This window comes from Vicugna pacos, chromosome 13 (assembly GCF_048564905.1).
Source record: "Vicugna pacos chromosome 13, VicPac4, whole genome shotgun sequence".
Classification (NCBI taxonomy): domain Eukaryota; kingdom Metazoa; phylum Chordata; class Mammalia; order Artiodactyla; family Camelidae; genus Vicugna; species Vicugna pacos.
The window spans coordinates 61,488,467-61,629,409 of record NC_132999.1 but is presented as its reverse complement, the minus strand read 5'-3'; the positions used below and the strand labels follow the sequence as shown (position 1 = coordinate 61,629,409).

The window sequence follows — 140,943 nt, the reverse complement described above, 5'->3', positions numbered from 1 at the left end:
AAGATGGTTCTTGGGACACTAGTCTACCATCTTCTTGTCTGCTGGCTTTCTGAACAGTCACTATTCCTTGCCCCAACAGCTTGTCCCTCGATTTATTGGCCTGTCAAGGGGCCAGCAATATGAACTTGGACTATATAACTTGAGGACAAAGATTACAGAGGGAAGGTCCCAGGGAGGCCAAGAGCAACTCAAAGTAAGAGAAATAGAGAGAAGGGAAACAAACAAAAAAAAAACCTGAAAAAAAAATGGTAGGGGCAGAGACTAGCTAATAGTGGTAAAGCACATGCTTAGGATGCAGAAGGTCCTAGGCTCTATCCCCAGTACCTCCTCTATAAATAGACAAACCTAATCACTCCCACCCACTCCCCCCAAAAAAAGAGGAAGGAAACTTTTCCAAAATGACATGCAGTTCCTGCCACTGGGAGCTGTTCAGGGAGGGTCTGGGGTCTACAGTCTCCCTTTCTGTGTCAAAAGCATTTTGTGGAATACATGTTTAAGGTGAATTAAAAGTAATTTACTTTCAAGCCTTTTGAAATTTTAAGAATATCTTTAAGTCATTTGTGAAACCTTGGGATTAAAAGAAAAAAAGAAAAACAAAACCCCCAAGGCTGATCTTAATTAAAAAAAAAAAAAAAAAAAGACAACATACAACCATTAAAGAAAGGTTAAAAAAATCCCCAAAAACCAAAGTAGAGAATTAACATCCCAGTCTCCTGCCTCTCATTCCATTCATCACAAATAGATTTTTAGATCCAGGAAAAACAAAGATGATTCAGCAGAGACAAAGATGCTTCTGTTACTTTTCAATTCAAGTCTGCCCCATTTGGACACCGTCCCAGGCCTGGCTAATGCAGTGCTTCTGCACAGACTCCCAACAGGAGAGGGTCTCCCGGGGCCGGTGCCAAGGTCCCTCTCTTGGTCCCGTCCTCATGGTGTCTTTGGACTGACTCTGGGCAGAGCTTTTACTCCTCCTGCCAGAGCCACAGAGCCCAGCTCTGCAGGGCTGCTTATACTGTGAGTTTAATTTATTCTTGTTCCTCAGAAGAGTCCGTATACTGTATCCCACTTCCTGCAAAGCACAGTTTCTTAATCTGGGCAGGAGTCCCATGAACGAGTTGTTAGCGGTCCAAGGAATGCCCAAACTGTGTACCAATGTGGTGTGTCTGTGCAAATTTTCTGTGGCTAAAGGTTCTGCTTTAAATCCTGGAGGGAATTCTCTGAAGGAACCCATTCATTTTCTCCCCTCTTCTACCAGCATCTCAGGAGATGTCCTTGGAAACAGGAGGCGAGAGGCCCCTCACGTGGGCTGTCCTGGCTCCCAGCCCTTTCCTGTGAAAGTCCTTCGAGGGCAGTGCCCCCAAGTGCTTGCTTGCACGTGTGCTGGGTATAGGATATGTGTATGTACCAGGGTGCATCAGAGTCTTTGATTTCTGCCAGAAAAACAGGCAGGAACTTAGCTTAGCATCTTATGGAGGGAGGCAGGGAGGAAGTTCCCCTCCTTAGCAGGCAGAATTATCCCCTGCCAATTTAATTTGGAGCAATGCTTTGGGCCAAAAATCTACACTAAATATGCCAGGAGAAAATAACCAAAAAGGAAAAGAAAAATCAATTCCTACCAGTCATATTGGTCGCTTTTACCCTTTGGAGAGAGTTTTATCCCCTTTTTAAGGTCAGGGTTCTTGCCCAATAAAAAAAGTACATTTATATGTAGATTCATGCAGTTTTAGGCTGTTCTTAGACATAGGTAGGGGAGAGAGCATCCCCTTCTGGCATCAATGAGCTATTCAGAACAACTTCTCACACAGGGATGTTTATTAAATGCCTTCTACCCGCTAACTCAGTGCTGGGGATTCCAAGATGAGTCAGATACAGTTCCTGCCTTCAAGGCACCTGGGCTGGCTGGGTGGACAGAAGCATACACAGCTGGGATGCAAAACTAAATATGGAAGGGACCCAGAATGTGCCACTGTGGCATGAGAATTATTTTGAGCTGAAGGCATTTGAGAACAGGATTTTTTCTTCTTCTGAACTCCCTTATCTGTCTAAAAGCAGAACCTCCCAAAAGAACTCAATTTTCACAAATCCCTTCCCTGGGGGAAACCGGGGAAGATTGGCTCTTATAAACAGATATTGTCACAAAACTGTTGTATCTCCCATCTATTCCCTTAAGGGCCCCCTCCCTCTCCTCTCTTCTACTAAGACAGGATATAAACCCCCAATTCTAATCACCTCAAGTTACATTTTTCTGTGAACTCCCCTATATATGTGAATAAAAATCTTTTTCTCCTGCTAATCTGCCTTTTATCAGTTTTAACTTTCAGGACCCCAATGACTGAACACAAGACAGTAGAGGAAGAGTTTTTTCCTCCCTGACAATGTCATAACTGGGGTAGCAATACCTCTGGTTTCTGATTTGTGATGAAATATGATGCAAGCTACCCACTCTGCAGTTACCTTGCTCTTCCTCTGCTGATCAAGGTTCATCCAACAAAATTTTTTGAGGGCTTGCTGTATGCCTGGGGCTGGAGATAGAACAGAGAATAACGCAAAGTTCTTGCCCTCGTGGTGCTTACACTCTGGTGCAGGAAACAGACAAGAAGCAAGTAAATATACAGATTGTCAGTTGGTGGTAAATGCTACAGAGATCATTAAAACAGTTCCCAGGGGGAAAGGGAGTGCTGGGGGAGCATGTACAAACAGTATGTCATGTGATTCGTATGAAAATTCTTAATATAAAATTATAGCAGTTTATATCTTTAAAGACCTTTTTTTTAAGGGTGGAAAAGAAGCAGTTGAGTCTTTCTGCTACTTGCTTTTTAAAATAACAAAAGTACTATATGCTGTTGTAAAAAATTTCAAAACAAAATGAAGTCATCGGACAGTCAGCTCTCTTAAAGCAGGGCCATGCAAATGAGGACCTCCCCCTTACCAGAGCCAGTTTTCCTGATACTCAAGGTGACATTGACTTAAGTTGATTTCTTCTAAGTGGAGTCTCATGGGTGATTAGTTTCAGTAAAATCTGTGGTCAGATAACTTAGGAAACACTGTCTAATCTCGTATATCCTCCTCCTCTTGGAGATTTACAGCATACATTAATAATATATTTTCAAAATTTGTAGATACTGATGGGTGTATGCAGAATAGATAAACAAGATTATACCGTATAGCACAGGGAAATATATACAAGATCTTGTGGTAGCTCACAGTGAAAAAAAAATGTGACAATGAATACACGTATGTTCATGCATAACTGAAAAATTGTGCTCTACATTGGAATTTGACACAACATTGTAAAATGACTATAACTCAATAAAAAAGTGTTAAAAAAATTTCAAAATGGAAATATATTCCTTTCCTTTCCTCCCATTTTGTTTTGCAAACAGTGTGGTGTGTGACCCTCCAGATTTTCTCTATGCATAAACCAAAAGACATATACATATTCATATAGAGATGGTTACATACTTTAAAAAATTCAGATGGAATAATGGTACATGTATTCTGCAATTTGCTGTCCTCCCCACTTCATTAGACCATGTGTATCTGTCCAAGCACACCGCTGCTGCCTTGAACGTCGTGGTTCAAATATCACCTAGGACTTTGAGAGCTCAGGTCTCTGCATCTTTCCCAACATATGATAATATCAACGTTTTAATTCTTGCTAGTCTATGAGATGAAGAGCCTTACCTTGCCTTTTCTTTCTTTCTTTCTTTTTTTTAATGGAGGCACTGGGGTTTGAACCCAGGACCTCGTGCATGCTAAGCATGTGCTCTACCTCTGAGCTACACCCACTCCCTACAGAACCTTAGTTTCATTTGCATTGGCATTTATGAGTGTTGGCTAAATTGAACTTCTTTCCCTGTTTATTCTTTAGCCCCTCCAGTCCTCCAGGCAGAAGGAGTTGGGGGAGGGGAGTAAAGAAATTTGAAACTTGCTTTTCTGCGAGCTTCACCCAAGCCAGCAGCTCTGTCTCCAGGGGAACCCTTCCCTTTCACAGCCTGGGGGACTCCTTTGCACCTCAACTGAGATTATCTCACAGTGTAAACAACTCGGTAGGAAGCAGAGATCATCAACATTTACAAGTGAAAAAACCAACCTGAAAACAAGAAACAAGGGCCACCAAATAAATCACTACCATCAGTTGAGACTATTACGCCTGCATACATTTTTAGAATCAACTAGAATAATGTTATGTAAATTTCATACTTAAAAAAAATACCGGCAAGCCATCTATTAAGCCTGTCACTAAACCTTTTAAACGCACCTCTGAAGTTAGCTACTGATGAAGGTGGAGGCCTGTGTCTCCAGGAAGCCTGGGGATGAGTAGAATTAGAGGTAAACAGAGTATACAGGGAGCCCCCCTAAGACCTTAATAAATGTTCATTGCCTGGTATTACGTGAAAAAAACAATCCCCTTATTTTCTGAAAGCAGTCTGAAGTTTGTGAACCTGGGTCAGAACAAAAGGAACAAAGCAGGAATATTAACATGCATATCACTAGGAAACATACTCTTTTAAAAATAGCCCTTTTCCTTTTACCAAAGTAGCCAGAAATTTAGAAAATACAGACAAGTGAACGGAAGCAAATTACTGCCATTCATCATCCCATAAGCAATCCTAGCAGCAATTTAGAATTTGTCCTTTTTTTTTCTTAACAGCTTTGTTGATATAGAGTTTACATAACAGAGAATTCACCCATTTTCAGTATTTGATTCAATTTTTTTTTTTAGTATATTCGCAGGGTTGCACAGTCATGACTACAATCTAATTTTGGAATATTTTTGTCCCCCGTAAAAGGAGCTCCTTCCCCTTAGCAGATACTTTCCACTCTCTCCAGCCCTAAAAACCGTGAATCTGTTTCTGGTCTCTGACAAAATTTCCCTATTCTGATTTTCATACACATGGCATCTTTCAATATGTGACATTTTGAGTCTGGCTTCTTTCACTCACCATAATCTTTTTCAAAGTTCATCCATGTTGAAGTATGTGTCAATACTTCTTTTTCTTGCCAAATAATCTCCTGTGTGGATATACCACACTGTATTCATCCATTCCACAGCGGGCAGACACCCGGGCTGCTGCCACTTTGGGGCTAGCATGAGTAGTGCTTGTGTATGACCAGTATTGTACATGTTTTTGAATAGAATATGTTTTCATTTCTCTTGAGTGTCAACCTAGAAGTGAAATTCTTAGGTCATAGTCACCTTTTCCCTTTGCTAACACGTTAATATAGGGGCTTCCCCCCAATAAATGTACTCATTTTGAACATACTGTTAAGTATTGCTTCTATTTTTTTCACACTTAAAAAATCTGAAACATTTTTTCATATCATTAAGTATTCCCAACCTATAATCTCAAAAAAAAATTTGTGTTTTGGGCAAAATACAACCTAAGTCCGGAAAATAATATTTAGGAGGTGGAATTGTAGGCTGTTCCCCAGATGCCCCCACCCCCAACTTTCCTGGTGTGATTTTAATTCTACAGTCAAACAAAACACAGACTGTCTGTTTTTGTGGAGTGATACATAATTTTTAAATATTAATAAACTACTAATAAGGAATAATAAGAATTCTTTACTCTGAGGATTATGGGCCACTTATTTCCACTTGGATACCTTCAGTCAGGGACTTCTTCCCCAACAAAGGCCCTGCGGGAGGGAGAAGGGGCCGTTTCTCCTGCAGGGAGCGGCTCGTTGTGTGACTAGCAGGGGCTAGGTGTCCTCTAGGGGTTTCACTGCTGTCCTCAGTGCCTTCGTGACCCACCAGGTGTTCAGAGCGCTCTGAACTGGCCACAGCAGACTTTCTGAGAAAGGCTTTAGGGATTTTTCAATTCAATTTTAAAACTCTTTGGGTCTAAAAATTTCCAACACCAAATACATAAAATATACCTAAAATGAAATTCTGGGATTAAAAATGATTAAAAATTAAAATGGTCCATTGGGGTACAATACAGGACACATGAGGTAAGTCCTTTAAAACCAGCATGTCTTCTATGTAAAAAATAAAATAAAAACAAACCAAACCAGCACGTCTGATCATGTCTCAGATGAGGAGACCAAGGCGAGGGATGGAAAGAAGGAGGCAGGAGAAAGTCAGTTGCAGAGGGAGAGATGCAGACTCACATCTGTTTTTTCATCATTTTGAATAAATTTTGGATTAGACATAAAATTATATATATATATATATATTTGCTTTGAAAAGTGATCATTTTATCTTTTTTTATTTTTTATTTTTAAGACACAAAATGCTATTTTAAAAATCAGTTATAGACAACTGAGATACACTGAACACCGGGACCCCCACCTGCTGGGACTCTCTGTGAAGACCCCTGGGCTCCAGCTCACCCGCCCCTCACCCTCCACGGAGGTCCCACGGTCCTGAGCTGTGTTTGCTGCTTCCTTGCCTTTCTTTAAAGTTTTGTTACCTGTGCCTGTATCTCTAAATGATGGATTGTATCACTTCCATGTCCTGAACTTTATCGAGATGGAATCACACTCTGTTTTCCTCTAGCTGTCACCCCATTCCTGCCCCCCCGCCCCCGCCCTCTGATATCTCATACCCGAGATGACTGCGTGTGGTTCTAACCCGCTCATTTTCACAACACAGGAGGGCCCTATTGTAGGAGTAATCCAACTTGTGTTTCCGGTCTACTGAGGACGGATTGTTTAGGCGCCTCCTTTTCATGTTAGCAACAGAGCTTTGATGGCCATTGAATACCCTTGTACTTGTTTGTGCCTTGATTTCTCACGATGGCAGTCCCTCCCATTCTCAGTCTCACCACCTCGTCCTGGTTACCTGTGCCCAGGTGTTGTGGTAGCATGCTGGGGGAATCCACCTGAGTGAGTTTTCCACACGCCTTTACTGTACATCTGGTTTCTGCAGAGCTCTGCCCCGGCCTTCCCTAGCTGGGGCCCATGGGCATCCGGGTTCTGGCCCCTTGGAACCACCCTTGGCTTAGTGACTTGATTTTCCTTCTGGGAACTAGATGATGCTTGCTGGTGGGGGATGAACCCCTGAGACCGGGGCTCTGGTCCTGGCCCTACATGGCACACAACCGAAGGCTTTCCATACGTCAGATTCCCTCTCTGTTAAATGAGCGGAGAAACACCTATCAGGCCTAACTCAGAAGGCTGACACAGAAAGAAACTGTTGAAAGCTGACTCCCCAAATATCACCAACACAATCTGCTGAGAAGACAAATTCGAGTTTATTGCTGACCAGTAAGGGGGAAGCCTACTTTGCAAAGTCTCAACAGAGCCTCTGAAGGGAGGGGCAGGTAACGTCAGAATTTATTAAGAGTTAGAAGTATGGTTCAAGGCAGATCTTTCAGCGAGGAGCCCGGGTTAGGACCAGGTGAGGATTGTGACACAACCGTCCAGAGTTGGTGGGAACGGCAAGATGAGGGTTTTGAAATAAACCAGGAATTCAAGGGATTCAAAAATTCTTAGGGCACAAGCTGTCTGGTGGTGCTTTCCATTGAAGAGCTGGTGGGTCTTTCAGCCAGCTCTTGTGATGATCAAAGCATTTTCCTGGGCAGGAGACGCTGGGAAGCCTGGAGACAGGCTATGGAAGACGGGGGAAATGCCAAGTCGCTGGTAGTCATGTCTGCTTTCAGCTGAGTGTCAGTGAAGACGGTTTCTGTCCCCAAAACCAAAGCATGGACTAGAAAGAATAAAGCTCCATACAAAGTCAAGGCATTCATGATATTAATAAGTAGGTCTTTAGCTTTCTCGAAAGTACTGATAACCAGGTGTGGAGTGAGATGAGCTTAGTTTGTGTAACTCAGAAATATGGCACCTGGAGGGGTGGGATCCTGGGTGCAGGGCCAGGGAGCCTGAGACTTGAGGATAAGGAGGAGCACTGTTCCCAGCTCCTCTGACACGTGGCAGGGTCGGGGGGCATATGGGGGGTCCTGCAACAACCCTTGATTTTTCATGGGGCTCCTCCCACCTGGGGTACAGTCCGTCTTCCTCTTTCACTGGCTGATCAAAATGACAGAACGGCAAAGCCCCTTACGATGCTGTGAATTGTGCCCATGTGGAGGACACTGTAAACCAACTACCTCTTCCTCATTGCTCTGTCTCCACAGTGCTTCTGACGCCAGACTCTGGACTGGGTGCTCCCTCCTCTGGGCTCCTGGCACCTGTATCTCCCACACCCCACCACTGCCTGCTCGCAGGTTCGTCTGCCCCATCAGACTGGGAAGGCCAGGCAGGGACTCCTACTGGCCGCCATATCCACACGTCTAACCCAAAGCAGATGCTTAATACATTTCTGTTGGGTGGGTGAGGTGCTTCTGCACAGGGCATGTTGAATTCCACATTCTAGCTTCCTCAGACCCACTCTCTGAGTCTCAGATTGCCCTCACTGTCCTCTGCTGAGGTTTGGCGGTGCCCCTTCTCAGGAATCCACCTGCACCCGTGAGGATCTTAAGGAGATGTGGACCCAGCCTTCACAGGCATCCAACTCCTCTTTCCAGTGGGGACTGGCTGTGGAGATCACAGAAGATACCTACATCTTCCCATGGCTCCAGCAGGGTCTCTCTGGGCTCCGGAGGGTACAAGGATGACAGAGCCAGCCACATCTCTCCCCAGCTTCCCGGACAAAGGGGGTGAACCTAGTCAGAAACTCAGCTCAGCAGGCTGCCCAAGGCCGCATTGGGCAGGCATCCGTGACATGCAGGTTTTGGCACTGGTCTGCTGTTTGGATAATGTTTTTCTGCAATCAGCAATTTACAAAGCCCTCCTGCTCCAAACGCCATGTCAGAGGGGGCGGGTGGAGCAGGCTGAGAAATCGGCAGCTCCAGGCCCAGCTCAGTGCCTCCCTGACTGGGGGGAGGGGTACTGATTTCTCTGCAGCTTAGGGACAGACCTTCAGTGGGGGCACCAACAGAGGGTCTGCAGCTGCCTTACAGTCTCCACCAGCATTTCCCCCAAGTCATCTCTCCAAACACAGTCTAGGTAAAATAGCGCACAAGGGCAGTTTTAAGGCCAATCTTCGAGTCTTTCTTCTGACCCAGTTGCTGTCTTATATAGAAATTCTAGAGTGACTGCTCAGTGTGGATCAGTGTCCTTTATGTCAGAGTTCTTTTTCCTGGCTAAGTTTGTCCAGCCAAGTTAGCAAGGATTCTGAGCCGATGGTAACATTCCTGTGTGACTGTGAAAACAATTTTTTTCTTTTTTTAAATTGAAGTACAGTCAATTACAATGTGTCAATTTCTGGTGTGCAGCACAATGTCCCAGGCATGCATATACATACATATATCTTGAAATTATTTTTTTCTAAAGAGGGTATCACATGACTTCATCACACAACTACCCATTTCTTTCACTGACTTCAACACTTGTCTGAGATCTCTCCTCTCCCCTCCTGTGACACTTACTGCTTCCACAGTGTCAGACTACAGGGCATTTTATTACATTTCATTCACTGCTTTTCCAATTTGTAGCTGATCTTGTCCCATGTTGCTCCTCTCTGGGAATGCTGTCTATATCCCCCTCAACTGAGCCCTCAGGATGACACAGACTAAGTTCAACTAAACATGTGATACACGATTCCAAACGCATAAGGAAACAAGTCATCACGAGTGAGAATCAGCAGAAACGGTGAACAATAGACTTAGATCATCTAAGATTTCAGACTGGGGTGCAATCAGATACAGATCACCAAATAACAGTATATCAAATTTAAAAAAAAGTGTTTAAAAAATGAACACTTGGAATAGACTTCCAAAAATGACCAGGTGTGTTTTAAAAGGAACCAAATAGGGCTTTTAGAAATGAAAACGAATGGGTTAAATATCAGATGATCAGACACAACTGAAGATAGAGTTGGTCACCAGGACTGAGTGGAAAACGTTAGCCAGTAGGCAGCACAGAGAGACGTGGAGAAAAACTGAGATGCTAAGAAACACAGGAGATTCAAAGACAAAAATCTAAGTGAGGTTTCACTGGAGTTTCACAGCAAGAAGAGAGAATGGGCAGAGGCAATGCTTGAAAGGATAATGGCTGAGAACATTCCAGAACATATATAGGTTAAGGGGAAAAATCCCTGACAATCTGAAGCACGGATTTGCCCGTGGCTGGGACTCAGATCAGGTACAATAAAGGGTGGCAGTCCCCACCCAGGGTCATGAGCCACAGGCTAGTTGGACCTCTTGGTGGGGCCTGGGAGGGTCCACTCTGGCCCTCTGCCTTTTCCTCTTTTGTGGGGAAGGGTTTGTCTGAAGATTAGTTTTTTGCTGTGCAGAGTTGCCCCTGGGCTCCAGAGGTAAATAAAAGCCATTTATTTTCTTAAGTCTTTTTATTTTTTTAGTTTTTAAAATTTTTTTGGCTTTGTCTTCCCCAGTGGGGTGTTAAGGACCAGCCAGGTCATGTTTCCAGACGTTCCTTTGATTATTTAGGAAAAGCCTTACATAATTTAACCAGAAGGACCCCCAGAATCAAACGCATAGTCGGTGTGGGTTGTGCTGAACAGAAAGTTTAAATTTAGTGACTAGGGCTGTTTTGATTAATTAACCACCTGGATCTCCCAGTAAGGGGACTCTAAAAACTGTAAGTCTTGGCTGGTCCTGGAGGGCCCCTCGGATTAGCTTCTATGCGACCACAGGGGTCTTGGGTGAGTCTGCACTCACGGAGGCTGGAGTGGTCGGGCAGCTGGGGCAGGGGTGACCCCCAGGTGGCCTTGGCCTGCTAGTTGGCCAGCTTGAGAATTCTGCTGTTGTAACCTCTGAGGTTGGGCTGATTGAAAGTGACACAAAGACCCAGGGTGACTAAAGTGTCATGAGGATTCATGCTATTTTCAGTGAGTATTTTAAAGATAGTATTTTATCACATGCATGACTCCTCAGAAACCACCCAGACATTATGCTTGTTGATCATTCTGTGTGTGTGTTCTACAAATGCAGGTAACTTGCCCTCTAGTTTGTTTTCTTAATGAGCTCATATTGTCCACCTTCTAAAGACCAAGCGTCAGTAATGCAGGCGCCATCCCCTCCTGGGTAAACCCCTTTCCACGTGAGAAATGACCACCCTGCTCATTACCTAACCTGGTAGGGAGATGCAGTGTGGCGAAGACTCCCATAAAAAGGGAGAATTCCTAAGCAAGGCTTTGGAGTCCAAGTACTGGTGTCTTAGACTGGGTTCCCTTGAAACAGTGCAGAGGTCACCTGGGGAGTTTCTGGGGAGAGATGCCCCAAGGTGGTGAGAAGGGCAGGACTGGGCACAGGAAGAAGGCAACCCCAGTGTGGCTGCAACTGAGGCCCATCCTGTGGGAAAGCTCTGGTCCCAAATTGAGGCAAGAGGACTGGGCCTTTGCATCCTTGCCTGTATGGTTACCTGCCATGAAGAGGGCATCTGGATGTGACTATATTATTCACTACACCTGGCTGCCACCGACACCTTTATAGCAACTGACAAAGTTACTGAATACCTTCAAGCCTCAGTTTGCTCATCTGTAAAATGGGTCCAAAGATATCTTAACTTAAGGATTAGAGCTATAAATTGCATATAAAGCTCCTAGCACAGTGATGGTGTGGCTAGTAATATGCAAAATATGCACTGGATTTCCCAAGACACGTAGCACGTGAAAAATAACATAAAATATCTCATAAATTTTTTTTAACTTTTTTATTGATTTATAATCGTTTTACAATGTTGTGTCAAATTCCAGTGTTCAGCACAATTTTTCAGTCATTCATGGATCTCATAAATATTTTTAATATAAATCACTTGCTGAAATGATAATATTTTGGATATACTGGATGAGATAAAATTTATTATTTAAATTAATTTCACCATTTCTTTTTTACTTTTTTCACCCTTGGCTATTAGAGAATTAAAATGACCTACGGAGGCTCATTAGATTCGTACACCCTGCTCATACACAGGTAAGAATGTATAGAGTCTACATCTTAGACCATATTCTTGGCAATTCCATCATTTCATCAATGAAAAATTACTCTTAGCACCCATTGTTCTAGTTAACAAGCCATCTGCTGATTGGAGGTCAAGAGAGCCAAAGTGAGCTTTTGATGAGTCTTTTAGTGTCTACCTACCTCCGGAGTTTTGCGTTTCCAGCTTAGCAGAGCCAGCTGTCCCTGGGAAGTAGATTGAAACTAATTCACGTGTTCAGATAGGTCCTGCTGAAGGATTTTAAAGGAGGTCACAGGCATTATACACACTTTCCAAACTCTTCCGTCTTGAGAATACCACTGAGCCGTAGCTCAAACTGGGGCTAGCAGATATGTTTATGGTCACACTCAGAATGCTTGGTTTAAGAAAACAGGAAATCAGACGCTCAGTTTTAGAAAGCATTTCATCCAAAATACATAACATGTTTATAATGCTTAAAGCAGCCCCTTCTCCACTGATGCTAAATCAGAAATATTTTACTGTAGAGGGCACCAAACACACCCCTTCATTGTTTTCTCCTTTTAAAGAAAACATGACAAATTGGTGACCCGGAAGATTTGAATTAAAAAAACACATCAGGGAAATCATTGTTTCGAGGGTTCTTTTTCAGCTTAATTAATTCACTTGGCTGTCCAAATTCATTCTAGGTCTGTGGGCAATTTTCAAACAAAATGTTATGACAGAGTTCATCCCAAATATTTGGGGCAAAGATTTCTGTTTGCTGAGCTGTCATCTCAAGCTAAACAAACGCCAACAGAGAATCCTTAGGCAAATTAGCTTTCCCTGAAAGAGTCCTTTATGTCCTTCATCTGCATTCATTCCCGTGGGCACTTTCGGAGGGGACTAGCAAGTTAGATACACATGAATGATGGAAAACTGTTAAAAAAAAAAAACCAAACCAAAAAAAAACAGGTCTTTTTGGGAAAAGTGGGTCCTGGTTTAAATAAATTCTTCTTCTATTCATTTCAGGGAATCTAAAAATCTATTTCAGTTTCCTCTATCACTTGCAAGGACTCTCCTATTTGTAGTAGAATGGTGGAAACAGTAGAAAAGTCCAACAGATGAAGGGATAAACAAAATAGAATAGTACTCAGGCATAGAAAGAAATGCAATATTAATACAATGCTACAAATGGATGAACCTCAAAAAACTATGCTAAGTGAAAGAAGCCAGACATAGAAGTCACCTACAGTATGACTCCATTTATAAAGGATATTCAGTACAGGGAAATCCACAGAGACAGAAATCAGATTGGTGGTTGCCAGGGGCTGGAAGAAGGAGGGAATGGGGAGTGACTGCTTAATGGGCACAGGAGTTTCTGTGGGGTGATAAAGCGTTTTGGAACTAGATAAAGGTGGGGGTTGCACAGCATTGTGAATATACTAAATGCCACTGAAATTGTACTCTTTAAAAAGATTTAATTTTATGTTATGTGAATTTCACCTCAATTTAAAAAATGCTATCGCTTTTTCTATAACCTTGTATTTGATGGTCTGGGAAATGAGATGTTCTTTTATCCCAACAGCCTTTTCTAAGTGTCCATCAAATAGGTTTCCCAGTCCAGCCTGGACTCTCCTCAACATCCCTCCTCGACATCACATTAGCAAGACGCCAGACTCATTCCTCTTTCATTGTGGCTCCTTTATCCCTCTACAGACCGGCTGTTTGCAATTACTCTGGCTCTTGTTAAACAAAACAAAACAAAACCAAACCTAAAAAAAAAAAAAATTCTGCACGTTATTTTTCTGACCACTGGATGTCATGAGTGCACAACATATGCTTCAGCTGGAAAAACTGCACACTTAAGGGAACGCGGCTTCACCCACAAAGGCGGCGGTCCTCTGCCTGCCTGCACCGAGAGCACGCGGCAGGTAATGAGCCCTTGAAAATCTGCTTCAGCAAATGTACCTTTGAGAGGCAAACAAAATTCAGGTGATTAAAGATAAGCAAAAATACAGTACTGGCTTCTTCTTTGTGTTTTCTAGAATATTTTAAAGATCACCAGTTATGGGAGGAAAATAAAAACCTAACATAAGGGAGTCTTAGGGCCATTTCTTATGTATTTTGGCCAAGGAAGTTGAGTGACCTGGAACCCTTTGGCCTCAGACAATACAGGGCTCTGCTCCTCTAAAAAACTAAAATTCAGATGAGTAGATGTCAGTTGCCATGATCTTCTTTCCCATTGGATGGTCTTTTAATTTCACTAAAGAGTAGCCTTGTCAATTGTCCTGAGTACTTCAGCACTTCAGAATTGTGTGATTATGGAATTTTCGGCTACACGGCATTTTGGCACCAATACTTCCTCACTGATAAAAGTACTTTTGGCTTCCTCTCTAAGCTGGGATGGCTGGGGGATGCCTGAACTCACAAACCAGCACCTTTGATTACTTCTCTTGGCTATGGGAAATCACCTGTGTTAATAACATCATTAACACTTCTTTTTTTTTTTAGTTAGGAAGGAAGGTCAATGAACAAAGTAGGAAGTAAATTGGGGCTCTTGTTGGTTAAATCCAATACTTCTGAGGGCACCGGGGTCATTTATCTCCACAGCGAGTCTGTCTGCCAGTTATAAGGACTTTAATGGTTTGTTAAAATCCTGTTCATGTTCACAAAGGTGGAACTGTTGAAATCTGGGCTTAAGAGAAATTGGAGCCAGGGGTCTGGGTGAAAAAAAAGAAAAGATCCACATTTTTAGTTAAGACTTCTAACCACTATATTTTTATTTCTCTGAGGTATTCAACAACAGATAATTGAGAGCAGCAGCCCAATGTCTGAGCAAACCCAGAAGGGAAGAGAAGGGATGCTCTGACTTTGAGAATTCACCCAAATTCTCCCCATCCTTAATGCTAACTTTCATCATGGAAAAAAAGATCAGACTCAGAACTTGAAAAGAAGATTGGGCCATTCCATAGCACAGGAAGAAATAGGAAGCTACAGAGAGTGACATGGGTGTTTTAGGATGGGCAGTCAGAGAAAGCCTCTCCTAAGAGATGTTCTTTGAGCAGTGTCTTGAATGGGATGAGGGAGAAGCCATGTGACTATCTAGGGGAAGAGCATTCCAGGCAGGGGAAGAGCAGGTGCAAAGGCCCTGTGGTGTGAGCACTTTTGGTAGGTTTAAGGACCAGCATGAAAGGAGGGTGGAGTGGTAGGAGACAGTGTTGCAGAGAGAGCAAGGCAGATAGGGCAGGGCCTGGAAGCCATAGTGAGGACTCAGTGTTGCCCTGAGTGAGGCTGGAGCCACTGCACAGCTTTGAGCAAGGACTTCCATGAGCTGGCTAGTATTTTAGAAGGCTCTCTGTGGCCACTTGGAGAAAATACTGCGGGGACCACAGTGGGAGCAAGGGAGCTGGTGGCTTAGATAAGGCTGGTAATGGCTCAGGATCTGTTAGTGGATCGGGTATGGGTGACCTGCACACTTACCGAGTTTCTTCCCACCTTCAGGTTTTTTGTTGATTTCTCTGCGAGGAAACTCTTCCCCTCGGATCTTTACTGGCTCCTTCTCGCTCAGGCCTCAGCGCAAATGTTGCCTCAGAGAGGCCTTCCCCGACCTCCCTGTCTTCCCCTCCCACACTCCCCTCATCCTCTAACTCATTATCCTGCTTTATCTTCTTAATATGTGCATCACTTTTTGAAAAATCTTACATATTTTTAATAATTGTTTCCTCTAACCAGAATGTTAGCTCTGTGACAGCATAGCTTACAAAACGGACAGAAACTTTGTGTCTTTGTGGAGATGCCATACGCTTTCATAAGCAAGTGACTGGTCTCCCAATTCCCAAATACAGAGATTCATAAAAAAAAGGGCTATTTTTCTTGCATAACAAGAAGTGTGGAGGCAGTTGCTAGTATTGCTCCAGCTGCACTGTGAAGCCACTGAGGACCCAAACTTCCTCTCATTCTGCTCTGCCATCATTAGCACACTGGCTTTTTATCTTCATGGTCACAAGATGGCTGCCTCAACTCCAGCCATCAGACCTGATTTTAGTGCCAAAGGAGAGGGAAGAAACAATGTTGGCAAGCTCTCCTCCTCTCTCTTGCCTGTTTTTATAAGAAAGCAAAAGATTTCCCACAGGTGTCCCCAGCCGATTACCTTTTATGTCTCAGTGAGTGACATGACTCTCATTAGCTACAAGAGGGGGTGGGACGTGGGAAAAGTAAAGAGGATGAATAGTCAGCAGTGGTGACTTCCACAGCTGAATAAACGGATCGAAAGAGGCTTATCAATAAAAAAGATGACACTCATCTCAGTGATTCAAAAGCCCAGTGACTATAAACTGAAAACTAAGAAAGTCTCAGGAAGACCTTCATTCATCCATTCATTCCTGTTTGGTTTAGATTTTTTCTGTCCCAAGGTCACGAGTGATGCTGGCTTATAATTTTTCTTTTTCAGGCTGTCCTTGTTAGATGTGGTGCCAAAGATATACCAGCCTTATAACATGAGTTAGAGAGAGTTCTCTATTTTTGGCAAGCTTTTTTTTCTGTAGAGGGAGTAAACATTAGAGAGTAAATATCAGGCTTTGCAGATCCTACGGCGTCTGCTGCAACGACCCAGCGCAGCAGTTCTGGTGTGAAAGTAACCAGACGGTACGTAAAAGAACGCGCCTGGCCAAGTGCGGCCCGCGATCTGCGGTTTACCCGTGCCTGCTCTAGACTATGTTTTATGTAAGTTTGGAATTATTTGTTTTTAAATGTTTGGGTAAACTCTCCTCAAATACCTCGTGGGCCTGGTTTTTGATTTGTGAAAATATTTTTAAACTGTTGATTCAATTTCTTTAATAATTATAGGACTGCTCTGGTTGTCTCCTCCTAAGAGACATTACATTACATTATGTTTTTGTAGAAATTTGCCCATTTTGATCTATGTTTTCAAATTAATGGACAAAGAATTTTTCATTATTAACTTTTTTAATTGTGTAAAATTAACCATAAATCTTAACATTTTACTCTTGTTTTTTTTTTTTCCCATGAAGGGGAGGTAATTGGGTTGATTTATTTATATTTGGAGGAGGTACTGCGGATTGAACCCAGGACCTCATGCATGCTAAGCATGCGCTCTACTGCTTGAGCTATACTCTCCTCCAACATTTAAAAAAATTGTGGTAAAATACACATAACATAAAATTGACCACCCTAACCATTTTTAAGTGTATAGTTTAGTAGCGTTAAGTATATTCACATTGTTGTACAACCAGTCTCCAGAACTCTTTTCACCTTGCAAAGCTGAACATTTTAGCTATTAAGTATATAATTTGGTGGAACAATCACTACCATCCATCTCCAGAACTTTTTCATCATCCCAGTTAGAAACTGTACCCATTAAACTATACTTCCCCAGTCCTCTCCCCCACCACCAGGCCCTGGTAGCCTCTAACCTACTTTCTGTCTCTATGAATTTTACTATGCCAGGTACTTCATATAAGTGGAATCATATAATATTTGTCTTTTCGTGTCTGGCTTATTTCACTTAGCATCATGTTTACAAGGTTCCTCCTTGTTGCAGCACGTCAGAATTTCATTCCTAGCTAATACTATGGTGGTAATCACTTCGTGATATTAACAAATTCACATGTTGTACACCTTAAACTTACACTGTATGTCAATTATGTATCAATAAAGCTGTAAAAAATTTGAAAAATGAATCTTCTTTTTTAAGGCTGAATAATGTTCCATTGTGTGGGTCTACTACATTTTGTTCACGCATTCATGTGTCGATGGGCCTTTGGGTTATTTGCCCCTTTTGGCAATTGTGATGAATTCTGTTGTGAACGTGGGTATGCAGATGTCTGAGTCCCTGCTTTCCATTCTTTTGGGTGTACACTGAGAAGAGGAAGTACTGGCTCGTATGGTAGTTCTATGTTTAACTCTTAGAGGAATTGTCAAATTGTTTTCCTTCATTTTAACTCAAACGTTTTTTAAATTTTTATTGAAGTATAGTTAGTTTACAATGTCGTGTCAATTGCTGGTGCATGGCATAATGTTTCAGTCGTACATATACATACGTATATTTGTTTTCATACTCTTTTTCTTCATTATTAACTTTTTAATTGCACTTTCACATACTGAAAATTGCACACATCATAACTGTACAGTTCACTAAGTCCCCTCAAATCAGCACCCTGTGTGAACTGTCACCAGATCAAAATCACGACCAGCTCTTCAGAAGACCCCTTGAGGCCCTCTTCCATTCACTTCCAACACCATTGATTAGTTTTGCCCATTTTGGAACTTTTTATATTAAAAAAAATCACATTTTATTTTTTCTTATGTGATTGACTTCACTCAACACATTGTGAGGTTCACCCATGTCGTTGCCTGGAGCAGTAGCTAATTCATTGCGTTGTGTAAATATACCGTCATTTACTTATCCATTCTTCTGTTAACGGCTATCTGGATTGTTTCCAGTTTGGGGCTATAATGAATATGGTTGTTATGAACATTCATGTACGTGTCTTTTGGTAAACAAATACAGAGATTCCTTTTGGGTTATACCTGTGAGCAGAATTGTTAGGTCATAGGGTTTATTTATATTAAACTTTAGTAGTTTAACAAAAAAGTTACAAACATAGTTCAGGGAGTTCCTGTAGTGGACTCACTTTTTAAAATTAAAATTATTCAGTTTTATATCCTAATTTTCTGTTGCAGTTGTATAGAAATACAATTGCATTTAGTATATTGACTTTAGATATATTAATTTATATATTTGCTTATTAATTATAGTAATTTATCTGTTGATCTTTTTGGATTTTTTACCTACCCAGTTATATCATCTGTAAATAAGACAATTTTATTTCTTCCTTTCTAATCCCTAAACCTTCCCTCCTTTATTGTACTTGCCTGGACCTTCAGGAAAATCTTGATATGAGTTGTGGAAGCCAGTATCTTAGCTTCTTTCCCAGTCTCGTGGATAAGCATCCAATATTTCTCCATTAAATATGATGTCTGCTTTAGAATGTTTTTGGTAAGTATTCTTTATCTACAATTTAGGATGAGGAAATCCACCCTTTCCCCCTAGTTTCTGAAGAGGTCTTTTTTTTTTTAAATCATAAATGGATTTTGATTTTCTCTTTTGGATGGTGAATATTATCAATTGATTTTTCTCCACATGTTGAAGCCCCTGGCAATTGTGTATTCTCCTGACAGGTCAGCCATTGTCCATTTCCTTTTCCCACTGCCCCCTCCTTTCTGATGCATTTCATGACATGGCTGATTCGCTCCTCTTTTAGAGTCTAAATCCCATTTTTGACCACCTGTGGTTTGACTTAGCTTGGTGGTTCCCTGAATCCTTGCATTAGCTGAATAACAGCCGCCCCAAAGATGTCCACGCCCTAATCACTAGAACACATGAATGTCACAAAAGAGAGTTGCAGATGTGGTTAAATTAAGGATTTTGAGATGGGGGAGATTATCCTGGATGAGCCAGATGGGCCCTAAATGTGAGCACAAGGCTCCTTATAAGAGGGAAGCAAAAAGATCAAAGGAGTACATGGGAGACGTGATGACTAAAGCTAGAGATTGAAGTGATTGGAGGGAAAGGTCATGAGCCAAGGGGAGCAGGCAGCCTCAGGAGCTGAAAAGGGCAAGGGACAGATCCTCCCTCGGAGTCTCCAGATGGAAGCAGCCCACTGAGGCCTTGACTTCAGCCGGTGAAACTGACTTTGGGTTTCTGACCTCCAGATTGGTGAGAGAATAAATTTGTCTTGTTTAAGCCTTGGGTTTGTGGCAATTCATTACAGCGACAACAGGGAATGAATAGTCTTCTGCTTGTGTAATCAGGCCCTTGGGCGTAAGGGAAGAGTTAGGACTCAGTATAGATTCGGAATTGCTTATTGACCAGTTAAGGGTGGAGTTGAAGGCACACAGACCTGTCCTACAGAAATAAACAAGGGGAGGAGTACATGAAAGGAATTTAAGCAAGACTTGGCCCAAGAGTCTTCAAAGAAGCAGAAGGCACAGCCAGCAGGAGAGGCAAATGAGACTTCCATCTCCAGCAGCAGGTCCTACGGTGAGTTTGCACAGACAAGAGGCACAGAATGTGGATGGTAGGCTGAGCTGCAAATATTTTTAGGTCTTTGGTTTCTGTTTTGCTCATAACTACATTAATAATGGAGAAGAAAATTTCCACCAGGTTTTGGTCTGGGAGTTTTTTGATGTGGGTTACTGGTACCCAGTAAAGTAGAAGGATAGATATGATGGAGGAAAATGCCTGCTGGTAGATGAAACGGTAGGTGCTGAGTTCCAGGAAGATGGATGAGACTGGAGATCGCCTATGAGACTGGGGAATTCATCAACCAGGAGGCTGGTGAGAGAAGGCACGGGCCCCACTAAATTGGGGCTAGATATGGCTGGATATTCTGCAAGTGGGTTATTTAACATGATAGCTTAGTAATGCTTCACTTACATGGGCATAACTGAAAGTCAGAAAGGAAACAAAACTTTTGTGAGTCATCAAAAAATATTTCAGGGTTAACATTCTTTAGTTTCAGTCCAGTCTCTGGGCCCTCAGTTCAGCTCTATCCATTCTTCTTGTGTATGTGATTCTAAGAAGTGTGGTCATCTGCTTTCTGGCAAATGGACAACTAAGAGGCAACAGCTGGCAGCCTATGTGAGCAATGCTAACTATTAAAAAAGTGAACATATACACACTGGTACCTCCAGGTGCCCCTGCCGCCCAGCCTTTCCCCAGGATCTCCCAATCTCTTTGTAACCCATCAACTAAAACGTTAACTCCTGGCAGCGCAGGGGGGCTTCCAGACCTCGTCTTAGCACCAAGTCTCACTTCTGTTCTGATTGGTCATACCCTGGCATTATAGATGTTAATAATTTGACTACCACCCATGAACATACATGTACGTTGCTTTATTAATAGAGCAATTAACCCCCCCACACACCGTTAATATTTAAAATAAGAAATCCAAAAGTGTAACAGGGCTGTTTCATGCAGGGAAAAGACATATAGTTACAGGCCCAGTGAGCATCGACGTAGGACAATGCAGGATAGCTGCTGATATTTATACGTGTGGGTCTCAGCCACTAAGAAAAGGTTAATTGCATTTAGCTTAATCTGCTTAAGAAAGCAGGCAAGAGCATGGTACACTTTAGAAGTTTGTTCCAAAGTGGACTAAATGTCTTGGTGTTTATACAGAATTTTAAAAAAACATTTATTATTTATTTTAATGGAGTTACTGGGGATTGAACCCAGGACCACATGGTCTGCCACTGAGCTATACTCTCCCCCCTCCCGCAGAATTGAGCCTTTATCCACCTAGACAGCTAATTTGTCCAGAATGGCTCAATCTTCAGGACTTCAGAGCTGGAACTCCTGAATGAAACAGAACAATAGCTTGTCTATATTGCTTATAGCCAAAGTGTGCATATTCTTGTGTAGACAGAACCATTTTTCCGTGCCAGTCCTGTGCAAACCTGAGCTTTGGCTCACCTGGGCTGACAGTGCCTCCATGTTCCTCTGGACTTACTTCCCAGTCTATGTGGATTGATAGCACTTCCCTGTTCGCCTGGGTTAACTTTGCCTCCCTGCTCAGCCCAGGTGAGCTGGGCTGAGCAGCCCTCCCTGCCCACCTGGGCTGAGCACCCCTCCCTGCCCACCTGGGCTGCGGGCGCTTCCCTGTTTTTCTGGGCTGACAGTACTTTCCCGCCACCTGGGCTGACCCACCTTGCTGCCCTTTCTTTGTCTTTGCCTCAGTGGACTTCCGCCATGGAGTGTGATTGGCACCAAGGAAGAACAAAGCTCCTTTCTCATTTCTGACACTGCTGTGATGAAAATGCCATACTCATCAACTCATCTGAGACAGCCACTCAAACCATAGGCCCTAGAAAAACAGTTTAAAACAAGCTGCATCCTTGATGATGAGCTGGAGATGTGGTTGGGTGAAGGCAGAAAAAGCAAGTTCAGAGTCTAATGTGACACACTTAAAAAAAAAAAACCCAAACTAAAACAATGTGCTTCACAAATACAAGGCGGAAACTCATGTTCAAAGTTGATGGAAACTTTCAAGGTCAAAGAACACTGTGAGTTAGACAGTAAGCAACAGGTGACCTTGCCCGAGTCGGTGTGGGTGAGGTCACTGGAGTGTGCAACCCAGAACGGGGAGGACGCTCTCCCTCCAGCAGCATGCCCTCGTTAGCAGATGGGGCTTGACTAGTCTGATCGCTTTATTAAGGCAATTACTCACTTGGACCACTTGTTCTCAGCATTAGCCAGCTGCGCTGATTACCAGGCAGCCCAGGCTCTTGCTTGAACCAACGATATAGAGAAACCAGGGCAAAGCCACAGGCCTGATGGACGTGTGCGGGGCAGTGGGGCTCCACCGGGAGGTGGCGGAAATTGCAGACCCACAGAAGTACCCGTGCTCTTACTATGAGGCTTCTGTGGGGGCAACAGAAGCGCCTGGGCTCTCCTGGACATCCCAAAGTGCTGACCACAGACCACATTTCCAGAGAGAGGTGAAGCCGCGAAGCCCTTGGAAGTGGACACTCTCCACTTCCCAGCACGGGCCGTGTGGGCCCTTCTCCTAGAGCCCTCCTTTCTCTGAGAGTCTGATCCTGGCTCCCCTCCCTCCCCACAGCCCCTTCTTGCCTCCCTCTGTCTGCAGTTTGCCCCGGCCAGTGGCTCACACTTGCTCAGAGTTCTTTCTCGCTCCAGCTTCCCTCTGCATGGGCTGATCCAAACCTCCCCGGCTTCCACTGCATCCTGAGCTTTCAGGCTCCCTCCGCAGCTCCCTAACTCTTCCCGTGATTCTCAAGAAAGAGATTCAGATGGCTGAGTTCGTGTTTTCTGGCCAGGATGTCAGGCACCCTTCATTTTTACTCTAGTTCACTCACAGACAGGCTGAGTGACAGTAAGTCACCTTCTTTCTCCGTAAAAATGAGAGGTCTGAATAGATGATAATGCCATTTGCCACACACCAGGTGCTACTCTGAGTATTACATGCAGATTTGTTATCGAATTCCCCAGGAGGGAGGTACTATCAATAAATCCCATTAAAGGTGGGGAAATGAAGTCACAGAGCCGTTGAGTAACTTGCCCAAGGTCACACAGCTAGTAAGTGGCCAAGCAGGGATTTTAACCCTGTCAGCTTGGCTGCAGAATCCTTGCTCTTAAACCGTGCTTAATACATGCTGCCACCCTGCCATTCCAGCATCCCTCAGACTGCAGCGATAAGGGCACAGTGAGATAAAAGAGGCTGTGAGGGGCATTAGCTCGGTTCTGCAGCACAGGACAGTCCTTTGTGTCTGGCCAGGTCAGCACGCAGTCTGAAGAAACGCGGCTGCCCTTCGCCTGTGCCCTCTCTAAAGGGCTTGGGAAGTGCCGGCCTGTCAGCAGGTACAGACTCAAAAGCCTCCCCCCCAGCTAATTTCAAGAACTGTTTACCCGAGTGGATGCCGGGGGATTAGGCAATGCATTGATCCGACGTGTTGGATCGGTTTGGGTGTGACCGAGCACACTGCAGCTGTCGGAACAAATCCACCCCACGCCAGCCCACGGAGAAACAGCTGTCGGAACAAATCCACCCCACGGAGAAACACAGACGCCCACGCCAGCCCAGACGGCCCAAGGCACGTGTTGGGATGTGGCCCGCGAGCTGGGGCTCTGGCATAACCCCGTGATTCCAGAGTGAGGTTGAGAACAGGGCCGCCTCCAGTCAGAGTCTCCATTTTAAGCCATTTCTCTAGACGCCTGACCGAGGGCAGTCCTGAGTCTGTCCGAGTGACAGGTGTCGATTTCAGAGACAGGCAAGAAATACCACGCGGCACCCGGCCGGGGTTTTCAGGCACTGGTGATGCCACTCATCGGTTTCCAGGGGCCACCTGCTTGGGGCAAGGGCACGGGAAGAAGAGCTGTTGTTCTGGGAAAGCCTCCCCATCCTGCCTCTCTCTGTCCTTGGGCCATCCTCTGGCCTGTAGTCACTCTCCCACAAAGGCTGCACTGTGTGACCCTGCTTGTGATTTTTCCTAAGTTAGCAAACAACCAAAGCCTTGGGCCAAGTGGACACGGTGCTGGTGCCAGAGGAGAGCAGGCAGGTGCACACACCTGGCGACGTGAAGTGGGACTGAGGGCCACGGTGGGGAGGTGCTCTTGTTTCCGTGGGCACAGCAAAGTGTGGATCAGCCGGCCAGACCTGGTAAATTGTTATTTACAGTTTCTGAGCTTTTAAAAGAAGAGCCTCCCCAGAATCTGTCCTGATTGCAGACGCGCAGCATCATGATGACTTGGGTCACGCTGCTGTCCTTGCTCCTCCTGGGAGCCCAGGCCGTGCAGGGGGCCCATTGGACCTACTCAGGTAAGGCCCACCCAGGGGCCGTGTGCCCCCTTTCTGCCCTCCCGGTGAGGGAGGGGGCTCCCCCCTTCTGGAGGACAAAGCCTGGCATTTCAGGGCATGCACGATGGAGGTGTGTGCTGCCTGTGCTGGGTCTGCTCCTGGGGCTCAGCGTCTTGGTGTGCTAGAGACGGGGGCAGGTTAGGAGGGAGAGGACAGAGCTCTTCCCCTTCCCAGATCGCTGAGTCACCTGCAAGCTTTTTGCTTTTCTACCCACACTGCTGCTTTGAGAGCCTGCTCACTGCTTCTGGCTGCAAAGCCCCTTTTCCCTCTTGGTCTATGTAGATGGAAAAGAAAGTGGTTAGAGAGGGCTCCCTGCAGTCCCACGGAGCAGGTGCGGGGGTGGGTGAGATCTTTCTTTCAGGAAAGTCCATGATCTGCTGTCTACCCAGAGCATCTTGACTTGCCGAGAACGCAGTGACTGTGGCACGGCCTCCAAGCTGGCCTCTCTTGGTCACCGTGACCCTACTGAGACCCCAGTGTCCCATCCTGAGCCCTGCTTCCAGAATGTGAAATTGAAAACCCTAGCATTTGGCACAGGTGCTGGCCCACGTGTGAGACAAAGAGAGGAAGACTGTCTGCGGGGCTTGGACACAAGACAGCCCTTCCGTGTGGCAGGGAAGCGAGCTCCTGCCTGGTCCCCCTCTTTTCTGTTCTGGACAGAGGCAAGAGGCCTGGAAGGATGCTCACGGCCACTGGCTGGTGCAGGAGCCAGGAGCAAACACAGTTTTGAGCCTATTCTCTGCATGGTCCGCCCCCACCCCTGACACAGGGAGAAGCATCCTTTCAGGGTGGGATGTGTGTCCTGTTAAGCCCAGGGTATCAGGACCAGGAGCAATGCAGGGAGGCTCAGTATGTCCATCTTCAGAGAGCAGGACAGCCAGCCCTGACCAACTGCTAGGCTCTGAAGCTGAGGCTTCCCTCCCCGGGCAGCGCCATGAGACCCTGGGACTTCTGCTTCGTCAGGCCCATCGGTGCTGGGGGTGGTACTCGGTAAGGAAGACAGAGAATTCCAATGGTGCGGGTCGGTACTCCCCAGCTCAGCACAGTCTCTGAGACTGTGGGCCTTCTGGGAAGCCACCAGGGGCCCAAGAGGACTCGGGGAGCAGTGGGGCAGCTGCTGCAAATGCTTGTCAGGAATCCTTGAGACACCCCGAACCTGGCCAGGGCACAGGCCAAAGCCTTTGATTCATGAAGGGGCTGTGCTCGAGACGTCTGCCCGTGACCCTGGCATCTGCCTCTAGGAAGGAATTTTTACGAATTGGTTTGTATGATTAAACAGTGAGAAGAAAACAGAGAAATGAAGAATTAACTTAAATTTTGTTTAATTGAAGTATGGTTGATTCACAATGCTATGTTAGTTTCTGGTGAAGAGTTGACTTTTTATTGACTGTACAACCGAGAAGATGTGAGGGGCCCAAACACAAACATCTTCCTTACAACAAGCCATGTGCTTGGATGATGCAGCTGTCCCCAAACAGGGCAAGGGGGCTTGGATGCCTAATTGCAGATGACCGAGACCAAGATGCAGAGCCGAGTCCCCCACTGCAATGAAGTCGTCTCCTCTGTGATTAATAACCACCTCAATAAAGACAGGTTTCCTTGCTCTGATATTCCTTTCAACTAAGCATTCCAGGTCATCTTTGAATCCAGGCTTCCTTTCTTGCCCTGAACCCATGGATATGGGCACCCAGGCGGTCTTTATCATCCTGGGAACCAATGAAAAAGGGGAGCAAGGAAGGAGGTGGGGAAGTCCTGCTGTCGGGGGTGGAGGGGGCAGGGAAAGGAAACTGCTATTCAGAGGAAGTGAGCAAAAGGCCTGGAAGGTAACACAGGGACGCCGAGGCTCCAGGACGGTCAGCAACAGACAGTAATTCAAAGGAAAAGCTATGCATTCAAGACGTCCATTGCTTTCAAAACACCAAGTCATGCTCTCAGGACCAGTGGTTGCAAGAGGAAAGTTAGGAATCAGCCCCAAAGCACCCCCACCCCCCGGGCATCTGGGTCTGTGGAGATGATTTAGACGCCCCTCCTGTCTCCTCCCGGGGGCCCTGCCCTGTTGTCTGGAAGGCAGACCCTGGCCTTGGTGGCGACCGCTGTGGGCCTCCCGCTGGCCAGGCCCTGCCGGGAGCTGCAGGCTCTGGCCTCTGCCCTGAGTGAGGTGCCCACAGGGAGGGCCCGGCTGGGCAGCCCCTTGAATTGTGACCCCCTTGGCTGTCTCCTGTGTCAGGGGGGACGCTGGATGAAGCACACTGGTCCAGCGAGTACCCTGACTGCGGGGGGATGAGACAGTCGCCCATCGATGTGCAGAGGAAGAAAGTACGGTACAACCCTTCCCTGAGGCCTCTGAACCTGACGGGCTACGAGGGCCACTCGGGCGAGTTCTCCATGACCAACAACGGCCACACAGGTAAGGGTGGGCGGCGGTCCCCGCTCCCCGGGCGGTCAGCAGGGGAAGGTGGCGGTGCTCCCCTGAGGCCAGAGTGCAGCCTCGGGCTGCAGGCCTCAGACGCCAGGGCGGTGGGTGCCAAGCCCCGAAACCGGGCGGCTCTGCCCTAGTCGTGTGGCCTCTGTCCTTGGACTCGGTCCCCGCTGGCCATGCCACTCCACACCGGCCTCTCTCCAAGCTCAGCCTGACCGACCAGTGGGAGGCTCAGCGGACAGAGAGTCAGAAGCACACAACCCACCATGTGCTCTGCTGATCTGGGCCCGGGTCTGATCTGCCAGCTTTTCCGTGTGTGAAGGTCACACAGGAAAAGCTGGGTGTTGGGGGCCCCCCTTTTCGGAAACCTAGACCGGACGACTGTAAAACCCGGCTTCTACTCGGCAGACCCCCTTCTGGTTTTCCCAGCGGGCCCATCGCCTCTGAGCTTTACAACGGGCCCAGAGCAGGGCAGTTTGCAAGCTGAAACCAGAGGCTTGGGAGGCTGAGGGGCTCACTCAGAGTCACGCAGTCTAGTGGCCGAGATGGACTCAGACCTCGGAGGTCTGATTCCTCAGCCAGTCCTCCTCAGACACTTTGCCCTCCGCTCCCGCCGGGGCTGGGCCGGTTCACTGCCCATCCACGTAGGTCTGTGGGGGCCACAGGACTCAGGTTTCCTCCTTGGGCTGTTGAGAAAATAAAACCTACTGTCCTTGATGGGGCTGGAGAATGTAGCAGCCCTCAGATACCTGTGGTCTGGGTCACTGAATGCCACAAACAATTCAGGAAAGCCTCATTTTATCATTAATGCCAAGCTCCTGTTTCCAAAATTACTCTCTGAAGCTTCCAGCATCTTGGCAGAAGTAGGTAGCCTGTTCAGATCGGCTGATTTCACTTAGTAATATGCATTTAAGTTTCCTCCATCTCTTTTCTTGTTTTCTTATTGTTGAGTTTTAAGGGTTCATTGTTTATTTGGGGTAGCAGTTTTTTTGTTTTTTGTTTTAGTTTTTTTTTAGGGGGGTAGGTAATTTGGTTTATTTATTTATTCTTAGAGGAGGTACTGAGGATTGAACCCAGGACCTCGTGCATGCTAAGCATCTGCTCTACCACTTGAGCTACACTCTCCCCACTTAAAATTACATTTTAATAAAAAGAAATGGAAAACACACTTGAATGTTGAGACAAACTTAACTTGCCACAAAACTTTCTAACGCTTATTCTCAATTTCTCTATTTTGTTGTAGACAAGTAGCAGTGGACCAGTATTGATTGGTTAATTTTTTTTTTAATTCCCACACATTCACAGGCTCCAGAAAAGCTCAAAGTCTGGAGGTACTGGGCCTCTAGTGTTCAGTGGGAAAAACAAAACTGCTCTCCTACTGGGTACTGTCAGCCACTCCATCAGTGAGGCTCCTTGAAAGGAGGGAGGATCTCTCGTTCATCCTTCATCCTGGTACCTGGCACAGAGCCTGACATGGATGAATGCATTTGAGGGGAAAAGAGATTTGTGTGCACGAAAGTCTAAATCCCCAAAATAGACTTCAAGGGCGAGGCAGGATTATGAGTGGGTTTTAATCTTTAGAGCTGTGGGAGCAGCTTTTATTTTGAAATAATTTTAGGCTAGAAAAATTGCAGAAATAGTGCAGAGAGTCCCCATATGCCCTTCTCCCTCTTCCCCTCATTTTAACATCTTGCGATCGATCGTAGTGCATTGATACCACGTGGTTACCCACGCTGCAGACCTCATTTGACTCTCATCACTTGCCCGTGGGGTCCTTTTTCTGGTCCAAGAGCTAATCCAGGATCCCACATCGCACTGAGCCATCGTACTCCTCAGTCTCCTCCAGTCATGGTCGGTTCCTCAGGTTTTTGTAATTTTGACACTTTGCTGTTGTTTCTTGTACACAGAAAATGCTCAGATCATGTGGGTTTTTTTTTTTTCCTGTCTGATGAGAACATGGTTAAATTGGTTTCAAGCAAGGGAAGAGTAGCTTCTGGAAGTTAAATCAATTTTCAGAATCGGGAAGTTTCAGCAAATTGATTTGGGGGCGGGGCACAGATATGTGGCTTCACCTTTTCCAAAGCACAGCTCCCAGGCTCAGAAATGTTGCTGGCTTCCAGTCTGGCCTGAGCAAGTCTGTGCATAAAGCTTGAGAATTGAGACATTCCTTTCGTCTGCAGGGAGTTGTGCTTCGGGGGGAAACGTGCTTGTCAGGCCTGTTCTTGCTCATGTGGTGTTAACGGTCCTTAGTTCTCCAATCTCTGGGCACAGGTGATTGCACCTCTTTTTTTTTTTTTTAGTGGAGATACAGGGGATGGAACCCAGGACCTCGTGCACGCCAAGCATGCAATTTACTGCTGAGCTACACCCACACGCCTGCACATCTGTCTCTAAAGTCACTTCCATTCTTCTCATGCGAGCCCTGATTTTGAGGCTGACTGCATTTTAAGCACGAAATACAGAGCACCTGTTCAGCCGAAGAGCCTGTTCAAATCTTTGAGGCGGGTTCCTGCCTTATGGCATATTACGTTATGAATTTCATCACAGCTTCCTGCTGCTTTAGACAATTGGAAGGGAAGGGGGAGGCATTTGACAGATGTCAAATACCTAATATTTGCTCTTTAAGAAAGCATCTTGATATGTCACCATCTTTGATGACTTTAAATAGAAAAACCTTATTAACAGGACAGATGCTGCCTGTCCCTTTCCAAGTCCTAAATTATATCTTCATGGGTATTTTTCTTGGTCGCTTTCTGGGGTCACTCTCCATGTCTCCCTTTTTGCCTGGCTCATTCCAAAATATAGAGACTTCTCAAAGGCCTAAGCCAGTGGAATGAACACGGCAGCTGTCTGACCCAGCGACCTCCCTGCAGAAAGTCTGTAGGCCATGGGGCAGGAAGAAGCTGGAAGAGTCATCCATTTTCCCATCAGCAAGAACCTAACATTTAAATGCAATTGTTGATAATCTCATCAGATTAAATCCCAGGGCAAGAGTCCATGTGTTCCTTGACTTGCCGCAGAATTTGGTCTCCACTGAAGACAAGTTGAGGCCTGTAATGGTGACATCTTGTCGTGGCCCAGTTCTGCCCCGACGAACTAGTGACTCTGAAAACCTTTCTACCTCTCTGGGTTGGCTTCCTTGTCCATAAAATCAAAGTATTGAACCGGGGCAGGGTATAGCTCAGGGGTAGAGTGTGTGCCTAGCATGCACAAGGTCCTGTGTTCAAACCCCAGGACCTCCAATATAAGTAAATAAAAACCTAATTACCTCCCCTCAAGACAAAATTAAAAGTGATACAAAATTTAAAATGTGAAATTATTAAGGAAAAAAAGTACTGAAGCCCCGCAGGGATGTTCCCGTATATGAAGCAGGATGGGTTGTTAGTTGGGCTCGTTCTAGAAGGCTGCAAGGGATGAAGATTTTAACCACATCATGAAGAAGGTAACGGTCTTAAGTTGGCCTTGCAAACAGTACTCACTCTGGGTAGTAAAAGTAATCAAAATAGGCCCAGGAGGTCCCGCTCCCTATTCCTACACGTGGGCAAATCCGCAAACTGGCCAGAGGTGGAGAGTGGAATTCTGGCTTCCATACTCATGGACCATATTTTTTCAGGGCTCCCACCTTCCTTGGGGTTATCAGGCTGGAACCTTCCACATCGTGGTCCTGACCCTTGACCTGGGTCTGGGAGGGAAGGTGTGTGCCCTGGGAGAGGTGCCTGTGCAGCCCGGCCAACTCAGAGCCTGGTCCCCACCCTGCCCTGTGTGCCAGCTGCCTCCTGCTTGTAGGTCACTCTGCTCGTGGCCATCTCAGCCAGCCCATCATACCAGCTTGCCTCGTGACCGGGCAGGTGACCAGGGAAGCTGGCTGACCTCTAGGCCTGACCCATCTGTGCCCACCTGCACCTCTCCCACCCCTTGTCTTCTCTTCCAGTGCAGATAAGCCTGCCCTCCACCATGCGCATGACGGCCTCTGACGGCACCCAGTACACAGCCCAGCAGATGCACTTCCACTGGGGCGGCGCGCTCTTGGAGCTCAGTGGCTCCGAGCACACCATCGACGGAATCAGATATGGGACCGAGGTACCTTGAGGACCCCAACCAGGTCCTCTTTCTTTCAAACCCCATAGTTACTTTTCTGATGAAAACAGCCCCAAAGACTGTGTAATGGGGAGTCTAGTCACCCTGAGGTTGAGTTTTTTTTTCACTCACAACTATGCATTTATCACTATTTGAAGTCTATAGGAACTGCCCTTGACTTACCCTTCCTTGCTTCCCCAGATTCACGTTGTTCACTACAATTCTAAATACAAGAGCTACGACAAAGCCCAGGAGGCCCCGGATGGTTTGGCTGTGCTGGCAGCCCTCACTGAGGTAGGCCGAAACCACACGTGTGAAGTTAGAAATTGGTGTCAAAACAAAGCGTTGAGTGTAGACAAAGGGCCTTCTTACCTGTCCCGCCTCCTCCACTCCTGAACTCGCAATTCTGAAAGACCCTGACTCAGTGAAAGATGGGTCAGTGTTTTTTCCAGCCCTTGTTCATAGTTACTGTGAACTTTCTGCTTCACTAACCTCAAGGACCTTGAATAACTTGGACAAGCTGACTTAAAAGAGCTGGGGTCACAGAAAGGTTGACTGGACATAAACTGGTCTGAGGACCAGAGGAAGCCTGCAGCCCGCTAGGCAAAGACAGCCTCTCTGCATTTCTCAGAAAGTCTGCAGGGTGGGACTTAGGTCTAGGTGGCAAGAAGTGGTCAAAACTACCCCCCAAATTTTATGTTGGATAAAATTGTCAAAAACAACTGTATCAGTGCTCTGGAAATGGACCAAAGACAAGTAACAAGGTGAGGGATTTGTTTATGGTAAATAGCTAAAATTTAGAGTAAGAACAACAGGAATTTGTGGACTTTCTGCCTGGGGCTGCTCCCATTCCTATCCCCTAAACTGGTTGGCAAGGTAGTTTTACTGGAGCAGCTGGACCGGAAAACCAGCAGCTTCACTGCCCAGTGTGGGGGACTAACTTGACTTGCAGTGGAAGTTGAAAACCCATGCCTGGGGTGCTGTTAGGAAAAGTAGCAAACTTGACAGAAAAGATGGAAAACGGGGAAAACTTTCAACTTTGAGAGTCTGAGATTGTGGTCCTAGTTGGGGTGAGTAACAAGTGGCAACCTATCAGAAACTTAACTGGGACATTCTGAAAACGAGGGAGCCACAGCAAGGCCGTACAGGCTTCCCAAGAAGGCCTGATGGAAAGTCAAGGCCGAGGCTGCCCTGGTAACTGGCTTTGAATTTGCTTTTCCACCCACGACAGATCCATCAGCAGAGGGGGCACGTCTTATAGGCTCCAGGGGTTTGAGCGCAACCCCTGCTAAAATCATGGACTGACCACAAAACTCTGCTGACCCTGGACAGCCCCTGGGAATCCAGGCTGAAAAAGTACAAATAAGACTTAAGAACTGAGCAGACACATCAGCTGCTACATACCGCTGTGGACGAAGCCCAGGAAAGTCACCAAACAGTCACAGGAATAACAATAACAAAAATCCCTCAGGACAATTTTTAAAAATCAGAATTCAAGTTTGCTACCATTATCTAAAATGTCCAGTCAACAACAAATGTCAACAACAAAAAAGTTGGGCATGAGAAGAAAGAGGAAAATGTAATCCATATTTAGGAGGGAAGAAAAAAATGGTTAATAGAAACTGACTCCGAGTAGGCCAAGAGTGATTTAGCAGATGGTACTTTAAAACAGCTGTCATAAATATGTTCAAAGAATGAAAGAAACTATGTTCAATGAAATAATGGAAAATATGATGACAATGACTCAAAATACTAAAAGTATTTAACACAAAAGGTAGAACAGAGAGGCAAAAAGCAGATTAGACATTTAGAAAACAAATAAATGGCAGTCAGATATCCAAGAAAGTCTGAATTTATACACAGTGGAAGAATGGATCAACATCACTGACTGAAAAGAACCATTGTCCACAGATCTTTTTCACCGAAAGAAACTCTTCTGACTTCTAAAAAGTCAACACATACAAAAAACAAAGGGTGGTGGTGGTCAGAATTGAAGCAGTTTTGCCTTGTACCCCTGGTCTCCTCCACGCCGCTGAAGTCCTAAGGATGAAGCAAGGAGCACCCACGAGCAAGCCCCCTCCTCATCACAGCGAATCTGACTGTGGCTGACACTGCCCAAAGCAAGGCCACTGGGGATATTTTAACAGTGACTTTTGGCCATTCCTTGAGGACATCACCAGTCACTGCCAAGAAGCTCCTTTCCCTGGAAGCTGCCCAAATGCTTTGGATCTTGTCTTCCTGAAAGAGACTGCTGAGCCCAGGCAGTGGGTGGCCAAGAACAGCCAGACTGTCTCCCCCAACACAACTAGGGCACAGATGGGCTGCCTCCTCCTCGCCCTCGTAGCTCTGCCCAACCAGCCAGAACACCAAACAGCTGGATTAGTGGAGAGAGAACTGGATGGAGGTTCCTTCTCCATTAGGTTAACTGCTCTGTGCTTCTCCTGCAGGTCAAGGATTACGACGAAAACACTTACTTCAGCAACTTTCTTTCTCACTTGAACAACGTCAAGTATACAGGTAAGGGAAACCAACAGCGGCTGCAGGAGGGAAGAGAATTGAGCTTGAGAGTAAGTGGGGGACGAGGAGCCAGGAAGAGCATTGCTGGTGGGGAGAGTGGCAGATAAGCCTGCCAGGAGACGCACCCCTCCCTGTGCAAGGTCTCTTGTGCCAGCAATTCCTGCAGTTGGCCCGGGTTGTGCACCTCCGAGAGACCTGCTCATGAACTCGATATGTGGATGCCCACAGCCAGACCTTCTGGAGGCCAGAGTTCCAGTAATGAGGAATATCTTTGTTTAAGTGATTCTTACCTCTGGACCCAGCTGGCGGTGATGGTCCTGGTCCCTAAAGAGAGTGGTCCTCCTTAGCTTCAGGCTGAGAAGCATCTCAAGAGTGAAGTCTCTCAGCATGGTGCCCATACACGCAGACCCAGGGCTGAGCTCCCTTCCTTCTGCCTCCAAGAGGCAGGGTTCTTGTCAGAGCATTCAGTCACTGCCATGGTCAACCCTTGACCTGGAGCAGTAACCACATCAGTGTTACAGCCTTGGTTTTGTGCCACATCCCACTGTGCCCACATTTCCCAGACTCCAGCTCCCTGAATTCAGTTCTCAGCCCTCCAGAAATTCTCCGGACCTCCAATCCATGGGCCTCCACATTCTTACTACTAGTCACGCCGCATGCCTCTCATCTGTCTTTACCTAGCTTAGATTCCACGAGCCATCATCTGACACACCAAGGCAAATGCCCTCCATATCCTCGCCCCCGATCCCTCCACAAGCTCACCTGGCAAATCCCCAGACCAGCTCCCACCTACTCAGAGCCTGAATGTGGCTGCAGAGAAACTCACAGACATCTGACTGGTATTCCTTTCACTCGTAACTACAAGTATAAACAAGTACTAACACTGCTCAAAAATCCTAAAGTACTACTCCGGCCATTTGCTTTTCCCCTCCCCAAAATTATCGCTGTGCATTTTCTCCTCCCCCCCAAAGCCCCTCTACCTCGGGCCCAGCTTCTCCCTTGGAGCAGATGCCTTGCCCCCCACTTCATGGGGAAGTAGTCAGAAACTCCCTCCTCTTCTTAACCTGACTGCACCTGACCAAGCTCCACGTCCCCTCCTCTGTTACCCTGGGTGAGAAGTCCCTGCTCTGGTCTGGGACCGCCCTTCCGTGTGGGTGCTGGCCACCCCCTCATTCTCAGGGCCTCTTCCCCTGCCCATCTCCCCACTCCCCTGCATCTCACCCTTTGTCCCGTCATTCCACTCAGCCCAGAGCTCTGTGCTCTCACACCTCCCATCTCAGTCCTGCTGGTTCCTCGGCTTCCACCCCACTCTCAGCTCCCCTTGAAAGAGGTGTCCAGCGCCATGCTCTCTGTTCTCACTCACCCTAAGGTGAAGGCTGCCCCAGTTGTCAGATCTCCTGGCCACTTTTTTTCTCTGAATCTGTCTCCCAGCTATAATCCATCACCCGCTCTCACTCTGGCCACAACCCGCCCCCTCCCCTGGTTCTCTCCTGCTCTCTTTTCCTGGTTCCTATCCTAATGTTGATGGATGCCATAATTCTGTCTCCTTTTGGGGACCTGATTTAGTCCCACGGCCTGAACTGCCATCTCTAGGCCGTGGACTCTAAAATTGTGTATCTGGTTCTCCCGGTGGTGGCGGCATCAGGCAGGACAGGACAGGTGAGGTAAAGCAGATGCAAGAACTGGCTGGGGAATCTGCTGGCCACGAGCTCGGTCAGCAGGGGGACCACAGGCTGGCAGCATAGCTAGGACTTTCCTTGCATTCGCTGACCTCAGGTGTTCTCTTCCTACTGACTGACCCTGATACATTTCCTTCTCCAATTCAGTAAATTCTGCTTCTGATCAATACTGCCCACAACACTGGCCTCTCTCTGAACTCTTCATTCCTTTATCCAGCTGTTCACTGGCTGTTGCCACAGGGACCTAGAATTTCACACGGCCAAAGCGTAACTATCTTCCCTTCCCTTGCCAGGCTTGCCCCTAAGCCAACTTCCTTTCAGCAAAAGGCATCATCATCCAGCCCCTGGTCTAAGCCAAAAATCTCTGAATCTTTCTTGACATTCCTTTTTCCATTACCCTCCCTCCCAATCCAAACCATCAGTGAGCCCCGCTGATTTTACCTCCCTGCTTTCAGTTTTGGGGGTGTATTCCCAGAAGTGGCATTGCTGGGTCATATGGCAATTCTGTTTAATTTTTTTTTTTTAAGAAACCACCATGTTGTTTTCACAACCAGGGGCACCATGCTTCTTCAATTCTTGACTCACTCAAAGATATTTGCGTTAAGAAACCATAGAGGCCTTTAGAAGTTTGCATCTTGAAATCTATCCAACAACAAGAAAACTGAGAAATCTTTTGCTTACTCGTGGGATTGGGCACTACTAGACTTCGCAGCCTTGGTTAAACAACCCTATTTACGTGTGTATCAAAACGATGTCATCTTTGCTGTTAAAAAACGCAAAAGTGCTCGGGGAAAGTGTGGTAACGTTCAACTCAGCTCCACGCTGCTTTGATAGTCTCATTCTGAGCTCAGGGGCTCAGCGTCACTGACACGAACAAAAGGAGGACTCTCTAGATGCAGCGCTAGGTGTAGGTGCTGTGGAGGCTTCAGACGCCCCAAGGAAGCCCGCGTCCCTGCACCCCACCTGCGGATGGGCTTGGTTCCCCACGGGAGGAGCAGGAAGGCTCATGACCTGACGCCTGCACCTGGACCCCCGCTTACTTCTGCTTCTGCCTCTCTGACCTCTGTCCCTCCCCCCACCTCTAAATGGGCACAAACCAAGGAATTTCGTTCTTTCTTTGAGAGCAGTTACCCCAAAGCCCCTGGAATCACAATTTCTTTCATTTACTGTCAAACATCTCCTCTGCTTAACAATGAAGATGGTGATGGATACACGCGGGGGCACTTTCTTCTGTGCGTCCGATGCCAGCACTTTGTAAACACATCCCCTTTACCCTCACAGCAGTGCTCCTGAGTATCCGCATGAGCACCGAGCCAGGACCACCCGGCCGGGAGCGGGTGTTTGAGTGGGTCTTTGTTCTTCACCCTTTCCGGGAAGCAGCACACTGGGGAGCGTTCCCGATGACCAATTTTTGTGTTCCTCTGCTTAAATCAGGAGGGTTGAAGATGGTGAGGCCTGAGCCTGAGCTGTCCTCCCACAGGGCAGCAGGGGTCCCTAACATTCCTTTATCTCTTGTCCCTTCCGTTAGGACAAAAAACAGTTCTGAATGGCCTTGACATCCAGAATATGCTACCTAAGGACCTCCACTCCTACTACAGCTACTGGGGCTCGCTCACCACTCCTCCCTGCACTGAGAACGTCCACTGGTTTGTGCTGGCGGATACCATTAAGCTCTCCAGGGCACAGGTTAGTGCCTCTGCTTTCAATGGCCTGGTTGCCGAGAGTGCTCCCCCAAATCTCCCCTAATGCCAATACTCCGTTCTCCACGTGCAGGGCTATGGTGCCTCCCCCCATTGCCATGGGTGGTCTTGCTAGTGACCAGGCATCATGGGGTCCAAGAAACTTATAGGTGATGCAACAGAAGGACTGGGGCCGGATCCGCGTCATAGATGAAGAGCTGCCCAGTGAAGGCAGATACTGAGTGCTGCTCTTGCCAGGGACCGTCCCCGGCCCCTGATATACAAAACCCCGTCCTCAGGCACCTTACGTTCTAACTTCATAAATGATTTCAAGGTGGATAGCTTCATATGTAGCTCTTCACTGTCTCAAACGCCTGTAGCCCTTTGCAGAGAAGAGCTGTATCAGTCATCATTTGTCCTTCAGCATAGCATGGGCACATAATAAGTATTTGTTGACTTAAATCAAGGACAAATGTTACTGGGTTGCAAAGCAAAGCTGACATTTCCTTCTGGGTGATGTTCTTCCTCAGAAACAAATATTTCTTTTTTAAACTTTCCATCTCCTACTCCAGGAAAAGGTGGAAAGGCCCATTCCTGAACTCACACACAACGACATTGATGACAGGGTTGGAAATGCCCCTGGGTATCTAACAAGAGCCACTGTCAATTATCTCAGGAGAAATGCACCTTAAATCCAGGTCTAGAAGAATTTTCATGAATAAAGTTACCTGAAATGAGCTCAATTAAAAAAAAAATCACAAAATACCAGGAAAAAGACACTATGAGTATGTGTCAACAGAATTAGATATAGAAAGATTTCAGATAGTGTAATTATCAGTAAAAAATATAAGTATGTTTAATGTATAAAGAATACATAATAGGTATAATTAAACATATTTAGTATGTTTAATATGTATAAGAGTTTTAAATATGAGGAAAGAATAAAAAACTATAAAAATGACCAAGTAAATGTGAAGGAAAAAAACCCAAATGGGTTGTTAATTTCCAGAAACAAAAAGATAGTAACTGAAATTAAGTACCCAATAAATGGGTTTAATAGCCTCTTAAACATAGTTCAACAAAGGATTAGTAAGTTGGAAGACAGAGCTGAGAAAATTATGTAAAATGTGGCACAAAGAGAAAAAGAGATGGCAATATGAAAAAGAACTAAAGAGACATAGAGAAAATAGCAGAAAGGCCAAACAGATGTCTCATTATTATAGAAGGAAATTATAGAGGAAGAAGAGAGATTAACATAGAGAGGAGGGATAACTTGAAAAATCTTGGCCGACAATTTTCCAGAGGGTTGAAAGACATGTCATGTATTCAGGAAGCCCCGTGAGTCAATGAACATAAAAAGAAGCCCACACTAATCACATCACAGTGAAACCACAAAGTATCAAAGACAAAGAGAAGATTTTAAAATCAGCCAGAGAGAAAAGACAAACTTCCATGAAGGAAATCATTGTAGACCAAGAGTTGATTCAACACAGCGACAATGAACATCAGAAAGCAGAGGAAACCATATTTTCAAACAGAGAAATGAATAGCCAACCTAGAGTTGGACACACAGCAAAAATGTCTCTCAAGGACGCAGACAAAATACAGACATTTTCAGAAAAACAGAGACTGAGCTTGCTACTTGACATGTTTCTGTTTGCCTCCTTCTCTCCTTTCTACCTTTGACCAAATACTTATAAAAAAGATTAAAAGAGATTGCTGGAGGAATCTTTTTAATCTTGGAGAGATTGCTTAATGTTGGAGAGGCTGTTAGATGGATGAATGGACGCTATGCCTGGCACGTAGCACCCAGAACCTCCTTTCATCTTGAGATCTGACAACCGCTTTATCAGGCTTACATGAACCTAAGCTCTAGGTCAATTGCTATCTAGACTTTAAAAAAAAAGTCACCCAGTGCCTCTCCTTCTCCATAATTCTCTTCATGTTGCCTGCAGATTCTGAAGCTAGAGAATTCCTTGTTGGATTCTGAGAACAAGACCCTCCAGAACGATTACCGCAGGACCCAGCCCCTGAACCACAGAGTGGTGGAAGCCAGCTTCATGTCTCTCCCTCATCAGCGTGAGTCAGATCAACTCTTGTTTGTTCTCTGCCATTTGCAATTATAATTTCCTGTTTTCCTCCTTCCCTGGGTGGACCCATCTCTTCTGGCAGCAGCAAGGGAGGGAGACTCATCTCAACAGCAGGTGGCTTAGGTGGGCCAAACTGCCCAGGGCTTGGGCCAAGAGGGTGACTCATTTTCCCAGTCCAGGCAGTGGCCCAGTGTGTAGAACAAAGGACATATGAAGGTGGGCAACAATGTGATTTATTAGCTGCCTGGTCTTGGCCAGAGGCAGTAGGAGACTCAGGATGTGAGCAACAGCCAGACACTCCCATAAGAGTGTAGGCTTGGGGTGGTGGGGAGGGGATAGCTCAAGTGGTAGAGCACATGCTTAGCATGCACAAGGTCCAGGGTTCAATCCCCAGTGCTTCCACTGAAAAATAAATAAACCTCATTACCTATCCCCTCACCACTGCCAAAAAAAAAAAAAAAAGATAATAAATAAAAATTTAAAAATTAAAAAAAAGAGTATAGGGTTAAATTAACCTTATCAAACCCAACTCGGATTATTTCCCATACACTTCCATCTCAGTCTGTATTGCAAACCCATCCCCAACTCCTCCAACAAATTCCCTCAAGGTGGGGCTAACCAGAACACGTACTTGCTTTCCACATTTTCTTGGGAGTCAACCCCAGACACCAGGGTGTGGGAAGTAGGGGTTAAGTAGTCCCGCCTCCCCAGACCCTCCAGTCCAGGCTCCAGCTCTGTGCCTGGCTCGCTTCATTTCTGTAATTGCAAGAATACACATATTCTGCAATTTCCCATCTTTATTTTGTCTGCTTCTCTGTAACATTGTGGTGAACTATACACATGCCCTGAGTCCGCTGCCTTTACAATGTATTTCTGTTAACCATGCCTGATGCCTTCGTATCTCCTAATGCAGTAGAACTGGTCTCCAGTCAATTTGCCCCACGTCTGCAGGTACCTTGCAAAACTTCTACATCTCCATTCATACTTCCCCAACACGATGAAGGTCCATTTGTGGTTTTCTCCCCATCTTTCCTTCCTGGTTCATTTATTCCTTGCATCAGTTCGCTCCTTTAATACAATGCTAACAGGAAAAACGACACCAGCTATAATTACGTCACAAGACGTTAACAGTAATGATGTCTTTTCCAAAGGGTGGCATCTTCCTAAACAGGTCCAGCCACCAGCAGGCTTAGACCCACAGACCGGTCTCCTTGTTCTAATCTCGCATGTTCCCTGTTGTACCTAATAACATTTTGCACTATTCTTACAACAGGCATGAACAGATGCTATGGTTCCCCACAGGCCTTATGTCAATGATCTCTCCATTGGGGGCGGGGTGTCACTCCAATTTACCCTCCTGGGGGAGCTCCGATGTTCTAGACACCCACCTCTCAGACCAGAATGTCCCAGGTTGCAGTAGGTCTGTCTTGGTCCTCCCTTCCGAGACTTGCTGTTTAGGATTATTCCTTCAACTCCCAATAGAGAGTAAGTGGGCTTCCTCCCCGACCCCAAACAAGGGATCTGAACTTGCTGATAAGAGAACTGGGTATCATCTTGCCCCACTTTCCCTAAGGCCCAGATTTCTTCTTTCTTTTTTTTTTTAATTTTATTTTTTGGGGGGAGGTAATTAGGTCTGTTTATTTATTTTTAGAGGAGGTACTGGGGATTGAACCCAGGGCCCCATGCATGCTAAGCACGTGCTCTACCACTTGAGCTATACCCTCCCCCCAGACTTCTATGTAGCAGCCATCATCTCCAGTCAACGCAGTGTGTGCCCCACGTGATATCTCATCGTTCTGTAGAATTCCACACCAGATGGTTTAATATGATCCCCTCAACAGTGAGGAATGACCTGAGAAACCAAGGTCAGTTATAAACACAAGACAACAGCCAAATCCAGCCCCTTTGCAACTTATTTATTAGACAAAAAAATCTGTGTATTCTAAGGTAAGGGCTACTGAGCCTTGCATGAGAAACTAATGTCCAAAGGTAGAACATTTTCATCTTGTCACCTCTTGGATTCCGGCAGCTTCCAAGTCTAAATTCAGACATAGTAAAGATGCTTGAAACCAATGGGATGGGAACATGGAGGGAGTTCTAAGGAACCAGAAATAGTTCCTGTAAGTACACATGTGGGGAGTGATGTCTGGCTGTCCTGCATTCTCTGTTTTCATGAGAACCTCCAAAGTTGTGGCCTTCTCCTATTAACTCTTCTTTTTGTAGGATCTACTCTAGGCTCTGACTCCCAGCTTTATCTAAGCAATATCAACAATAACCTTGAGTACTTGAGAAGATTTATTGAACAGAAGAAAGCAAACAGAAGAAGACGTGAGTAATGACCTTGAAGAGTGAGCCCTGTCTTGCCTCCAAGAAGTCCGTCCGATCGCACCATTCCCACTGAGACACCTATTTAATTTCTGATTAAAACGGGAAAGCCATCATCCTTGAAAGGAACTGAGGTCGTTTAAGTGCATGAGAAGAGATCTGAGTCAGACGACACCAAGGGAAATTGCCTGGAATAGGAATTCAAGGAAGATGGAGCCCTAACTACCCTCCTCTCGAATCACGCACATCGGTTTGTCTAAATTACAAATCAGCCAGAACTTGCCTGTAGCATTTAGATGTAATAAAATCACTTTGGAAATTTGTGATTTAAAATTTTCTGTTTTCTATTCCTTTATACCACTTCAAATATCCCTTCTTTGCTCTACCCCGAGGGACCCAGATGAGGGGACAGAGATCAAGGTGGGAGGGTTTTCCAGGACCAAGACGGAGAAAAAGGAAAGTGATTCTTACGTTAGGAACGTGTCCGTGGGGAGGTCTGGAGCAGTGATCGTGCCCAGTGAGCACAAGAGGGATGGAAGGGTGAGGAGGCTGGCTCCCAGCAGGTGGGGGGGGCTTCCCTGAGATCTTGTCCTTGTTGTTCAGGGGTGTCTGAGCCTTGCTGTCACCAGCCCTGGGTTCAAGTGCTGGTTCGGCCACTTACTAGTCCATATGGGATAATGAAGGAACCTGTCTTTTAGGGCTGTGGTTTGAGTAGGTAAGGCTGAGAACTGGCGGTTACCTTTATTGGTCAGTTATGGGTACTCTTCGTGGAGGACCTTCCTGGACCATCTGCAGCTTCCTCGTCTCCCACTGAGCTCACCCTCCTTCTTCTGAATTCCTTTATCTGCTCTCATTGCTACTTTTGCTCTTCCCCGTTGTTGTTCATCGTATCCAAAGCACGTTCACACCTGACTTCAGTGACCCCTCCAAGTAATCCTCAGGGAAGTTGCATTATCCCCAATTTATAGAAAAGGAAACCAAGATGCAGAAAGTCCAGGTGACTTGCCCAAGATCGTCAAGATTTGAACCTAAGCCCAAGTTTTTGTATCCAAGTTCTTTTAACTACAGAATTGTCTTTTCTCATTTATTCAACAAGCTTTGTAAAGCACCTGCTGTGTACCAGACGTGGGGTTGCGGGCTGCAGGATGCAGGCTACAGAGGCCTGTGTACTGGGGTCACGATGGGGAGGGATGGCTCCCGGGCTCCGAGCTCCGGACCAGTGAGCAGGACAGACATTTAGAAACTGCTGCCCTCTCGTGGGGAGAATGGCTGTTTAAAACCACCACAGAGGGGCTGGTGCTTGGTCGGGGTTCACCCGGTGAGCCAAGCTGGGGGCGGGGTGGGGCCACTGCAGCCAAAGGAGTAGCACGTGGTGGTGGGAAAACACACTGGGAAGTGAGACTAGTTTGACGTGGCCAGAGGCCCAGGTTCCGGGGAGCTGGCAGGGGAAGCAGGGGTGCAGCCAGGGGAGGTCAGGCGTCCGACAGCGGTGCTTTCTGTGCCACTGCAGGTTTGGGGTTTTGCCCTGGGTGATGGGTTTTCTGCAGGGGATGACGTGATAACGTGGTTATAGTCATCCTTTCAACCAGGAGCGAGAGTCTGCGGTGAACTGGAGATGAAGCAGTGAACAAGACAGCCGAGGAGCTTACGTTCCTGAGTGGCGAGAGATGCCACACACAAGTAAACGAAGTCTCAGACAAACAGGATTACGCAAGCCTGTTTGTGCTTGAAAATGGAAAAAGGAACCAAAATCAATTACAGTGGTTGCCTAAGCCGGGCGGGCAGGGGAAGGGGTGGAGTATGGGCTGGAAGATCCTCTTTCTGCATGCACCCCATTTGGTAGTTTTAACTTTGGAAACCTGGGTTTTACTAACTTTAAAATTAAATGAAATTTAAATGATTTTTTTGAAAATCCCTAAAATTTCAGTTAACTTAAAATGTAAAAACCTAGTAAAATGAACAATCGTACATTGAGTTGGTAGCATAAACACACAGAGAAGAGTATTTCCAAGTTATTTTCAACACAGTGTTTTTCTATCATACCTAGTGGGGTGCAGAAGAACATGTATGTGTAATTATTGCACTATATGACTATATATATGTAAATAATTACGTTTACGTCCTGAGTAACATGATTTTCAGCATAAGAACACAGAGATCTAAATATAAAATTAAATGAACTCAGTGAAAACCCTGTAATCATAAACTTGAATTGGAAATATCAATATGAATTTATGAGTTTTTTTTTCACTGTCTAAAAAGCATGTCTTATCTAAAGATACATGCACTCCAATGTCCATAGCAGCACTATTCACAATAGCCAAGACATGGAAACAACCTAAATGTCCATTGACAGATAAATGGATAAAGAAGTTGTGGTACACACACACACACACACACACACACACACACACACACACCCAAATGGAATACTACTCAGCCATAAAAAGGAATAAAATAATACCATTTGCAATAACATGGATAGAACTGGAGACCTTCATTCTAAATAAAGTAAGCCAGAAAGAGAAAGAAAAATACCACATGATACCACTTATATGTGGAATCTAAAAAAATGACTCAAATGAACTTGTTTGTTCACAGACTCACAGCCATGGAAGACAAACTTATGATTACCAGTGGGGAACGGGGATGAGAAGAGGTAAATTGGGAGTTTGAGACTTGCAGATACTAACTACTATATATAAAGCTAACTACTATATATAAAATAGATAAACAACAAGTTCATACTGTACAGCACAGGGAACTATATTCAATAGCTTGTAGTAACCTACAATGAAAAGGAATATATGTATGTGTATGTATAACTGAATTACTATGTTGTACACCAGAAATTGACTATACTTCAATTAAAGAAAAAAAAAAGATGAAAAAGCATGTAACCCCATAGCAATGAGCACCCTTATACCCAGTCAGGGTCTCTCAATTCTGTTTCCCGCGATGAGGAACCAGGTCTCCTTGGAGAAGTGGCTGAGTCCAGACCTGGGACAAGGGTTATCAAAATGAAGCTGGGATATCTTTTTCGGCCAGAAAACAGGAAATCTACCTAAGTCCAAGGGGGCCATGCCATCTTGAAGGGGTTCCTGGGACAACTTAAGCATCAAAAAGAATAATACCAGAAAAAGAACAGTAACTGCAATGGATTGAAACCTAGAGAATACTCAGAAAGACCTGCGTTCACAATGGTACTAAAGAAATGAAAGAAAACTCACCAGCCAGCTTCGGAGACGGCCAGGGAAGCCATTCATCATTCTGTAAGTTGGCAAATACAGGGGGAGAATCAAGAGCTTGTCCCGCCTTTCCTGTCCACATTGTATTTCCGAGCAATCTCAGAGGTTTTTTTTTTTTAAATGGAGGTCCTGGGGATTGAACCCAGGGCCTCGCATATGCTACGCAGACCCTCCCCACCAGAGTAATCTCATAGCTGGTTGAAGGAGCCTCCCGTGGCTGCTGTAACAAATGACCACAAATTGGGGGGCTTAAAAGAACAGAAGTGTATTTTTTCACAGTTCTCGAAGCCATAAATCTGAAATCAAGGTGTTGATGGGGCCAAGCTCCCCTAAAGCTTCTGGGAGAGAATCCTTCCTGCCTCTTCCAGCTCCTGGTGGCTCTCAGCTTTCCTTGGCATGTGGACCCATCACTCCAACCTCTGCCTCCGTCTTCACTTAAATTCCTCCTCCTCTCTGTGTCTGCATCCGTCTTTCTCTTAGAACGCTTGTCAGTGGATTTAGGGCCCCACCCCAAGAATCCAGGACAATCTCATCTCAAAACCCTTCACTTAATTACATCTGCAAAGACCCTTTTTTCAAACAAGGTCACATTTACAGATTCTAGGTGGACATACCTTTTTTTGGGGGACCACCATTCAACCCACTCCAGCTGGTGAATGGGAGCTCTGTTGGAGCAATTCCAGCTGTTAAGCTCAGAAGGAATCATTTTGCAACTTAGTGAACTAATGGGCCCAGGTGCAGATCATCATTGGTCCCTAACACCAGTAGGTGAAAGTTGGTGGGGTCTTCATACCATGGATGGACTCGGGTGCCCGCCTTTAGAGACACTGAGCAGCGTTAACACCGCTCGACGTGGGACAAGCTAATGTCTTGTGCCTCTTGGAGCATCCAGCATTGCCGATGAAGACCAGCAGCAAAGAGAACTTTTTTTGAACTTGAATGTAGTTAAGGCTTTAAGTAATAACAAGCAGTTTTTGAGAATTTCAGGGGCTAGAGCATGTATTCACCAAGAGGATGCAAGCGCCATGAGAAGTTTTTCCCACAATAAACTCCAAGGACCTAAGGAGCGTGTCTGGCACACAAAGGCACTCAGTGAAAATGCGCTAAATGGAGGAATCTGAACTATATAAAGAAATGCTAAAAATCGCTAAGGAAAGGACTAGCAAACCAAAAGAAAATCAGAAAAAGGGACGAACTGACAATTTACAGGGAGAGGAAGTGGGAATGATCTGTAAATACACGAAAAGACTCAATCTCACCAGCAATGAAGGTAATAAAAATTAAAACCGTAGCAAAATACTATTTCTCCCCCCAAGATCGGGGTCTGACGGTACCACGTGCTGCTGAGGATGCAGAGCAAGCTCCATCCCGCTGGTGGGAGTGGGGCCCGGTCCAGCCACGCTGAAAGCAGTTTGATGACACCTCGTGAAATGTGCATATCCTATGACCCTGTTTCCAGGGGCGTTTTAACTACATAAAATTAAAACTCACTCACATAGATGTTGTGCTTCAAAAGTTCCCACAGACGTTATTAAGAAGTTGAAAATGAAAGTTTCCAATCATCAATGGACATTTTTATAACTTTTATGGAAACTGTAAATACTACTGTTTAATCATATTATTACTTACTATTAATTTATGATTCCAACTTTTTGCTATACAAACAATACAGAATAGGAATTTGGCTGCATTTAGTTCAAAAAATAAAACAAAACCAAAAATACCCAAGGAAAACAAATAAAATGGCTTCAGGTGGTATTAATTTGGGGCGAATGTTATTTCCCTCAGATTGTCATTGTGAATACTTCTTAAACCAAATTGCTGTCAACTTTGTTTTCCGAAAGTTTGCTCCTGGGAGCTGCGGAGGATGGTGGGCTCCTCCTGCCCCAGTGAGAGCAGAAAGGATCTGCTCTTTACACAGCCACGAAACCAGCTTCTCCTCGTCAGTGGGAAGAAAGTCACCCGGCTGACGGCCAGGAAGATCCCCCTGGCAGGCCCTGGGACTGCAGAATTCCAGTATTGGGTTCTGTGAGTTGACGGTGCTCAAAGAAAGTTTTGAGAAACACAGTATCCCTTAGAAACAGCCCCTTAGCCGTTCCACGGTGTTTTCAGCGAGTGTTCCTCTCACCGGTGCCAGAAATTTCCCCAAAAGCCTTCTGTGTTGGTGCCATTTTGTGAAAAACTAAAGCAAAGGTTTTGCAGACAGATGAGAGGGCTAAGTGGATGGGCGTTTGCAGGGAAGGTGCTTCCCCCAAGTGGCCACCGTGAGGATGGCGGGCCCTGTGCCCAGGGGGCCTTAGAGTTCACTCCTCCCATCCTTCATACTGGGAAACGGGGTACACAGGACCTCTAAAGGCCACCTGGCAAGTTACAGGCATATCAGGGACAAGCAGCATTGTGCACGTCCCTGGACTGCCATCCTTTCTCACACAGTAAGATGTGGGATTGCTCTGGGCTCTGGTCCCTCTTGCTTCCAAGTTCTTTGGAATTTTAAAGCACCTGAGTGATAGATCCCCACCCCTCCCATCCACCCTCCTGTTACCCGGGGTTCGCCCCTGCTGAATGGACAAGGCTGCCACTCAGATGCCAACCCAACCCCCCAGGCCTGAGTTAGCGACTGGGGCCCAGCTGGCTTCTGACCGAGGCTGTGCAGAGGGGCCCGGGACTGGCACCTGGGAATGCTGACCCCCACACAAGTGGCCATTGGAAGAGCAGATGTCCAGCCCTCCCAGGGACAGCTGCTGTCCAGAGAGAAGGAGGCAGGTGCTGGAGAGAACAGAGAAGGATTCTGGGCCTCAGAGGGGTGTCAGTGTGGCTGAGGATTGCAGGTGATGACCTGCCAGTGACCACTGGACTGGGCTGGACATGGTTGGCTCCACGGAAATCCCCCCTTCAGGTCTTGACTGAGCAGGCATGATTGCATTTTTGCTCTTCACTAACACACAATCCCCAACTAAAACATGACACACCTCTTATTTTGTTGGAGCCTCAGAAGCAACCATGGAGGCTGAAGGGCCCTATTGTCTCCACGTTACAGCTGAGGAAATTGGGACCAGAGAGTGTACTCTGACACACAGCATCTTAGTGGGCAAATGGGAATTCAACTCCAAGTCCTATGCTCAAAATACTTTCTTGTCAACCCCTTGGGCCCCTGGGACTGGCCTAGGGAACAAGTCAGCACGAGGCAGGGGGCACCTCTTTGGGGGCGCAGCTAGGCAGCCTCAGCTCCACCAAGGAAGACCCCTGGGCTGAGTTTTAGGGTGTCAGGACCCCAGCATATTCCAGATGCATGGTAAATGCCCCACTGGCCCCTGCTCCAGAGTTCCCTACCCCACCCTGACATCACAACAGGCCCCTGGGGTGGAAGCTGAGAAAGAGAGAGAGAGAGAGGCCCCCGACTGCTCCAGGGTTGGCTGCTCAAGCCCTGGCCTCTCTTTCAGGGGGGACACAGGAAAGCCTGCTGACACACATCTTTCTTAGAGGCAGAAACAGGTGGGCAAACAGAGAATCACTAGGCCTGGATCGGAAATACCAGCCAGGACCACTAGACTTTGTCAAGAACAAAGGACCCACCATCCAGGGAGGGGGCCTGTGAGGCAGTGCCCCCCGCATGCACGAGAATGAGGGTGTCACGTGTGCTGCTTGCTCTGTCACCCCCTCCCCTGGTGAGCCCCACTTCATCCTTCAGGATGCGGCACCCCTACCCATAAGGTGGTCAGGGCACCCATACGATGCACATTTAAGAGCAAGGGACAGAGGCGTGGAGGTTAAGCGACTTGCTCCAGGTGCCTCGGGTACCAAATGGCAGAGCAAGATCTGGAACCAGGTCCCAGTGTCTTAAGTTAGTGATCTTTCTACTAATTCCCCCTTTGAGGGGAACCATAGGGCTTCTGTCAGAAGTTTTTACCATCAGAGACTGAAAAATCCTTCATGATAAGCAAGCTTCTCTTTGAAAATGAAAACACTATGAGGACAGTTCATAGCCTAGGCTGTTACCAGTTATTTAAATCTCAGTGTGAATTATACGGCACAGCTCGAGCCCGGTAAACGTTTGCAGCATGAAGGACTGTAAGACCTTTCCTCTGGAGTTAGAATGCCGGCTTTGATGAGGAGGAAGAGGTAAGAGTACTTTGAAGTGTCACAGGCTGCCGAGGGCTAGGACTGGGTGAGGGCCTGAGGTTGTTGGCTTCAGGGTTCGCGGGTAGGGTGATGAAGAAGTGTCTGGAAGATGAGAAGGTGCTGGAAACTATTTTCTCTGTGGTGGGCCATGGACTTTTGGCCAGCCAAGGGTTTAGAGGGCTTCAGAATGGAGCTGAAGTCACCTCCACCTGAGCCTGGTGGCTGTGAGGCCACCATACTGAGCCTCATTGCCTTACTGGGCTCTGGATCTGAAACTAGGAACCTCTGGGGCCACAGAAGATTTGCTAGGGCGTCAGTTGGGCTGTTCCTGGAAGGATGGTGGTGGTAGGAGAGGTACAAAATGAAAGGGATGTAGGTAAAGACAGCCAAGGTCAGACAGCTTGGGGACCAGGCTCTGCAGGTCTGTGGCCGAGGAGGCCTGGCCTGGGACCTCTGAGAGCCCTGAGTGCATGGATTTAACCTGTGGGTCCCACCACCTGCTGTAAGAGGAAGGAACCACACCTGGGATTTTGAGCACCGCCATGGGCCTCAGGGGCTCTGCAGGTGTTATTAGTCAAGTAAAAATAGAATGTGAGACTTCCAAATTGTGGCTATAAAAATGAAGCAAAGTTCATCAACAGAGCAGAAGAATGAAAATTGAAAAAAGAAACTAGTATGCACACAGAAGAAATGAAGCACAAAATCAGATGCCAAAGAACAAATGTATTGATTATAACAAATATAGGTGAATTAAATTTTGATATTTGAGGGCAAAGACTTTCAAATTAGATTGAAGAACAAAAAAGCCAGAGTGGGTCTAAAACATAAGACACAGAGAGGTTACAAGTACAGGAGTAAGCAGATACATGCCAGGCAAAGCAATCACAAAGCGAGTCTTGGTGGCAACATAAATATCCATATATAACCCAAGACTGAAAGCATTACATGCAAGTTGAAAGAGCAGCTCTCACGTACATTTGGGATGTTGTGAAGTGATCAAGCTGGCGTTTCAATAGCACTGACTGAGGGTGCCAGGAATACCCAACCCTGGTCCAGACCCCCTTCCCTAGAGGCTTCTATGAGGAGCAGCTGATTCTCTCTGTTGTCCCCAGGGCTCAGTCCACGTGCTTTGGGGGGTGGGGTAGGGTGGCCAGTTAGCAAGCTCCGTCTTGCAGGCCACAAGGACTGTTTTCAGGGATAGATGGCTCCAAATGGCCTGATCAGAGCCAATCCCAGAAAATGGGGAACTCAACCACAACGAAGGCAAAACTAAACTCATGGTTTTCCTCCACAAAACCCAGTATTCTTCTTGTGACCCCAAACTCTAAAGGGTACCACCATCCATCCAATGAAGGATTTAAAAACAAAACAAAACCCTGCAAACATCTTTAACACTTCCTCTTCCTCACCCACCATCCAATCCATTGCTAAGTCCCATTGCTCTTATCTCCTAAATGTCTCAACTCTCTCTAGTTACCTCCATTTCTCACGGACCCCCCTCTCATCTCTTCATTAGTCTCCTTACTCCATGCTTATTCCACACTTGGTTGCCCCATTCCAGCCCAGCAGCAGTCAAAACGATCTTTCTGAAATGGAAATCTGCTGGGGTCCCAGGGTGAGATTTGAGTGAGGTCCTTGGGTTGGGACGGCAGAGGTGGCCTCTGGTTCTAGGTTCCAGAGTGTGAACGTAGAGGACTGATTCTCAAACCACAGGGTGTGTTAGACGCCTCGGGGAGGCTCGTTAAGGCACAGGCTCTGCTCCGGAGCTTCTGATTCAGCAGGTGTGGGGGCTCAGAACTTCTAACAAGCCCCCGGGTCATGGGGCCGCTGTGCTCGAGGACCCCCGGTGCCGCTTGTTCGGTTGACCAGAAGTCAGCACTGGGGTGTGGAGCTAAATCTCCAGCGAGCCGTGGAGATTTGTTCTGATTTGCTTTGTTCCTTAAGAAACTATTTCATTCAAGACTTTTGTTTTCAGAGACAGAAAACTCAAATCAAATGGGTTTCAGCAACAAAGGAAATCTACTGGTTCACCGAACTGAAAAATTCAGATGGAGTCTGGCTCCGAGCACAGCAGGGTCCCCCTGACGCCGTGTGGTGGGAGCCGAGTCCGCCCTCCCTCGCCCGGCCCTCCTCCCTCTGGCCTTGTTCTCAGGTACGTTCCCTCAGATGGGCGCCAGAAGCTCCAGGAGCAACCAAGGGGGAGAATTGGAATAGGAACCCCTATCGACAGCGGGGCCCCGGGGAGAACACCTTCAGCAGAGGGGAGAGCAGGACAGAAGTCCACCCAACCAAGGGCGGCGGCCGGGAAAGCTGCCCGCCCAGCGCTCAGGTCTGGGGGGAGAGTAAGAACGTGGGCTTTGAGCATCCATAAGCACCAGCCGGCCCTTCCCTGCCTTTAGGGTTCAGATTCATATTACCTTCATGTTAAAAGGACACAAAAATAAAAACAATAGGAAAAAATGATAAAACAACTGAACCCCCCCCAGACCCCCAAACTGTCAAAACTCAATGATGTCTCCTGGTGTCTGACAGGAGCAAACACAGAAATATTTTGGGGCAATATCAGATACATGAATATGGCAGGAACATTACATATGAAGGAATGATTTAAGACTTTCATATGTGAAATAAAAGTATTAAATAAAAATATCACTTTATTTGTAAAAGACCCATAATAAGATATTTAGGGATGAAATGTCATTATGCCTGTAAACTATTTTAAAATATTTCTGCAAAGAAAGAGGAGGAGGATAGGAAATAAGGCACATTTATAAGTTTTCTAATCATTGCTGTGACCTGTCTGAGTTTGAGACTGGAGCCTCTCAAGACCTAGAATGAGGAGTAGAGACTAGAACAGGTGGACGGGGATGAGGATGGAGTCTGGGACCCTCTTAGTTGGTCACGTTCTGTGCCCTCACAAGGAAACAGATTCTAATGGCAAAGTCAGGAGAAACCACAGGAGCCCTGACCCCTGCCCACTCCTGTTTCCAGCCTTGGCTGCTGGTGTGGACCTGTCCCTCTCAGAGGCCAAAGCACACAGATCCTTCCCCTGCTGGTGACATGAGCCTGGACCAGGGTGCCAGCACCACCTCAGAGCAGGTGCAGACTGCCAGCATAGCCCGAGAAAAGTCACCTCAAGGGCCTTGACCACTCTGAGGCTCCCATCAGGGTGGAGAAAATATTCTTGGTCAGTGGGGCGCCCTTTCTAGAGCAAGGGCGCAGCCTAGGGTCAGACTCGGGATAGAAGGGGGCTGAGATGGCAGGATCTCTTTGACATCAAAACCCCAACAGACTGAATGAGGGGGGAATGGGGTGGTTGAGCATCCTTACGGAGGTGCTGGGAAGGTGTCTAGGACAGGGTGACGGATGGGACAAATGCAGAAGTGAGGACCAAAGGGGCCCAGCTCCAAGGATCAATGTAGGAAGGACGTTTTATGGGATGAAGTTGCCTGACGTCAATCAGTCGCTCACACCAAATGCACGTGGTCTTCACGGCGGCCACAGCAAAGTGCTTTGAAGGTCGACTTAGGTTGGGTCCCCCAGAAGCAGAGCCCGAGTCAAGGATCCCAGGGCAAGTAGTTCATTTGGAACGTGGGAGAAAATACTGGCGTAGAGTGGAGAACTGAGAACGGAGCCCATGAAGGGTGAGCTCTGGGGCCAGCTACCGACAGGCATCTGTTGCTTTACCTCCAAAAGTTACCCGAGGAAACGTGTGGAACACACTCAGGTTGACCCCACCAGGGACGGAGGGTACTGGAGCATCTGCACACCGTGTCCATCAGCCTGTGGTGCGGGGGAGTCCACCCCACCCCCACCCCACCCCCAGCTCCAATGGCTCACCCTGGGCTCAGAAATATACCTTCAAGTGACGAGGAGGGCAGACAAGGACACACAGTGTCAGCCGGAGCACACAGAAAGGTGTCTGCCCCTGACACACTGACACCCATAACCCTCTCAACAATCCTACAAGGTAGATGCAAATACTATGATTATCCCCATTTTTCAGATTGGAAATTGAGACAGAGAAGTTAAGTAACTTACCCAAGTGCAGAGCCAGGCAGTTTGGCTCCAGAGTCCATACTGGAATGGGCTGTCTTTAGAGGGGGTGAGCTGCCTGTTAATGGAAGCATTCAAGCAGAAGCTTGACAACAACTGTAGGGATTTGAACGAGGGATGCCTACTGGGGACAGGAACTAAGAGACAGCCTAAGTACCTTTCAATGTTGAAATCCAAGATCTTATGAAGAGGCAGGGGGAGTATCTGAAAATCTGGTCCAGGAAGCCAATCTAGGAGGCTCTGATGCCAAAAGATGTAGGGGTGGGGCTAAAGGAAATCTCTGCTGAGTGGGTTTTCTAGTGGCCACCTGGCTCCATACCTTGAGCCAGTTTTCTCTCACTGAGGGGCTGATCAGCAGAGCCCAAAGCTTGCTAGCCATGCAATCGGCCAGCATTTCCTGTCAATCAGGACCCATGTTAGACTCAAGGAAACTCTGATCCCACTAGGACAAGGTTGGCTCCACCCTACCCCTCCAGGGTTCTCATCTGCAAAATGATGGCGGTGATGCATCCACCTCTGCTGCCTCTACCACCAAAGTTATGTGTGGCTGTGGGTTCAGACAAGGAAGTAGAAGCCAAGCTTCTGGAACAGTCCAGTCACTCTCGCACAGCTGAGAACAATGCAGTCTGATTTTTTAAAAAGCCTGGATTATGGCATAATTGCAGTATGTTGAATGTTTTCTTCATTCAAGAATACAACAAATGGCAAATTAATTGTAACTTGAGTACCTACAGAAGAGCTCCTGTGATGGGTCCTGCTTAGTAAATAATTAATTTCCAGTTGCCAATGTTTTCCTTTATGCACGAAGACTGAATTGCTTGCTCTGTGTCTTTAAAAGTTAGCTTCCTTCAGAGGGCTTTCCGCTCACTCCCAACCAAACTGCCAACCTCGGCACATCAAATCCAAGTGTAACTGTGAATTCCAAAGAGTGGGATCTGGCCAGATGGAGCTCCTCGGGGCCTCACCCCGAGACCTCGGCGCCCTCCGTCCCTCCCCGGGAACCTTGGCCTGGGCATCCGTCCTTATCTGCGGAGTCACGTTCTCACAGCACCTGGGCTTAGGCATCAAGATTAGCGAGTCCACGTAAACCAAGCAAAGTGCAAGAACTAGTGTTCCCTCTCAGACAGGACACGAGACGGGGGCACGTGGAGCGATTCGGTCTGCACCCCAAAGCTCAGAACAACACTGCTGGGGCCGCCCAGGGAGAGGCTGCAGCCGTTACAACTTGGAGGCAGGGGTGACCTGACCACGAATGAAAGCCAATCAACAAGCATTAATTGAACACCTGCTGGAAGTACTGACGAGGCGCTCTGCGGAGTATCGCCAAGAACTTTGCTCTCCAAGGCTGGACCACCCCCACGGGGCAGACGTCGGAGAGCTCGCTGTTCCGTGCAGCTGACAAGAGGAAGAACTCCCAAGAAATCAGGGACTTGCTTTAGGGGCGTGATGTCTATGGCAAAGTGGGGACTGGTCTTCAGGTCTCCTGATTTTCAAGGTCACACAACTCCCCACCACAGGTACAATTGCCAAGAAGCAGCATGGTTTACTAAAGTGAATTTTGAGAATATTTTTACTAATCACTTTATCTCTTACTTAAAATGTACAGTTTGATGTTTTGACAATATATACAGATCCACAGTATTATCCCCACAAGAAGAACAGTGAACATGTCCATCATTCCAAGTTTCCCCCAGGCAACCACTGATCGGTTTTCTGTCACTGTAGATTAGTTTGCATTTCCTACAATTTTACATAATTGAAATAATGTGGTATATACTTCCTTGTCTGGCTTCTTTCATTCAGCAGAATTACTGCGATTCATGTATATTGCAGCATGTGTCAAGAGTTGGTATCTTTATTGCTATATAGTATTCTATTGAATGGATATACCACAATTTGCTTATTCCTTCACCAAGGGATGCATTTTTATACTGCATCCAATTTGGGGCCATTACAAGTAAACCTGCTATGAACCTTTGTGTACAAGCCTTTGTATGGACATCTGGATACATGCTTTAATTTCTTTGAGTAAATACCTATGAGTGAATGTGGATCACAGAGTAGAGGTGTGTTTAATTTTGTAAGAGACTGGCAAACTGTCTTTAAAAGTAGTTGTACCACTTGCAATCTTATCAGCAGTGTATAAGCAAGAGCTCCAATTTCTCCACATCCCTGTCAGTACTTGATGTAGTTGGTCTCATTAATTTTAGGTGCTCTAACAGGTATGTAGTCCTATGTCACTGAGGTTTTAATTTGCATTTCCCTAATTACTAACAATATTAAACATCTTTTCACGTGCTACATACCATCCTGTGTCTTTGGTGAAGTATTTATTAAAATCTTTTGCCCATTTAAAAAAATTGAGTTGTTTGCCTTATTACTGAGTTTTGAGAGTTCTTTACACATTCCACATCTAGATAAAGTCTTTTTCAGAGATATGATTTGCAAATATTTGTACCAGTCTGTTGCTTATCTCATTTTCCTAACAGGGCCTTACAAATAGCAGAAATTCTTAATTCTGACAAAGTCCAATTTATCAATATTTTCTTTTGTGGATTGTGCTTTTGGTATTGTTTTGTGTAACTCAAGCTCACAAATATTTATCTCTTGTGTTCTATTCTAGAAGTTTTACAGTTTAAGGTTTTAACTTAGGCCTATCATCCATTTTGAGTTAATTTTTATATATGATGGAAAGTATGGATAAAAATTCTTTTTTTTTTGCCTGTGGATGTAATTGTAAAATCCAGAACATCTGGAGGAAATATCATCCTGTCCTCATTCAATTGCTTTCATCAAAAATTATTGTCTATACATGAGTAGCTTTATTTCTGGATTCTTTATTGTGTCTCATGGATTTGTTTTTTGTTCCATACTGTTTTGATTACTGTAGTTTTATAATAATTTTGACATTAGGTAACATTAGTTCTCCAACTTCATCTTTCTCAAAGTTGTTTTTGTTATTCCAGCTTCTTTGCATTTCCACATAAATTGTAGAATCAGCTTGTCAATTTCTATCCCCCCAAGACAGCCTGCTGGGATTTTGACTGGAATTGTGTTAGATCTATAGATCAATCAATTTGGGGAGGATTAAGCCAACCTTGCATTCCTAAAATAAACCCCACTTGGCCAAGATATATTATTATCTTTATAACATATTGTATTCTATTTGCTAACAATTGGTTAACAATTTCTGTATCTATGTTTATACATATTGGTCTTTAGTTTTCTTGTAATGTCATTAGGTTGGTCTTGGTATCAGACTAAATGACTTCTAAAATGAGTTTTAAAATATTCCTTCCTCAATAAGGACCTTAGTGGAAGAACTGGTGAAATTCAAATAAAGGCTGGGGTTTAGTTAATAGTAATGCAGCAATGTTGTGTTTTGGGTTGTGACAAATGTCCATAGTAATTTAAGATTTTAACAGTAAGGAAACATGTTAAGTTATATACAGGAAGCTCTGTTCCATCTTTGTAACTCTTCTGTAAATGTAAAATTATTCTAAAATAAAAAGCTTATTAAAATATTCCTTCCTCTTTAATTCTCTGGAAGAGTTTGTGTCAAATTGGTATTATTCCTTCCTTAAATATCTGGTAGAATTCATGAATGGGTCCATTTGGGCCTGGAGTTTTCTTTGTGGGAAGGTTTTTACTAGAAGTTCAATTTCTTTAGTCGTTGGAGGACTAAACAGGTTATCTATTTCTTATTGAGTGAGATTTGGTATTTAGCGTCTTTTGAGGAGTTTGTCCATTTTATCTAAATTGTCGAATTATTGGCATAAAACTTCATAATATCCCTTTATTATCCTGTCACCTTGCTGTATCCTGCTGGGTAGAAGCAAGTCAGCCTTGTCCAGGCCCAGGCTATACATCCGCTCACACCAACCACAAATGCACCATCTTCTATTTTACTCCACGGGGGAAGCTAATGTGTTTGGATGACCCTGGGCTCACTTGGCCAACATTGTGGTAGGTGTCTCCTTTATTGTTTTGTTCTTGCACCACTAACTGGGCCCCGTGCCCTGAGACCTGGGCATCCCCTTCAGGACAGGCTTATCTGTGGATCACGGGGAAAGGCTGGTGGAGAAGACCTGTAAATGGGGTATATGATCGAGGAGGGAGGAATCATCATTCTGGGGGAGAATCATGATGAGTTCACAAAACTCCTGAATGAAATACCCAGGCTGGATGAGCCACAGGACCTGCTGGGGCCACATCTTGAACCTCCTGGGAATTCAGTCATTGCCACAGGGCACTGCACAGATCCACATGAAGAGAACAAGGCCTGGTGGGACCTCTGTGGTGAGCATGCTGGGGGCCTCAGCTGTCAGATATGTTATAATAATAATCATTAAAATAACCCCTGACATTTTTCAAATGCTTCTTAACTTACTAAGCATTTCCAGCTGGTTTATATGAGGTAAGAATTATCAGCCTTAACTTAGTAGAAACTGGAGCTAAACAAGATTAACTTACTTGCCGAAGGACGAGAATAGGCAAAAAAACCCAAAACAACAACAACAACAACAAAAAAACATTGGGCCCAAAAGAAAGATCTTAAGGTGGTTTTAAAAGATTTCTGCAAATTTTTTTTGGCCATGCCTCTGTTCAAAAGCTGCAGTCTGATTCCTCCCACCCTCAGTGTGGGTTGGAATTAGTGACTAGTTTCCAAAGAACAGAATGTGGCCAAACTGACGCTGTCTATGTGACGACCAAAGCTAGGGGTGTGAGTGTGCACGGAATTTTGCTCCTCTCTCCTCCTCCCCCGCACACGGGAATCCAGCTGCCAAGGTATGAGGAAGCCTAGATCATGCGTCAGTGTCAGCCAGCATCAACCCTCAGAAATGTGAGTGAGAGAGCCCCGCAAGCTGTGAACATCAGCCAGGAGTAGCTGTGCAACCCAGAGCCGCGGAGAAAAAAAGGAGCCACCCCAGGAAGGCGACAGAATCCACACCTTGGCTTCTAGTTCCTTCGATGCTCTAACCAATGCTTTGATCAGGATTCAGGCCTCTATATCAATCTCTGAACTTGACAATGTGTTTGGATGACTCTGGGCTCACTTGGTCAACATTAAGAGAGTGTGTCCATCCATCATTCAAGTTTTGATGCTGGGGTAGAATCAGAGAATCTATTCTTGCCAATCAATACATCCCTGCCCGTCCTCTGGCGTCATTTTTCCCAGCAGCTAGTGTCGGAAGCTAACTGCTTCTCAATAAATCAGGGGCCAAACTTTCCAACATCTTCCGGTTGCCACTGGGGGCTCGGAAGTCTCACAGCTGCTACCCTGCCTCGAGGCCTATACCAGGGAGTCCCCCTCCTTAGAGAAGGAAGCCCTGGATGTGGCCCCTGGGGGACGTGCAGAGCCACTAAAAGGAAGTCTCCTGTGCAGTCAGAGACGAGACACAAGGCCCAGCATCTGTGATTTCTTCTTTCTTCTCGGGAATCTCCACTCTGTTTCTCTTGGCAAAAATTCGGTTTATTTCCACAAACGTTCGGCCCTTGGTCTCAGGAATGACCACATAGATGTAAACAGCAGTGAGGAGGCAGATTCCAGCAAAGATGACGAAACTGTAGGCACCGATGACCTCCTAGGCCAAGAGACAAGAAGAGAGGAGGGGGTGGAGGAAGAAAGATGCCATAAACAGCTCTGGGTGAGGCATTTGTGAGTCATGCAGGAGCTTCTCCGGGGCCAGTTTTACTTTACTCTCAGAGAAGTGAAATAGCTAGAAAATTCGGTCCTGCCCTGCTGTCAAAAAAGGCTCCTTAGCCTTTTAACAACAGGGACACTATGTCCTCTAGACTTGACTGCTAGCCTTCGGAAACAGAGGAAGGAGGTGGTGGTGGTCAGGGGAGGGGGGAACTGGTCCCTCACCCAGGCTCTAGCTTGCTGTGAACTTGGCCGACCAGAGCCCCTGTGTGGTCAGCCCTTCACGGTCTGAACCCAGGAGCTCCCTTTAGCTGGGGGGAAACCTGGGTAGTCACAGTTTGGCAGAAGTGGTGCCATGTGTGTTTTATGGACCTTGAACGTGTCCGAGAGCAGCGCCTCTTGTCGAATGATGTTCTTAGTGGAAGGGCAAGCCCTATTTCCCGGAGCCCCGCCTGCCTTGGGGGCGCAGAGAGCAAGGGCAAGGGGCCGCCCCCACCCCCCACCGTGCTTCCCGCCGGAGACGCCCCCACTCACCTGGACGGAAGGGAACACGAAGCCCACGATGAAGTTGGTGAGCCAGTGCACAGCCCCGTCCACCATGAAGGCGGCCGGCCGCGAGGACTGCAGGAAGATCTCGGTCCTCACCACGGAGGGGACGGGACCTGGGGGCAGAGAGCACGGGCGAGTGGAGCGGAGGGGGCTCGGAGGGTCCCAGCGGGCTGGCCGCGCGCCCTGGGCCCTGGTCCCAAACCCAGACCCCTCGGAGCACAGTCTGTCCCAGACGGCAGGGGGAGGAAGCGCACATCTCTCAGCCAGCTGCTTCCACTCCCCCCGGCTTCTCCTCAGATGAGCTCCGAGCTGAGCCTTAAGGCCACACCAAGGTCACTCTCCCCCGTGTTGGTGTCATTTTTAAATTCGCAGACAGGGAAGGGGGAGTAGAGCTTAACGATTTCTTGTGCTTGGGAAGTGCTGCCCCCTGTGGTAGATCTGGGGAATGGCAGGCACCTTGCCTTGGGGAGGTTTCTCAGCCTTTTTTCAATGAGACTTGCCTAAAATACCTAAAGCCATTTCCCCTCCTCAATCACCATCCTCGTGAAATTTTAATATGACAGATATGTTGTATATCTGTTTACATACAGTATGTCTATCTACGGCTTCATACATAAACAGAATAAGATTCTGTCCCTCCTCCCAACCAATTTCTGACCCTTGAGGGGTGATATGGCCACGTTGAAAACGCACAGTCTCAGGGGATGGAGATGGAGAAGAATTCAGAGCCCCAGAACGAGCTGCCCTTGGACGTCAAGTGGGAAACTCCTAACCCGGTGAGGAGGGGGCCCCTGCCCCAGGGCTTTGTGCCCCAAAGCGGGTGGTGGTGCGGGAAGTTGTCCATGCTGCCTGCCCGGTCCTGCCTCCCTCCTGCCCTCCAGGGGACCGGCAGAGAGCAGTCCTTTAGGGTCCGGCTCATATGTCAAATCAGTCCGCGATCTGATCCCATGTTCCTCCAGGAGGAGCCTCAGGCCCCGAGAAGCCCAGTGGTTTGCTTCAGGGACCACACAGGCAGTAAGGCACGGGGTGGCCTGGAACCCAGGTCTCCCGATACAAACACCAGCACTGTTCCCACGACGCCCTCCTGCCTCCACACTGGAGGAGCCTTGGGAAGGCTTCCTGCCGAAAATCCCACTTCAATACCCTTAAACACCACTGTGTCAGTCTGGTTCACGGCTGTATCCCCAGTGCCTGCCACAGCACAGACTAAGTGTGTGTTAAATGGATCCAAACCTTTCTTTTGGTTTCTGGACAGCTCTTTCAAAACCAAGATTCTGCAAGAAGGTGCCTTTCCCCAGGCAGTGAGAACTGGGTTCGAGTCTCAGGAGGACACACAGGGAAAGGGGAGCCTGGAGGCTGCCCGAGAGGTAGGTGGAGGTGAAGGCCCGAGGCTGGTGGCAGGTGGACATGGGGACAAAGCAACAAGGGACTGTAGCTGGAGGTCAGGGGACCAAAGACAATTGAGCCTCGGGTGGGCTGTGGGCTTGTAGGCTAAAGTGAGCAGGTAGAGGGTATGGACATGCACCGAGGTGCCCCCAGTGGGACCTGGCTGGCAAGAGCTCCCTATTTGCAGAGGCCCATCTCCTTGTTGGTCACTGGACCAAAAGCTGGGCACCTCTGGCAGCCACAGGAGATGGGGGGTCAGGGGTCAGGCAGGTTGTGGCATTGGTTGGCACTTAGTAAACGTTTGTTGAATGAACAAATGTGAACTGGAATGGCCTTCAAGAGAAAAGTAATTGAACTGAGAATTCCAGTGTGGGTGGGGCTTGTGTAGGAACAGAGGCAAAGGTGGAGAGAACATCGTGAGACTCACCAAAACCAGAGGATCCATTCATTCCACACATGCTTACTGGACACGCACTGTGTGCTAGGCCCTGGAGGGTGGGGGGCGGGCAGGTACTCACTGGGCCCGGTGGAATGTCCCGCGATGTAGGCGAAGACACAGATGATGCCAAGGTAAGACAGCTCAGGGACCGTGCCCTGCGGGGAGAGACAGGGCTGTCTGTGCCTGAGGGGCCAGGCCTGGGACCTCCTAGGGCTCAGGCTCAGAGCCGCCCACGCAGATGAGCCCACCTGCCACAGGAAGGAGGCACACCTGGATTCCTGAGCACCCACGTGGGCCTCCAGGGCTCTGAGGGCAGGAGGGGAAAAGGAGACCAGGAGTGACATCTGGCATTCTAGCTGGCAGGGGCCTCCGCAAGCCGGGCCTGACTGAGAGCAACGGTGCAGCGGAAATGCCTACGGCTGATTTATTCTCTGCCCTTCACCAGTGCTAGCCCTTCATGACACCCCTCTGAGTGAGGATGTTAACTGTTTCAATCCTACAAATGTGGACTCAGCACAGGGAGCCTGGACACCGACCAAGAGGATACTGGGTCCCTCAGGGATTAGGCAGTGGCCGGGTCAGACAATCAGCAGGGGATGGAGCTGAGACCCGGCCTCTACGCTATCTGACAGAATCCTTCTAGAAGCCCTTGGACCAGGAGAGCTGGCCAATCCCCAGCTCTGCTCCCCACAACCAGGGCAAGGGATGGTACAAACTCAGGTGAACAGACTTCAACCAAACTAACTACGCAGGTAACTATCTCCCTACAATTAGGAAAACCGCTGTGAAGGAGAAGTTGGTGCAGGGCTGGAGCTGCCGGGGGTGTGGGGGGACCGGGAACAGCTCCTTCACTGGAGTTGCTTCAGGTGGCAAGGTGACAGATGAGCACTGGGAGGGAGGGACCCTGTATGACCTGGGGAGGAAAAGAGGAGACGCTGAGGCTGGAGGAGCCACCCTGGACACGGTGCCACCTGGGCAGCTGCTGGATGCATTTTCAGGCAGAGCCAACAGGACTGGCCGATGGGTTGGAAGGAGAGTGGGAGAAAAAGAGTTGCTGGGGATGCCACCAAGGTTTCCAAAAGGCAACGATCTCTGTAGCTACTGTCCGGTTTCACTTACTTCTTTTCACTTGCCTGAAGCCCCTAAATATTCTACTAAGAACTTAGACTGGTTTTAAGATGAGAAAATAAGGTCTTTAAAAGGGAAACTTGGAATCATCTGAAACAGAAATGTAACTAGGATCCTCCTCGCCGGCTTCACCATCACCCTCCACCTCGCCTGTTCCTGCACACACCCCACTGCCATGCTGTTCCCCGAGCACAGCCAGCTTCGCCCGCCTGAAGGTCTTTGCGCTCACCCGGGAGTTAAGGAGGAAGTCATTGTGGAAAGGACAGCTTGGGGGAAAAGGCGAAAAATGTCTCCGAATTACAAGAATAATCTCTTCTCACATTCTCATCCTCGTGTATGATTGTGTTTCCAACTACAGACGGTTCCCTGACTTAACGATGGTTTGACTTAACAATTTTCAACTCTACAATGGTCCGAAAGTGATACTCGTTCACTAGAAACCGTACTTTGAATTTTGAGCTTTTCCCGGGCTGTGGATAGGCAGTACCATCCTCTCTCGTGATGCTGGGCAGTTCCTAGGCAGCCACGTGATCATGAAGGTCAACAACCATTCTGACAACCATTCTGTTTTCCACTTTCAGGACAGTATTCAATAACTTACCTGAGACAGTCAACATTTTATTATAAAATAGGCTTTGTGTTAGATGACTTTGCCCAACCATAGGCTAACGTAAGTTTTCTGAACACATTAAAGGTAGGCTAGACTAAGCTATGATGTTGAGTAGATTAAGTATATTAGATGCATTTTTGATTTACAATATTTTCAGCTTATGGTGGGCTTACTGGGATGTAACCCCACTGTAAGTCAAGGAAGATCTGTATATGGTTGGTTGGTTGGTTGGTTTTTTAAATAGAGGAAAATCACATGTATGCGTGGCACAGACCCAGGAAATCTCGCTCACTCCATCTGTACATAGTGTAACTGTAAAGGCACTTCCTGCAAAAGCAACGATGGTGCGGAAGCAGCCAAGGAGACACAACGTGCTCGCCGTTTTCAGAATATTTCATACTACGGCCACCCTGTGTATTCTCAAAATTTTTGTAGAGCACAGGTAATAAATACATACCAAGAAAATGACAAATTAAAATGATGTATTTCTTATTTAGGCGGCCTCTGGTGTCTTGATCTTACTCTGATATCATTCCCCCTTACTGCACAGCCTCTCTGAGAACTGTTTCTGTCTCCACATTTTTCCGATCTGGTCTCAGAGATACTTTTGATATTAGAGACGGACACCCATCTTGACATGCGGTAGGATTTCAAGGTGAGAACTCTGCCCCATTTTATACCCTGGGTGCGGGTATTTGAACAGCACATTTATAAACCAGCCCAAGCTCATCTGCCAGAACCTCATGTCCTGCCTCCTAACCTCCGGATTCGCCTGTGCGGTGGTGGTCCTCCTTCAGGTAAGGTAATCTCCCTCTCTGTCTTACACAGATGTTCAGTCCACAGTGGGTCCGTATCCTAATGCTAGTTTATTCCGCCGTCCATGCTGACCTCCATCTGCTCATTTCTTTTACTTCTCGAATGGAACGATGCCCTATCTTCTGTCTCTTTATTCTAATCCAGTCCGTTGTTGGTGGGCATCACCTAGTGCCGTGCGCTTAAGCACTGGCATATTGCAATACACAGTTTATTGTAAATTCTTCTTGTTTCGCCTCTGCGTTATGGTTAAGGCATTATATTTAATTGCTTACTAGCAGGTATGTGGTAGGTAATTGAAGTTCCCCATGAGCTCCACTTCAGGACAGGGCATAACAAAGGATTTGCACACAAAGGGGGCGCGGAGTCAGACACGGCTGAGAACCCCCTGGTCTGTTACCGGGACCACCCACCCTCTTGCGCCCCCCTCCCCCAACCCCCTTCTCCCTCCCCTCTCCCAGCCCCGTCCCCCTTCTCCCTGCTGGAAAGCAAGGTCAAACCTGGAAGAGCAGCGCCAGTGTCAGCACGAGGCAGGCCGAGCCGCAGATGCCGTAGCCGACCAGCAGGAGGCGCCGCCGTCCCAGCCGCTCCACGGTGCCCGCCTTGGGGGGAAGGAAGGGCGGTGAGGAGCCTCGGTGGCACAGGGTTTTGGGGGGGCACCCAGAATTCTTGGCCTGGGTCTCGACTCCCTCCTCCAGCCCCTCCTTAAGTGCCCTCCTGCCTGGGCTGCCTGCTTCCTGGAACCTAGGCTGCTTACCCTGATATGACCTTGATGTTGGTGCCTCAGACTCTGCATCACTGCCCTTCCTTGTTTCAGCCAACCACAGACCCGGGTCTCCGCTCCCTGACAGACCCCAGCCTCCTGCCCCCTAGTAATAACCACGTTTTCCAGTTTCTGGGTTTGATGCTTTGACATCTAGGGTTCTTGCTCTTGCTGACTCTGGATGGACTGCCCCTTCCACCCTTAGCTAATTTCTAGAGATAGCAAGTAACTCACCTGTCTGCGCATTTTCTGTGAAACCAGCCCAGTCCCCCCAACCCGCCCCGATCAGACTCTCACACCCTGAGCCAGTGTCCCCTGTCCTATCACCCAGGGCAGGTACCAGACAACCAGGACCAGCCCCGATGCCCTGGAACCCCCTGAAATCTTTGCAGCTAGCCTGTCCTAACTCTGCTCACCCTGCCTGTTCCTTCCCATGGAAACCACAGCAAAGGGTTTTGCCCGCACTCCCCACCTCCACTGCCTCCTGAGCCACACAGGAGCTTCTCCGCCTGGCCCTGTGTGCCCTTCGCTCCCTTGGGGACTGTGAGCAACAAGCTCTCTTTTCAATGGCAATCCTCTCCTGATCTGTTGGCCTCACCACATCCCCGAATAGTAATAAAACTTGCATTTTAAAACAGCCCCCTCCCATTGCCTGCTGCTTCAGTTCCCAACAAGGTCACCCAGAATCTGGCCTCAGGCCATGAGGGGCCCATTCACCCCCATACTTCCTTTTCCACTTCCAGGACATGCACCTCCCGGTGAGCCTGTACCTTCTCAAATACTCCAAGCTTGGCCCATGCTCCGTCTGACTAGCGTGCCTGCCTTCCTTCCAGTTATAAAGCCATTTCTATTTCCACTCCATCCCCACCGGCGGCATCAACACCCACGCCATCGCTGAGGGCCGGCTCCAGGCCAGGCCCTGCATGGTCACTTTACACACGTCACTTCCGTCCTCTGAACAGCTCTACAGATGGGAACCGTCACTACCTTTCAGTGAGGGCCCAACAGGAGCAAAGGGCAGTCTGGGGGTTGCATGAGAAAGTTAGAGAAGGAAGACCAGCTTCATCTTCTATGCTTAGTGTGGGGCCAACTGGCATCCTTCAAGGTCCAACAGCCCCCATTCCTGGGCCCTCAGATGTCTGCCTAAGGTTCCTCAAAAGATAAAGTGCATTCTTTACTGGGCATGTTTTCCCGAACAAACTAATAGCCCCAGGGAATGCCTAACCTCGCAATAGCTCAGGCTGGCTAGTTTCAGCCCACCTTATCAGAGTCAAACCCCACCGACCTTCATAGACCCTAATCTTCTTACCTACAACCAATCAGAGAACTGTGCACACCTGCAGCCCCCAATCCATTGTACTCACCAATCCCTCACCCGTAAAAGACCCTAACAACCGACCCTGGGTGCTCACACAGGCACCCCTTGTCTGTGTGGCTTGCTGCTGTCCATAGCAGTGTATCTATTAAACATGTCTTTGTTTTTCAAACTTTCCTTTGTCTTTGATAAATTCTTTTACCGCCTGCAACTCCTGCCCGCCGTGTTCCCCAACACTTAGTACCCAGATGCTGCTGCCCCTGTCTTTCTGGCTTGGGTTTCTCCAGGTAGTTTGACGGGGAAGAGAGTCCTAGTTATGCGGATGCCCTAGAGGAGGAGGGCTCTGAGGATGGAGGACGGGTCCTGCCCAGAGGGAGGGGAAGGGGCTCAGGGAATCCGAGGGAGGAAGGGGTGGAGGGACCCAGAAAGGTGGACCACTGGGCCTGGGGGTCCCCCAGCCCCTCCCGGAGTCCTCCTTTCCTGCTGTTTTCCTTCCCTTGTCCCTCTCCACCATGCTAAATCCTCTGAAAGTTAACTGGGGCTTAAACTGGCTCTGGGGAAAATACAGATAAGTAATACATAATTTTCCAAGACACCCTTAACCCCCTAGGCAGCTCAAGAAACAGGGATCAAAATCATAGTAAGATAACTTGGGAAAGTTCTAGAGAAAGGACCATCGTGGTCACCTGACCTCGTAAGCAAGCACACCCCTGTCAGTTCACTGTTTCAACACAGGCATAAGTGGCTCAGATTTTAAATATAAAACTCTGAAATAATAGTTTTATGCCAACAATAAATAACACCTACATCGCTATACTCGGTGTTACAATCACTGTAACCATTGTACAAAGGAAGAAACTTGAATTTGAAGGTATTTAAGTACCCGGGTCAAGGTCACACAGTGGCAAGTATGTGCACATCTGAAAGGCCACATCCCTTAAGTGACCCCAGGACCTGTGCCACCAGCAGCTCTCAGTGGCCTCTGGGGGGCTCGTCTGCCAGTGGGCACCTGCTCAGAGATGCCCAATGGAAAGGACACTTCTGGGTCCTCACCGAGATGACGGTCATCACTATGTTGACCACGCCAGCGCCCACAGTTACATACTGGGAGTGAGCGGCCTCCACCCCAGCGGATAAGTAGATCATGTCCGCGTAGTAGTTGACCTAAAACAAAAACATGGGGGTGGTGAGGAGCGGCCCAGAGGCGCAGGCCACTGGCTTACTCTCCTGACTCTGCATACAGCACATGGCCCCGGAAGCCCGGGGGACCCCGTGGGCAGGATGGAGGCAGTAGGTGGGAGCAGGGTGCTGTGACTGGACTCAGGAGACCTGGGGTGGAGCCCGGCTGGTAGCCCTTCCCCTCTCTGGGCCTCGGGTTCTGTGTCTGTAAAATGGGAGTTGGACTAGCTGCCCCCGAGAGTTCTCCCTCTGCTGCTTTGCTAGTCTATGGTCTCAGGCCCCACAGAACGACCCCTCGCCTCCCATTCCCAGCCAAGCCAGCCCCAAGCTCAGCTTCCCTCCTGGCCCAGCCCCAAGGATGCGGGCAGCGCAGCACTTCGGAAAGCCACGCGGGTTGTGGCTCCTGCCTGGGCTGTGTACCCCTCAACATCTCCGGCCAAACACCCATGAGTCCCCGGAGGCCCGATGCCACCCCTTCCTGTCACTTTCTTTGATCACCAACTGGGTTAACTATCCAGCCTCCGACGTTTCCAGAAGCAGACTGCACCCCTCTTTCTGTCGATCTCCACCCATTCCCCACCCCGCGTTGATAGATACAATTATAGCAAAAGAACCACGTTCCTGGAAAGCGACGTCACCAAAGGTCGCGGCTGAGTGAGCCCAAGGCGGGCTCCTGACCTGAGCCTGTGGGTAATCGCCCTCCCCGGGAACTGGAGGCTGGTTCCAGGAGGGCGCCTGCTCATCTCAGAGGGGAAGGGACCATCGTGGGAGACATTTTCTCTGGGCACTGGGAAGTGAGGAAGAAGGTTCTGCAGCAAGAAAAGAATGCGGGGAGCACGTGGAGAGGCAGAGGAGCCCCCCAGGCCCCTTACTGTCCCCGCTTCTGTTCCTGACACCCAGCTGCATCCCTGGCCTTCCACGCCGAGCTGTTTCTCTAAATTGAGTCCGGTTTTGCGTAAGCTGTTCCCAGGGGGCCTCGGTCCTTGCAAACAAGAGCCTCCTGTGTGATAGAGCGACTGCCCAGCTGCCCTGAGCCGGGGCCCCGGATTTATCTAGCTGCTGCCTTTCACTCCCACTCCCCCTGGATGCAGAGGTTGCTCTGCACGCTTTGAACTTTGCGGTAACACGAACAGGACAGCGCTAATATGAACGCTATTCACAATGATTCAGTAAATGTTTGTAGGGTTTAACTGGATCAATTAGCTTTCAAGTGGACCAACATTCTGAGAGCGAGCCTTGCATGGACCCTTCAGACACCCCCACTGCAGGGCTAACAGCCCCCTGCCAACATCCTGTCCCTGCCGGGGACCCAGGCTGCCCCACCCTCGACCCCGGCCTGCATCCCTCACCCACCTACCGCGTTGACCCCGGAGAGCTGCTGGCCGGCCATGAGCACGATGATGGAGACCAGCTGCCAGAGGAGAGGCCGGAACGTGAAGAGGTTGAGCACGGACAGGCGGCCCTCGGCCCTCTCGGCCTGGTCCTCCACGCGCATCTCTTCTATCTCATCCTCCACATCCTTCCAGCCTCTCAGTTTCCTCAGAGCTGTGGGCAGCAGAGCGGCCCCCACTCATCGTAGCTTCCCAGAGGCAGAGGGAGACGCAGAGGCACAGCTCCGCAAGAGCTCGGTCCCCCCGCCAGCCACAAGCTGCTCTTTTCCCAGGGCAGGTGCTCATTTGACCCCAGTTAGGTCCCGCAGCACGTGGTGTCCCCAGTCACACCCCCACCCTGGTCAAGCTTGCAATGGTCATGATGCCGGCTTTGACCTTGACCATGTTCTCTGCTGGACTACACCCCAGAGGTGCCCTGGACTCCCCAGTGCCAACAGCATCTCCATCCCGTCCCATTGGCACCTGTATCTTGGAGCACATCTCCTCGCTACCCTGTCACCTGCCCGGTCTCTGCTTTGGGCACTAGGCAGGGACATTTTCGCAGGCATGGGGACGTGGCAGGGAAGTGAACGGGGTGAGAGGGTCTTGACAGAGCAGCCTGTATCTTCAGTACCTTGTCGAGCTGTTTCTTCATCTCTTCTCTGAATCAGAGTGTATCTTGGGCTCTCGGGGTAAAAGGGCAGAGAGAGGAGCTGAAATAGTGTGGGGACCCCCGTGAGTGCCAAAAGCAGAGGCCAGCCTGGAAGGAATCAACAGCAGGAACCTGAGACTAACTGGCCGGGTACCTCCAGAGGCTCTGGGTACCCTCCAGCTGACCCGACTCTCTCCTTGTACAAAGTTGCTCACCTACGTGGTTCCAGCCCTCGATGAGCACCAAGGGCAGAGGTACCAATCCTTGCCAGGATGCGGCTGCCCAGAACCTACCCACGAAGGGCGTCCTCATTTAAAAATGGGGAAAGTGATTTTAATTTTCAAAAGCTATGTGATTTAGTTCATTTTGCAGGAAGAGCATTGCTTTTCTTAGGAACAGTATATGATTTAAAAGAGTGAGCCCTAGAGAGAATGAAGCCAAGCCTTGTTCCTAACTTTATGGCTGGAAATGGGCTAATTGCTACCTTCCTAGAGACTGGGGTTGGGGAGGGAGCTGGAGCCAGTGCTGTGGGAGTGTGAGCTCCTTCAGGAACGTTTGGGTTAAAGAGGCGGTACTGAGACTCAGCTGAGCCTTGTTAGCTCCCACGGGAACTGGCTGAGTCACTCAGCTTCTCTAAGCCTCAGTTTTCTCATCAGTAAGACAAAGAGGATGACGATGGTGGTGATTATGTGCGGGCACTCTAGGCAGCAGGAAGATGCAGGAGCTGGGTGGTGTGGCTTCCTTTCAGAGCCCCTTCCACGACACAAGTGCTTAGCATTCAGCTGCCCTGGGGCAGTTTGGGAATCCTTAAAACTAACGGCCTTTCACTGAGCACTGCTGGGTGCTGAGTCTCTTCAAGGTGCTAAGGGGAACACAAAGATGTACATCCACCCCTTAAGGAACCCATGTGGCATTTAGGTACTCTGAGCATATTCATGAAGGAAAAAAAACCCCAAATAACAAACCCCACTGTGTTCCTTGGCCCTTGAATGCTGGCCTGTCTTCAGGCCACACCACGCCCTGGGCCATTCTCTCACCCACTCCCCCAGACAGTGATTTCACCCTTTCTTCTCTGTCCTAACCTGCCTCCCCCGGCCCCCCCACCTTGCCCACTCTCAGGCAATGGCCTTGCCTCCTTTCACGGAGGAAACAGAAGCAACCAGAAGACAATGTCTACAAGTGTCCCATCCACCCACGGAACAGTGACCGTGGCTGCGTGCCCGCCCCTGCCTGCATCCACTGCCCTCGAGGCTGGACCATTCCTTCAGCAGCCAAGCACGCTGTTATTTCTCCGAGCTGAGAAAACCTCCTCTCCGGCCTGCTTCCCCCTCCAGCTACCGCTCTGCTTCCCTCCTTCCCTTCATAGCGAAACTCCCAAGAGTCATGTGTGCCTCTTGCCCGCGCGCCTTCTCCTCCCAGTCCCAGGCACAGTGTGTCCCCATCACTTACCAAAACCGCCCTTGTCAAGGTCACCCATGCCCACCCAACCCGAAGGGCACCTCTGACTTGATCCACCAGTCACACGGGCACATCTGGGCAGTGGCTGGACCTGCGCCTGCGGCTCCCATGCTTCCCCTTCCTCCGGACCTCAGTGAGCCCCTGGTACCTGTTGGGTTGCCCAGGACGGCCTGCAGGCTGAAGATCTGTGCCAGGAAGACTCCCACGATGACGAAAACCTCAGTCATTGTTCCCAGAGCACCCCTGAGGTTCTTGGGAGCTAATTCTCCCAGGTACATGGGGAGGGCACTGTAGGAGATGCCTGGGTTCGGCAAAACCAAAATCAGAGGAGGAGAAAGGCAGTCCCAGCCTCCTGGGGCCCCGGAGCGCCAGATTTAACTTATCTCATAGTCCTTGAGCTTCCCCATGGTGTCGGCCCCAACCGTTTAGTTTGCACGTATAAGGAAACCCTTCCAGGATCCTCAGGACTCCCGGGGTGCACAGCAGCCTGTGATGAAGTATCCTCCCCTCCCCAGCTGCAGAGCTGGGGCCACTGGTCCCAGGCAAGGACCGTGTTCCTGGGGAGTGAAGACTTAAAGAGATGGCTTTGGCTTTGGCTTGTTTTCTGATTTTTCTAAAGCACCAGTTACTTGTATCACTTTTTTTTTTAATAGGATAAAAACCACTATAGTTAAGAAATCTCGCTCCCCTGCTGACCAAAGCCCCAGATTCTGTGCTCCTTTTGCTCGAAGCCCCTCATCCTACTGTGAATGGTAACCCTCCTCGGAAGATACCTTGAAAAACCTTATCCGTTTTTACTTCAAGGTCAAAGTGTGTTTTTAAAGATCCTTCCCTGATAAATTTTGTTAAATAAGGGGAAGGGGAGAAAGAAGTTTTCAAGGGTCTGGGAATGGAGACACGAGGATGCCCCCAGAAGGAAAAGAGCCATGCAGAGCCAGGCAGATCCTAGTCGCCCCGGTGGCCAGCCTTGACCAATGGTGCTGGTGCATCTGACTCCCACCCTCCCCACGCTGGTGACGGCGATACCTGCGCAGACTCCCAGCAGCACTCGAGAAAAGATGATCAGCTCGAAAGCCTTGGCCACTTTGCTGACTCCCATCAGGATGGCGGGGGTGATGGCAAAGACGTTGTTGATCAGCAGGGTGCCCTTTCTGCAAGGACAGCAGAGCCCAGAGGGCACATGCTCTCTGACCCCAGCTCCTACGCTCCAGGGCAGCCACTACAGATGGGCTGGGGAAGGGCCTGAGAGAGGCTGATTATGGGAAGGACAGAAAGTGGGGACCGATGGGCAGAAACCCCAGGAAGTCAGGTTTAGGGTCGGCGGGGTGGGGTGGGGAGTGGGAGCATGCTAACGGTTGGGGCTGACAGAAAACCATAGGGAAGGACAAAGGAACGGGCTTCCTCTGCAGGTGGGAAGCTTCCTGTCACTGGTGGTATTCAAGCAGAGACTAGGCTAAATGCAGATTGTCAGGAATGTTGAACAGGGGAGTCCCACAACAGGTGAGATACAGAGTTGGATTATTTGATCACAAAGGTTCCTCCCAAGGCTGAAAAAACAGGAGTCTACGAAGGGGAGGGAGGGAGCGTCTGAAAAACAACTATGCTGGTGGCACCCTGCTTCCCCCCAGGGTCCACCCCTACCTTCCAGACCGTGCTCTGTGAACCCTGCAGACTTGCACCAATGGCGCCCTTGCCCCCTCACCCCCATACTTGGCTTGGGTTTTGCCAAAGGAAGAAACAGCATTAGATCAGGAAGGAAGGCTGGCTGCACCACCTTTTGTGATTTCCCCACCCCCTGCCCACCTCTGGGGACCATCAGGACCCTGACTGTCACAGGTGCCCTGAGTCCGTCAGCCTAGGGGTGGGGCGCTGATGCCAGGAGCGTGGGAGGGAGGTCTCTAAAGGGAAACCCAGACCTGCTCCTGGGGGTGGCTAGCCATGAGAGTTCTATGAAAGTCCTCGCTGGGCAACACTGAGGACTCACTGGATACTGCTTCTCTCAGGCCACTTTTCTCTCCCTGGAGTGGCTGTGCGCTTGAGAGCTGGCATCAGAGCCCAAACTCTGAGAGCAGAGGATCAGCAGCCCTCGGGGGCCGAGAGAAAAAACAGTTCACAGTGCCTGCCCCCCACCCCGCCCCACCCTTCCTGACGACGAGGAAGCCTTAGCTCAGCTCAGGGCTGGTCCAGACCCAATTAGGACAAGGCCAGCTCCACCACACTGGCCTCAGGGTCCTCCTCTGCAAAATGAAAAGTGATGAAACCATCTCTGAGGTCCCAAGGTGTGTGACTGTGGGTTCCGACAAGGAAGTGGAGGCCAAGCTTCCGGAACAGTCCAGCCATTCTCGGTGTAGCTGAGAACAGCGCAGTCGGAATTACAGAAAAGCCCGGACTATGGCATGATTGCAGTATGTTGAATGTTTTCTACATTCAAGAATAGAACAAATGGCAAATTAATTGTTACTCGAGTATCTACAGAAAGGATCCTGTGATGGGTCCTGCTTAGTAAATAATTAATTTCCAGTTGCCAATGTTTTCCTTTATGCACGAAGACTGAATTGCTTGCTCTGTGTCTTTAAAAGTTAGCTTCCTTCAGAGGGCTTTCCGCTCACTCCCAACCAAACTGCCAACCTCGGCACATCAAATCCAAGTGTAACTGTGAATTCCAAAGAGTGGGATCTGGCCAGATGGAGCTCCTCGGGGCCTCACCCCGAGACCTCGGCGCCCTCCGTCCCTCCCCGGGAACCTTGGCCTGGGCATCCGTCCTTATCTGCGGAGTCACGTTCTCACAGCACCTGGGCTTAGGCATCAAGATTAGCGAGTCCACGTAAACCAAGCAAAGTGCAAGAACTAGTGTTCCCTCTCAGACAGGACACGAGACGGGGGCACGTGGAGCGATTCGGTCTGCACCCCAAAGCTCAGAACAACACTGCTGGGGCCGCCCAGGGAGAGGCTGCAGCCGTTACAACTTGGAGGCAGGGGTGACCTGACCACGAATGAAAGCCAATCAACAAGCATTAATTGAACACCTGCTGGAAGTACTGACGAGGCGCTCTGCGGAGTATCGCCAAGAACTTTGCTCTCCAAGGCTGGACCACCCCCACGGGGCAGACGTCGGAGAGCTCGCTGTTCCGTGCAGCTGACAAGAGGAAGAACTCCCAAGAAATCAGGGACTTGCTTTAGGGGCGTGGTGTCTATGGCAAAGTGGGGACTGGTCTTCAGGTGTCCTGATTTTCAAGGTCACACATCTCCCCAGCAGAGGTACACTCGCCAAGAGACAGTGAGAGTTACTAACGTGAATTCTGAGTGAGCAGTGCGCCCCCCTTTACCTGCCACATTTGTCAACCAGCAGGCCGACAACCAGCGAGCCCACCAAGCCGCCCAGAGGAAACATGGACACCGTGCAAGACCACAGCAACAGCGTGACCCTCTCGTCCATGGAGGTTCCGTGTCGCTCCAAGTAGGTTTCGTTATAAAAGGACTTCAAGACCTGGAAAACATCGCCCCATCCATGATCAAGAACAGCAGGCTACTCATGAGAGATGAGGAGGTAAAATTCTCAGTTGCCTCTTGTCATTGTACTGAAGGATGGCTCTGCCAGTGCCCCTAGGACACACCTGATTCTCTGTTGTTACTGGAAATAAAAAAGCCTACTTTATGACGGGGTGAGATGAGGAACCAGGCTTCACAAAAAGCTGTTAAAAATTCACCGTTAAAAATTCACCTTGCAGGGAGGAAATAGCTCAAGCGGTACAGTGCATGCCTAGCATACACAAGGTCCTGGGTTCGATCCCCAGTATCTCCTCTAAAGATAAATAAATAAATGAACCTAATTACCTCCCCACCTAAAATAAATAAATAAAAAATAATTTAAAAAAATTTACTTTGCCGAGCTTTACTATGTAATAGGCAATGTAAGAAATATTGTTACTAATTGTGCGACTTTAGGGGGAGGGTGTAGCTCAGTGGTAGAGTGTGTGCTCAGCATGCACGAGGTCCTGGGTTCAATCCCCAGTACTTCCATTTTATAAATATATAAATAAATAAACAAACAGACAAACTTAATTGCCTCTCCCCTCCCCACAAATTTAATTGTGGGACTTTGGACAAGTTATCTTACTTCTATAAGCCTTAGTTTCTTCATCGATTATAGAAGTAATAATATAATAATAGAGAATTTGTGAGCATTCATTGTGATCTAGTGATGGTACACTGTTTGATTGAGAAAAAATGTTCCTTCAATGGTAATAATGATAAGTATATTAAAGTAAGCCATGAGCAACTGCTACAGAATCTCCTGTGAAGCAGGACAAAGTGTAGCTATAAACTAATGACGGTAATGTTTAAAGTGCAGCAGGACTCGCGTACCCAAACGAACGGGAAAGACACTGGGTCCTGCCTGTGCCTTTCAGGGACTTTCTCCCTGTAACTGTCCCCTGTCCGTCCTGCATCACTGGCCCTTCCTTCTTTTTTTAAATTTCATTTAAAAAATTTTGGTGGGGAGGGATAGGGAGGTAATCAGGTTTATTTATTTAATGGAGGCACTGGGGATTGAACCCAGGACCTCGTGCATGCTAAGCTCACGCTCTGCCACTGAGCTGTACCCTCCCCCTTGGTCCTTCCTTCTTTACTGCATCCTTCTTGTCTCTATACCAACATGACTCTTGCCCTAGAAAAACCTACGTGACCCCCTCACCCCCTTCACTAAGCTTCATTTTTGCTCTCCTGTGCAACAAAGCTTCTTCAAAATGCTGTCTGTCCCCACTGTCTCTCCTCCACTCTGCTCATTCTCCCTCGAACCCACTCCAATCTCTCTCTCACCTGAGCTGCTCCTGCCAAGGTCACTCATGCCCTCCGTAAGGTCAAAGCCAGTGGTCAGCTCTCCTTCCTCATCTTGACTCACCATCCAGGCCTGTCCCTCCCTCCTGACTGGCATGCTTTACTAGGCCTTGGGGACACTCTTTATCCTTAGCTTCCCCTCACCCCTATCCCAAGCCTTAAGAGTTCAGTCCTTGACCTCATTCTCTTTGTCATCTGCAAGTGGCCTTCCCAGGGGAAGGGCAGTGGGACCAAAGCCACGGGCAGGGAGTCCAGATCCATCCCCCGCATTCTTCCCAATGTGCCCCGGGGGAACAACCCAACAACCCTAGTCATCCCCTGATCTCCAGAGGCAGGAGTACTAGTGGAAGACGGTGACTTCCGGAAAAAGGACCTGGCTTCTGGAAGAAAGATGGTGGCCTCCACACAGCAAGATGGCAGCCATCTCCCGCCCACTTCATGCCCACCTCATGCCCACCTTGTGCGGCGTGTTGACCACGGCGATGTTGTAGCCATATTGGAAGGCCGAGCCAAAGGCTGCGCTCAGTGTGGCCAACACCAGTGTGGGTTGGAGGCTCTGTGGGAGAGGAGGTCTTCTGTCAGGGACTCGGGGGTTGGCCCTCGGAGCTTCTGGAAGTGGGGCTGAGGCAGGGCCGGAAGTAGGGGTTGGGGCCCCGGGAAGCTGGGAAGGTGGCCCGAGGCTGGGGGACTGGGCAGCGTCATTTCCTGTGCCTTGCACATGTCCCCATCCTCAGAGATGTATCTGAGCATCTCCTCCGTGTCTGGCCCTGTGCCTGACCCTGGATGAAGTAGGGGGGAGCTTCAGGGAACAGGGCCAGCGTCTCTGCCCTTGCTGAGCTTACATTCTGGTAAGGGGAGGCCAAAAACCAAACCAAAACAAACTTCCAAATAATGATAATGCTGTTAGGGCAATCAAACAGATAAAGGGACAGAAGCCAGTGGGCGGTGAGGGCCTCTCTGAGGGTATGCCTCTGAGCTGGGACCTGAACGGATGAGAAGGGCCTGTGAGCATCTGGGGGAAAAGCATTCCAGACAGAGGCAGCAGCAAACAGAGGCCCCAAAGGACACATGTGGCTTGTCTTTGACTCCAGGACAGACCCCTGGGAAAACCAAGACAATCACATTTCCCCAGCTAGCCCAGGACCCAGGGCCACTTCGGGGAACTGGCCCCAGGGCCAAAGTCTGAGGAGGGGGTGGCAGAACTGGGGCAGGGTCTGTGGCTGCCTGAGTTGGTGCCACTCAGGGCCCAAAAAACCAGTTGGTGCAGAGCCACAGCCCCAGAACCCCACCCCCCAACCCCTGTGCTGGCCTGTTACCTGCACCTCCAACGCTCACCCCCACCATCAGCTGTCTGACTGTCGGCCGCCTCAGCCCTGTGCAGCCAGAGAACCAACCTGGCAGAGAAGAGCAGGATTCTGGCACCTCCTGATGCGGGGGGAGCAGGATGGGGGCAGGGGTCTCCCACACTTCACTAGAGCTGGACTCAGCCCCCCGTCTTGTGTCTGAGCTGGGATGTTTCCCCCCAGTACTCTCCCAGGGCTGGCACCCAACCCAGGAGAGGCGGGGGCAGTGCTGTCCTCTCTGCCCCTCCCACCACAGTCCTAGTAGCACAGGGACAGGGACAGTTTCCTAGACTTGGTACTCACCCCCTTCTTGGATGGGGTGAGCGGAGGAGTCCCTGCCTCTTTTTCCGGTGAGAAACAGGTGGGCTCTCTCTCCCAGATAGACACGTGGGTCCTGCTCTGTGCTGACCACTAGCAGGATCTGCTGTTGCTCCCCAGGGCCTGCCAGACCTTTTTACCCTTTTGGTCTCTGGACCCTACTGACTTTCCCCAGGAGGACACTTTCCGAGGACGGGCTGATAAGATAAGATTAACATTAATGCACAGCGTGAGTTTTGTCTTTGTCTCCACCAAGCCTCAAACCAGAAGCTCCCCGGTGGCACCAAGGAGAAGAAAAATGCCATCTGCCCTTGGTCCCTAGAAGTGAGGCATCTCGGAAACCAAGTCAGGCCTGATTGCCAGGATCTGTTCTGTGTCTTCTGTGTTATTTCTCCGTCTGCGTTTCCTCCTGGGAACTGGGACTAATTGTCCATTGGGGAAAAGAGCGAACTAAATACTTTTAAAGAAATACAACTTAATTGTTTCTAATTACACTTATTAGTGTTAAATAAGTCAATAAAGCATAGAACGTAGGTGCTCATTTCAGAATTATCTTTATTAACAACAACAACAACAACAAAAAACAGTGGGGAATGACTGAACAAATTATGACAAATCAACTGATTGGAATGCCAGGCTGCCATTTCAAGGGATAATTATGAGAATTAGGTAGGGACATGAAAACCTGTTATGAACGTTATGTTAAGTGACTAGAGCGAAATACACTCGTGGGCTTGGGTAAAAACGCATTGGCTCGTGGGCAGCAGCCGGACGGCCGCAGAGATGAGAATGTGGGGTCCTTATTCCTCCCATGACAGTTCAGGTTTTCTCCAAAGTGCTGTATGTCCCTTTGCTGTGCCCCTCACCCCTCCTGGGGCCTCTCTAGCTGACTGTTAGTTCTTGGGGAGGCACCTCTCTTTCTCCCCTGCTGGCTCGGCCGCGTGAAAATGAGTCCTGGGCCCGGGACACTTTTTGCTAAGACACAAAGGGCCTCCCAGCCTGCGCGGGACTTCTCACCCTGCGCGGGAACGTCTTTCCCTGTTTCGGGCTCAGTGTGTGCTCCTGCGTCCTGCTTACTGTGCCTGCGGCGGCGGCCCCCAGTTTTCTGTATTTCAGGCCTCACTGGGGAGGAGTTGGGGGCCCTCCCACGCGGCATGGAGTAGAGTGTGCACAGCCTCACTGCCCTCTGGTGTTGCGGAGTGGACCCGCTGGGGGGGAGATGGACAGTTTGCCAGGGGCTGAATCTTGTCCGCTTTCTGTCTCCTCTCTTGCTGTAAGCAGACACCGTACCCTCGAGGCGTCTGTCCTCAGCGACCTTGAATCATGGACCCACCTCTCCCCTGGGTGGCACTTACCTGCCTTTTCACCCTGGCTGCACGGCCAGGTCACCCAGTGAGCAGGGAATATTAACATTTCTGTGTCTACCAAGTGTGTTCGGGGCGATCTAGGCTTTTTCTGTCATGTTCCTCAGAGTTCTTCCAGCCTTTTCCACTGCCCCATGCAAAGCCGTCTCTGTGATAGCCTGCCCCACTGCTCAGTACCAAGATCTGTATCAGTTTCCTGTGGCTGCTGTAACAAAGTACCACGAATTTAGTGGATTAAGACAACACAAAGTCACTACCTTACAATTCTGGAGGTTATGAATCTGCCAAGGGTCTCAATGTGCTAAAATCAAGGTGGCAGCAGAGCTGTATTCCTTTCTGGAGGCTCTAAGGGAGAATCCATTTCTCTGCCTTCTCCAGCTTTAGAATCCACCTGCTTTCCTGGCTTACGGCCCCTTCCTCCATCTTCGAGGCTGACAAGATCAGACTGAGTCTCAGGCTGCCTTCCTTCTGGTTCTCTCTCTTTGTGATTACCTTGGGCCCATTGAATAATCCACAGTAATTTCCCACCTCAGCGTTAGCTGGCCACCCTTCTCTCTCAGTTAGTTTCTAAAGACTCTTGAATGCGAGTCCACCAGATCGTTCACCTTTGTCAGGTGACTGAATTCTGTATTCATTCGGGATGACTCCTGTCTGGCTAGACACAATGCTCATAGTCTAACAACGCTGATTAAACTCTAGGTCTTCCCGCCTTCCTCTGAGCCGGCTGCAACAGCAAAGTCAGCTGATGGCAAAAACCAAGCTTCTTCCTGCTGCTCCTGCTGCTTGAAACATTCCTCCCCCAGGTCGCAAATCAGTGTCACCTCCTCAGTGAGATCCTCATTAGGACCACACTTTCGAAAGTCACCCCCACCCCTCGCCCAGCGCTGTCCAACACTTTACCCCGAGCACTATGTGACATGACCTTAAGTATTTGCTTACTTTTCTTTTTGGCAGATCCATTACATCCACGGCCCAGCACATGGTAGGCGCTCAGCAAATCTTTGTTGAATGGATGGATGTCCTGGGTTCATGATGTTCCCTCCTCCACGACCCTCTGAACACCTTATCTTCCCTTCTGTGCAAATCTCAATTTTTTTAAATTCAAATATAGTTGATTCACAACGTTCTCTTAGTTTCTGGTGTACAGCATAGTGATTCAGTTATACGTACATATATATTCTGTTTCATATACTTTTCTTTAAATGGAGGTACTGGGTATTGAACCCAGGACCTTGTGTATGCTAAGCATGTGCTCTACCACTATTATGAGCTATTTCCCTGCCCCCATATTCTTTGTTATTATAGGTGATTACAGGCTACTGAATATAGTTCCCTGTGCTATACGTACAGTAGGACCTTGTAGTTTCACCCATTCTTGAAGGCTTAGCTCACAGCCTTTTCCTTGAAGACCATCCCAGGTCACGTCCATTTAGTCAACATGTATCAAGTGCCAACTAGGGTCAAGCTCCCTGCCAGACACTGGAGCTGCTCAGATGGTTAAGACAATGCTCACAGAAGACTCCGAATTAGACACAACATTCTTCTGTTTCGTCAGTTCTTATGGCCCCATAATTCCTTTTTGCATGTGGTTTTCATCTTCTTGGCTAGATTGTAAGTTCCGTGAAGACAGAAGATGCTGTGTGTGCATCTGTCCTGGTGCTGAGCTGGGTGGTGGAGACCGGAGCAGCCCTCAGCAGCGTTCATGGGTAAGAGAATCAAGTCACCACATAGTTTTATAGTGACACCCGTGCAAGTGAGGGTCAGGATGACGGCTACCAGCCTCTTCACTCTTCCTCCGGGAACTGAGGAACCAGCCCTCAAGGAAGCAGATTTAAAATGGCAAGACTCTGCCTCACTCACATTCCAGAGAAGGACTTCAGACTCTGTCCCCCAAGCTTTTTCATAACAAAACCTGCCAACGTCATCGTCCTCCTGTTCCTGAAGCCTGTCCCCTGGTGGTTAAGTGACATCAGAGAGCAGTGTAGTGGGATTTCCACAAGAAAAATCTATTCAGTTTAAAGGATTGAAATGTATTCCGTGTTCATATCATTCCTGTGTAGTAAAATGCTCTTTCTTTTAAATCATCTAATTCTCATTATGATAGTAGTTGGGAATTATTATTATTAATATTATTATTTTTTTAGGCTTTTGCTTACAAAATAAAAAGTAGGCAGCCCAGTGTTAGTTCACCAAATTGTGGGCTGTGAGATCTACAAGTGTGGACCCACTGGCGAGATCTGCCTTCCAACTGCCTGGGGGGCTCATGAGCGCGTTGCCTTGGGGCTGGCAACTCCTCTCCAGCTCTGCTTTTCCTTCGCCAGCTCAGCCTCACATGGCTCTGCCCTTGCCGCTTAAACCCTCTCTGCCATGACTTATCCATGTACCAGGGATGTATCCATCCACCCAGGGAGCCCCGGCTGTGCCAGCCCCTATTCCCAGCACTGTGGATCCACAGCCGCCAGCAAGCAGGGCCTGTAGCCCCGCACCTCCTCCATCTCTCTCACTTGCTAACTGCCCTGACCTTGACTGACCTTGATCAGCATCCCCAGGCTGCCTATCTCCAGATAATTTTCTAATGGAATGACTCTAAATTGCAAATCAGATTAGGACAGCCTGACTCAAGTCAGCCAGCGACTTCCGATCACCTTCAGAATAAAATCCCCAGTCCTCCCAGTGTCTTGCTACGTCTCTGCGTGGTACCTCGGTCCTGTCCCTTTCTGACCTCTCGTCACTCCCTGAACTGCAGCCAGCCCTCTCTCATTTGCACCAGGCCTGCACTTGCACAGATCCCCTGGTGGCCACCCGCTCTGTCACTCAAGGAGGGCTCCCTCTCCCTCCCTGGGGAAACAGCCGCTCCCCACCTGTCAGCCTCATGCTACCCTCTTCACTGAGCCTCTCACCCCACTACACAGTTTTCTGCACTGCGGCAGCCCCAGTGCCTGCAGCACAGTAGGTGCTTGATCAGTATGTTGTTTCCCTCAAATCTACATTCTTGTGCTCCTGGGTCCAGAGCCATACGGCCAACTTCCTTATAGACATCTTGTGTGTGTCCCGTGAGCATCTCCATCTCAGCAGATCCAAAAATCTTACTGTCTTCTCCCCAAACCTGCCATTCAGCTCCCCAGAGCATTCACCATTGGTCCCTGTTAGAAACCTGGCAGGGTTGCCAGACACCGAGTGGCCCCTAAATATCACCAAGTGTCTCTGAGTGCCCCCTCACTCAGCCCCACCACTGCTGGCTTTGCGGGGCCCTCATTATTTCTCACCAATTGATCTCCCAACCCAAGTCCCACCCGGTCCTTGTTACTGCCACGGCATTCTCTGAGACTCAGCGATCGTGAAACTCGGGGATTATCTCAAGGACAAAGTTCAGGCTCAGCTTGGCTCACAGGGACCCATGGGATCTCGTTCAGCTTTTCTGGGCATCACTTTCACATTAAGCTACCTGGAGTTCCCCTCAACGCCTCCACCGCTCTCTGCGCTGTTCCTCACCTGGAACCCCCATCCTTCACTTTCCCACTGCATCTTCTCCACCTGGAGAAATCCATCTGTCTTTCGTAACTCCACCGCTTCCTTCTGTGCAACCACAGCACCAGGCCCATATCTTTCTCTACTTGTTGCACTTTAACACCCATGTGAATCCCCATAGCTATAAATATTTTCATGTGCAGACATCTGTGTCTGTATTAGGCTGAACAATATCTCCAAGTCTAGTCTATTACCACATGGATCATTCTAGACTTCCTCTCTTTGCTTATCTGTAATTTCCCACCGTAATGGTGAGATGGTTCCAACACCTACTGTCCATTTACTTAATTGTTTAATCCCAGTCTATGTGTACAGTGGTCTCTCACTGTATGTTACCTGTGGGTATATCTGTCTTCAAGATCAACACTCACTCCCAAGCACTTTAAAATAGCTCAGTGCTTAATACCAGCTAATTGCTGATCTAAACACTGCAAGCATTTTATTTAAATCTCACAACCTACCATGTGAGACATTTATTATTAGCTCAATGGAAGAGGAAATTGAGAAAAAGAGGAATAGAGGAAAAGCCAAGTAAGTTACCCAAGTTGCACAATTACTAAGTGGCAGAACCAAGGTCGACCCCAGAGAACAGACCCACAGAGCCACGAACGCCACAGCCTCCTGTGCGTTAGTGGCACTGCAGGTAACATGAGCTGAATTAATCATGCCATAGTCCCTCGGCTTCCAACACTGTGGCCTAACTTCTCCGCAGTGCTGCGAGCTTCCGTCATGGGTTGTCTTCTGTGCCCCCTCACACTGTAGATCGCTGCGACAGAAGGTAAGGATGGTTCAACCACAGCATGGTGCTCTCTGCTTCGTCTGGGGACTCACTCCTCTTGTAAGTCATGGAATTCACCACCTGGGGAATCCCCATTCCATTCCCACAAAGGCTGCTCCCAAACCCACCTCTGTTCGGCCTGGCCCCCTGGCCTCTGCCTCCCTAACTCCCAGGAGATTTCACATCCTGCCAGAGGCCTTTCAGCAGGTGGTCCCTCCACTCTCTTTTTCCGTGCTTTAGTTTTCTCACCCTTTTTGTACACACCCTCTTCACAAACACACACACACACACACACACACACACACACACACACACACGTCTCTAAGAAAAGCCTCTAGCTCTGCTGTGTGCTGGGGGCACTCCCTCCTTCCCACTACACGCCTCCTGTCTTACTTTCAGACCCCCTGATGGTCACTATGCCTCTGAAGACATGCAGAGGCTTCCCCAATCTTAAATTCTAAAAATCACGACTTTACCACTTCACCTCTCACTCTTTGCCTCTTTCAGCAAATATTGTCAGAGGGCCTCCTCCATGCCAGACCCTTCTTGGCGGTAGGGATTCCAGGCTAAACAAAACTGGCCAAATCCCCGCCCTCAAGGGGCTGACACTCCCATGCACCTAAGCTACTTGAAGGAGCAGGGAATGCTCCCTGTCTTCCTCCTGCTCACAGAGAAGCAGCACATCTTGGTGAAGAGTGATCAGATTTATTGTATTGAGTATATATAGGCAATTCTATCATCCTGTAACAATATAATTTAGGATCAGTCATCTCTGACTTGGTAAAAGTCTCCATAGGGACCTGTTTCCCAGCTTCCTAGACATCATTACTTGTGACATTACACTTTCTGAGACTAGTGTTTCTGTAATGGATCTGACCAGAAAATGGATTCCACTCTGAGAACATGCCTATGGCCTCTGGAAGACCATGGAGTTGGAGAAGAGTTAGTTTCTTTGGCAATATATGAGTCCTTCCATCTCGAAACCATGGTGATGATTTTTGTTACAAAAGCTGGTGTTACCAGGAACCACACAATGGTTGACCCAGCATGATCAAGGAACAACTGCCCGCCGTGCCTCGGGGTCGGTGGCGGGTCAACTTGGAAAGAGGCGGCCTGGCTTTCAGAACTGCACAGAAGCCTTTTGGACAGTCCTAGCAGGGCCTGCACTCCACACTGCCTCGTCCCCGTTCTGGATTCACAGCCCAGGAGGCAATCTCCACGCAGCCCTGGTTAACAGGCTCCTTCTCTTGAGTTACTGCCTTGAAGCAGAGGGCGGAAAGTCCTTGAGTTCCATCTTTTCTGGGTGCACCCCTGACACTTTATTCATCTTGGTGAAGATCCGATTGATCTCTATAAAGGTCTTGGACTTGGTCTCAGGGACAACCAGGAAGATGTAGATGGTGGTGAGAAGACAGATCACGGCAAAAATGATGAAGCTGTAAGCTCCGAGGCCCACCTGTGGGAGGGGAGCGGGTTCACATTTCTGAAAGGGTTCTCGCTTTACTGCTCAAGGATTTTTTGCATCTGGGGCCCCCGGGTCACACTTACTTGAATGAACGGGAAGATCAAGCCTACAGTGAAGTTGGAGAGCCAGTGGACGCTGCCCCCCACCATGAAGGCGGCTGGCCGGGAGGACTGCAGGAAGATCTCGGTGATGAGCAAGGCGGGGATGGGACCTGAGGAAGGAGAGGAAAAGCTGTCTTCCGTGTCAGCAGAGTGAGCCCACAAAGGGTCCTGGAGCCCCCTCCCAGGGCAAGGTGCCCGAGGCGTCTGGCCTAAGGCAGAGTGGCGTGTCGCCAGCACTCCTGGTCCCGTGGAGAAGCAGTGTGAGAAGGCATCTGCGAGAGCTGGGCACAATAGGCGACACCCTGTGACGTCCCTCAAAGGGGCCCATGACCGCCTGTCAGGCTTTCTGTGCCAGCCACGCAAGGCAGCGTGTTCCAGCCTGTACAGGCTGTCTTCGCTCTAGTCGTGCTCCACCCAAGCCCCTCTGCCACAAGAACACAGGCAGAGAAGCCATTCGGGGCCACACCTGGCCCTCCCTGGAGCCTCTCTAAGGAGCTCAGGCCGGAAGTTCCCAGGGCTGACGGTACAGGAGAGGGACAATGAAACCACAGAAGCAGCTCCGGGATACATACTGGGCCCCAGGGCGTGTCCTACGACGTAGGAGATGACGCAGGTGATGCTGATGTAAGGCACCCAGGATGCTGCGTCCTGTGCGGGGAGAACAGAGCTGGACCACACCTGGCAAAGCGGAGACCGCCAGGGACAGGAGCACCAGGAATCTTGGTCCCCAGAGGCCAGATGCTCTGCCCAGGGTGGGAGGGCAGGCACCTGGCGCCTCCTTCAACCTGGAGGCTTCTGGAAGATTGGCTGGAAGCAGGCAGTGGGCTGCTGGGGTGGGGGTGGGGGCCGCCCATGGCCTATCATCTGAGTCATGGTGATTGAGGAAACACTTTGGCCTTCTTTCCTGACAATGGGCATGAGGGCATGGGGTGGGTGCCTCCACCCCAGTCCCCGCCGCCTCACCTGCAGAGCCAGGGCAGCCGTCAGCACGCAGCAGGCGGCGAAGCAGATGGAGAAGCCCAGGAGGAGCAGGAATCTCCTCCCCAGGAGCTCCACCACGAACACCTGGAGGGGAAGGTGTGGGGAGAGGGAGGCTCAGGAGCCCCGTGTCCCGCCGGACAGGAGGCCCTGGCCGCCCTGCACACTCCTTCTGAAGGGGCAGCTCCCAGGAGAGCCAGGTGTGCTGTGCACCCACCCACCCGTGTGTGTGTGTCCTTGGATAGCCAGCAGGCCACCGCACTGCCCAGTCCAGGGGCCCCATTTGTCACATGGTGGTCCTGTCACAGGTAGTGGCCCCCAGGGTAAGATGCTTCCACACGGTGGAAGTTTCTAGAGTTGAGGGTGGGGGTCTCCATTTTGGGGGGCTTTAAACTGCCCCACTCAAGAAATAGGCTGTCATCTGAGGAGACCCCAGAGGCTAGAGATGAGGGGACCGAGGGCTCCTTCCTCAGCCAAGAGTGTCACTCTCAAGGTGCCCTCCATCCTGGGCGGCCGAAGGGGACTTGGCTCCTGGGGACACTCACGGCGCAGACGGTCATCAACACGTTGACAGCGCCTGTGCCGGCCGTCACGTACTGGACATCCTGCTCCTTCACCCCCGCGCTCAGGTAGATCTGGTCTGCGTAGTAGTAGATCTGGAAGGAACCCCAGAGGCTGGTGGGGCCGGGGCATCCCCACACCTGCCCACCGCCCCGGCCTCGGCCCTGGCTGCCCCCATACCGCGTTCACTCCCGACAGCTGCTGGCCGCCCATGAGGACGATGATGGAGACGACCTGCCACCGCAGGGACCTCATGCTGAACAGCTTCCGCACGGAGACGAAGCCCGCCGCCTTCTCGGCCTTGTCCTCCTCTCGGATCTCCTCTATCTCAGTGTCCACGTCGTCCCAGCCGCGCAGCCTCCTCAGCGCTGGGGGAAGGAGCAGAGGGGGCGTCGGGGGTGAACCACGGCATCCCCGGGGCAAGGATGCCGCCACCTCCACCCCGTTTCCTTATCTCACGGGAAAGCCTTACCGTTTTTGGCCGTCTCTTCATCTTTCCTCTGAATCAGCAGGTACCTGGGGCTCTCGGGGAAGAAGGGCAGGAGGAGGAGCTGCAGCGCCGCTGGGATCCCGGTCACGCCGAGGAGGACGGGCCAACCTACAAAGAAAACAGTCTTACGGGAGAGCTGGTCCCAACGCCCGGCTCTCAGAGAGGCCCCCCACCCCCAGCCCCCTCCTGCTCCCGCCCCCTCCAGCCCCGGGGAGCCCAGCCGGCTGCTCTGGCCCGTTATCCTGACTGGCTTTCTTTGGAGCGGGAGCAGGGGCTCTGTGGGGACAGGGCCATGTCTTTCTCATCCCGTGTCCCCAGCACGTAGAGTGGTGCCTAAGGAATAGTGGGCGCTCTAAGTGCTTCCAGAATGGATAATGATGAGTGACCACCACCACCGATCAGATGGACGACACCGACAACCCTGACCGTGCCACGTGCCGGCGAGAATGAGGGCAGATGGGAGTCTCCACACTGCCGTGTGGACACATGCATCTTTAGGGGACAGTCTGGCCAGCAGCTAGTGACGCTGGACACCCCACACGCTCTGACCCAGGCATCCTGCTCAGGAGCATGCCCGGGCCCTCGGGACACTGGAAACAGAATGGTCAGAGCAGCTCTGATGATCAAAACAAAGCCCAGAAACAAGGCAAATGTCCAGTAGGACAGATACGTAAATCAGGGTTCATCCGTAAGACGGGATTTTACACTGTGATGAAAATGAAGCAAGTCAGGGCAGGAGCCAATCCCAGAGACGCAATGTTGGGTGCAACGACCCACACGATGAGGTTCCACTGCATAAAGTGCAGAAACGGGAAATCAACTCAACCTTGGAGGAAAGGGGTGAAACCGCAGGGGAGAGCAAGGACGTGACGGCTCCTGGGGGTGGGAAACCCGTGCTTGAGGGGCGCAGGGGGCCAGCGAGCTTCTAGTTCCGGGCCTTTATGTGTGTTCTATCTCACAATAAAAACGGTTAAGTAAGTGAGTAGCTCAGGCCCTTTCTCGGGCTGTGGGTGCCCGACTCGCCCCTTTCCTCTGGGGGCCTGCAGTAAGTGGGTGATGACCACGGACGTCTGCCTGCCAGGTGCCAGTCCAGCGGCTCCTCCTGTGCAGCCCTTCCCCGTTAGAGCAATATTGTGAGGCAGGTACCGGGATCAACCCCATTTTCACACCTGCAAACACTGAGGGTGGAGGGTGTAGCTCCCTTGTCCAAGATCAGAAGCAAAGCTGAGATTCGAACCCAGACACTGAACCCTGGATCGCTGGCCTCCCGACCTCCTCCCGCCCCTTGGATCTGAATCCAGGGCAGAGCTCATCGGGGTCCTGTTCCATCACCCTTCCTTGCACAGCCTTCAGCAAAAGTGGACGTCCCTGCCATTTGGGCCACTACTGTCTGGCCTCCCGGCCCCACCCCACCCCCTATCATGAAACTCTTCTTACGAGGTCCTGGAGACCCCTAACTCCCAAGTCTGGACACCCTGTTCAAGTCCTGGTCCTCTGACTTCTTTGCAGCTTTTGTGCTGTGACTGTCCACCTCCTGTGCCCCTCACTCCCAAAAATTCTCTGACACGATCTCTTCTGGTCTTCCTCCCTCCCCCCTTCCCTCCTTCTGGTCTTCCTTCCTTCCTTCCTTCCTTCCTCCCTCCCTCCCTTCTTTTTTCCTGAGCACCTATTATGTGCCACGAATTGTGCTGAAGATTCAAAGATGAATATGGCCAAGCCCTGACCTCCACACTCTGTCTAGAGGAAGGGTACCGATGGTCGAATTATGACAACCAAGGATGGAGGGACAAAGTGGAGTCCACCAGAACACCTGCAGCTCCCTGACTGCACAGAAAACTTGACACTTCCGTCCCCTCTGCACACACCTGGTGTGCTGGTCCTCCATCCCCAGATGCCAGGGCTCAGTGGATGTTTCTGGGACCTGCTACTTGTTTACATGCCATCACCAGGAGACAGGAACCTAGCTCCTTCACTCCTGGTCCCAGCTCTTTAAGAGGGTGATTGAAAGGTGGGAGAGATGGTAGTTAAACACGGACCCAGGCCTGCATTACCTGGATTTGTGCCCTAAGGCGATCTTGGACGTGTTATGTTATCCAGCCTCCCTGTGCCTCACGTTCTGCATCTATAAAATGGGTATAGTAACAGTACATGCTTCCTAGGCTGTCTGGAGGATCAAATGGACTAACATAAAAGACTCCATGTCTGGCCCATGAAGAGCACTTCATACGCTCTAACTGGTGCTATTATGAATGACGATCCCCTTTCAGAGACTCCAGACCCAAGACAAAGAAAGGGGAGGTCATGCAAAGACAATGACAGTTATGAGCTGCTGTGCACCTACTATGTGCCAGGCCCCGGGCTCTTGGGGAGGGGGTTGTGGTCCCGGAGTTAGGGTCTGGGGTGGACACCAGCCCTGGGGACTCATCACCTCACCCTGGGGGCCGGGTCAAGTGACCTTCTTTCCTGATCTGTGAAGGGGATGATCATGGGCCCCTGGGCAGCTGCGGGGCTGGGAGGCCCCAGTGAAGCGGTGCGGGAGGCTTTAAACGCCGAGCCTGGCCCCCAGGTGGCCGTCATTAACATGCCCCGGGCCCCGGGGTGACAGCCACCAAGCTGGCCAAGAGAAAGACAGCAGTGCTTCTGGCTCCCTCAAAGCCACCTCATCCGTGTCCCAAGAGGGACTAGGGAATGTCAGCCTATCTGTCCCCACCTACTTGTTCAGGCCTGCTCTGTGCAGCTACCACCTCAGCACCGGGGCTCAGGGTTGTACGGGGGCCCCCAGGACAGCCCGTCATTTAGGGAGAAAAGACCAGCTCGCAGGAACGGGCTGGGGGTCTGGAGGCGCCCTGAGCTCACCTTGTTTGTTTGCGAGGATACTCCGGAGACCAAAGATCTGGGCCACCAGGATGCCGATGGTGATGAAGAGCTGGGGCACCACCCCCAGGGCCCCCCTCAGGTTCTTGGGGGCCAGCTCCCCTAAGTACATAGGGACGACATTGGAAGACAGGCCTGGGAGGGGGTTGAAATAAAGACACGATCAGGAAACACTAGGCTGGCGGGGACAAGCTGTGTCTTCAAACACGTTTCTTCTGACGTAGCAGTCACATTAGTGGGGCTGAGAGATTCTCAAAACTGCAGGAGTAAGCAAACACCTCTTTTCAATTCTTAGTCCTTTAAACTTTAAGAGAAAATATTCTGAGCAAAGAAGCTCATGGACAGAGCCCTTGCTTCTGGACTGGTGTCACCTGGGGACACAGGCCACCTGGACCTCCGGTCTTCCTGGTAAATATTGATTAATCCAATGCCTATGACCAAAGCTCTTGGGAAGTGTCAATAATTGTAAGAATGTAAAGGTGTCCTGAGGCCAGAAAGCCGAAGAGCTGCTGACTTGCAGTTCTGCTTGTCTGACAGCAAAGGTCAGGATTCTAAACTGCCATTCCTTATCTACTAGAGCCTAGCATTTCTTTGTTGGAATCAACTCTGAATTGTTGGGACGCTGACAGAAACGGGTCTGCACTTGCCCGCTGCTGACAACTTCCAGGAATTGCCTGTTTTTCATAAAGTCGAGCCCGGCTGCAGGGAAAACCCACAGGAGCCGGGCCGGCCACCTCGGGGCTCCGACCCAGACGGTGGATAAGCGTCCAGGCGCTCGGGGAAAGCCAGCACGAAGGAGGTTGGCCAGGGGACCCTTCGTTCTCTCCTCGAAGTGGCCTCTTCTCTCTTTGGGAATTTTGCTTTTCCTTTAACTCCTCAACCCTGCAGTTTCTCGCCATTTCCCCCAACACCAGACTTCTTGATGTCTGTTTCTCAAAAACGTGTTCGACCCACAGTACAAAATACAGAAATATATTTTATCTCCAACTTGGTTCTCACATGTAGATAAAAAACTGAAACAGAAGTTTCAAAAGACAGTCCTTACTTTTGCTACCTGTGACACAGTCTACCCCAGTAGGAAAAAAAAAAGAAAAAAAGAAAACGTTGCTCGCTAAACAGATGACCCCCCCCCCCCGCCGCCGCCAACTGGTCCTGACTTGCAGTATAGAAAACACTGAGGTAAAGGACTGGTTGGAAGGACCCCTCGGATTCTAAGATTCGGTCTTTCGGTCTTTCAAAGAACAGCTTTCTTCGCAGGAAACTCCACAGTGAAGGTCTGCCTGCTACCCACACATGGCCCCACGATGTGGGGACTCGGGGTCTATTCACAGCAGAGATGTAGGAACAGCTTGACCCCATATGGAGCCTACATGCTTCAGACACGGCAGACTGGTCCAGACCCCAGGCACCCGTTCTCCCTCCCCTCGAGCGTCCTGAACCACAAAACAGTTTACCTGCACATATTCCCACCAAAAGTCTGGCGACAATGATCATCTCAAACGACTCGGCGACTTTGCTGCACCCCATTAAGATCGCGGGCACGATGGAGAATATGTTATTGAACAGCAAGGTTCCTTTTCTGCAGAGGACAAAATATCAGTTAGTTCGGCTTAAGGATTCACTCATTGGTTTAACAAATGTTTGTCTACTCAGGAACAGCAGTCGCTGCTGTGTTGTGTGTTTTGCTGTTGACCTAAGACTGACTCAGGTCAAGTGCATGGCCTGGTGTGGGAATATTCTCTGTGGGAGCTAATGTACATGACCTGACGCAGAGGGCATCAGTGGTGGAGAACAGAGGGGAAGGTTCGCATATTACAATACAGTAGAGGGTTTTGCAACCATAAACTAACATGATTTCAGCGTAATCTTGAAACCCAGACTGGGTAAGGACATTAGAGGAAAGGTTTAGGCCAACCCCACTTAGCCACATAGATGCAAAAATCTTAAATGAAATAATAGCAGATTGACTTCAACAGCATACATAAGCATCTTGCCCAGTTAAAAACACTATATTAAAGATTACACTGGGGGAAAATAAAGGATTATCAATTGAAGCAGCAAAAGAAGTCAATAAAATTTGAAACCCATTATGATTGAAAAAAAAAAAAACCTTAACAAACTATAAAAATGAGGGAACTTACATAAACAGATAAAGGGTATCCCCTAGAAACCAACAACAAACATCAAACTTAATAAACCTTAAAAAGCACTCCCGTTTAAGGTCAAGACTCAGGGTGGACTTGGGCCCTGGAGGGTCAGACAAAGGCAGAGGAAGAGCCTCTCTGGAGAGGCCACGCCCATCGGGCGCAGTCAAGGCCCCTGGGGCAGCGCCATTACGGAACACACATGCAAGAGGCCGGACGCACTGACAGCCCAGCTTCAGACCTCAGGATTAGACAGAAGCTACAAAATATGTTTTAAAAGAGTAGTGTCATAAAATAAGGAATCAAAATGGTACTAAAGGAAGAACAAGAACCTATTTAAAACGAAAACTATCCAAAGCAATATCAAAAAAGAAAGAAAAAGAAAAAGATTTTAAAAACAAACGAAAAAACTTCTTGAAATGAAAAATTTAGTCATGGAAATAAAAAACACGTAGGTGAATTATGGCTGAGGAGAGGACGAATGAATGGAAAGGCATTGAGGAAGTTACATAGAAAGCAACAGAGAGAGAGAGAGAAGATGGGAAATACGAGAGGTTAAGATGTGGAGGATTACAGTATCGTTACTCACAATAGCCAGAAGGTGGAAATAACCCAAATGTCCGTCCGTGAATGAATGGATAAGCTAAATGTGGTATATTCATACAAGAGAATGTTATTCAGCTTTAAAAAGGAAAGAAGTTCTGATACGGGCTACAGTATATATGCACCTTGAGGACATTAGGCTAATTGAGCTAACCCAGCCACAAAAGGACAAACCTTGCATGATTCCATTCATATGAGGTCCCTAGAGTAGTCAAATTCACAGAGACAGAAGGTCCAATGGTGACTTGGGGGGAGAGGAGAATGGGGAGTTACTGTTTCATGGGTACACAGTTTCCGTTTTGTAACAGTTAGAGATGGATGGTGGTGATGGTTTCACAACAATGTGAATCCATACACTTAAAAACTGGTTAAAAGGGTGAATTTTATGTTACATATATTTTACCACAATTTTTTAAAAATAAATTTTTAAAGAAGTCAATAAAGCAGCAACAACAGAAACATGGAGGAACCTCCAGAAGAAAGAATATAGAAAATGGAGGAAAGAAAATCTTTGTAGAAAAGATGGCTGAGAACTTTCCAGAACGGATGACAAAGACATGAAACCTCAGGCAAGGAACCACAGTGAGTTTTGAGGTAAATGAATCAGCCATAACTTGCTCATGAAAGGGAAGATGAAACAGTGAAAGGATGTCAGTTTTCCTCATATTAAATCATGCATCCAAAGCAATTCCAAGCAGAATCTTTTTTCAGGGATTTTGATAAATTGATTTTAAGCCTAACACAGAAGAGTAAAGGAATGTGGATAACTAAGATAAATTTGATTTTTTACATGGAAAAACATAATATAAAATTAGCTCTCTCTTACCACTTACCCACCATATACAACATAAAATTCCAAATCTCTCTGGGAAAAACAAAGCTGTAAAGTTATTTTTTTAATTATAGACGATTATCCTTATGACATCAGGTAGGGAAGACTATTTGAAGACAGAAAAGCAAAAAACCATAAGTGAGAGTTAAATGTGACCACTTGAATATTTAAAGATTTCATATCAAAAAGATACTACATGTTTGATTAAAAAACAAAACAAAACAAAACAACAACAAAAAGCAGCAGACTGAGAAGATACATGCCTGATAGGGTACAGTGTGAACGTTACTTGCACATGCTCAGAAGTGAAATTTCCTCCCAGCTGTGTCATCTTGGGTAAGTTACAGCACCTCTCTGTGCTGTGCCTCTTTCTCATATTTGAAAAGGGGCTAGGGCTTTTGTAAGGATTGGAGGAAGTAACATCCCCTAAAAGCACTTAGGACAGAGCCTGGCACGTAGGAACCTGGTATCAATGGTTAGCTGCTACTGAGAGTTAAAAAACACTGACACATCTTTAAGAAAATCGTGGACGGCTGAATAGCACTTATCACATTCTCATGCAGACAGCTGGACTAGCCGCTGTCAGCTCCATCTGCAGACCAGACACCTGGTCTTCAAGGGACAGAGTGTCCTGCAGATCCCACTGAGATTTGACCAATGTTCTGCCCCCTGGTGGTCAACAGGGAGAACTGCGAGTTCAACACCAACCTCCCAGGAGGACTTGAGGATCCCTCCATCGCTGAACCACATTTTGTGTGGTTTTATTCTCAGATTCTTTTTGAAAATGACTGGAGAAGGAACCGAGGTCTGGCCTTGACCCTTGAGATCACTAGATCTGTGACCGAGAACGGGAACTTGACCTCACCCAGCCTCCGTGAGCTCACCCTGGAAGGGAGGGGCTTGGGAGGGAGGAATTCTTAAATTCCGTTCATAACAAGGCTGCCCTCTCCTGCCCATGAAATTTGCCAGGGGAGTGTGAGGTCTGAAGGATCTTTTTTGGAATCAAATATAGAATCTCGAATGCTTCTAGAATTAGGGGCCGGGATTCAAGCTCTGTCCTTGGCAAATTCATGACACTCACAGTGAGGGTCACCTTCGGACCACAACGTTTCACATTGAAGGGGCTGAAATTCATCTCAGCCAATTCAGAGCTTCACAGGAATTTAATTTGGGTAAAATTTTGCATGTTACTTGATCCCGAGGTAAAAGAACAGAGCAGTTAGTTTGTGCTCATTTAGGAGAAGGACTTCAAGAACACGAGGCTACAGTCGACCTTGGGCCTGAGTCTTGGCCATGCCATCTGGCGTTTGACTCATCCAAAGACCAAAAGGACGTTTTGGTAAGGAAAACCTCGAGGCAAGAGAACTGCAGAAGCGGGAGTGAGCCCTGAGCCCTGAAGCACCCTCTGCTTGTCCCATGTCACTCCAGAGCCTGAGACCCGTCACCTGCACCCACCTCCAGCCCTGAAGCCTCGTGGCCTAAGTCCCCAGAAGGCACTTGGTCAATACCTGGTCTTCTTAAGACCACAGCAGGAAACAAAAATCATGACAGCGGCCACGACCTAGTTTTGCAGTAACAATCTCTGCTTTCGGCCCAGGTTTTCAATGCTGAAGGGGTCTCTAAGTTTCAGCGAGTTGGAAATTCTTCTCTTACCTGCCTAATTTATTCACCAAGGGGCCGACCATGAGGGAGCCCAGGAAGCCTCCGAAGGGGAACATGGACACGGACACAGACCACAGCAAGGTCAAGGAGAACTCGCTCATGTATTCACCGATCCTGTCATAGTAGGTCTCGTTATAAAACGCTTTCATGAGCTGGAGAGCAGAGCAAAACAGAACACCAAACGCATTTGAGCTGGCTTTGCAGAAAGAACAATGTACATTATCAGGCCACCCAATGCAATGGCTTGGGCACATGGTATTCACATTATCAAGTGGAGGAGAGGGAGTGAGGATTAACAGCAATGAGCAGGGGGCACCCAGGGGGAGGGCGGTGAGGCCTCTAAGAGGCAAATTGCCCAGGATGTTTCTAGCGCCAGGAAGGAGTGACTCCAGCCTTCCAATCAAGGAAGCAATGTTGGATGACCCCTGCCCCTCCAGATGCCTTTATGGACTGCAAGGCTATGGAAGATCAGAGCCCCCCCCCAGAGCGACCCCCCACCCTGGAGGCCAGCCCACCGTGTGTCCAGCCAGGCCTGGCTCTCCATGAGAAGCTGAGGCTTGGGGACCCTGTGTATCCCCTGGCCCCATGCCTGCAAGTCCCCTGGGGCCGGGGCTGTGTGTCTCCTGGTGTTTCCAACTCCTTCACGTGAGGCCCCCTCGTGTGTCACCCGTGTGTGTGCAGTCCCACCCTGGTGGCCACACCTGGGCACCGGCTGCTCCAAACCCACCCTCCTGTTCACTGGGGGCTGTGTCCCACCCACCACAATGACCCACCTCAGCAGGAGAGTTAATAGCGGCCACGTTGTACCCATACTGGAAGGACGACCCAAAGGCAGCGATCAGCGTCGCCAAGGCAAGCACGGGTGTCAGCCTCTGTGGGAGGAGAGGTCATGGCGTGAGGTTGGGAAGCAGCCCGGGGTTCCAGGGGACTCCTGATTTACTCAGGTCTTGTGGAAAGACGGCCGAAATGGGGTCTGAAGATCCGAGGTCTTTCACTGGCTCCCTGTCTTGAAACTTACCCTCCACTCACCTTGGGGTGACAAAAGTGGGGGGAGCAGGTGACAAAAGGGGGAATGGGTGATGGTGCCCGGGGTGGGGGGAAGGCGGGTTCCAGGGCTGTTGCTGCACTGTATTTTCTAAAGGCAGGGGGTCCGCAAGTACGCACACCGCCACCTCACCCCCTCCACCCCTATCCCCGCAAGTCCCACCTAAATGTAGTACAGGACCAGCTTAGCTCGCCTCCTGAAGTGCTCTGGGTGTTCATTCATTCATTCACTCATTTGTTCAACGTACTGTGAGCCAGGCATTGTTCTATGTTCTAGGTACTAGGATATAGTGGAGAGTAAAACAGAGACCCCTCCCTCATAGCTGTTTCTATTGCTTGATTGATTTCTATTGATTAAACTTTCTCCTTTTCTGGGGGGTGGGTGTAGCCCAGTGGTAGAGTGCATGCTTAACACGTGCAAGGTCCTGAATTCAATCCCCAGGACCTCCATTTAAGGAAAAAAAAAATCTCTTCTAAGACTCTTCTCAGTAAATGATTAACTCTAAGTGCAATGGACGTCTTCATCCCCACTACGGGTGCAACTCTGACGTTCTGCTGTGATGGGTCTTGAGGTCTGAAGTCCTTATCAGGCTGTAGAATCTCTAAGCCTGGATCCCATAATTCACCTTCTGTTCTTTGGTTTCCTACTTATATTGAAGCCACAGGCACGTTCTATGGACCTGCAGCAATCAGGGCTCAGCCTTGGTGGAAATAGCAGAGATACTTTCACTGACCTTGCTGGTCCGAATGCCTTCAATCTTATGAAACAAAATTCTTATTAAGGAGGGAAAAGAAAAATTTAACATAAAATTGTCTCTGTCATTTGAGCCACTATCGCCCTCCCTTTTAGCGTGTGTGGGTGTCTGCATTAACCATTAACTAGATCCCCTTAGAAGACCCAGGAATGTCTACTTGCAAAAAAGAAAAAAAAAAAAAAGGAAGAATGGAAGGAAGGAAGAAAGCATTTCTTCCTGGCACTAACAAGACAAATGCTTAGGAGATAACATTCCTTTCTCAATCCTGTAAAGGGTCACAATTACCCACTGCTAGCCTTGTTAGACTGTGTAAACTGTCAATGTGTTACTTTGATGTAAATAAATAACCCTTTGTCTCAAAAATTTACAAACCTGTGCTTTGACTTCTAACAGGTGGAACAGTCCTCAGAGCCTTCCGAAAGACTGTCTCTCAGGTTATCATCCTCAGGATGGCTTGAATAAAAATTTCCACTTCTTTCTTAGATTGACCGCTGATTAATTTTTCATGGACAAAATTCACTAAACAAATGTTTATTGACAGCTGACTGTGACCTGGGTACCACGCTAAAGTCTGGTGAGCCAAGCGGCTGCTCTCGAGAGGATTGTGCTCCAATGGGAAAGATACTTTTTTTAACTACATAATAATTTTTAAAGTTTTTTAGAGTTCTTACTTTTTATTCAAGTGTAGTCAATATACAATGTTAGTTCCAGGTGTACAGCAAAGCGATTCAGTTATGCATATACTTTTTTTCAGATTCTTTTCCATTACTAATTACAAGAAATTGAATATAGTTCCCTGTGCTATACAGTAGGTCCTTGTTGTTTATCTATTTTATATATAGTGACGTGTATATGTTAATCCTAAACTCCTAATCTATCTCTCCCTTTCCCCCCGGGTAACCACAGTTTGTTTTCTAAACACTACATAATAATGTATTAAACTAAAACTGCAGTAAATTCTACGAAGAAAGTCCATAGACGTGGTTAAAAAGGGGAGTCAGGAAAGTGACTTAGAGAGAGGCTGGGGGTTTGGGTAGGGGGAGCGGCTGTGGCGGGGGTGAGGAGTGCCAGTTTTGAGGACTATTTAGGAAGGAAAATCAAAGGGTTTGAAACCCTGGGAGAACAATGAAAATCAAACCCACAATATGATACCACATCTCACTCCTTAGGATGGTTAAGACCAGGAAGACAGAGGCTAATACTAACTGATGAGGATGTGGTGAAAACGGAAACCCTCTCATCTTGCTGATGGGAATGGAAACGGGGCAGCCACCTTGGCAAAGTCTGGTGGTTCCTCAGGAAGTTAAACAGCGTAACCATGTGGCCCAGCAAGTCTACTCCTAGGCGTGTACACTAGAGGGTGAAAACATACGTTCGCACGACTTTGATCACAAATGCTTACAGCAGTATTATGTGTAACAGCCAAAACATGGGAACAACCCAAATGGCCATGCTGATAAACAAAACATGGGATGCCCGCACAATGGAATATTTTTCGGTCATGAAAAGGAACGAAGCACTGACACCTGCTACAAAGTGGATGAGCCTTGAGAACAGGCTGAGTGAACAAAGACCGTCTATTGTCTGGTCCCATCATCTGTGTGAAGTGCCCAGAACAGGCAGATCCACAGAGACAGACGATAAATCAACGATTGCCTAGGGTTGGGGGAGAAGGGAGGGGGATGGGGGAAATGCAGAGTGATGGCCAGTGGGCACGGGGCTTCTTTCCAGGGTGATAAAAATATTCTAAAATTGATCGTGGGAATGGTTAGACATGTCAGAGGATTGCTGAATTGTATACATAAGTGAATTGTATGGTCTGTGGGTTACATTCTCGATAAAGTAACTACATAAAAAAGGCATGGAAGAGAAAGCCAGGGCTCAAGCTTTCTTTTTCTTTCCTTTTTCAAAAAACTTTTTTTTGAAGAGTGATTTATTTATTCAGTTAGTTAGTTTTAGGTTTTTTTTAGGAGGGGAGGTAATTAGATTTATTTATTTATTTTTCTAATTTTATATGTATATATACATACATATATATATATATATATATATAAAATTGGAGTATAATCAGTTTACAATGTGTCCATTTCTGGTGTACGGCACAATACTTCAGTCATTTAGGAATGTATATATATTCATTTTCATATTCTTTTTCACCATGTTATAAGATATTGAACATGGTTCCCTGTGCTATACAGTATAAACTTGTTTATCCAGTTTATATATATTAGTTAGTACCTGCAAATCTCAAACTCCCAGTTTACCCCTTCCCATCCCCTTCCCCCTCTGGTAACCAAGTTTGCTTTCTATGTCTGTGAGTCTGCTTCTGTTTTGTAAATAAGTTTGTCTTTTTTTTTTTTCAGATTCCACATATAAGTGATACCAAATGGTATTTTTCTTTATCTTTCTGGCTTACTTTACTTAGAATAACATTCTTCAGGTCCATGCATGTTGCTGCAAATGGCATTATTTTATTCTTTTTATGGCTGAGTAGTATTCCATTGTATAAATATACCACAGCTGCTTTATCCAGTCATCTGTCGATGGACATTTAAGTTGTTTCCATGTCTTGGCTATTGTAAATAGTGCTGCTTTGAACATTGTGGAGCATGTGTCTTTTTGAATTAAGGTTCCCTCTGGATATATACCCAGGAGTGGGATTGCTGGGTCATATGATTGATTGATTGATTTTTAGGGGCCCTGGGGATGGAACCCGGGACCTCATGCATGCTAAGCATGTGCTTTGCCACTTGAACTATACCCTCTCCACCTTTTTATTTTTCCTTTTCTTTCCCTCCTTCCCTCCCTCTTCATTCCTCCCTTCCTTCCTTCCTCTCTTCCTTCCTCTCTCTCTCTTTCCTTCTTTCTTTCTTTCTCTCTTTCTTTTTTTTTTCCAGGAGGGGAAAAAAAGAGTTTGGTACTAGGCTGGATTAGGGCATGAGGGAGAGGAAGGGGCCAAAGATGATGTCCAGGTCTTTGGCCAGCTTGTTAAAATGATAAATGGCTCAGTGGCCTCAACACACAAATGAGAGGGGGCCCCTTCTGAGACCACAGGGGAGCAGTGGCTGTGAGCTGTGCTTTTGGGAGAAACCAGGAGCCACATCCCTCATGCCTACAGTCACCTGGCTTCCTGTTTTTCAAAAGGCTGAAAACATCATGAGACTTGAGTAAAATAACCACCTTCAGGGCTAGCCTTCTGATAGGGTGTGACTCAAGGATGCTGGGAAGACAGCCCCACCCAAACCATTTCTGTTAAGAATTTGTTTCCAATTTCCATTTCTACCACCAGAGAGACACTCTCGGTCTAAGACTTTTCCTGGCCAGGAATCTCCAATCAGAATGCAAATATCCCTGGAAAAGTGAGTTCCTATGAATCATGGACACTCTAAGTCACTTTATCACGGTATGGAATGAACCCAAAGCTTCACAAACAGACCCTGAGGTCTGAGTGCTGAGGGGAGAGAGGAGAGACAAATCGTAACACTTTAAAGCCCAAGGTGCCTCGTTGCTGTGGGGCTTTGGAGCAAGGGGTCAAATATTGCCTCTCCTGCTGCTAGCTGTGTGGCCTTAGGCCAGCTACTAAACATCTCTGTGCCTCCATTCCTTCATTTGTAAAATGGGGACAATGATTCTGCTTCTCACAGGATGAATGTGGGGAGTTCATACATGTGAAACACTTAGACGGCCGGCTTGCAGGACACGTGACAAGTGTTACCCACTACATCACAGGTTTGCTATTATTATTAACTATTAACAGTGAGGACCCAGAGGGGAAGTTACTTGCTCAGTGGCACTAAATTGGTTGGTGGCAGAAGCACTCCACAAAAAAACTGTCTTTTCACTTTCCGAAGCGTTTTGGCATTAAAAAAAAAAAAATCCCGTTTTATTTTTTTTTCTTTCAGGCCACGAGTCCTGTTTTCCTGGCAGAAAGTCACTGATGCACACCAAGTTCTTGTCTTTTCTCTTTACATATGAGGAACCCAAAGACCAGTGAGGCAGTGGTCACAAAGCCAACCCCTGGGGGACAGAGCCGGCCCCTGCCCACTAGCCTGAGCCCCTGGCAACCCAGCCTCTGTGGCCTGAGACAGCCCCTCCCCTTCTCTTCGTCTTCTAAATCCTTCCTGGGGTTCACTTCACATTTGCAGATTCTTACAGTCACTGTCGGAATAGCTCTGTTTTGATGTCTCCCAGGAGACTCAGAACCTATTTACCCAGAGGGGCAGGAACGCCCTCAGGCACCTGGGAAAGGGCAGCCTGCTCCCACCTGGCCCTGCGGGAGGCTTTCTTCCTCGGGGAATCTTGGGGGGCAAGTAGCTGGGATCAGCCCGTACCTTTTGCATATGACCGTTTAATCATCTCCTTTCAAAAAGTATTTTTTTCGGGGATCACCTCCTGAGGTGTTTCCATTCTGCAGCTGCACCTGCCGGCACAGCTGGGAGGTGCATTTCTCTTTGAAGAGGGGACACAGACCAGACCAGGGCCTCCCCTGCCCCCTGGAACTCCTACATTCTCATTACCTCACAGTTCCTTCTCAATAAAACAGAGGAGCTAACATTTGACCTAGCACTTTCTTGTTCTCATGAGGTCAAACAAGACAATCTCACGTGAAGTTACGCACTGACCCTGATCCCTACAGCAGCCCCTCTCACTGGCGAGAGTGCTGCTGGCATCCAGTGAGTAGCCACCAGGGATGCTGCTACACACCCCACAGGCCAGCACCTCCAGCAAAGATCCATTGGCCCCAAATGTCGGTAGTGCCCTGCTCTGAAGGATGATTTAAAAAAAAAGTGACAATACTTAATAGGAACCTGCTCTGCGCCAGGTAATTGACATACATTACCCCGCTTAACTGTTCGGGCAGCCCTCTGAGGCAGTATCATCATCATTCCCATTTTATAGATGAGAAAACTGAGGCACAGAGCAGTTAAATCACTTGCCCAAAGTGTGGGGAGGGTGGAGGGGCTAAATTAGGAGTTTGGGATTAACTTATATTCACCACCACACACAAAATAAACAAGGACCTACTGTAGAGCACTGGAACTATATTCAGTATCTTGTAATAACCTATAATGGAAAAAAACTGAAAAAGAATATATATATGTTAAAAAAATAATAACTTGCCCTAGTTCCCACAGCTAGAATAGGCTGGAGCAGGAATGAATCCCAGGTATTTCTACCTCTCAAATCTACTCTTAATCTATAAGCTACAGAGCATGCGTCCAACTTGCCTATGGCAAGGGTCTCATCTCCACGACTGAATAAATAATAATTTGCACAAATAGGTACCTCCCCCCATCAGCATAAGTGGATGCTGTTGTGATGAATAAAACGCAAATTTCTTAAGTGTTAATAAATTTATATTACCTCTCTGTCCTTATGCATTTTCCTCAATCAAGAGACTCTAAAAGTACAAGGGTAATTATATGGAGGGCAGGGTGGGTGAGGAGAGGTCAGGAAAAATCTTTTGTCTCTAAAAACATGGAGTCTCATTATCTAAGAGAGAGGAAATCTCTGTTCCAGATTTGTGTTAAATTCAAATCCTGCAACATCTTTTCTGAGTCTATCTTCTTTTCCTGCTGGCTTAGCCACTTTCCTATGGAAAAAGTTAGTTAAAATGCTCTGAAGGGGTGGTGGGCACAGGCAATGACGGAGCATGTGCTTAGCATGCACAAGGTCTTGGGTTCAATCCCCGCTGCTTCCATTAAAAATCTTTTTAATAAAACTAAAATGCTCTGAAGCCAAAATCAAAACAAATCAAAAAACATCTCACAAGCAACGTGTAAGGATTTTGTTGATGGTTTTACAATCCTTTCACCCCAAATTCTTACGGTTAAAGGAGGATGTGACAAATTAGACCTTTGTCTCATCCCTTCGGTTCCAGGTACTTTTAAGAGTTGTTCCAGGAGAATGATTCCCAAAGAACCTCTAAATCTACATGTCTCTAAATCTCTCCTCTCTCTCGTCCCTGTAAGAGACCAGCTGCTGGGTGAACTTGGCGGGGGTAGGTGCCCTCAACGGTCCTCTGTGCACAGAGCTCCCAAGAGCATCCCCTACAGTGCTGAACAGGCCCTGCGGCGGGGCTGCTCCCCGCTGCCTCCCTGGCCAGCACACTTACCCCGTCCCTCTTGACTGAATCCTGTTGCTCCATCTTTGCTCTGGAAGCGCAGACTGCTGCTTACTTCCCTTCAGCCAAAAGAGCAAATGCACTGAATGGCGAGAGAAGACATTCCGGCTGTACTTTGGCCAGGCCAGGTAACAGCCAATAGCATTTTTATAGGCAGTCTAAGGCGGAATAACCCTTTCGGGAACCCAGAGGTTTGCCTTGTTTTCACTTCTTCTTTCAAGCGAGATGTCTGGGGTCTAGCTCAGCAAGTGGGCACCCCCCAGGGACTGCAGGCACCGTGCCTTCCTGATTGGGACAGTCTGCGGCATTTCCTTACTGCGAAAGTCTCCACCAGTCAGGCTCGTGGCGAGTGACTGGAGGGGTTATTTCTGTCACAAACACATGGAAGGCAACAGGTGCCACCATCCCTACAACACACCAGGTAACAAGGGGGCAAGAGATGGGGTCATGAGAGGCTTCTCAGGAGTGGTCCTTGCCAGGAAGCCTGCAGCCAAGTCTCTCTACTGAAGAGTGGGCTTTGGCCCAAATTACCACGCAACACTTTCTCAGAAAGTCTCTTATTTTCCTTTTTAAGGAACTCAGGCTGGCTCTAAGACGCTGCTTTCTGTGTAATCATCACTATTGCAAAAGCAGTGAATATTTCAAATCCCTTTATCTGCAGGGCAAGGAAAGTGAGTCACAGCTGCTTGACTGGGTCCTTTACGCATGGCCAGGCCACCGCCGGCCCCCTGTGCTCAGCACGTGTCCCGCTGCCATGGGGCACACCAGCTCAAGTGGCCAAAATCCAGAGCAAAGTCCCACAAGGCCCATCGTCTTTCGTCTTTACAGGGCATGTTCCGTTTTATTTGCTGTGGCACAAAGCCAGTGAACATAGTCACAACTTTCCCTTGTTCACCTTCAAATATCAGTTAACTGGGGGCCCCCGTGTATCTGGCACTGGTCCGGGCATCAATGGCAAACTCAGGAGTTGTGAGCAGGTGACCGTGGGGAAGGCTGTGAGGAGGGTGACAGTGCAATGGCCCTCGTGTCTGTGTGTGTGTTGGGCGTCTTTACATCCCCAGTCTTGGGGCGGTGGGGGTGGGGGGCGGGGATGGACCACATCTTTTCTCTAACTTCTTCCTGTTCTTTTCCTTCTGTGTCCTGACACAGCGATTTCCAACTAAGATTTGGCAAGACCAGAGGTTTCCAGTTATTTCAAAGCGTTTTGAAAGATTTTCCAAAGAAAAGGCACTTCAGTGGGGGGAGGGGTGGTGAGAACCCACTACTGGGGAGTGGAAGGGAGGGCACAGGTGGCATAAACAAAAAGAAACGTCAAAAGTTTGCAGTCCTCAGTCACCGCCAGGCCCGGAGAAAATCAAGAGACCCGCCCTTGGCCCAGATCTCCCACTGCGCGCCCGGCGGCCTCCTGGAGGGTCGGGAGCCGCCGGCGGCCCAGGCCCGAGCCCGGGGGGCTGCGTGTCCGAGCAGCGGGGAGCCGCAGTACCTGGCTCCTGCCGGACCGGGATCTGGGCACAGCCTCGGCGTCACCAACGCCTCCGCGGCGGCAGGAGGGGAGCGCGAGCGGGAGAGAACGCGGGGCGACGCCGGGCCGCGGGGGCCTGGGCCGCGGGGCCGCTCCTTGGCCGCCCGCACGCCCGCCGGGGACCCCCCAGCCCCTGCCGCGGGCGCCTGGGTTGCCGGAGGGCCTGGAGCAGTCGGGAATGGGCCCAGATGCTTGGGGACTGCCCCTGCCCAGGTCCTTCGTGTCCCCTGCAGGGTCCTTCCCGGCCCCGGGACCGGGCACAGCAGCCTCTGGGCTTCGCGCCGCCATTAGGCCCGTCTGGGGGTCCTTCGCGCGCCCAGGGGTCTGGGGGCTCAGGACGGGGAGCGGCCCACTGGTGGGAGGCCGGGACTGTGCCTGCTGGGGGGGTCCTTCCGGACCTGGCCCTCGGCTGACCTGAGGTGTGTGGCCTGGGCTCACCCACTGCAAGCATTAAAAGAAAAGTTGGGGGTGAGGGGGAGAGATGATTAGGTTTATGTATTATTTTTCTAATGGAGAAGTGTACAAGAGCACTTTGGTGGATTGAACCCAGGACCTGGTGGGTGCTTAGCGTGAGCTCTGCTGCCGAGCTGTACCCTCCCCGCTGCAAGTACCTTTTCGGTTTTCTGAACTTTCCATGTTTATTACCCGAGGGAACTGAAAAACAGAGGTGGGGGCGGTTCTCATTCCCATCACTGGCCCTCGCCGCCCTGCCCTCCTCTCAGTCCTGTCTGGACTACAAAGGGGACCTGCCTATTGAAACCTGTTTTTGCCTTGGGTTTAAAATGACAAGAATAAACAGCACTGATTAACCCAAGGACATTCTGGCTAATTGCACATAGCAGGCCAAGGTGTGTCACAGGAACACGTACTGATGTTTCCAAGAAACTGGCCTGTGTTTGAAACTACCTCTGTTGAGAACCAAAGAATCCCTTTTCACGTAAAAGGAAAGTGGACAGACCCGGATCCCGCCAGGGCCTTCCTGACGGTCTCTCCCCCACCTTCCAGACAGTTTGATTCATTACAGGGAAATTATATTAGGATTTTACCATTTGATGGAGAACGGAACCGAAGCCCAGTTTCCCTCTTTCTCAGAGGGCGCTGGGTCAGGCTCCCTGGAACCTCTCACAGCGGAGAAGGTGCTTGCCAGGAAGCCCGGCTTGCCAAGGACTCTGACACGAGGACTTGGGTCCCAGATCTCAGTTCCGGAATCCTTATTATTAACATAAAATGTAAATAGGTAGGAACACAATTTTAGGAGACTTAGAATCTGAAAACAGTGGTTATTCTGGGATGAGAGATTAATGGATGATTTTAATTCTAACATGTATTTACATTTATATTTTCTGAATCTACTACTCTGTTAGATGGAGGATACAACAGGGTGGAAAAAAATAGCCTTGTCCCCATGCAGCTTAGACTCTAGTTGAGAAAACAGAATTTAGTCAGATTGATGAAATTATAACTGTAAAAGGACTCTAAAGAAGGAAGTCGGGGTGGGTGTTGGTCAGGGGAGGCTTCCCTAGAAAAGGTACCTTGACTATATATAAAATAGATAAACAAAACTGTGCTGTATATCGGAAACTGACACAACATTGTAACCTGATTATAACTCAAATCAAAATAAATAAAATAAAACAAAATAGATAAACAACAAATTTCTACTGTACAGCACAGGGAACTATATTCAGTATCTTGTGTACCACCTATGATGAAAAAGAATATGAAAGGGAATGTATGTATGTATGTGTATAACTAAAACACTGCTGTACACCAGAGGTGGATGCAATATTGTAAACTGACTATATCTCAGTTAAAAAAAAAGAAAGAGAAAGAAAAGTGAGCTTGAGCTGAGATGGGAAGGAGGGATGAGAAGAGTTTACCTAAGCAAATGGGGCTGGGGATGGGATGGTGGAGAGAGCCTTCTGGATAAGAAAAAGTACGTGCCAAGGCCCTGTGGTAGGAGAGAAATTGCAAGGTCAGTGCAGCTGAAGATCACAAAGCAGGGAGGAAGAGGAGACAGAGGAAGAGGCTGGGGAGGTGGGCAGGGCCAGACTCCATTTAGCACTTGTAGACCATGTTAAAGAGCTTGATTTTTGTTCTAGGAGCAGAGAGAAGGCATTGAGAGTCTTGGAGGGTGCTCAGATTCGTGTTTCTAAAAGTTCCCTGTGGCTGCCTAGAGGAGAACTGATGAGGGGACAAGAACCCAGCAGAATTGCGGAAGAGGAGAGGGAGCAGGAATTCTTTGTTGTAGAGAAGGTGAAAGATGATGGTGACTTGGACCAGCGTGCTGGAAGAGATTAGAGAAGTAAATGCATTTGAGAGATATTTAGGATGTAAAATTGACAAAGCTTGGTGATTGACACCAAGGGGAATTAAGAGGTTTTTTTATTACTGCTGTAAAAAAAAACAAAAAATAAAGATGATCTTTCTGAAAATGAAGCATTCCCAAATTAAAAAAAAAATGTATATAGGAAAATTTAACCAGAATGTAAGATGTTGAGTTAGCATCACAAAGCAGGTGGGCAAATCAGATCCCCGGGCTGTTCTGAGACCAAGCAAGGATACCAGGACTTCAAGTCACTGCTGGCTCATTTCTGTTAGGAATGATCTTGAATTTTAAAGTTTTGTCCCGAGCCTCTATTGTACAGACTGCTATGGCTCCCCCAACCCATCCCAAATCCATTTGCCCAGTCCTTCTTCAATAGTAATAGAACTGGAGGCAGGACCTGAGGCTGGAAACCTGTGTTTCCCCATCACCCTTGCAGCTCGCATAGACACATATGAATTCTCTCTAATGGAACGTTGAGAAGGTGTCATGCGCTTGGCTTCTAAGAACCAAGCTCTCTTCCTTGTCCCTTTTGCCATCCTGATGCCCCGAGTGTGGATACCACCAGCTTGGACCATGTCACTGAGGCTACACAGGACAGAGCAACAAGATAGAAGGAGCCTGGGCGCCTTGCCCTGTGGAGTGCCATTCCAGCCCAGACCTCTGTCTGGACTTCCCAAGGGAGGAAAAAAAAAACCAAAAACACTCCTCTTTTTCATTTTCTGTCCCTTGCAGCCAAACCTAATTCTTACTGATGTAACCATGAAATATTTGCCTGAAAGTCTGTTAGGACAGAAAACCGGAAGGGACTCTCACCCTTGAAGAAGTTGTGAAGACATTTTCATATAAATGCACTTGTTTGTTTTAATTGACTACAGCCTAAATCAGATTTTAAGTTGTGATTTTAAGCTCTCTCCTGGAAGCCAATGGCCTAAGGACCCTCATTTTAAGGGGGGAAGCAAGAACCCCCAGACTGCTGGGTGCACGTGTTAGTGGAGAGTGACCCAGGCTGCTGTTTCCACCAAGACTGCATTTGATTTCGTTTGTGCTCAGATTTAAAAATTGCATGGGATTCGAATGGTCTGCCCCAACCCTGTTGTCCCCTTAAGCCCTGTTATTTTCTAAGTGTCACGTGACAGAACGTGGGGTCCTCTAGGATCATGTGTATTGCACTATAGCAGGGGTGTCTGCACAAAACGAGGCTGCAGCGAGGGTGCAGTGTGTGCGCAGATTGCTTGGTTGGAGGGAGGGGCAGGAAGGCAGGAATCAGCTCCGGGTCATCTCCCTTCCGGGCTCAGATGAGGAAGGCGTAATTAACAGATCTCAGCATGCATCCAGCTCTCTGCGCAGGCAACGTCCCTGGTGCGAGGGTCCAGTAGGTTGACATAAGACTCCCAAGGCCAGTGGGGCCAACCACACCTCACCAGGGCCTGCCTGGGTTCTGGCCATCGGAACCCAACTCTGCTACGTGGGTGGGAAGAGGGAGAACACATGCCTGATCTGAACTAAATTTCTTGCTCCACAGGCCAGTTCCAGACTCTGCCATCCATCATTGAATCAGGCCCAAGATTTTATCAGATGCCCCCAAGGCAGAAAGGCTGCGGATCTTGCTGACACACCTGGTGAGTAAATGTTGGAGAAGTTACAAGATTCCTAAGTTTTCTTTCCAAGAACAGAATTTGACCTCACCTGTCAGAGTGCTTATGCACAAAAGGGAGTGACCCTTGGGTGTCAGGAACAGAATGCGTGAAAGCCAGGGAGTCACTAGGTTCCTCGGGGACCCGAGTGGCTTGTGATGGTTACACATTACCCTGGGTGGACAACCTTGTTTTCCCCAAACTGATTAAAAAAAAATACAACAGAATTGACCATTTTTAGGTGTCTTCTTCAGTAGTGCTAAGTATATTCATTGTTGTACAACCAATCCCTGGAACTTTCTTATCTTGCCAAACTAAGGCTCTATATCCATCAAACAACTCCCCCCAGCTCTGGCAGCCCCCCAAGTTACTATGAACCTGACTATTTATTTGTTTCGTGTAAGTAGGATCATAGAGTATTTGTCTTTATTTTTTAATCTTAAAAAAACTATTGTCTGTCAGGCATTTTATTTTTTTGTCCAACTATTTTATTTTTATTTTTAAATATTAATTTTTTAATTTGGGGGGAGGTAATTGTAATTAGTTTTACTTATTTATTTAATGGCGGTACTGGGGATTGAACCCAGGACCTCCTGCATGCTAAGCACACACTCTCCAAGTATTTGTCTTTTTGATTGTCTTATCATAATGTCCTCCAGGTTCATCCATGCCGTGGGCAAGGATGGGGAGAAACTGGAACTGTTGTCCGTGGCTGGTGGGAATGTAAAATAAGGCAGCTGCTGTGGAAAACATGTTGGTGGTTCCTCAAGAAGTTAAACCTAGAATTACCATATGATTCAGCAATTCTACTCCTAGAGATACTTTAATTCCAAAAGATTTAAAAAAAAATACGCAAGCAAATACATGTATATGCATATTCATTGCAACACTATCCCAATAGCCAGAAGAGGGAAACAGCCTGCACGTCCACCTGTGGATGCTTGGATAAACAAATTGTGACGTAGACACACAACAGAGTACGCCGCTGTGAAAAGAAATGAAGTCCTGATAGAAGCTCCTAAGCCTGGAAACCTCATGCTAAGAGAATGATGCCGGCACAGAAAGGTCACATATTATGTGATTCTATTTCTATAAGAAATCCGGAAAAGGTATAGCCCATCGAAACAGAAAGCAGATTGGCTTTTGCCAGGGGCTGGGGGGAAAAAGGGAGTGAGGAGTGACTGCTTCACGGCTATGAGTTTTTCTTTGGGGGTGATGAAAATGTTTCAGAACCAGATGGAGTGGTAATTATACAACAGTTTGAATGTGCTAAACGCCCCAGAATTGTATACTTTAAAAAGGTTAATTTGGGGGAACCCAAGGGAGGGCAAAGAAAACAAAACATGTATAATCCTAGTGGCTTTTGCTCTCATCCAGGTCTGGGTTCCCTAAGTCTAATCTGCACACAACTGAGGGCACGGGAAATAAGAATTTTAGGCAGTATGCAGGAAGATTAAAATTTTCTAATGGCTTTGTATTTATTTCAATAAGTATAAAAACATAACTGGCAAATCAAAATCATGATTTCACTTACATGTTTTCTTAAGGATGAGCCCACACTAAATATTCATGTAAAAAAGTGACTTCATTTAAAGAAAAAAGATTTTTAAAAAAGGTTAATTTTATGTCATGTGAATTTCTCCTTATAAAAGAAAGGGAAAAAATGCTGAAATACTCTGTAATGGTGTCCCACTGCCCATCTCTTCCCAACTCGGTGGTTAGTGACCTCACGTTAATAGTGTTAAAAGGCAATTTTCCAAAAAAGGTAAAAATTATGACTTTTTTCCCTCCAGGTTTGTTGAGTAGAGTTGACATGCGGCACTGTTTGAGTTTAAGGGGTACAATATCATGATTTGACTTATGTCATGTAATGATCACCGCAGGAAGGTCAGTGATCATCCATCATCTCATATAGACACAAAAGAAAAGAAAAAAATTTTTCCCTTGTGACAAGAACTCTTAGGATCAACTCTCTTAAGAATTTTCATATGTAACATTCAGCAGTGTTAATTATCTGTATCACGTTGTACGTTACATCCCTAAACCTTATTTCTCTCGTAAGTCTGTACCTTTTGATCACCTTCATCCAATTTGCCCTCCCCCACCTCACCCCTGCCTCTGGCAACCACTATGCTGATCTCTTTTCCTATGAATTTGTTTGTTTGTTGTTCTTGAAGTATAATTGACCTACCAGACTCTGTTAGTTCCTGGTGTGCAACAGAGTGATTCAATATTTCTATACGTTTCAAAGTGATCACCACGAGAAATCTAGTTATGATCTGCCCCCATACAGAGATGTCACATAGTTATTGGCTATATTCCCCACACTGTACATTTCATACCTGTGACTCATTTATTTTGTAACTGGAAGTTTCTACCTCTTAAACTCCCTCACCTACTTCTCATCCTCCCACCCTCCTCCCCTCTGGCAACTACCTGTTTGTTCTGTGTGTCTGAGGCTCTGATTCTCTTTTGGTATGGGTGTTCACTTGTCTTGTCTTTTAGATTCCACATATAAGTTTCATCCATGTTGTGGCAAATGGCAAGATTTCATTCTTTTTTGTGGCTCAGTAGTATTCCATTGTGTGTGTGTGTGTGTCTGCGCGTGTGTGTATACCACATCTTGTTTATCTATTCATGTATCAGCGGACAGCTGGGTTGCTTCCATATCTTGGTTACTGTAAATAATGCTGCAGTGAACATAGGGGTGTATATATCTTTTCAAATTAGGGCTTTCATTTTCTTTGGCTAAATACCCAGAAGTGGACTTGCTGGATGATATGGTAGTGCTATTTTTAATTTTTTAAGGAACTTCCATATTGTTTTCCATAATGGTTGCACCAATTGACATTCACACCAATAGTGTACAGGGTTCCCTTTTCTCCACATCCTCACCATTGCTTGTTATTTGTTGTCTTTTTGATAGCAGCCATTCTGACACGTGTGAAGTGATATCTCATTGTGGTTTTGATTTTCATTTCCCTGAGGGTTTATAATGTTGAGTATCTTTTCATGTGCCTGTTGGCCATCTGTATGTCTTTATAAAAATGTCTGTTTGGGTCCTCTGCCCATTTTTTAATCAGGTTGTTTTGTTTTGTTTTGTTTTAATGTTGAATTCTGTGAGTCCTAGCGTCAGTTACCTACAACCTGCAGAATTGTAAGCTCAAAGGTTTACAAGGGCAGAGCCCTGTGGTGTCAGGAAGTTAAGTTATGTTGTGAACAGTGCATCCATTGAAGCGGATGCTTTTCCCTGCAGTGATCTGAAATCACCCTCGGTGGGAGCATCAGCGGTGCCAGCAAAGGCTAGAAATCAATGCCTCCCCTCCCAGCCCAGCCTGTCGTTGAACATTTATAGCACCCCACGGAACCGAGCACTACACGAGGCCCCAGGACCGGACAGCACAGCGTGCCTTTCCAACCTGGGATCCCAGGGGCTCGTTAATGGAAGTCGGCAGCCCAGCGGGTGCTGCCCGGCCCCTCGAGTTCCCCTCAAAGCCAAACACGCAAGCATCAGCCCACACTCTTGAAGCCCCTGGAACCAGAGTTCCTCCAGGCCTCGCAGGTCTGCGGACCGGCAGCAGCCGCCTCACCTGGGAGCTTGTGAGAGATGCAGATTCTTGGACTCCACCCCAGACCCACTCAATCAGAACCTGTGTTTTAACCAGAACCCCCGGTGGTTCTGGCTCTCATGAAATCAGCGCACTGCTCTGTGCTTTTCCCGAATGTGGTGTCAACGATTTGTCCCGAGACACCCAGCTCCGAGGTGTCCGGGACCCGGGCCCGGGACCTGGGCCCGGCCAGGGCGGACTTACCCCCAGGCTCGACACGGCGCCCCCCGTGCTTCCATCGTCACTCATCTGGGTGCTGCTTGGCTGACTTCAGACGGCACTCAGCTCCTGCCCTCCGCTGGCTCTGGACTCTCCCGTCTGCTTTTCCTCCCAAGATGGTGGGGCAGAGACAGGGCAGAGACAAACGCTGGCTGCTGGTTTTTGAGAGGCTCTCCCAGGTGCAGGAGGCCCAGGCAAATCCAGGGACTGGCTGTGTGCCGGGGAGAAGAAAGGCTACCGAGAGTCTTAGAGGGGAGGAGGGCCTGCTCCCATCCCCGACCTAATGGTCGTGAGAAATTCCCCAAACACTTGTTAAATAGGGGCTGCCCAGGGAGAGGCAGTGTGAGATTTTCTCTTCCGGGGGCCATGCGGAGCCGGGCCTGGGGCGCTGGAAGCAGAGGGGCGGAACCAGCTGTGGGGGTGGGGCGGGGGTGGGGCGGGAGCAGGGACTTCTGAGTGGCCCTTGGGTTACACAAGAAAGACTCACTGATGCTAACGATAGCGGGGGCTCGTAGAGCTTGGCCCTGGCTCAGTCACGGTGCTGAGCGCTGGGTCTCATCTCAGTCTCAGTGTTATTTCTGTCTGAGGTGAAACGGAGACTAAGAGAGGTCACAATTTTTTTGCCCAGAGTGACACAGTTCAGAAAGGCAGAGTCATCATTGACTCAGTTTCTTTCCTTCCGGAGATTCATCATTCACATACCTGGTTGTTGGGCTCACCTGTCTCTTCTGACCCCTTTCCTTGGACCATGGCTTGTCTGCCAAGACGCAGCTGAGTGAAGACATGAGTGCCCTCATCAGCATCACTTTACGACTCCCAGGAGACTGGTCCAGGGAGATGCAAAGTGCACGTATCAGCTGGGAAAAAAAAGCACAACATTAAGAGCTGTGGGTTGAGGTCTATTCAGGGTCTTACTGGAGCCTAGGAGACAGCCTCTCAGATAGCTGAGAAACTGCCCTGAAGAGGTATTAGAAGAGCCAGGATGTATATGAAAGTTTTTGGCTGGGAAATGCATGTAGTCAAGCATACATCTTGGTAAAAGATTACTGCTAATCACACAAAAAAAGCCGATCTCTCCAGTTAGTGATTTTAGTGCTTTGCTGTGTATGAGAAGGTGCAAGAATCTAGGGTCATCAAAATTCTTCCTTAGATATACATCTGGACTGTCTAGGGGCCCATGTACCCAAAACACAGGATGTTTCATCCTGAATTCCTTTCAGGGTGTATTATAGTTCAGGGGCTAATAACTTGATCTTTGTAGGACTGGAATCGTGGGCAGCATTTTTTTTTTGTTTCCACAAGTAACTTCTAGTTCTCTCCAAGAACTTCCAAGACACACTCAATGATATTTTTTTTGGATCTGTCTTCTAAAGCAAAGGAAACAAAAGCAAAAATAAACAAATGGGAACTAATTCAACTTAAAAGCTTTTGCACAGCAAAAGAAACCTTTGACAAAACAAAAAGATGACCCACTGAAGGGGGTTGCAAATGATATGACCAATAAGAGGTTAATATGCAACATACATAAACAGCTCATACAACTCAACATCAAAAAAATCAGACAACCTGATTCAAAAATGGGCAGAAGTCCTGAATAGACATTTTCCCAAAGAGGACATGCAGATGGCCAACAGGCACACGGAGAGTTGTTCAATATCACTAATCATTAGGAAAATGCAAATCAAAATCCACAATGAGAGATGTCACCTCACACCCGTCAGAATGGCTGTCATCAAAAAGACCACAAATAACAAATGTTGGTGAGGATGTGGAGAAAAGGGAACCCTTGTACACTGTTGGTGGAAATGTAAATTGGTGCAGCCACTATGGAAAACAGTACAGAGGGTTCTCAAAAAACTAAAAATAGAACTACCCTATGACCCAGCAATTCTACTCCTGGGTATATATCCGAAAAAAAAAGAAACATACTAATTAGAAAAGATACATGCGTCCCAATGTTCATAGCAGTATTATTTACAATTGCCAAGGCATGGAAGCAACCTAAGTGTTCATCAACAGATGACTGGATAAAGAAGATGTGATACACACACACACACACACACGCAAGCCCCACACACAATGGAATACTACTCAGCTACGAAAAAGAATGAAAATTTGCCATTTGTAGCAACATAGATGGACCTAAAGGTATTATGCTTAGTGAAATAAGTCAGACAGAGAAAGACAAATACTGTATTGTATCTCTTATATGTGGAATCTAAAAAAATACAACAAACTAGTAAATAGAACAAAAAAGAAGCAGACTCAGAGATACAGAGAACAAACTAGCGGTTACCAATGGGAAGAGGGGAGGGGAGAGGGGTAATATAGGGGGAGGGGACTAAGAGTTACAAACAATTATGCATAAAGTAAGCTACAAGGATATGTTGTACAGCACAGGGGATGCAGCCAATATTTTATTATAACTATACATAGAGTATAACCTTAAAAAATTGTGAATCACAATTTTGTGCACCTGTAACTTATATATCAACTATATTTCAATTTTTTTTTAAAGCCACTAAACATTTATTCCACTAAATACCCCTCCTGCTCTGAAACCCCACTAGGGCCTCGTTGTGAGTGCTTTTCCGTACCCTGCAGGCAGTGCCCGGCTTGATTTTATCAAAAGGCAGGGCAGACTCTATGGGTCTGCGACCCGTGAGTCACTCGAGGCTCTGCTGAGAAGGGCCACCTCATTTAGCCCCAGATGCGGTGAGTCAGTAAGCACTACTGTTACCTACTCACAGTGTCTGACCCCATAGCACCAGGAAAACCTTTTCTTCATGGAGCCTGGATTCTGGATTCTGCTCCAATAAGTGATTCTGAGCCTTTTTTAAATTTTGTTTTTTGGTTTTTTTGAACCTACAGGCTTCATTCAGAGTGTGGCTTACCTCTTCCTCCCAAACTCCACCTTCTCAGCTGTAAGCGCAGGTGCGTGCTCGTCTGGCCCTAGTAGGGGACAGGGCAGGCTCTGGGGAAACAGGCCCAGGAGAGTGGTCCCGGGAACGTCTGGTCTCTGCGGACACCATGGCATCCAAGTGGTCTGCTTAGAACGCCACGGAGCAGAGGGAGGTGCCCTTCAAGGTGTCTGTTGGTTAAAGAAGCAGGAAGCCAGGCAGGAAGGAAAAAGGAAGGCTTTCCAGGGAGAGGGAGCAGCATGGGACGATATGGAACAGCATTGTGATATTGTGACTTATAGTAAAAAAGTGTGTATTTGGTCTTCCTCTGTTCCTGGCACATAGATCCTAAAATACTTGGAACTTCCTCAGCACTGAGAGTGTCTTTGTTATGTCTATGAGATGACTTTTGGATAAGCCCCTAGGTGAGCCAAGGATGGGGCTGGTGGCCAGGGGAACCAGCCCTGTGATTAGGGGGTTGGAACTTTCAGTCCAACCACACCGACCTCCTGGGATGAGAGAGGGGCTGGAGGTTAAATCAGTTACCAACAGCCAATGATTTACTCAATCATGCAATGAAGCCTCCATAAAACCCTGAAAGGACAGGCGAACATAGAGGCTTGGGGAAAACTGGACTCGGAGGGCACAGACTCTCCGTGTCCTTTCCCCGCGCCTTGTCCTGCACATCTCTGCCCTGGGCTGTAATTTTGGGAACAGTCCTTTATCATATATGTCTCCCCTGCCCCCCCCCCCCGTTTCACTGAGACATACATCACAATATAAGTTGAAGGCGTGGAGAATGAGGGCGATTTGCATATATTATGAAATGATTACAGCAGGTTAACAACCCTCATCTTACGTGAATGTGTCTCTTGTAAATATTTCTCCTAGTTTGCGGCTCGTCTTCTCGTTCTCTTCAAAGTTAATGTATTTTTAGCTTTACAAGATCCAGGAAGTGGAACAAAGAAACAAGCAGCATCTTCAAGAGCAAAGTTCCCAAGATGTAGCAATTAAAAAAAAAAAAGACTTGAAGGCAGGGCTGCACGGGCTGTGAAGTTCTGCACAAAACCAGGCAGCAGCTCCAAAGGCTGATTTTGGAAGGCTGCTCCCTTCAGAGAAGAGCCCTGGTGCGCCAGCGGTCCCGGGCTGCCAGGGAGCCTTAGCTGCCATTGTGGTGGGTCACGGGGCTGTGACAAAATCGTGCAGGAAGGGAGGCACAGTAGGTGGCCCAGTGCTGGAGTGTCTCACTTGTGGAAGTTTAGCCCCAAAGTGTGGGTCCTTGGAACTTGGATCTGTGGATCCTCATGTGGGATGAGGCCTGGGAATCTGTATTCTAACCCTCCACCCCGTCCACAGACTCCTGTGATTCTATCAGGCCAACTCAGGAGAAGCTGGCTGTGCCAACCCTCAAGTAGGCAGCCTCCTACGTGACTACATTTGCTCACGGAGAAGGGCCCAGACGTCGTCTCCAGGGCCCAACCTCACGGAAGGCTCTGGACCTGCGCCCCCACTAGCACAGGTTGGCCTGAGCCGCCCTGCCCCATCCTTCCTCCGCGCACATCCCCCTCAACCCACACACATCATGGGCAATCAGTTCACCAAACACGCAAAAGAAAAATAATTCTTTTATTTAATTGAGAGCAGCAAGACTTTGGCCTTGACCCAGACGGTGAGGGTTTTCAGCACAATCTGCACGTGCAAAAAACTGCACGAGATGTTACTGTGGCGTGATGGGAAGTTTGAAGAAAGGTGTTTTCTTGTCGTGGGTGTATGACGAGCTGTCTGCCCCCTCAGCCTGGGCCAAGTCCTCATCTTTATTAAAAAACAAACGCAGACAGAATCGACTCAGAAGCCCAAAGAGGCAGAAAGTGCGCAGGAGACCTGAGGAAAAGACCAAGCGCCTGAGGAGAGAGGGGCGCCGGGCTGAGAACACACTGGAATGAGAACTAGCACCTGTTCAGGCTGAGGACACACACCTGTAACCGAGGGGTGAGGGTGGACAGACATGAACCACATGGACGGAAGAGAAAGAACCCCCTGAGGCCGAGCAAAGCGTGAGAGGCACACAGCTCGTCTTGCTCTGGTCCGAGGCAAGAGCCCCTCCTGGACCTTCAGGAAACGACTTCGTCCCCACACATCCTGAATGCCACCCGCCGAGCTAGACTGACCCGAGGAAGAGGTGATGCTGTGTTTCCAAGGTTCTGCTGCCGTCAGCACCGGCCCCGGGCACTGGGACAAGCTCCCCCCCGCCCCCCCACCCAGTACTAACACATCCACTCATCTGCAGAGACTGGTGTGGGGCAGAGGGAGTTGAAACGGAAATAGCCAGGTGCAACTCTGGGGTGGTTTTGCATCCCACGGCACAACAGCAGCAGCAAACAGGTGGAAGGAGAACACGAGGGAGGCCCGGGCACACAGAGACGCTCTTCTCGGAGCCCTGACTCCCTCTGCAGGTCCTTCCCGGCTGGTCTGGGGAAACCCAGGTCTCAGGCTGGTCCTGGAGAGGCCACGCCCAGCATTGCACCACCTGAGCCGAGGAATCCGGGGCCCCCTTCGCAGCAGGCTTTATTCCGGCATCATTGCCCCACTGCCCGTGCTCTAACTCAGCCGTGGGTCACTTTCTTTTCTGCAGCAAGGAACTTCCTGAATTTCTGCTCCATTCCAGAAGCTAACGTGAGGGTCCTTACCAGTCAGGTGCCCGTGATGTGCTGTAACACCTTCAGGGGAACCAGGCGCCCCGCACGTGGGCCGTTTCTGTAAGGAGACTGACCTACTGACAAGCAGCTTTCTGCAGGGCAGCCCAGAGCTTTCTCTGAATCCCGAGGGGATGTCTACCTCTTGCTGATTTTCATAAAACCTTTTTTTAAAGGAAACCCCAGATGGGCACTCTGGACCTAGCTCTGTAGAGGACGAGCCTGTTCAGATTCCCCTCCGGTTACAGAGTTTTGCTTTTGGGAGTAAAACGGGCATCAGCAATACGGTGTGGCTGCGGTTTTAATCCAGGACCGTATTAGAGGCTCAGAAAGTCACTCCAGCTTTGCAGAGTTCTCCTGGGACCCAAGGGGGGGCACCTACCGGGTAAAATTGTACTTCTCCCCCTAGGCTCCCGCAGGGACGCTTAACACCGCTCACTCCTGGCCAGTGCCTTCGGTGACTTCACAGAGAAATTGTTTTCTGAAATAAGTGGAACGTGTTGGTGGAACAGCCACTTCTCACAGAGATACAAATGCTTATTTTAAATCCTTTTCCTTTTCAATGTAAATAATCACCCCATGATGTGTGTGTCAGTTTCCCCTAACGAATTCCCAGAACCTTCACCGTCAGGGAGGAATCAGGATCTGGATGATTCACTCCCTCTCTGGTCACCTTTCCTATAAAACATTAAACTAGGAAGTTGATAAGCCAGATCCTCCCCCAACCCACCCCTATTTCAGTCTCCACAAGGACAGACACGAGTGGCAGTGGGGAGCCCGGGGGGACTCCCTGCAGTGGCCTCTTCCTGTCCTGGTCCAGCTTTTGCCCTGGAGGAGGGACCCGTATTTTAAGTGTATGGAATCTGGCCCGTGCTTGAAACTCAAACACAATCTTCATCAAGGGCGGGCAGCCCACAGAGAGAACCTGGGAGGTCCCAAGGAGACTGGCTGTCCTGAGCAGCTGTGCTGGGCTGTGCTCACGGTGGTCACCAGGGAACCTCCTGGTTAAAGGTAACTGGCACTTCTGTTGACCAGCAGAGCTATCCAAGAAAAGCCAGGCTCTTGGGAGAATCGCAACACTCTGATAAACAAGGAATCTGCTCCGTGGCGTCTGGTTGGGGGCACATCTCTGGTCCCCCTGACATTTTATTTAGGATGGTGCACAGTGTACAAGTCTCTTCATGCTCTTCCCACAGGTGTGGGTCCCTCAAATTGTAAACAGTGCTGCGTGGTCATGAGGCCGAGGACCCCCGGACCACAAGGTGCCCTGATAATGATCACATACCTCTAGTTTCCCTGAATCTCAGTGCCAACCCTACGCAGACGACTACCCCCGGGTGCAGAAGGATGCAGTGTGAGGGGCATGTGCGCCTGAGGGTCGAGGAGGTAGAAGAAGCTGAGTTTGCGCTGCTCCCTGGCGGGGTCAAGAGCTTGGCTAGCGGAAGGCCGGCAGCGCACCGACACCCACGCCCGCTCCCTGCAGCCGGCGCTCAGACCGCTGGGCCCCAGGTCACAGCACCCATGCACAGATCTAGGAAGGGAGAAGCTCAGGTGCACAGAAGTTCGCCTGGGGTCCGCGTGGGTCGCTGGGCCTGGCCTGTCTGGGAGGGCGCCGCTGCCTTGGGAGGGCTCTGGGCGGGGGGCTGAGAAGGGCAGCAGCAGCAGAGAGAGAGGAGCCGGGTGCGGACAGGGCGCGTGCAGAGGGCGAATGTGATGCAGTTGGCACCTCCCTGAAACGTGTTCCCGATACCCTGGCAGGGAGAACAGAAGAAGTGTCAGGGCCAGGGCTGGAGCGGGTCTGAACAACACACGTGAGGGGGCTGGGGAGGGCTGGGGACCCCAGGACCTTGTCCTCCACCCCCTGAGGCTGGTCTGCGGTGACCCTGGCCGGTGGTTCAGCTCGGGGCGGGCCTGAACTTGCAGGTGCGAGTCTCCAGGTCTTCCTGGTGGGGGAGGACTTCGGATCAGTCAACTCCCCTGGGGCTACTCCTCAGCCACTGGGCAGCCGCTCAGCTCCCCCGGGCTGCCCCAGGGCCACACTGACCTCCCACCTCCTCTGGTCAAGGCTCCCCGTGGGCGAGGGGAAGGCGGGGTGCAGCTCTCGCCGGGGGAGGGGCTGGGCAGACCTACGTGCAGAACGACCAGCACCGGCGACTGCACCACTGGGGAGCCGTAGAGGGTCAGGATGAAGCGCACGGTGCTCCAGACCCGGAGGAAAATGAAGATGAGCGGGATCAGGACCAGTTTCTTATCGGCCACGGATGTTTGGCGCTGAAGCTGCTGCGCCTGGGAGATGATGGGCCGGTACTCAGAGAGCGCTGCGTGCTGGGCGGGAACACAGAGAGCTGGGGTGAGCCAGACGCACCTCCCGCCCTGCTCACAACCCTTGCAGGGACAGGCCGGCTTGGGGAGGATGTGAGGTGGGCGATGCCTTCTCCCAGGTTCCCTCCTCTGGCCCGGATCCTTCTGATCTCCCGTCTCCTCCATCTGCTGCCTGCTCCACATCCCAACGTGGGTGTCCAAAATGGGTGACGGATCTCCACCGTCGAGCCCACTGCATGCTTCCCCATCTCAGCTAAGGGAACTCTACCCTTCCAGCTGCCCAGGCCCAAAACTTGGGAGCCGTCTTTGACCCTTTGTGCTCCAGCTCACAGCCCATCCCCAGGGAAGTCCTGAGGGCTCTGCCTCCAAAACAGACCCAGACCTGGATGCTCTATCCACTGCCACTGCCGCCAGCCTGGTCCAAGCACCACCGCTGCTTCCTTGGATACTTTCAACTGCCTCTTAACTGACCCTCTCCATTGCCCTCCCCACCCTGATCCCTCCCCATCTTAGTCTTATTCTCAAAACAGGAGCAGTGCAGTTCCTTGAAAACTGAAGTTGGACCAAGCCAGTCTTCCACTCAAAGCTCTTGGTGGCTCCCCATTTCACACGTTCCTTACAATGTCCCCACCCCAGTGCAGCTCTGACCTCATCCCTGCTGTTATCCCCCTGTTTACTCCACTCCAGTCATACAGGCTTCCTAATGTCCCAGACATGCAAGGCACACCCCTACCCCAGGGCCTTTGCACAAGCTGCTCCCTCCTTCTGGAATGCTCTTCCCCATCGGTCTACGTGACTCACTCCTCACCCTCTTGGAGTCTTTGCTCCAATGTCACCTTCTGGAGAAGGCCTATCCTGATAGCCCTCTTTACACAGCAAAGGCATTTCCCGGGTGGTCCTGTCCCCACAGCTAGCTCTTTATTCCTATCTGCTTTTCATAGCTTTTATCATCCTCCTTCCTACACACCATTTACCCTTGTTTATCAAACCTATTACTCACGATCACCCTCTCCTTCCATAATGCAACCACCCCCCAATCTGGGGCACAGGGCTGCTGGGCCCCACTCCGGCCTGCCCCCAGCAGGGGTTTCCCCAAAGCTGGGGCGGAAGGAGAAGGTGAGCAGGCACCTGCTTTGGCTTCCCTGCTCCTCCGCATGCCCTTCAGTGAGAGGAAAGGGAGTTCCAGATCACAACTGTACTTGTAAAAATAGACGGGGGAAAAAAAAAACCTACTCCAAAATAAAGATGTGGTTTTGAGCCTGGTCATCTGTGGGGACACTGAAGGCCCAGGTTAGGAGAGAAGCCACACACCCTGGCATCTCTGGGCACCCAAGCCGGTGCAGCTCACCTGCTCAGAGCACCTGCCGCCTCCCCTGGGACCGTCAGCAGCACCCAGAGAGCTGCACGCCCCACCCCTACCCCCCAGAACCACTCCGGTGGGGGTGGGGGGAGCCGCCGGGCACCAGCTAGGGCTGCTGGCCCACTCCTCTTAAGAGTAAAGCCTGCTCCAGCTCATTTATGGTCAGCTCTCCCTCCTAGCTGGAGGCAGGAACAACTCATTCTCACCTCCCTGCCCATGAGTATTCCTTTTTTCCGGAAACACTCACAGAGTTGTAAAAGAGGCCCCATTCACACTTGTGAGGGTCAGCCTCACAGGCAGGGCCTCAGGCTTCCTGCCCCGCTACAGGAAGGGAAGAAGAAAGACACGAAGCTGGAGGTGGGGTGGGGGTGGGGCTCCTAGGCAGAGCCAGGGGGAGCTCCTGGGAGCTTTCATCGGGGAGCCTGAGATCTTCCCAGGGCCGCAGAAAAGAGGAGATGAGAAGCGCAGCCCCAGCCCAGGCAGGAGACCAACCAGAAAGCCTGAAGAAGACAAAGAGGATTTCAGACCAGTTGGGAAGCCCTGCCAGCATCTCTGTCAACGACTCCAAGCTGAGCCAGAGGAGGGTGGCAGGGAGGTGTGAGAATCAGGTAAATTTTGAAGTACAAAGAGAACAAGTCTGTGTCCGGGAAGACATGGATGGGAGTACAGGGTGCGGATCAGGGTCAGACAGCTGCGGGAGCACCCTGCACACTTGGCAGTGGCGGCTGACACCAACAGCACACCCTGAAAGATGGGGACACACTCTCCTACGACGTCAGCCTTGAAAACTCAGAGCAAAAAGGAACACAGGACCCCACACCAGCAGCAGGAGCTTGGAAGTCTGTCCCCAGAGTGTTCACGGAAGCCTGTGTTACTGCTCCAGCCACGGGTCACATTTTCTCTTCCATCGTAATCACTCACACTTCTGCCTCCTTCTAGGAGGGCAGGACTCACGCCTGAGTTCTCATTACAAATCCCGGGCCACACAGAGCTTTTGTGCATAGTAGATGCTCAGTAAAGATGCACTGAATAAAATGGTCAAGCAGATCAATGGATGGGCTAACCTGAGCCTTTTTTTGGCAGCAGTTTGCCTGTGGCCAGGAGGAAGCCCATGCTTTACATCTGCAGAACCAGGAGGCCAGAACAAGGAACAATTTCACCAGATTATCAAGAGGAAAACCACTCCTTCCTAGAGCTGCTGGCCAACCCACGTTGTCAGAAGTCTCCTAGACTCCTGGCCAGCCCTGCCTATTGATTTATGAATTCCTGCGAGCCTGAAAAGTCTACCATTTATGGTATTTTAATCACCACGGATAATGAGGTGAGTTATTTGTATCGCTGATTATAAAATTCCACGGACTCCCCTCCCCTCCCCTCCCCAGCACACGCCAGTTCCCTTCTTATTGGATACTGCTCATCTTTCATCCAAATTCCTCTCAAGGTTAAGCAACCATGGCGGACTTCCAGGAGGGGGCAGTAGAGAGCTGTGGCTCAGAACACAGGCGGAGCCCTCAGCCTTCTGACTCCAAAGCAGCTCATTCTGAGCTGGGCGAGTTTAGGGGGGCCCCTTAACCTCGGGAGGCTCCTGTTTCCTCATCCACAAAAGTAGGAATCACAGGACCCGCTCCTGACAGGGCTGCGTAATTAGCAAGCCAGACAGCCCACAATTCTCGTAATTAGGTGTGGTCCCGCTGCCCAGCACGGCAAATCCTCTGTCCCTCTGGCCTGTCACTAGGCCTGTCCCCAGGAGGGCTGGCCCGGGACCCCGCGGCCGCACAGAGCTTGGGCGGGGCCCCGAGGGGCACCTACCGCTCTGCTGATGTGCTTCCGGATGAGCAGGTAGAGCATGGGCAGCGTGACGTAGGCCAGCAGCTCCCACAGCTTGCCGGTCAGCAGCATCCACAGCACGCGGTCCTCTGCCTCCAGGTCGATCCAGCACCAGCCCACGGACACGTCTGAGGCGTCGTAGCCGATCTTCTTTAGAGCCACGGCTACTACGGTGATGACCAGCGGGACCCCCCAGCTGAGGAATAAGGAGCAAACGGGAGGCAGCGAGGTCAGGCCCGGTTCCTGGCAGGGCGAGGGCGAAGTGACCGGGATGCCGTGTAGACAAGGAGAGCAGTGCCCTCGGGAGTCTGGATCAGACAGTGTCCCTGGAGAAAAGAGGGGCGGGAGTCCTCAAAGCCCCCAACCCCGCCTGCCAGGCCCACCCTGAAGTTGCAGAGCCTGGGGAAGGGGACACCGGGGATGTCCTGGCCTCTCGCCTGGACAGACACACCCTCCCAACCCCTCGGGTTCTATTTCGAACTGCCAGGCTCCTTGGAGGCCGGCTCTGGGATGCTGTGGCCTGGGAATGGCTGGCTCCTCCCTGCACCCAGGGGCCTGCAAACACCAGCCCACGTGTCCGGGCCTCATCCACACACCCTGCTGACAGTCAGCCCTCCCCGGCCAGCCTGGCTCTAGGGGAGCACGCCCTGGTGGCATGGGGTTGTCTGGGTGGGGAATTCCAAGGTCCTGGGCGCCTGCAGCAGGACCTGGAAGGGGGAACATGGGCTCGGGGCAGACACACCTCCTCGGTCCTCAGGCCCCCTTCCTCTATGGGAAGGGGGTGGGCCCTGGCAAGGGTCAAAGGGGACCCTCTAAAGCAGAAAGCCCAGAGCAAGGTCTCCCTCTCAGGGCAGTGCTGGGCTGACTTTTCGAGAGCTTAATGCAGTGGCAACACAGCCCGGGTTAGAGCCGAGCCCCAAGGCCCGCCCCCCAGTGCTCCCCACATCAGTCTCTTTGCAGAGCCTTGTAAATCAGGTAGCGAGACACACAGACACTACATGGCCACCTGGCAGGGCAGCGAAGAGCTTGGGCCGTGATGCAAGGGGCTGGGCATGCTGCGTCCCAGCCTGGCCCACCTGGCTGACCGCGGCAGTGTTTTTCTCTGCCAAGTGGGAATGATCACAGAGCCTCAAGCACAGCGCCGCTCCGGGTCACTACAGGAATAAACTGACCAGCGTCACGCCCAGCACACGAGACACGGTGAGTGTGTCTGTGTTGATGACCGCTGTTTTGTTAATGAGTCCTGACCCCACGTCCCAGGATTCGGGCCTGTGGTGCAGGCACCAGGAAAGTGTGAGGCCTGTGTGGTCCCTGCCCCCAGGAAAAGGACACGTAGGCCTACGACCTGGCTCAGTTACCCAGAGAACAAGCAGTAAACGGGACGATGCCATCAGTAAATGAAAGGGAGGAAGTTGGCTCTCTTGGCCTGGGAAGGACGGGGTGCAGGAGGCTCTCAGAATCACCTGTCCCCTCGCCTCCGCAGCCTCCACAGGAGGGACAGAGCAGCAAGTCCTCACCGGAGTCACAAAGGCTCAGAAGGGGCAGAAACCCTACAGGAGTTAAAGGGTTATGAGAAAGGTACCAAGTTACACTTTAAAATGGAGTGTGTCCATTTTAAATGCTTGTCCTATGCAAAGTTATTCATCTGGGAAGTTAATAGATATTAGTGTCAAGCTATTTTGTCTTAATAAAGGGTTTAAATAAACCGTTTTAAAACTCAGGCCGTCCTGGGATTTTACACAGGTCAGCTGTGAGCTCCAGGAGGCTGTGTGGGTTCCCTGCTGTTTATCTCGGCATCTACAACAGTGCCTGGCACGTGGGAGGGGCCAAACTGGGACCTGCTGAATGAATGAGTGAGTGAACGAATGAAGTTTGAGCCAAATGACTGAGACAGCTTCCCCAACTGACTCCCTAAATATTCACTGCAAAGACATTATGCAAAGGAGCTAAAAGGCTTTTCAAGAACTGCAGCTGAAATCCTGAAGTCAGAGGTGTGCTTTCTCATTACTTTACAGTTCACAGGGTTCCTCTGAGGAGTTCTGGGAAGGGGGGAGAGCAGTGCGTAGGGACAGTCACCCGGCAGGACTGGAGCCGAGGATTCCCACTCAGGCAGGGAGAGCAGGGCGTGGCAGGAGGAAGGGGCTCCTGTTCCTCCTTGGCATCCCTAGGGCCCTTAAGGGAAACCTGGGGACCACAGGGTGACAGACCCATGGTTTGCAGCTTTAGGTCTGTCATACGAAAGCTGCAAAGTGATGTGTTTCCTCTGCGTCCCGGAGGTGTGCCTGGAGCTGAGTCTGTGCTGGGAAACGGCCAGAGGAGAGCCCAGACAGACAGACAGCTCTGACAGGGTTAAGACTGGGGATTGATCAATCAGAGTTGCTGTTTCAACTTAAGCAGAGCCAGCAGCTCTGCAGGGGCCAGAAGCTGCCTGGGGAGGCACTTAGGTGGAGGTGGGAAGGAGGGGTGATCTCAGGGAATGGAGTGGGAGGGATGGTCTGTAACCCAGCCAAGCAGGCTTGCCCAGACTCATAATTTGCGGGCACAGACAATGGGGTGCTGGTGATATTTCAACATCAGAAAGACATATGCACAAATGTGTGCGTGGACGTATACACACAAACTATGAATTTTACTGACATCAAGGATGTGAGGCACACACTTTAAAAGTAATAATAAAATGCACGTTACCCCCTCTTGTCAATTCCATGCCGCCAAGTGAGGCTCACACGATGCTGCTGCTGATTTTTGCCAAACTCAGGTATCCGCAGCCAACCTGTGGCCGCAGTTAGCAAATGAGGGTGGTTCCATGACGTGAAGGTGGGCGGTATTTCCATCTTCCTTAACCGGTAAGATGGAAGTGACATGAGGAAGACCTGGGGAACAGACAAAAGCTGGAACCTCACCGGGTCAGCATGAGGTGAGCAACCTCTCTGTGGATCAGGTAATAATTTCCCAACCCTGGAAGAATATGTCTTCTATTTTCCGGCTCTGAGATCCTACCCCTTCTCATCACCTCCCGCTCAAATACCCAGCTTCCTGCCTGCCCTCATGTGGCTGCAGCCTCTGCTTAAGTTCAGAGACCAGTAACACTTTTATGTTTAATCTTTATATTTGACATTTTCTCTATCACTTCCTTAAATCTAGATCAGCCGTCTAGCAAACTACGGCCCTCAGACCAAATCTGGCCCAAGGTCTGTTTTTTTTTTAATAAAGTTTTATTGGCACACAGCCACACGCACTGGTCCCATGTTGTCTATGACTGCTTTCAAGCTGCAAGAGCTGAGCTGAGCAGCTGCAATGGAGATCACCCGGCCTGCCGAGCTGAAAATACTCACTAACTCGTCCTCTATAGGGAAAAGTTTGCTGCCATCTGCTCTGCAAATCAACAAAACAATAATTAGGACCGAAGGAGTTTTGAATATTTACTAATTTTGTTTTTAATGTAATTTATTTAATTGTAAGTTTATATAATGTAACTTTTAATGATGGTGGTATCCAACAATCAGCCCACAAAATGCCCTGAAATTTTGCGATCGGGTCCCGCAAGCTGGCTCCAGGACACCACGGGACAGAGGAAGGGAAGGGTAGGGAGCTGAAGCTGCCCCAGGTTCTGGACCCAGAGAGCAGAATGAGGAGGAAGTCATTTCGGCAAGCTCAGATAAGCCCAGCTCTTCTCCGGCCAGTGGCCACCCTGAGATGGAGGTGGTACGAATCTGGAAGGAACTCTACAAAGACACGTGTGACTTAATTCCTGCTTTCCGTAAATGCATACTTGTAATTTCTGACACGTATCACATAAGAGTTTTTACCCTTCCAAAAAAAAGAAGCCATCCATCAAAAAATAAAATCAGAATGAGTAAGATACAGCTCAACAGCACGTGTGAAAAAGACCCAGGGTTTTAGCTGGCCGTGACCGAGAAAGTCGTGTGGTCAGAGGGGTCGCCCTGACGCCCAGACGTTGAGGGGGAGGTCGGCGGGCAAACTGCCCTGCCTCCGTGCAGACACCTGCGACCCACGTGCTAAACCTGAGGCTGGGAAGCTGGCACCAGAGCCGGGTCTGGGAGGAGACACAGGGCCTTGAGCTGTCCCGGAACATTTAAAGACTCTGAGGAGGTCCTGCTAGTGGGGTGCAGTCTGGTGGCCGGAGGAAAGGGCAGGTGTCCTGCTCAGTCAGAAAGCTGAGGGCTGAACGGGCGGCCTCCCCGGAGGGAGTGTGCCGGGGGCGCTGGGAGAGGTGCCGAGGAGGGACGTGGTTAAAGCAGGTGACCAACAAGGCCCCTTTGCTCCAAACCTGTGACTCGGACTGAGGAGAAGCAGGGCTGGGGGCACCTAGATGCAGGGGGTCTGAAGGCCATCCTGAGCAGTATCCCCCGCTGGCAGGGGCACCAAGAGCCTCTTCCGGAGGTGCCTGGGCCCAGCCCTCACTTGTGTTCTGCAGGCTCTGTTAGGGCAGCCAGAGCAGACGAAGGCAGAAGCTCCTACCAACCGTGGGGGAGGAGTGCTCCCGGCAGGGCGCTGTAGCCCAGAAACAGGGGCCCCCCTCCCGCCACAGCCAGGCTGGTGGAGCTGGGGGCCCTCAGGAAGCTTAGAGGAGGGGGAAGCCCTTCAGACTGCTCATGAGCTCGGCCCCTGGGACTCAGCATCCACTGTGCTTCTCAGTCTCCCAGAGAGAAGCTGAACCACCGTGGGATCAAGCCAGGCGGTGAGCAGGCTACGTCCCACGCCTGGATTCCCTGGCATCTGTCAGGTGAGCAAGAGAGGCAGCCAGTGCCCACAACAGCAACACTCTGGGTTTCCCAGTGGGTCCCCAGTTTGCCCAGCTGGGCATCTTCTAGAACCTCTCCCACCAGTCAGAGGCAGGGGGACACCCGGGGTGACATAGCCTCCCCCATCTCATGGAAGGCGGCTCATGGTCTGCTCAATACACCATTGATTCCAGCACTTTCTCCTCACCCAAAACCTCCCCCTTCCTCCAGATCTTTGGGGGGTGGGTGGCACCTGCTGGGAAGGCCACAAAAGGGTCTTCTCCCCCAAAGCGCAGAGCCTGGTCCAGGTGCCCGTGGCCTACGAAAAGCCTTGAATGTTAACTTGACCTCAGAATGCCCTGATCTGCTTGACCATTTATTCAGTGCATTTTTATTGAGCATCTACTATGAACAAAACTGTTGGCAACAGTGTGCCAATTTAGAAAGCTCTTGGGAGCCAGACAGAGCCTGCCGGAGGGACCCAGCCGGGACGCAGCCGCGGGCAGCAGGCCTGGTGAAAGGACTCCAGGGCTCGGCTGCCTGCAGGTTTCTGCCCGGAACAGTGGGCTCTGATTGTTAAGCATGGGGCAGAGGGGCCGGCGTGGGAGTGCAGGGAGTCGGCCACTGGCCAGGCCACCACCAGGGCCTCTGCAGCTCTGGCCACAGGAGTGGGGAGGGATGTCCAGAGAGACTTTTAAACACTCGCCCCCAGGGCACCACCTTCTGCAGCCCCGCTTCCATGGGCGCCCAGGAGCTGCTCAGAGATGCTTTCCTGCCCACCTGGGCCCAGGGAAGGGCCAGCAGGATCTGACTTTGCCCTGGAAGGGTCAAGGGGCAGCCACTGGTGCCACAGTGCAGCCCCTGCAGTGGGCTCCCCTGAAAGCAGTGTGGAGATCTCACGCTGTAGCAGTGCCCCCAGGAAACGTCTACGGGGGAACAAAGCCAGTTCAACTCTTGTTATTCTGGGGAGGACTGACCGATGTGGGGTGCTTCTGTGTCCATCCCCTATTCTGACCCTGCCCGCTGGGGCCCTGCCCGGCCCTACGGTGAGCCACTTTCTGCTTAGAGAGCTTGCAGGCTCTCCCCTCTCTGGGCCCACAGTTCCCCTTTTCTCTGTGATGGAACTTCCCACGCCTCACGGGGGGGGGGTTCATGGTGAACTTGGGGTGCCATCGACTCTCTTCTTCCAGAACCCCCGAGCAAATGCCAGAGAGTGGGTGGGCACGTGGGCCAGGGGTCATGCCCACACCTCCTCCCACTTCAGTGGGGCCAGAAGAAATCCTATGACGGCTTGAGGCGGCCAGCCCGGCCCGGGTCCTGACTTCTGACTTGGTGAGAGGAGGCACCCCTGGCCTGACCTCCTCCCACGCTCACAGGACACACCAGTGGGTGCCTGGCACAGCGGTGGCCAGGGGCACACAGGTGGGGGGACAGTTAATGGCCCTGCCGGCTCGGTTCAGAAGGAACCCACTACCTTGCTGCAGGGGGAGAGGCGCTAACGACTGCTTCTGAAAGGCAGGGCACCTTCTGCAGGGGGACAGAGATGGTTTCAGGCTTATCTTATCAGAGGGGAAGTGACCCCACCCACGGCAGCTGCCAGCTGACCTGCTCAGCACATTCTTAGGCCAGCACTGCAGATAGATGGCCACAGATGCCTATCCAGTGGATGCAGAATTCGAGGCACTGGTATCATGCTGCCTCCACAGCTAAGATGCAACAGAAGGGGACTTAATACAGGGCTTTCCCTCCAACATGGGATATTCTCACCCAACCTTAAAAATGCAGCAACAACCAGAAGATTCACCTCCGAATACTGTCGGTATCAATGGTTGTGCAACCCTTGGGCAAAAGTGAGGACTTCCAGGAGGTCCTTGTTAGTTACAAAAGGAAAGCGTAGCTACGGTGGAGAACCGGCAGGTAACACCTTGACCCAGGGGTCAAAGTGAACATCACCAGTAAAGGGACAAATCAAAGTTGTCGGCCACTGCTGTGAAAGAAGCGAGAACACGTTTCCGTGAGATTCCAGCCCAAAGTGCAGATCCTGAGTCCACTCACGAGAAAGCATCAGGCAAGCCAGGCAGGGGACATGCTGCAAAGTAACAGGCCTGTTCTCTTCAAAAAGATCAGATGTGAAACCCCAGGAAGATGGAAGAAATATTCCAGATGAAAGGAGGGTAGAGAGCGGAAAACGAAGTCAACGCATAAGCCAGGACCTTCCTTTGCTATCGGGGACCTTATTAGATGACTCACAAAACCTCAGTAAACCCGCAGTCAGACACTGGCATTGCTCCGTGTTAATCTCCTGCTTCGAGGAGGTGTGTGTAGTTATGCAAGAGACTACCCTTGACTTTTAAAATAAAGACACACTAAAGGATTCAGGAGTTGGGGGGCATCAGGTCTGCAACTTCCTCTTAAATGGTTTCAGAAAAAAAAATCAGACAGGATAAAGCTAACATGGTAAAACGTTAATAATGGTAGAAATCTGGAAAGTTAAAAATAAATTATTTCCGAATTCTCTCTCAGTTTAAGAAATTATTGTCAAGGCCTGGAGACAAGATGGAATCCTAAAATGAGCACTGACCTTCGAGTTTTAACTCTGAGCTTCCCACTAACAGCTCATGCAGCCTTGGGCAAGTCTCATGGGCTGTGCCTGGAGCGTGATCACCTGGAGCATCCGGGTTACAGATGACAGATGAGCTGAGGAATGGGACCTCACTTTGCAAGACCTCAGGAGCCTGATGCAGCTTGTGATGACATGCAGTGTCCCTGAGGATCAAGTCTAAGCTGCCCGCTTTCCCCAAAGAGATTTAAAAAAAAAATTCTTTCTGTAAAGGACACTATGTCAGACATTATGATGGGCCCCCCGGGGCCGTGCAGGTGCTTTCTGGGAACGTGCACGTGAGCACCACTCTCTCTAGCCTCCTGCTGTGCCTGGCTTTTTTTTTTTTCCCTCCCCACCCCCCACTTAACACCGTAGCATACCAGTTAAAAAATATATGATTTAACAGAATTCACGGCCAATATTTAACGGCAGTGCAACATTTCCAGGTGAGGTGAAGTCTGTAACTTACCATTCCCCTATTTTTTGGACATTTAGGTTGCTTTCAAATTCTTACCATAACAGTGCCGTACAAACTCCTCTGTACATCTGGCTTTGCATGCAATTTGGTTTATCTCCTTAGACCAGGTCCCTATAAATAGGATTACTGGGATCAAGGGGTATGAACCAAATACTTCCTACATGGATTATACCAATTTACATCGCCAATAATGATGTACGAAAACACCAGTTTCCCCTGCATTTATCACATCAGTATTCTTCCTCGCTAATTTTTTCCTTCTAACTTAATGAGAAAATGATACCTCACTGTTACAACGTGTGTTGTTTTGAGTTTTCATGCTTTTACTATTTTGTTAGAATGTCCTTTGTCTATTTATCAGGATATGTGTCAGTTTTTTAAAAAATCAACTCATAAAAACTCCTTACAGACTAGAGATATCAACCTTTTGTGTTGTCATATTTTAAAATATTTTCCAAGACTGAAAGGTTCAAAGAAGAAGACTGACTTCCAGTCGTTTGAAAAGATTAACCAGTGGGTGACTGTGTCGCCTGTGTCTGAAGATGAGATTCCTCCACTGAGAGGTCCTTCAGCAGCAAGAAATTAGTCGTCCAAAGAAAGTCGCTGGACAGTCCTTAGCAAGACAGTCTTGGAAGATCTAGGTCAATACACGAGCCTGTTGGACAGGTTTTACCAATTCTTAGACGTGCAACGTGCGTGCTAACTTCTGAAAGGGAATAAACTGACAAAGCTCCTTACTAGCTTGGATTTAGGAAACTTTTTTTTTCTTTTTAAGAAGCAGGTGGGTCACATTCAACAGACAAGATGAACAATTTGCTTCTTTTTTTATGGCCAGAGAAGGCCACGCAGACTTTCTTAGGCCTTCCTTAGGCATCACAGAAAACATCCCCAGAAGTGAACAGAAAGAACTTCCAACTCAGGGTTCTTAGGAAATTTGTCTTTTCTACAGGAGCTGCACCAGGCTCTTTATCACTTAAAAAATACATTGTATTCAGAATTTTTAAAAAGAGGGGGAAAAGAGAGATTCTTGCAGAGAGTCTTGGCTTCTTCTCAAGTGCACGTGCGCCCCCCCGCTGCCCACACCCACGCAGCCTGTCAAGGATGGGGTCTCGGGAGTGGACCTGGAGACCAGGAGGGACGCAGAGAGAGGAAAGGCAGTCCTGCTCGGTGGGCCCCCTGAGGCACGTCTGAATGGCTCTGGGCAAAAGTTTTGACTTGAACAGCTGAGAAGCAGGCCATTGAGTTTCCGAGGGACTGAATGGCCTCGATCCAACAGCTCTGAGACCTGGAGGTCAAGTGACTCTTGCAGGCTTGTGACCTCACTGTTGTGACACCCAGGTGACCTGTCTCTACCAAAGTGCTGACTAGCCTCAGTCTCTTGGAAAGAACTCAAGTATTTAACAGAGAGGACCTATAATTAGGGCAGCATTTGGTGCTCTTATCTGGAAGGAGAGAGGACAGAAGTCCTGTAAAATTGCCACCCTGGGTTCAGCACAGGGCACCACCAGATGTCTGAATCTTGAAATTAACACCAGGAAGGGGCCAACCTTCCTCCATAGGTGAGGGTTACTTGGATGAGACACTCCAAAGCCAGGGCAGGACAAGGGCTTGGTTTTCTCCACTCTCAGAGACTTCAGGCGGCTGGCAGCCCTCTTCCAGACCAGCCTCTGCCACTGACCTCAATTTCAGAGCTACTGAACTCTAGAAAGTCAAGATTATCTAGAACAGCGATAACAAGCGACTGGGGCCTGATTTATAGATGGGCAAAGATAAAATAAACAAGACTGTCCCTCCTAAATGTTTTAGCTGAAGCAGTGTGTCTGGCAGAGGGCTGAGTGGAGGGGCAGCCTGGGAGTGGCTCAGTGCACCACACCTACCTCGCCAGCCTGGGGCAGCCACCTAACTTATCTCCCAGACCCGATCCCAGGTGCGTCTCCCCTTGGGCAGCGGGGATGACCAGAACGGAACGAAGCAGGAGACGCAGGGCCTAATGTGCCTTCGCCAGCTCTCCAAGTGCTTCCAAGTTACCAGGATCAGGCTCTGTGGGCCAGCTCTGGACCCCCACCCTCCAGGGGCTGCGCTGAGGCGCCCACCTCCTCGGGAGGCTCAGGCTGGGGTCGCCTCAAAGAAGCACCCTTGCGGAGAGGTTCAGGAATGGTCCATCTCTCAGGCAAGCCTGGCATCATCTCGCTGGCCCGCTAGCCCAGGGCGGTCCCGGGGCATGAGGAGACTGCCCGCTGGGCGCCCAGCCAGGGGTCCCGGGCTCGGGCTCGAGGAAAAGCAGCGCGGCCGCCACCCACCTGACGATGTGGAAAACCCAGAGCAGGCGGCGGGCCTCGGGCCCGCACATGGAGCGGACGATGCTGAGGTACAGGTAGAGGGCGATGGCCACTGTCCAGAAGAAGGAGCTGGTGCTGGCGAAGGTGGAGACCGCGCCCTGCAGCACGCAGTCCCACGAGGAGCCCTCGAAGTCCTGCAGAACCCCGTAGAAGTAGGAGGCAGCCGAGAGCAGGTCGGCCAGCGACAGAAAAAGCAGCAGGAGCCGCGCCCGGCTGCGCAGGTCCGGCCACAGGGCGTGCGTGGCCACCAGCAGGCCCGAGCCGAGCGCGGAGAGCGCGCAGGACAGCAGCACCACGGCGCGCTCCGACGGCACCAGCACGGTGGGCGGCGCGGGAGGAGGCATGGCCGGGCGCGGAGGGGGCCGGGGCCGGGGCGCCGCAAGGCCAGAGGCCGGGCACCGTGCGCGGCCGCCGCCGCTGTCTGGGCACCCACCCGGGAGCGGCTCTCGTCCCGGCCCCCGCCCCGCCCGCGTCCCGGCCCCTCCTGACCCCTCCGGGCCCGCGGCCCCACGCCCCGCCCCTGTTCCTAGGCCCCGCCCACGCCCTCCACGCCCCACCCCATGGCACCCGCGTCCGGACCGCCCCCGCGCCCCGCCCCGCTCTCACACCACGCCCCTGCGACCTCCACGCTCCACCCTGTGGCCCCCACGTCCCGGTTGAAGCCCGGTGCTGGACCCCCAAGCCCCTCCCATGAGCCCTGTCCACGCCCCAGCGCCGTGTGCCTGCGGGCGCACCCTCTACCCTCTTCCTTCCCTATCCTCCCAACTCCCCAGCACCACCCCCGTGCCGCCGCCCCAGCCCTCACACCACACTCTTGTGCCTTCCACATTCCACCTGATAGTCCCCACATCCTGTCCGAATCACCGCGCTCCCTCCCCCCCACCCCCTACAGCCCCCAGCTCTTGCCAGCAGGCTAGGACGTCCAGTCCTGGGAGAAATGGACTGGCATTTCTAGGGCTAATATTACCTTCCTGCCTTTTAGCCAGCACACGTGTGCGTGCGTGTGTGTGTGTGTGTGTGTGTGTGTGCGCGCGCGCGCGCGCGTGCGTGTGTGCGTGTGTGTGAGGTGGCGGGGGGGGGGGGGGGGGGGGGCGGGGTGTATATTGGGGAAAGGGGATGGAGGTGTTCTTTCCAGTGGTAATAAAAGCAGCTGTAGAGTGTGGTCCGCATTCCTTAAGCAATGGTACCTGTCATCGAGTGGTGCTTCCCCCAGGGGGTGTTCCCAATTTTTCTTACAATAAGCACGCTGTTTTTTAAAATTAAGCTATAGGACAAGCTTTTTTTTTTTTTTAATGAAACATTAACTCCCAATTTTTCTTCTTTTTTGAAAATTTCACTTTAAAAAATTGGGATACCAATCACATACCATAAAATTGGCCCCCTTTCAAGTGTGTACAGAGATTTATAGGACACAAATTTGTGCAACCATCATCATTATGTAATCCATAATATTTTCATCACCTCAAAAAGAAACACAGTAGTGTCAAAAGAGAGGTAACAGGTCCAAAATGGAGTCACTTGTTCTAAGCTCACATCACGTAACCTAGACCTAACACCTTACCTAGTTGCAGTTTCCGTCTCTCCCAGGAATGTACTTTTAACCATTTGATCTGGAACTTCCTAGTTAGCACTAGTGAGGGAATCCGTCTGGTAGACCCCTGCCATCCCCCAAAAGAAGGTGGCCTTGCCTGAAATAATCAGCTCTTTGCTAGAATAATTTCCTTATCCCATCTTCTGCCTATAAAAATCTTCCATTGTGTACAGCTCCTCAGAGATCCTTTCTGTTTGCTAGGTAGGATGCTGGGTGGTTCATGATGAGTGAATAAAGCCAATGCAATCTTTACAATTTACTCAGTTGTATTTTGTTTTTTAATAGTAGTCATTGCCCATTTCTCCCTCCCCTGAGCTCCCAGCAACTCTAATCCACCTTCTGTGTCTATGGAGTTGCCTATTCTGGACATTTCACAGAGACGGGATCAGATAATAGGTGGTCTTTTGTGATGGCTTCTTTCACTTAGCTCATTTTCAAGGTTCATCCACATTGTAGCATGTAGGGTGCTCCATTCCTTTTCATGGCCTAATAATATTCCATCATACGGCTATCCCACATTTGTTTTTCCATTTATCAACTGATGGCTACAATTTGGCCATTATGAATTATGATGCTAGGAACATTCATAAAGAAGCTTTTGTGCTGACATATATTTTCATTTCTCTTGGGTATATACATGTCTTGGGTATATACCTAGGAGTGGAACTGCTCTGTCATATAGCTACTCCATTTTTAACTTTTTGAGGAACTGCTGGATTGTTTTGCAAAGTGGCTGCACCATTTTATATTCCTACAGCAGTGTATGAGGGCTCTAATTTCTCCACATTCTCCTGACACTTTTATCATCTGCTTTTTGATTCTAACAATCATAGTGGTGTGAAGTGGTGTTTCATTGTGGTTTTGATTTGCATTTCTCTAATTAATAATGATGCGGGGCATCTTTTCACATGCCTATTGGCCATTTGCATATCCTCTCTGGAGAAACGTCTGTTCAAATCCCTTGCTTATTTTTCAGTTAAGTTGTCTTTTTGTTATTGAGTGGTAGGAGTTCTTCATATTGTCTAGATACTAGACTCATCAGATATATGATTGACAGAAATGTTCTCCCATTTTGTGGGTTGTCTCTTCACTTTCTTGATAGTATACTAGGAAGCACAAACATTTTAATTTTGATGTCCAGTTTACCTAATTTTTTCCCTTTGGTTGCTGTGCTTTCGGTGTATTATCTTTGGTGTCATATCTAAGAAACCAGTGCCTAATTCAAGCTTATGAAGATTGACACCTGTTTTCTTTCTTCCCAGTATGACACAGCTTTGGTTACTGTAGCTTTGCAGTAAATTTTGAAATTGGGAAGTATGAGTCCTCCAATGTTGTTTTTCTTTTTCAGTATTATTTTGGCTGTTTGGTTCCCCTTGCAATCTGTATCAATTTGAGAATCAGCTTTTCCATTTCTGAAAAAAAAAATCCAGCTGGGATTTTGGTAGGGATTACATTGAATATACATATAATTTTGGGGGAAGAATGCTACCTTAATATTAAATGTTCTTATCTATGTCCAGGGGATGTCTTTCCATTTAATTATATCATCTTTAATTTCTTTCAGTGATGTATTGTAGTTCTAAGTTTACATAGATTTGAGTTTGCATGTGATTCATAAAAGGCAAAGATTATCATCTGCATAGATTATCTTTTTGTGTCTAACCTTAAAAAACATACTGACAAGTACCTAAAACACAAATGTACAGTCTAATAAATAATTATAAAGCAAATACCCACCCAAAGCAAGAAATATAACATTACCAGCACACCAGAAACTTCCTCCCAAACCTCTTTCTTCCTCCTCAGTGACTTCCTTGCTTTTTGAAAATTATTCATGCATGCATCCCTTAAGAAAACAGTATAATTTGCCTGTCATTGAATTTTATACAAGTGGGAATCACCTGTTTTCCCTTTTGTGTCTTCTATTTTTTGTTCAACATTTTTTTGTGTGAGATTCATCCACTTTCTCATACAATTCTTTCATTTTCATTGCTGTATAGTATGCCATTATATAAATATTTTTGGATCTATTTATCTTTTCTATTGTTTGGGGACATTTGGGTTGTTCCCAGATTTTGACTATTACAGGCAATGCTGGAAGGAGCATACAATCTTTTTTAGTCAGGAAAAAGTTACTAAGAATTCTCAGCAGCTTGACTAAGTGTATTCACGGGCTGTGTTCTGCAGAGGCTGAAGAGCAGCTGCTTCCCTTCTGAGTCACTTAGGAAGCCCCTGACCTCCTCCTGAGAGGACCCCAGACCGTGAACAGATCCCAGCTGTCAATGAAGCCTCTCAGCTTTTCACTAGTGTGAACAGTTTTAAGCTTGGATTGTGCAACCAGCCAGGTCCTTGGCACATGGCCATGCAAGAGCCTGGAATGGACTCTCTCCCCAGATCACAATCATTTAATCTTCTGGTTATTTAGGGAAGAATAGGAAACAGGAGAGGTCTTCTGGCAAGTATCTCCATCACAGATCAAGCCTGACTGTATTTTTCCTGCTTTATTGAAATAAAAGCCCTTCACCCACTCCCCCAGGTGATCGGTTGGTTATTTTACAAGCAAGCTTGACCAAGAGATCGCTTGGTCTTCTTTGCACTGGAAAACAACATTCAAAGAACATTCAGACTTGCCACGATAGGGAAAAAAAAATGGGAAAGACATGCAATGAAATAGCTTCAAATTGCTTAGATTTAAGCCTGAAGCTAATTTCCCACAGTCTGATCACACTGATGTTGCCCCGATGAGTCCAGGGATGAAGCAGGAGGTGAAAATCACAAGTCCCAAGTTGCTGGGTGATCTGAAACCAGCTAGTGTGGGCTCCGCCAAAGGGAGCCATGACATCTGACGCCCTGCCTGGGCTCTGCTTCTCCCATCCCAGGGCTGCTGGTCCTCCAGGGAGGCACGACCAGAGCAGCAGACCCAGAGAAGCCCAGGCTCCAAGCTCCCGCTGATGGTTCTCTCCGCCTGTGGGATGCGGTGTCCTGTCAGCCACCTTCTAAATTCTGGTCTCTCAGGCCTCTCTCCCTCCTCTTCCTTGGGGGAATTGGTGAGAAACCCAGATAGATTCTTCTTTTGATGCTGAGTCATCTCTCTAGCATCTGCGCCAAGCCAGCTGGCAGTTGTCTGCTACTCCACGTCCAGGGCCAAAGGGGCCATGTCTCAAGGTCCTGGCACATCATGACAGCCCCCCTCGCCCTGCAGTTGTCTGGCTGCAGAACTCGGGGCCCAGACCCAGAGAGGCCCCGTAGCCATGGCCAGGGGCCCGGGAGCAGGCTGGCTTCGGTTTGCTTCTCGGGAGAGGGTAGTTACTTGTACCCCAGTAACTGGCACAAGATGCTTCTTCTCTGACAACTATCAAGGAGGTGACAGTTTGGAGTTTCTAGACTGGAGGAGCCCGAAGTGACTTTCTAAGCTCAACTTCAACCTAAGTAACAAGCCATGTAGGTTATTTTAAAATCTAGGACAGAAGAGGGACTTTTCCTCACCTTGGTGCTAGAAATGTAGGCTGGCCACCTTTCTCATTTCCCTCTTTGAAGGTGGATATGGCTTGTCTTGCCTTTTCTACTGAGGTACCACTGCGAGCAACGGCCATGGAAGAGGAACCGGGTTCATGGGGGGGCCCCTCTCTGTGCTCCCCCATTCCCAGCATCCACAAAGGAGGTTGTGAAACCCCTGGCACACTCCTGTGACCATCAGGCCACACAGATGGAGGAACAGGACAAGCCTGACCTGCCATGCTTCTGCAGCCAGGGGCCTCTTCCGCAAGGGGCGCAGCTGGTGGGTGGGTTTTTCTGCAGAAGCCCTCAGCACGTAGCGGGCTGGGTTTAAGCTCTCCCCGCCATCCCCTTGAGCCCTCCCCCTCCCCAGCCCAAAGGCTGAAGGCTGTTGCCCCCAGCTCGCCGGGCCCCTGGCCCTCCCGCCAGCAGAAACTCTGCAGCCCCTAGTTCTGTTGGGCTCTTAACCTTGCACCAGGCCCTGGGGGTGGCCACCTCGGCAGTTCTCAGCTGCCTGGGCCAAATTAAAGTAGAGCTAAGCCACTAAGGGGAGAGGCTGTTTTCCTCTATACCTCTGCTGGGGAACTCGCTCTGTAGGTGAGACTGACTGGCACTGGCTGGATGCTCCTGGCACCAGGAGGGAGGTCATACTCTCTAGCGGAAGACCCAGGTTCTAGCCCGACACCTGTCCTGGGTATATTTTGCGGGCAGAATTCTAAAGACATTCCCAACTCAAGATTCCTGTCCCCTGGTTATTTCATTAAACACTAATCTAGGTACTGTAAAGGGGTTTTGACGATGTCATTAAAGGCCTGTTATGGTCGGAATGTTTGTGCTCCCTCTCCCTCTCCCTCTCTCCCCCCAGTTCCACGTGTTGAAACTCTAACCCTCGATGTGATGGCCTTACAAGGTGGGGCCTTTAGGAGGTAATTAGGTCTCGATGAGGTGGGAGGACGGAGCCACCGTAATGGGGTTGGTTCCTCTGTAAGAGAAGAGGAAAAAAGCCCAGAGCTTCCTTGCTCCACCATGTGAGGACATAGCAAAAAGGCAGCAGGCTACAAGCCCAGAAACAGGCTCTTTCCGGGAACCAGATCTGCCGGCACCTTGAACTTGGACTTCCAGCCTCCAGAACCGTGAGGAATAAACGTCTACTGTTGAAGCCACTCGGTCTGTGGTGTTGTGGTGTTTTGCTATAGCAGCGCCAGCTGACGAAGTCTGTCTGGCGCCCTCCAGAGACCGAGACGGTCCAGGTCGGTCTAGTCAGGGAACCATTTATAAGTGGAAGGTTTTCTCTGGCCAGTAGCAGAAGAGGAAGTCAGGGAGAATTGAAGAGACAGGGAGATTCCGTGTGAGGGGGATTCGGTGTGAGGACCCGGCCCCCAGGGGTGACAGTGTGAGAGGCCCTGAGAAACACTGCTGGAAACTGAGAGACCCAAACCCCACCAACCGCCTGACCGAGCTGGGAACACAGCTGCCAGCGCCCGAGTGTGAGACCCTGAGCCGAGGACCCCGTCCAGGCAGGACAGACTTCTGAGCTGCAGGCACTGTGAGACTAAAATAAACAGGTGCTGTTTTGGAAGCCACCAAGTCTGCATAATTTGTTACAAAGAAATAGGAAATTAAAACACTACAGGGCAGGGACCAGTTAACCTTTCTAGACCCCTAGTGCCTCATCCAAAAATAAGGACAGAAAATCCTCAGAGTTGTTGTGAATAAGGGGTACTGGGGCTTGTAGACTGAGCCCTGGACTTGGTGACTTGAGGCCAAAATTTGCTTGTTGTGTGGCCTTGAGCAAGTTACTGAACTTCCCCTAGTCTCAGTTTCCTCACCTTGGTACCTGAGTAGTAAGTATCTCCTTGATACCTGAGTAGTAAGAAGCTGGGTTTACAGCCACCCAGCCGGAGACTACATTTCCCAGATATCCCTGCAAGCAGGTGTGGTCACCTGACCAGCCCTCACCGGTGAAACGTGAGTGGGGCATGTGGGTTGCCTTAAAACAGGGCCCCTGTCCCCCAGCTCCTGCCCCTAACTATGACCAGAAAACTGAGGTGCCAGCCACACAGCTTCAACAAGCAGACACGGAACATAACCTACCGGATGGTGGAGAAAAAAGGAGGAAAGAACCCAGGTCTCCGAATGAGGGGGTGGCTGAGTCACCCACTGACCTGGAATGTGAGAGAGAAATAAACGTCGGCTTCCTCGGAGCCTCCGGCTACTGGGGGCCGCTGTTACCGGCAGCCTGGGCTCTGCCTTAACCCCGACAAGCAAGCAATACAGGGGAAACAGGTCCAGGGGCGGCAGTGAGGACTTGGGGATGCCACGTATGCGTGAATGGGCCCAGAGCCCCCCTTTCACCCAGGATTTTGTTTTGTAAAATGGACCATCAGATCTCAAGTGATCTGTTAGTGCTTATAAATGTGATCTGCAGAATATTCTGGAAGCTCAGCAAATCAGGGATTCTAGTAATTTGTTTACTCCACAAATGTTTATTGAGCCCTTACTAATTGCCTGAAGATATGACATTGAACAAAACGAAATCCTCGCCTTTGAAGAGTTTTCCTGACCCCTCAGGAAACCCTATCATCTCTGCAGCTAGAACACGTCCCTGACTTCTGCCTTCGTCAGAGACAGAAGACAAACAACCAGCAAATATGCAATGTGTCAAATTACAAGCGTGGGTGAGAAGAGTAAATAAGCGAGTGAGGGTATGCTTTATACAGGTGTCCAGAGACCGTCTCCCTGATGGCATTTGAACAAGATCTTAAAGTGAGGGACAGGGTCCTGAGACACCGGGGGGAAGGGCCATTCTTCCCTTTAAAAGAGATGCTGGGTTAAAAAAAAAAATCTAAAAGGAGTGGGGAAAGAATTCTCTGCTGCAGTAAAAACCTTCAGGCACGCGGGGGGTCCACCTGCACTTGGGATCCTCAGTCACACCCTTCCTGAAGTCTGTCATTTTGGGATATTTTACTTCTTCTGGTCCAGCTCATTCTGAGCCCAAAGAGTAGTTTCAGTAACTTTGCCAGCTTGGGTGTTGACTCACAATTTTCATAATTTAGGACAGCTAGGTTAATGTGCAAAGGCCCCCAAGGCGGACTGCAGCCTATGTGGTCCGGGAACAGCAAAGAGCCTCTGGCTGGAGCCGTCATGAAAGGGGAGCAGAGGGCAGAGAGGCAGGGAGGTCATGAGGGCCTGCAGGCAACAGGAAGACTTCAACTTTTCCACACGGAGTGACACGGGAGCCACTGGGGCTGAGCGGAGGTGTGCAGTGGCTACTTGGAAAGAGTAAAGCTTGGCGTGGAGGCTCCTGCATCGTCTAGGTGAGGGATGATGGAGGCAGAAGTCAGGGACGTGTTCTAGATGCAGAGATGATGGGATTTCCTGAGGGGTCAGATGTGAGTGTGAGCAAATGAGGAGACAAGGAAGATTCTAGACGTCTGCTCTTCCCTGGAGGGAGCAGGTTTGTGGGGAGGCAACAGGAGAAGCTCAGTTCTGGGAGCGTTTGATTCCTATTAGACAAGGCAGGGGGTGGGGGTGCAGGGTGGGGAAAATAGTGCGAAGCCAGGAGACCTGAGAGCTCCCCGGGACCGAGTGTGGAGAGAGACGTCTGTGGAGGGAGCCCAGAGACTGCAATGGCTGGGGCGGGCGGGATGAGCCAGTGTATTCAGAAAGATGTTTTTAAGCAGTGATTTTTTCTTTTTTGTATTGTGGCAAGACATATA

The 140,943-nt window shown here is 49.1% G+C and overlaps 4 protein-coding genes and 1 long non-coding RNA gene across 13 annotated transcripts; 2 read left to right on the top strand and 3 right to left on the bottom strand.

The window, feature by feature from the left end:
- The first annotated feature begins 19,760 nt into the window (after positions 1-19,760).
- CA6 (carbonic anhydrase 6) lies at positions 19,761-41,358 on the top strand. Of its 3 annotated transcripts, none has more exons than XM_072975461.1 (9): positions 19,761-19,909; positions 24,116-24,206; positions 26,473-26,652; positions 30,596-30,744; positions 30,943-31,035; positions 33,189-33,258; positions 36,466-36,623; positions 38,572-38,695; positions 40,930-41,358. In XM_072975461.1, exons 1-9 carry the CDS (start codon positions 19,877-19,879, stop codon positions 41,040-41,042), a joined length of 1,011 nt encoding a protein of 336 aa, XP_072831562.1. In that variant the 5' UTR covers positions 19,761-19,876; the 3' UTR covers positions 41,043-41,358. The 3 variants fall into 3 exon arrangements, with proteins under 3 accessions (XP_072831562.1, XP_031539428.2, XP_072831563.1); XM_031683568.2 differs by having other exon boundaries at positions 19,776-19,909; positions 24,066-24,206; XM_072975462.1 differs by lacking the exon at positions 24,116-24,206 and having other exon boundaries at positions 19,788-19,909.
- Positions 41,359-57,702: 16,344 nt separating this feature from the next.
- Positions 57,703-73,211, bottom strand: LOC102544806 (solute carrier family 2, facilitated glucose transporter member 7). Of its 2 annotated transcripts, XM_072975856.1 has the most exons (11): positions 73,185-73,211; positions 71,155-71,157; positions 70,787-70,907; positions 69,909-70,061; positions 68,285-68,410; positions 67,638-67,825; positions 66,155-66,265; positions 63,524-63,625; positions 60,552-60,627; positions 58,633-58,760; positions 57,703-58,039 (listed from the first exon to the last, which is right to left on the bottom strand). In XM_072975856.1, the coding sequence occupies exons 1-11, from the start codon at positions 73,194-73,196 to the stop codon at positions 57,818-57,820; spliced, it is 1,242 nt and encodes a 413-aa protein (XP_072831957.1). In that variant the 5' UTR covers positions 73,197-73,211; the 3' UTR covers positions 57,703-57,817. The 2 variants fall into 2 exon arrangements, with proteins under 2 accessions (XP_072831957.1, XP_072831956.1); XM_072975855.1 differs by lacking the exons at positions 71,155-71,157; positions 73,185-73,211 and having other exon boundaries at positions 70,787-70,859.
- A 9,405-nt stretch (positions 73,212-82,616) lies between these two features.
- On the bottom strand, positions 82,617-114,682 carry LOC102545071 (solute carrier family 2, facilitated glucose transporter member 5). 6 transcript variants are annotated; one of them, XM_072975456.1, is made up of 15 exons: positions 113,767-114,682; positions 111,360-111,729; positions 110,858-111,083; positions 106,904-107,027; positions 94,411-94,509; positions 93,629-93,789; positions 89,851-89,975; positions 88,379-88,531; positions 85,505-85,630; positions 85,213-85,400; positions 85,017-85,127; positions 84,457-84,558; positions 84,066-84,141; positions 83,476-83,603; positions 82,617-83,383 (listed from the first exon to the last, which is right to left on the bottom strand). In XM_072975456.1, exons 4-15 carry the CDS (start codon positions 106,952-106,954, stop codon positions 83,180-83,182), a joined length of 1,524 nt encoding a protein of 507 aa, XP_072831557.1. In that variant the 5' UTR covers positions 106,955-107,027; positions 110,858-111,083; positions 111,360-111,729; positions 113,767-114,682; the 3' UTR covers positions 82,617-83,179. The 6 variants fall into 6 exon arrangements, with proteins under 6 accessions (XP_072831557.1, XP_072831556.1, XP_072831555.1 ...); XM_072975455.1 differs by having other exon boundaries at positions 111,575-111,729; XM_072975454.1 differs by having other exon boundaries at positions 110,858-111,729.
- LOC140700813 (uncharacterized) lies at positions 106,934-110,847 on the top strand. Its single transcript, XR_012079528.1, has 3 exons — positions 106,934-107,030; positions 107,705-107,798; positions 107,947-110,847. It is a non-coding gene; the product is annotated as an uncharacterized lncRNA (long non-coding RNA).
- Positions 114,683-117,575: 2,893 nt separating the features above from the next.
- On the bottom strand, positions 117,576-132,651 carry GPR157 (G protein-coupled receptor 157). Its single transcript, XM_072975460.1, has 4 exons — positions 132,100-132,651; positions 121,957-122,170; positions 118,596-118,790; positions 117,576-118,216 (listed from the first exon to the last, which is right to left on the bottom strand). The coding sequence occupies exons 1-4, from the start codon at positions 132,480-132,482 to the stop codon at positions 118,013-118,015; spliced, it is 996 nt and encodes a 331-aa protein (XP_072831561.1). The 5' UTR covers positions 132,483-132,651; the 3' UTR covers positions 117,576-118,012.
- Positions 132,652-140,943: the final 8,292 nt, after the last annotated feature.

What these genes read in the sequence shown, in the direction of transcription:
- GPR157 (XM_072975460.1), bottom strand. Translation starts at nt 132,482, where the DNA reads ATGCCTCCTCCCGCGCCGCCCACCGTGCTGGTGCCGTCGGAGCGCGCC. An exon ending in GGAAGCACATCAGCAGAGCG is followed by an intron (nt 118,791 to 121,956) that starts GTAGGTGCCCCT and finishes GTTCCCGCCCAG; the next exon opens with CACGCAGCGCTCTCTGAGTA. An exon ending in CGGTGCTGGTCGTTCTGCAC is followed by an intron (nt 118,217 to 118,595) that starts GTAGGTCTGCCC and finishes TCTCCCTGCCAG; the next exon opens with GGTATCGGGAACACGTTTCA.
- LOC102545071 (XM_072975454.1), bottom strand. Translation starts at nt 106,954, where the DNA reads ATGGCAGAGTCTGGAACTGGCCTGTGGAGCAAGAAATTTAGTTCAGAT. An exon ending in TTTGGTGGGAATATGTGCAG is followed by an intron (nt 88,532 to 89,850) that starts GTAAACTGTTTT and finishes ACCCCCTCCCAG; the next exon opens with GCCTGTCTTCCAATGTCGTC. An exon ending in TGAAGAGACGGCCAAAAACG is followed by an intron (nt 85,401 to 85,504) that starts GTAAGGCTTTCC and finishes TCCTTCCCCCAG; the next exon opens with CGCTGAGGAGGCTGCGCGGC.
- CA6 (XM_072975461.1), top strand. Translation starts at nt 19,877, where the DNA reads ATGAGACTTCCATCTCCAGCAGCAGGTCCTACG. An exon ending in GACCAACAACGGCCACACAG is followed by an intron (nt 26,653 to 30,595) that starts GTAAGGGTGGGC and finishes CTTCTCTTCCAG; the next exon opens with TGCAGATAAGCCTGCCCTCC. An exon ending in TGCTGGCAGCCCTCACTGAG is followed by an intron (nt 31,036 to 33,188) that starts GTAGGCCGAAAC and finishes CTTCTCCTGCAG; the next exon opens with GTCAAGGATTACGACGAAAA.
- LOC102544806 (XM_072975856.1), bottom strand. An exon ending in CACTGGCGCTGCTCTTCCAG is followed by an intron (nt 60,628 to 63,523) that starts GTTTGACCTTGC and finishes CTCTCCCCGCAG; the next exon opens with GGCACGGTCCCTGAGCTGTC. An exon ending in GGGACATTCCACCGGGCCCA is followed by an intron (nt 58,761 to 60,551) that starts GTGAGTACCTGC and finishes CTCTGCCCCCAG; the next exon opens with GTCCCGTCCCCTCCGTGGTG.